The sequence below is a fragment of the Drosophila gunungcola genome, unplaced genomic scaffold, assembly GCF_025200985.1.
Source record: "Drosophila gunungcola strain Sukarami unplaced genomic scaffold, Dgunungcola_SK_2 000072F, whole genome shotgun sequence".
Classification (NCBI taxonomy): Eukaryota; Metazoa; Arthropoda; class Insecta; order Diptera; family Drosophilidae; genus Drosophila; species Drosophila gunungcola.
Genome location: NW_026453235.1, coordinates 270741 through 414919, shown reverse-complemented (window position 1 = coordinate 414919; position 144179 = coordinate 270741). Strand labels below are relative to the sequence as shown.

Genomic DNA, 144179 nt, shown 5'->3' with positions numbered 1-144179 from the left:
TTCAACAATCTGCTAAATGTCTGTGGGTGTGCAGTTTGTGTTTACATTTTGCTGGATTCGCTGCTGGCAAATGCTCTGGGCAAAAACCATTTAGAACATAATACACAAGACTATAAGATACCCACACTACTCACTGCTTCAGAGTCCCTATTTAATAATCTTTCTCTTGAGAAGGCTCAAAGTTCCGTGGTACAATGTTCCTGTCCGGGAAAAGTCAATATATGTACACCTATCCATATAGAGGTCTTTGCTTTTCCGTCCTGTTTGTTCTAATCGAGTCCGATATTTTCGCATCAATCATTCGATGCCCACAATAGCGTTACTTTAAAAGCCAAACACGTTCGTAAATATATGTCAAAATCAGATAGATATGATCACAGCCTGAGCCACATTAATGGGTACACAAATCGAGTGCGATAATTGCTCTCATATGGCGTCTTCACAGCCTACGATTCCATATCTATTTTTAAGTATTCAGTATTCCCTAGATGGCTGCAAGCAAGCGAAATAGAAATGCACATATAACAATAACAAAATGATTGGGGATTGCATTGCGTTAATTGAATACATATTTTCGTTTATTTTCCCTAAAAATATTTCCATTCCCGGCCATATCGCCCGCACACACACACTCACACACATACACACACACCCGCAGGCGAGTCAATTAATTTGTGTACAATGCAAAACTATTCGATATAACGTGGCGGGAGGTCGGAGATGCCGGTCGGTTTGCCGGTTTCGTTGGATTGGAGATTGGGGGATTGGGGGATTGTGGGATGGCGGTATTGAGGTATTGGAGAATTGGGGAATTGGGAAATTGGGGGCTGGCGAGCACTCGCTACGACGTTCCTGTTTGAAAGCTCCGTGGGCTCGGCCGTCAGTGTCTACCCAACGGTCATGGGCTGAACACGAATATTATCGCCGCCGCGTTCTGTTATCGTACCGCTCATCCCATAAAAACAAATACCACCCCCACCGAACCGAACCGAACCGAACCAAACCGAACGAAACCGAACCGAATACATTGTATCTGGTGCTTCCATCCGGTATCTTATAGGTTGGCAAAAATGTGGATCTCCGACTGCCGTTCGGTAGGTCCGACTTTAAGCTAGATATACATACCCTAATATATGTGCAAACATGGGATCTACATAGGCTTCTTTGGCGGAGTTTCGGGGCGGCCATTAAATGCTTACAAGTGGTTGCAAATGGTTCGGTTTTCGAAAGATTAACCCATGAATGGACAAGAGGTGTCGTAGATGTTGTGCTTCTCGAAGGCATTTTTGAAACCTATATATTTAAGGGTTACTTTAAAGGTGCTTGTTTTTTTCACTTATGGTAAACGGTGCCAGGGTAAATTGCCAAGAAAGTGTGATTAAACCTTAATTATAAGGCCGATAGTCTCGACTTTTCTTGAAATCTATCTTTTTGATACCGCAGTTAGTTAACATATAAGTACGCAAAAAATAAGTCATTTTATTAGTTTGTCAATAGTATTTTCTCATCCTGGAACACACTTTTCCATACGCATCACACAATACAAATAATAATAATATATGGGAATACAGAAACATATGTGGATAAGCTTTCAAAAAATATTTAATAATTATTAATTAAGATAATATTTAAATTTAAAATTAAATTAAATTTAAAATGTACAAGCACATACTTATTATTAATGCACTGATCAATATACAATGAAAAATTAACTAAACTATGTTATTTTAAAAAATTTCCAGTTTTTTTATTTTTTTTATTGCTAGCCAGTTAGCTTAACTTTTTATTGTTATCAGATTTAAAGAAAGCGCTGTGCTTATTATAAGGACAAGAATGTCTGTAAATGAAAAATGTATGTGCATATGTTGTAACATTGAGGATGATCTGTATCTGATGACACAAGGGTTAAGCGCAACACTTTTGAATACTTAGGAAGCACCAATGACAATGGGGAGCAGTCGGGGATGTGAGGGAAAAAATAAAGCACAAGGCGCTGAGTGAGCGCTAAAGAACTCACGATATCCACACAAATCGCACTCGCACTCGTACTCGCACACACACATGCCACACGAAAAAGCTTTGTCAGCGAGCGCCACTCTATGTACACCCTATGCGGAGGCTTGTTATCGGATGCCCTGGGGCAGCCACGTGATATGACAAAGCGTCAGCCTCAGATCTTGGATAAGGGCTAGATTACTACTTACCAACCACATTCGCATCTCGTTCCAGATGACGCGCTACAAGCAGACCGAATTCACGGAAGACGACTCGAGTTCCATCGGCGGCATTCAATTGAATGAGGCCACCGGCCACACTGGCATGCAGATACGCTACCACACCGCTCGGGTATGTGCCCCACCCATGTAACACCATGTTAACCACACTCGACTCCATCTTCATCTCTGCGGCAATGACCCAAAACGAGCGGCAAATGAGGCCAACGTGAGCGCTTTTCTCATTGCTTTGAAGGTTACCATTTGGCAGTGAAAAGTCTGCTTCTGTATACACGAGTATGGCGGTGTGAGCTTTTCCCTCCGCGAGACTCACATAAACGTATACCCTAACATATGCTAGGGTTCCAATGGCTGCCAGAGATCATTTGAGCTTTAAGAATCAATTCTTATTTATATGGAAGTAACATAGAAATAGCACTTTAAATAATTACTAGTTTAGATCGAACACTTTTAGTAGCCAAAAGCTTAAGACATAACTGCCCAAAAATAGGATCAGTATTCTTAGATTAAGTTTTTCCACACATAAACGTTTCTTGAACGGGGCAAATAGTTTGAGAACCCAAACAAAAAAAAACGGTTCTAGAAACGGTTCTAGAAAACGGTTCTGTCAGATGCATTGAGTATTTGCCCAAACTTGCCGTAGGAAAGTGTATTTGCAAGTCGTTGCAACTTCGGAAAACCCATTCAGACAACCATTTTCGCCTCTCCGGCGATGTGTGGACAAATTAAGCCGCAAGTGAGTTATGTCTGCGAGATTGATCGCATTTTAAGTAGTTGCCATATGCACACAAGTTTGAACCCATTTGAACCGCCATCGTCTTGCTTTCGCATTGTTTACAAAACACATACCATTGTGGGGGTGATTTATGGGAAGGGAGCTTTTGTGCCTCCATGGAGGCCAGAATGATTGCTTGATAATGGGGAATTGCACACTCATTGCACAGGCAACATGGAATTGGCGTTCGAGGAACAAGACGGAGAAATGGCTGCTCATCACCACCTTTGTAATGGCCCTCACGATCTTCACGCTCCTGATCGTCCTTTTCACAGACGGAGGCGGCAGCGATGGCACCAAGCACGTCCTGCACGTCCAACCCCACCAGAAAGGTATGGCTTGCATGGATTTATCCGAGGATACTCATTACCTTTAACCATTCCAGAGTGTCCCGCGGGAAGTGAGCTTCCCTGTTTGAATAAGCACTGCATCTTCGCCTCCAGCGAGATCCTCAAGTCCATCGACGTGACGGTTGATCCCTGCGATGACTTCTACGGATATTCCTGGTGAGTAATCTGCAGATATAAAAGACTTAGCTTACTGAAGCTTGAACTAGCTTTAATACGCTATTGTTTTAGTTGAAAATATATGTCATAGATATTGTTTATATTATATGTATTTAGTCTGTCCGTATGAACTTCTAGATATCGGAAAATATCGGAGCTAAGATCTTAATAATAATCGTATGTAGTGCAGGTTGATTGAAATTCTGTAGAGACCTGGTAGAGAAACGTTTTCGGATTTTATGTATTTATTCGATCAATATCTATCAACACCCAAAAAGGTTTAAGAGGATTTTAAGAAATTAATCAAACATTGCCAATAACACCAGCAGTTAAATATAGGTGAGAGTGTGGCTATTATAACATTTTTTATATAATTTTTTATATTTTTATATCACGTAAAGATTGTATTTTAATAATTTAAAAACTGAAAGACAACAAAAATTGACTTTTAAATCAATATGAGGTAATTTCGCCACACCACTGGGGCACATTTGCAAAATAACCAAAACATTGAGGTTAATAAAGGAAAACGGGTAAACTTTTTTGTATTTTATGGAGTGACTGATATTGAAACAAATATTCTCTATCTCACAGCAATCAGTGGATCAAGAACAACCCCATTCCCGAGGGCAAGTCCACGTGGGGCACGTTTGGTAAGCTGGAGCAGATGAACCAGCTGATCATCCGCAACGTGCTGGAGAAGCCGGCCAAGAGTTTTAAGTCGGAGGCCGAGCGAAAGGCCAAAGTATACTACGAGTCCTGCCTGGACGCGGATGAGCACATGGAGAAGCTGGGGGCCAAGCCCATGAACGACCTTCTGCTGCAGATTGGCGGCTGGAACGTGACCAAGAGCGGCTACAACGTGGCCAACTGGACGATGGGCCGCACCCTCAAGATACTACACAACAAGTGAGTACACACAGAACAAAAGAAACATAACATTCAAGTACATACAAAAATATTAATTGTTAAATGCCTGCGCTATTACCTGTAGCATTTTTTGGAGGAACATTTGTGGTGATTTATAATCAACATTTATTAAATGTAATAACAAAATTCATTGCAAAAGCCCATGACATTTTCCAAATATATTCTATTCAAATAGTTAATCTACAAGTCAGAATAGTTCAAGTCAGAATAGAAAACAACAAAATTCATGAAAAAGTTTTCTGTTATTTAAGTACTTAAAATATACTATTCAATATCCCAAAATATGTAAAAAAAAACAGTATAAATGAACTATTTTAAATGTTATACCATTCGTTGGCCCAAAAGTAAATAGTAGATATTAAAGTAACAATCTTTGTAAATAGTAAAGTAACAATTTTTCTATGTTGAATTTACATATGTTTATATTTTGTTGCCGCATGTAGACAGTTTCAGATCCATTCTCACCGTGTTTTTGTCCCTTCAGATACAACTTCAACTGCCTGTTTGGCTGGGCGATCGGGGAGGACGACAAGAACTCTTCGCGCCACGTCATCCAGATCGACCAGGGCGGCCTGACCCTGCCCACCGCCGACTACTACAACAACAAGACGGACAACCACCGCAAGGTGCTCAACGAGTACATCGAGTACATGACCAAGGTGTGCGTCCTCTTGGGGGCGAACGAGTCGGAGGCCCGCACCCAAATGATCGGCGTGATCAACTTCGAGAAGAAGCTGGCCAACATCACCATCCCGCTGGAGGACCGGCGCAACGAGGAGGCCATGTACCATCCGATGCAGCTGCGCCAGCTGGCCAAGCTGGCCCCGTTCCTCAACTGGACGGACCACTTCGACAACGCCATGCAGATGGTGGGCCGCCGTGTCACCGACGACGAGGTGGTGGTCGTCTACGCCCCCGACTTCCTCAAGAATCTGTCGGACATCATCCTCAAGATGGAGCAGACCGATGAGGGAAAAATGTGAGTGCATTTGTGCTGCAAGTCGATCATGTTTAGTTTCGCCATTCGTTTAATGAAGTTCAGGGGTTCCCCTTTTTCCCTAAAATACCGCTCCTTTAGTGAAAGCTCAGTGGCACTGGCTTTACTTCATGTTATCACTCGTCGGAATTTATCAAAATAATTCCATCTAAACAGCCAATAAACTCGACAAAATTACCTCTTACACTGATAAAAAAAACCTATTTATGCCAAGTATTTGCTTTGATTTTCATCCATTACATTTGTTTAAAACCATATTAAACTTTATACAACACAAATAGAACCCATTTGAAATCCAATACTTTCCACATTAATTAAAATATTTGAAAATTAAATATTGCAATTTGATATGCATTGTATTTAATAGTATAATTTAAATATATATATTTAATATTGCATATATGCTTTAAATAAATTCTTGTTTAGTGTATAAGTGTATTAAAAAAAAAATCTTGATAGCATAAAGTTAAATAAAACGCGAATTCTTTAGAAATCCTCTTAAGAATCCTTTGGCAACAAACGCCACTCAATAATACAAAGTTGCGGTTTCTTATAAGAACGAAAAGTAAATCTATATATTTGGTTTTATAATAAAACAATCATTTGCCGAGCTGATCGGCTTATTAACAAAAAAAGTGTCCTGCTCAGACTGATACTAAATCTAATTAGTTTTGTTGTTTTGAGCTGAGACTGACAGACTAAATAAAAATTTTGGATTATTTTTTGGGAGCTCTGACCGAAACTGAAACTGCAACCAGCTTGAATCGAAACAAATATCGAACAAAAAATGCTAATAGCTGTAACCCCTACTTTTCAATTCTTGCAGCACCCTGAACAACTATCTCGTGTGGCAGGCGGTGCGCACGCTGACCAGCTGTCTGTCCAAGCCCTTCCGCGATGCCTACAAGGGCGTGAGGAAGGCCCTCATGGGATCGGATGGCGGCGAGGAGATCTGGCGGTATTGCGTCTCGGACACCAACAACGTGGTGGGGTTCGCCGTGGGCGCCATCTTCGTGCGCCAGGCCTTCCACGGTGAGTCCAAGCCGGCCGCCGAGCAGATGATCGGCGAGATCCGCGAGGCTTTCAAGACGAACCTGCAGAATTTGACCTGGGTGGACAAGCAGACGCGCGAGAAGGCCATCGAGAAGGCCAACGAGATCTCGGACATGATCGGGTTCCCCGATTACATCCTGGACCCCGTCGAGCTGGACAAGAAGTACGCGGAGCTGAACATCACGCCGAACGCCTACTTCGAGAACAACATCCAGGTGGCCATCTACAACCTGAAGAGCAACCTGAAGCGCCTCGACCAGCCGGTGAACAAGACCAACTGGGGCATGACCCCGCAGACGGTCAATGCCTACTACACGCCCACCAAGAACCAGATCGTCTTCCCCGCGGGCATCCTGCAGACGCCCTTCTTCGACATCAACAACCCCAAGAGCCTCAACTTCGGGGCCATGGGCGTGGTCATGGGCCACGAGCTGACCCACGCCTTCGACGACCAGGGGCGCGAGTACGACAAGTTCGGTAACATCAACCGGTGGTGGGACCCGAAGAGCATCGAGCGCTTCAACGAGAAGTCCGAGTGCATCGCCCGTCAGTACAGTGGGTACAAGATGAACGGACGCACCCTCAACGGCAAGCAGACGCTGGGTGAGTAGGGTGTCCGGCAAAAAAAAAATTGGAGATGGTGGGGCTAGACCTACCCTCTTTAGCAAGATTTCTGTGTAGTGTCTGGATCAAAAGTGCTAGCTATGTAAATATAGGAGCTCTACAATCGAAATAATGGGCCAGAAAGGATATGGATACATATAAATAGGAGATGATGGGGCAAAACCGACCCTATATAACAAGATTTCTGTGGTGTGTCTGGATCAAAAGTGGTTGCTTTTTAAAGATAGGTGTTCTACAATCAAAATAAGGGCTCAGAATTTATACATATTCTTGATAAAAAATAATTGAGACGTCAGTACAGTGGGTGCAAGATGAACGGACTCACCCGCAGCGGCAAACAGACTCTGGGTGAGTAGGGTGTCCAGATAAATAAATAAGAGATCGACGGATGGCGCGACCAACACTCTTGCTTTGTTAAAAAAGGTGGGTCAGAAAGAATACAAATTCTTGTCTAAAAATAATTACAGGCTTATCAAAGAAAATTTGAAACTACATTTTATTTTAGGTATTTAAAATAATACAAATTTTCATCCGATAATGGGTTTTTTTTCCGTTTTTTTTTTTTAATTGCTAATAGGACAACAAAACAATAGTTATCAAGAATGCTGCTTCGGCTTTGAAAAATTTTCTGACCCACAAATTCGCAACAAAAAATAAACATTTTTAAGTATTTTGTTTTTGTTTAATAAAAAAATTTAAATAAAACATTTATAATAGTTAAATAACACTCAAAAAAATGGTCATTACATTTTGTTCGATCAAATTAATAATTATAATTTATGGTCCCCTGTCAAAAAATTCTTCAGAAACGGTTGGCAAATCAAACTTGCGAATGATTTAGTTTCTGAGAGTGATTTTTAAGGTTTATAGAAAATAGAAAATAGTTATAGTTCCAGATATGTGGTATTTGGTGATTTTCCAGATTTTGGCTTTCGGAAAGTTTTCTTTTTAATTTTATAAATTTTGTATTGCTTAAATTGGTATTTTTAAGTGTGTTCTTTATAACTTTTAATTTTATGTATTTTAATATGGTTGTAGACTTATAAAACAACTAAACTTAGATCAATAGCCATTTATATATATTTTCTCTTATTAAATCCAACCAGGCGAGAACATAGCCGACAATGGCGGTCTGAAGGCGGCCTACCACGCCTACCAGCGCACCAAGAGCGACCGGGATGTGGATGTCCTGAAGCTGCCCGGCCTGAATCTCACCCACTCGCAGCTCTTCTTTGTGTCGTTTGCCCAGGTGAGTAATAAACAATTGGGCGTTTATATTATAATTATATTATATACTTAACACTTCATTTCACCCAGGTTTGGTGCTCCAGCACCACGGATGAAACGAACCTGCTGCAGATGGAGAAGGATCCGCACTCACCGTCGCAGTTCCGGGTGATCGGCACATTGTCGAACATGAAGGAGTTCGCCGAGGTCTTTCAGTGCAAGGCCGGCAAGCGAATGAACCCCACCGAAAAGTGCGAGGTGTGGTAAACAGAACTGCGCCATCCCGATCTCAGAACGAGCCAAAGATAGAGATACAGATACAGATAGAGATACAGATACAGATAGGGATATAGATAAAGATTGGGTCAGAGCCAAAACCAAAGCCAAAGCCAAAGCCAAAGCCGAGCAAATACAGCATCTTGGGCGGATGGGTGGTGCGATTGGAACGCAGACTGGGCTGGTATTTTATTGTTTCAGTTGTGCCCTTTAATTTTTTTTTGCCATTTGTATTTTGTCGAAAGACCGTCAGTGATTGTGCCTATGAAAATGATAGAAGCTGACGATAAATTCACGTTAGTGCTCCAAGGGGTCTGGAGCTAGGGATTCCACATCCTGGAGCAGGATCAAGGGGACCTTTAACTACATTTGAATGTGAACGCACGAGCTACCAACTATATGGGTGGGTGTGTGTGACATGGAGTATTACGGAGTACAGAGCACACACCTAAAGGGCTGATATATAGATATGATAACGATAAACTGTAACTTAGCTATTTGTAGAACTATCAATGTATATTGTATTGCAAAAGATACAAAGTTCGCAAGCTCGTGACCCAGGAGAATAATTATTTCACGGGTCTCCGCTTTTTTTTGTATGTCTAAGATACATGTTGAAGTCATTCTAAAGAGTTTTTCAAAATCTCAACCTTTTTCTCAAATAACATTTAAACCGAGGTTCCTGTGTAAAGGATAGGAATTGGACTTTGAAATGTAGCAAAAATATAGCTAGTGATTGTGAAAGTGAAGGAGATAGAGATATAGAGTGAGAGTGACAGGCGAACAGTTTTAAAGCTTTTGAGTTGCCAAAGTGAAGAGAAATAAGCTGGTTGATTAAGTTTAACATTTAAATACGTTAAAAGTTACAAAAAATTATATTGGAAATTATGTGAACACCTTTTTTATACATATGAGTTTCTTAACGGGGGCTTAAGTGTGCTTATTGTTGATTTATCTTTAGTTTATTATCTTATGAAGCAGTGAAATATAGGCAGAGGCTGAAGTGCAAAGAACAGTAATATACACCAATTAATCACTAATTGCTCAGATATTGAGATTATATAGCCAACCAAATTGGACGAGTTTTCTTTTCTAAGAAAGAAAAACATATCAGACTAAGAGCCAACACCAACCAAGTAAATCTATGGAATTTAACTAGGCACCAATCGAAATCAATCCAAGAGATTAGCTATAAGATATGAACACTCTCAAGCCGAATCAGTCAAAGCACAAATCTCCATACTAAGTAGTCAATATGGCCTAAAGGTTATTCGGTTAGTTAACCTTCCTATTCGGTTTCGGTTGTCACACAAACACGAACATGCGAATAATGCATTTAGCTTTTAGTTTTTTTACTTTATTGGACCATTGGGGGTTTCGGGGGCATCAAAAAAATTGTTTTGTTATTGTTCCTTTATAAATGCATTTATAAGTTTCCCTGATCATTTCGTGGGTAGAAAAGTGGGGGTTAAGTAAAGGGGTATACTATCAGAACCCCCCTCGTATCCACCACTGCTGTGAAGATATCAAGCAGATGATTTTTGTATTCTGTATATGTACTATACGATAGACGAAGAAATGATAACTATAATACATATATTAAAATATTATTATTATACAAACTACATATACATTAACTGAATGTTTAAATGCAAATTATTTTTATTGTCTATTAATAAAGTGTATATGAACATGTATACATTCGCAAAGAAAAAAGAATAAATAACGCTATGGTCGAGCATCCCGACTATGGGATACCCACTACCCGCTGCACTGTTACAAAATTTATGGTCACAACCTTAAGGAGTGCTTGTTATTAATCAGCAGCTCATAGTGTCTTGTTTAAACGGTGCGTCGAAGTATCATGGCTTCTAAAATCCTACTAAAAAAATGAATGAGCAACGTCATTATCAGAGTCACAGTCTCAGTGAAAAACATTTTCAGCAGATGATCGGTTTTCCATTCCTTACTGGTTAACTATGTTGATTTTTTTCGATAGAAGGTGTTTTTGATTGATATGACCATTTTATCGTTGATTTAAAAAAAATATTTATTGGTAAGTTATTAATAGATCTACATTTTCGGATGCACTCGGACTGCGTAGTCATCACTAGACGCTCTGGGTGACAGCACACTGCTTGTTCCGTCTTGTATGGTAGCTGAAAGTTTGGGAATCAATTTATTTAAAGGTCACCCTTAATTACTGATTATATCCATACCATTTCTTCAACAACTCTAGTGTGCTGCGCTTAAGGATGAGCAGCACAAAATTTAAAATACCGAAAAAAACAGGAAAAAACCACACCGTCCAAGCCCAAGGATCTTCGGCATTCCCAAAAAAAAAGTGTAAGTCTGCTATGCGAATCACTCCCATCAAGACAGAGATCCGCAGAAATTGAAGAGTACTGTCATAAGAGTAAATAATGGCAATCAAGCTTGTTAAGTAACATTTGAAGTAAAAAGATTTTACTGTTGACTGTCGTTATTGAAGCAGGTCGTTGTCTCCTCATTTGATATGAACCTATTGATTCCTTTTTTCACTTTTATTATGTAAATACTAGTGAGGATAAAAAAAGTCACATCTATGGTTCCTGTGGTCAAAAGGAAAACATCAAAAGGATGTCTGTGAGTGCTAAAAAAAGTTAATTAAAAATTTAATACGATATAATGCATTAAAGTAATTGTAAAGTCACCTGCATCGATATAGTTGAATACCATCAAAACTACTAAAATAATAACAGTATTGATCCAGACAAAGGCGCTGTATTTCAGGAACTGATTAGAACTTTCAAATCTACTGAGCGATGCTAACACTTTCCACAAGTGAAAACTTATTACGGAGATCCAAACAATGTGAGCAAATTTACAGAAGGCTAATAAGGTAGCTGAGAGGGATCAATGATTATTAAAAAATATTTTTTATCTCATGAAAAGTCTTTGCAATTATTAGGAACTAACCTGTAAACAGACCTATCGCCTTTGGAAATTCGGATTCAATCGATAAATAATACGGTTCGAGATTCCTGATCAACAGGCAGAATTGGCTGCTGATAATGCACTTCCCGAGCGTATTGTGAAGCTCTTTTACGTAAAGATATACACCGATCGTGAGGATAATGCATATAGTTGACAACACATTGCCTGAAAAAATAAAACAAGAGATAGAAAGTTAATAAAATAAGTTGTACAACAAAGTATGGCCTGTATAAATAATTGTTGATTAACGAATTAACGAAATTTGTTTACGCCCTATCAAAACAAATTTGGGGCTTAGCCAAAATCGAAGTATCGAAACTGTATCATTCTGTACCGGTTACAAGCCATTGAAAATTAATTTCGAATGTACAACTTTCTTTAAGCAATGCCAAACTCGACTGATTTTCGCTTGTAAGTTGCTCTGTGGTTAAATAGTAGCAGAGAAACTGTGCGATTCCCATATTTCCAAAAAAAAACTGTGGTTTGATCAACCCTTTAATGTGCTGAATGAGAAACAAATGCAAAATAACATCAAATTTCAGTCAAACTCACGGGTTCGATGGTGATTACGACCAATTCCTTTTGAGATAAGAAAACACTTAAAGTGGTTTCACCATAAGATTCAAAATGCAGATTACACAATATTTTTGAAACGAGGGACTGCTTGATCCCAGAGGACCAAAACTGAGTATACTTACACAAAGAAGTGCGAGCATGTTATTGTGTGTGTGCCGACTTTAGAACAATTAACGCTGCCTAGACAATGAATTTCACCGAAAAGTAAGCATTACCAATTTAAAGAAGAAGGATTTTAATAAAATCATTGCAATTAAAGAGAAGAAAATAGTTCAAAAATTATGTTTTAAGTATCAAATAATTTTTAAAACTAAAAGTTAAAACTAGTCGGTTCTTAAAACCAACAACAAAAAAAGTTTTAAAAATTTTTTTCTATAAGCAGCCAGACATTGATAATTAAAAGCCGAAATCGTCCAACAACGTAAGCTGTAGGAAAGTTCTCTCTAATATTAAGTGTAAAACTATTCAGTAAATAATTAAGTAATCAAGGAAGCTCATTTGGACAGGAGCCAATGAATAAAGTCGATTAATTTTTGAAAATATATGCCAAATATTTTGGCTTAAATGTTATCACATATTCGCTTCTATAACATCAATTTATTGCTTCGTTGCTTTAAAACATATATGTATATGCATCGGATCTATTAAACGTATATTGTTTTAATTCTCTAACAGGTATTTCACTGACGATGTATTTAATTTTAGTTAACCCAGAAGCCTTGTGCAATTTTTTCCTTATTCCCTACAATTCACCCTCTTTATTATAACGAACAAAAATTACAGAAAATTTCGCAACTCCCCACTCTTAAAGTGTTCGAACTTTGACTTTATGACAAAGTTCTAATAAACTTTTGGTGTTGTTGCGCACTCACACAGAGACCCGCACACTGACACACGTTTGTGGGTATGCCAGAAATGCCAGCAAATTGCTTACATAATAAATAATAATAATAGCGTGCGATTTTTAGCGCAATTTAAATTTATTTATGGCACTTGTTTGTTCGCATGTCATGCGCAAGTTTTAGCCAGACATATCTGCGCCCACAGAGAATCGACACACAGGTGGGGCAATGGTGCGGTGCTTTGGTGCTTTGGTGGTTTGGTGCCTTGGTGGTTTGCTGGCTCGATGGCTCGGTGGTTCGGTGGCTTGGTGGGTGCCAAAGGTGGGGCAAAGGCGGTGGTTGCACAGAGTTTGCCAGAGTCCTTCGTCGGATTTGCCTATTTTTATCATTGCGTCTTATCCCGGTTGCCTGGCAACCTGCCTGTGCGCAAGAGCATTCAAGCTGCTTAGTGCGAGCGATGTCGACTCATAAATCCTGCCTCTGGCATTGCCGCAGCCCATGGCTGTGGATGTGGGTGTGGATGTGGATGTGGATGTGGATGTGGATGGGGGATGTCCTCGACCTGCTGTCTTATCGCAAACCCCAATCGAATGCCCGCCAGCAAGGACTGCGGACTACGGACTGCAGACCCAGGACTCAGGATTGAAGGACGAGCGGGGTCAGATCGAGATGGGCTGCTTAAATGGCAATTAGGCAGCCGCACTTACTGACAGCTTCCTTAAGCCGTTGATGTCGTTGTTGGCCACTGAATGATGTCATTGGGATGTCTGGGGCTAATTAATGCAATCCAGGTCCGAGTAAAAGCAATGCATGCTGGCAAGCCAGTGAATTACGGACTTGGCTCGGGCTTCCAAATGGTGAAATTAATCACCATACGTCTTGAACCCTTATCCAATGTTTAATAATAAGCGTAGCGCGTAAAGCAAAAGTAATCAAGAGCTAGAGATTTAAATTTACCATTCAGACGGGCCACGCCTTTTCTGTGGCAATTTATTTTTAAACAGAGCTGTGAATAGCGGGTATCACGTATACAAAGGACGCTTTTCTGTTTAAATGTAAACGAACTTTAAAAATTCAACTCTCGTTTGCAAGCTGTGTTTAATGCATTGAAGTATTAAAGAGTATAAATGTTGGGGAAGGAGTACTTGTAATTAAATAAAAATACACTCTTAATAACTATTTTTTTTTTTTTTGTTACAATTATACAAATTATTTTTTCTTATGCAGATAGTATATAAGTCGCAACGGGCAGGATCGAATGTCTATATCAAATAGCTTCCGCAGGAACAATAGGAAAAATTCATAAAAAAAGTTGTACTTCATTGTTTTTAAATTAACAGAATAAACTCCGAAATAAAGTCATAGTTTACTATTTATAATAATTTGTATATAAAAAAACGATAAAGCATACGGTTTTTTAAAACCAAATGAAAAAGTAAATTATATATTAGTATACACTACTAAAAAACTGTATTTTCTATTTTTTAAACCAAAAATGTAATTATTTTTTTGTTACATTCTTTCTGTTAAATTTGGTTTGCTTTCTAAAAATAATTATGCATTAATTTTCAACATTTTTAATATAAAACGTTATAAAAGTGAAGGCCACTGAAACTCAATCTTCGGATCGTTGGATCGTCGGAATTCGATCTGTTAAATCTTTCCTCCATAACTTTGTGATCGGAATATTGTAACCAAATTCCTAATCACAAGCAAAATTTCTGGAACTGTTTTGTACTTTTTGAGTGGTGCCAGACGGAATTCCGATATTATTGGGAAATATTAGAGTTCCGACAGAGACCATTCGTCTTGTGTCATTGTGTTGTTTTGTTCGCTTGGTAAAGGGACCATTTCAAGCCGGAGCATAAGACTCAAATTGTTTTCGAAAGTGAGCATTTCTCGCCGATTAACATGATTAATGGGCAATGAAAACAAAACAATTTGAAGGGTCGGCCAAATAACAAGTTCTTAGCCATGAGTTGAGTGTAATTGCAATTAATATTGTTATTATTATTTGTTGTTTATTATGCATTCAAGTTATGGCTGCGGTCGTGTGAGTGTTTTGTGTGAGGGCGACTGCGTAAATATGCATATGTTTGGCGTGGACATGTCCATAAAGCCCCCTTCTGCACTCACTCAGGCATTCATTTGCTCGTTTGTTTATTTATGTTAATTTAAATCAACATGCAAAAATTAGCACATGACACAAAGAGGATGTGGAAATGGAAATGGGAACGAATGATGAGTGGGCGTGGGCGGAGATAAGTTTTGTGAATTTGCGGCGTGGCTCGAGAACATTTAATTTATTTAATTACTTGCCCCTCAATTTGCATATTTAAATGAATTGCCGCAAAGCCAAGGCTAAGTGTTTGGCAGTGGGTGGAATTCTGGCTAATAACTAGATGACACGCCGTCAGAAGGGCGCAGTCGCCAGGATAATATATGTATGCCAAGCCCGAGGCTTAACTCTTGGCCTCAAATCGGGCCTACCTATACGAAAATACACACAGAGAAAAGGTTCGAAAGGTTTTAGAAAAATTATTTAATTTTTCTGATATTTGGTTCCTATTTAATTACATTATAATTGTTTTTGATGTGAACCTAAAAAAGGGAGGTTCTATAATATAATTGTTAAAGTGATCTAAAATTGTTGTCACTCAATTTGATTGTATGCACCATACATCCAAGTATTATTACTACAAAATGTATCTTAAACTCAAATTTCCTTAATTTTAAATGTTTAAAAATACAGAATTTTAAGTTCTAGGGAGTTTTTCTGAGTGTATCAACAAGAAAGATTGACTTGCAGGGCAGATTTACTTGCAGTCTAGCTCAAAAGCTTCAATTATGAATGCATGGATGTGAAATGGCTGTGGTTTCGGCGAACTTCCATTCGATTTCTTTGCCTTATCGGGGGAATTATTATTTTTCCCTCATCGAAGTTGTATTTAACGCAAGTTTTTGCGCGAACATTAATTGCTAAAATTTCTCGACTAATTGCTGGAAGGGGCTTAGAGGAACGGTCGAGGCTGGCACTGTGAAATGTGATTTCAACCACAAAACAACAGCCAACACAATTTTGGCTTTCGGCTCGCAATGTGATGTTCTCTATGCGGGCAATAAAATAACAATCAACGCAAGCCGCGGTTGCCGCTGGAAGGTGGGGATGGCCTTGAGGGGGAGGGAGCATAGGAATACCGCTGGGCTGGGTGGGTGTTTGAAGGGAGTGGGGTCCCGCAACCAAACAATGGCGAAACAAAGAAGGACCTAGAACCAGGCTGGCGCCGAACTATTTAACACCCTAAAAGAATGTCAAATCGGACACCGAAATCTTCGTGGTGAAGGCGTTAATCAATAGTCAGTTTAAATAGTTACAGTATAAGAAAAATAAGTATTTAGCTTATTCAAAAATTGAAGCAATATTATTTTTCCGATTTGGTTGAAAGCAACACCCACAATTGCTTGCAATAAGGAGGTTATGACATTTGCTTCACTAGCAAAAAAAACGTAACAAATCCCAATATTTTGTACTTAAGTTTGATATTAATCTATTGCGGTTTCTAGTTTATCTAAAATTATGAAGTATTTAAAGTTTTTCGAATTGATTTTGAATATCAAAAATTAATTTAATCTAATTATTTTAATTCAAAGAGGAAATCATGCAATTTAATAAAATATATAATGTTTTAAAAATCAATAGATATTTATATTTATATTAATTCTTTTAACTAATATTATTTCTGCTATTTTAATTTTTACATGTTTATTTATTGTAAGAAACAGTCATATTTTGTTCAAAGAAGATTTTGACTATATTATTGTTAAAAAATAAAATATCTGAAATACTAGGAGAAGTCAAATTAATAGTACAATTCAGACTAGTTTTGGCGGGCTTCCTACCTTTGATTAAAGATACCTATCCACCAATTTACTGTTCCTAAAAATTGATTTATTAAATTTAATTGATTAATTTAATACCGGCTATTGGAAATTACAGGTTTTCCTTGACGTCACAAAAGAACAAAACCCAAAACGATGCATTTTCTTAATTATATCATTAATTGCAAGTAAACAAAGTTTCAACTTTCTAACTCTTTATTGATCTTCATGTGCCAGCTTATTTAAACTCGTAAAATCTGCGGATCGGATGTGATGCCTATAGTTCTTATATAATGGTATTATGGTCGTAAGATATAAGTGGCTTAGAGTAAACTTTCACAAGAGAAAAAGTTGTCCGTATATCGTTACTGGTGTAGTTCTGAACAATCTACGTGGTGATGAACGATTCAAAGGAAAATAAATTGGAAAGAGGGCTGGGTTGATGTGCACCATCCTAAATATGGAAATTGGAGCAAGAGGCATTATAAAATTATCGAGGCATGGCTGGTTATTGTGTGCTAGGGTATCTGAAAAGGGTAAAATTCGAAATTTTCCCCATAGCCCTAATTGTTCCGTCGAGCAATTCGAATTTCGAAACTCGCACCCCGCCCATTTCCCTTGCCAAAAAACTGATGATGGGTATTCCTGGGAAACTTTAGCGCACTTGCAATGGAAAAGTTGCCGGGCATGCGCTGAGGCAAACAAATAAAATACATTTAATCGTTTAATTGAAGTAAATTGCCTATAAAATTGTTTTTCGAAAGTAGCCGAAAGTGATGGTGGGGGTGGCCGCGGCACCCAGGCCATAATTGAGTAATAAATTCAAATATTTTTTGCATCAACAAATGTACAAATTGTGTTGCCGCAGCTCGGGCCACCAAGTGTTAAGTGATATGCTGGGCAGGAGAATGGAGGCTGCTGAGGCTTTGGGCCATTTCAATTAAGTTCCCTACAAGCTAGGCAATCCTTTCCTAAAGCTACATACTTTTGCACTTTGCTCCATATGAAAACATCGGCGTGGGCAACGCGAAAACGAAGGGTGGTCGTCCATCGGGGCGTATACGTAATATGCATAAATATTGAATGACTTTTTGGTGTGCACATCAAGCGATGTGCACTCAACACTTAAACACACCCTGAGACAGTTGCTTTTGCTGTTGGTGTTGCAGAGGGGGGTGTTCGTATATGTTTTTTTTTTGGGGTGGGAGGTTGCGGGGAAAGTAAAGTGAAAGCGTATGTAAAATACTTTCACGCGCCCAGTGAATAATTTAGGAGGCGAGAAGAACGAGCAGCCAAGCAGCCGAACAGCCAAACAGCTAAGCAGGGCAGAGCAGGGCAGGGAATCCATCAAGTTTGCACCCCATCTCGGCCGCTTTCATCAAGCCACTCCACGGCCAAAAAATGAGTTACTTTACATAACTAAGTAATTTGCAAGCTGCCGGGAGCGGCAGAAACGTAAAATTATTATAAACAAACCATTCGACAGTCGTAAAAAAGGAAACGCACCAGGCACCAGCCACCAGGCACCCAAGCTGTTCAGAAGATGAAGACGTAGCAAAAAATGAACAAAAAACCGCATAAAAGGTCCTCGCAAATTTTGTCATTATGCAAACATCGGCTGGCAAAGAGTATAAAACACGAAACATATTTAAATGCAATAAAGCAAAGCGAAGGATGGGGCGGACATGCCCATGAGCTCTACGAAAGTACAAATACTTGAAAGTGTGAAAACGCGGAGTATGCTAAAGGAATTTTTGCCGTATATCCACTTGCTAAAATAAATCTTAAGGAACAGGAATATTACTATTAAGTATGATAATTGCGTGTAGGGAATGTAATTATTGTCTTTTACAAATAAAATATTATTTATTTAGAAGTAGTTTTTTAATTAAACACTAAGCATGGTTTCGTAAATAAATGATAATAGCAACATTGCATGACTAATCCCTTAACCAAGTTACAGAACGCAAAAAATCATAGGCTTATTGCGATCTTTACCTTAGAGCTTTGTACCTGTTGCGTCTTGATATCTTGCGCTTTATACTTTGTGCGCTTTTGCGTAATTATATTTGTGCTTCTGCGCTTTTAACCTTTTTGAGGTTATGGGCTTGTGCATCTTTGACTTTTTGATCGTTCGTTTGGCAACATTTTTATCATGACCGGAGAGTTTTGCATTGGTAGCTTTTACACTGTGCAACTAAACTGCTTAGAAAGGTTATACTCCGGATATAACCATACTGGCCAAAGAAAAGATTTAAAAAGCGGAGTTATCATGCTTAATCTGCATATACGTATTTAAAGACGATTGCGAATTTTTCAAGTCTTTTGCTTTTAGAGGCGGATTTCCACATTTGTAGTCGCTATTCAGCATAACTCGGCTTGCTAACCCCGTCTTAATCTGCAATCTTAAAATTAATGTCCTCTTTAAGTCCTTAATGTTAATTTTAATTAAAATTTACGAAGCTCAATCAGATCAACCCCCATATCTTTATCTACCCAGTCGCTTTTGGAGTATGTAACTTAACAAAATATACGCTTTTGATCCATTGCGCTTTAATATTAAATATGGACATTTTCTAAAACAATATTATATCTTTTGGCTTTAAATATGGAATCAAATATCCTGGTTGAAAGCATTTAGTTTTGCCTTATTAGATTAACTAATAATGCGCAGCGCTGTGTGGCAAGATTTGTTAAGTCCACAACATAAATTAGATGCGACTACCTTCTTGTGAACCGATTCGTGGACAACTCGTAAGTCCCCGCAGTGCCCACTGCCCATCAATCAGATTAAAATTGAAATTCCTGCTGCTCAAATAGACTGGATCAGGATCCGGATCCGAGTCCGAATGGGAACCGAAGCGCAGATAGGTTGGCGCACTTAATATTTGGCCAACAGCTTCAAGTGATTTACGGAGATTACGGCTTGAAAGGAGCCCGGGTAGCAGGTCGTCTGAAAGGAGCTTTTGTAAGCTGATTTCCTGCTGGCACCGCCTTTGTCTAAGCCCAATGCCCAATGCCCAATGCCCCCACTCACTGGCAGGGCTGCTCCTTTGGCAGCCCACGGGGCCATTTGGAAGTCACTTCATTGCCTGCTGCATTATGAGTTAGTTGTGCGCCCAACTAAAACGTTATACAATTCATAAGAAACGAAGGACTCGATGGTTCACCCAAGGAGCTAAGGCTGGACCTTGAAATGCTGAAAATGCTGGAAAAGCTGGAGCCAGCCAAGTCAAGCCTAAGCTGCTGGAGCATGTCTTTCCTCGTTCTTTGTTGGCTTCTGGCTATGCGACTGCCCGGCACCTGGTTTTTTATCCTCCTTTCACCCCCTTTCACCACCTTTCACCCACTACCTTTCACCCGGTCTCTGCATTCAATGCATTTCAATCGCCGGCCCAACTGCAGAACATAACATTTTAATTTTCTCTCTGCGTTGGCTTAGCTGTCACTGAATGCAATGCATTTTCGATCAGAAAAGCGGCTTTCCCAATCAATTGAGTGTAATCGGATCCCCACCCATATAGTATATTATATTATATGTTGCCAATGATTGCTTGACTGGCCATTGGCTAGCGGCCACCTCAACAACTCTTGCACTTGAAATAAAAACCAATGAGTTCTTTTGTTTGTTACTAAGTCCCTCTTGTTTAAAGAATTACATTTTTCTATTGAACAAAGACTTTAAAAAGCTTTGTAAATTTCATATATTATTTGTGAATGCTTAGCGGCGACATCAGAAGATGGAAAATGCCACGGCTTGCCAGGATTTTAGTCCAGACAGAGGAAACTAAATATATAAATGTGTATGCTTATAAAACTGTACTATAAATAGACATATCCGAAGTCGAAGGATTTAATGCAGAGTAAACTAATTTCATAATTTCATTAAAGAATTAAAGTATTATTATTATAGAAGAAGAATAATGTAGCTTTCCAAGTTTTTAAACAATAAAAATTTCAAAATATATATATTATATATTATATATTTTATATCTGCTGGAGGCATTTCTATAAGGCCCATCCTCTTGAATATCGGGATAAAATAAAAAAAAGTGTCTTAATTAATTTTCAAGGTTTTTGGATTGTTCACAAAACGATCATACGTATTCATCATTATGTTTGCTGTAAAAGTCCCATACAAACTTATCGCGTTACAGCTTATCGGAGAATGTGAAAAATCGGAGATTTTAATTATGACGTCATATTCCAAGGCCATGGTCAGTGGTGGTATTTGGCGAATGTGTTTTAGTAAAAAACAATAAGGTACCTCCAATTAAATGGGCTACAAAAATTAAAAATGCCACTAGGCATCGGATTTTCGTATTTGTTGCTTTGCAGTGAATCCTGTAGGAGTTTTACTCAAGAGCACTTAAACATAAAAAAAAGTACAAACTGATACGTTTTTTGTTCCTGTGTTTTAATTTATTTAATTATAGTTGTAGTAAAGATTATTTAAATTAAATCAATGCTTGCTAAATTATACCCTTTTAGCACCAACCACCAACTTGTGTGAATTTTCGTCCCCTGTTTTAACCCCCTAACTTGATTAACCCTTCGAAGTTGCCCTGCCACGCCCACACCCACACCCCCGATCCCTCTTGTTTGGTCGACACGCGCCATGCAGCAACTCGAGTTGAACGTTGATGAATCGTCTGCACTTTATGGAAGGCAAAAACATGTTGACGGTTCACTTGTATCCTATATCCTATATCCTATCCAAGCCATCCTGCCATCCTGCCGCATTGCCACATTGCCACATTACCGCCCACATGCCTGCAAATACCCGACTAACAAGCCATATTAAAAACGTTGGGACTGCAAGTGCTGAAATCTAGATCCAGATGCATGCAAACATATATCAAACTGCAATGGCAAAGATTTGCCCCTACACAATCGTAGCTTTAGGTGGTTGGTAGCTGGTTGGTGGGGGTGGAGGGGTGACAACTTATTACGTTGTTTTATTGCCATCTTGAAGCCGGGGATCAAAGAAAGGGCAAGACCAAGCAAAACAGTCAACTGCAACAAGATTAATGAGTTTTTTTAAATTTATTATTGCCGCTGCTGACTCACCTTCTTCTGATCTGGATTCTGACGCCCCCTCCCCCCCGCCAATGGTCGGTTGGAATGCACAATAAGGTTATAAATTTCACAACTACTTGCTGCCAGGGAAAACCCTTTGAAGTGCCTCATTTATTATGCGATTGCCGCTGCACTGCCCCCCATGCGTTCCCTGTAGAGGAGCTGGAATCAGGACTTTGGACAGGGCCTGAACTCCCGTCTCCTGTCGCCTGTCAGCGTCAAGCTAAATTGTCATCAAGGGCATTTTAAAATCATTTTTCCCCGCCCACTCTCGGCAGCGAGTTTTTCGTGTTAGTTGAAAATATTACGACGTCCAAGTCACGTGATTAATTATGTTCCCAAGAGGGTGCTGGTGGTGCTGAGCTGGGGACAACACAACTAATGTGAGAAACGTGTCAGCCGTGAACTGCCGGAAAAAGAACCAGATTTGCTTGACCATTCAGCGGGGACCCAAAAATGTTTTTACTCATTTTAAATCGGGTCATCATCGGGATTCCTGAATGGACCACAGCAGCATTTCTTTATCGTTCGATTGAGAGAAATTTGCATGACAAACGCAGATGGTACCTTTTTTTTTTAATCGAAATTTCTCTCTTCGCTTTGGCTTTATCATTTCATCAACACAAATTTTGTTCATAGTCTCTTTCAAAGAAATTTATAAATTCAGTTTGTGTTTACTCTCACTAATACAAAAAATGGAATAGTAAAAAATAATTTGCGACTGATGAATCTTAAAATGTTATATTATATAAAATCATAATGTTAAATACAATGCTTATTGAATTGCATGAATTAATATTAAAACATTATATCAATCAATAATTTAAATGCATTAAATTTTCAGATATTAAAATCAATTACGAAAATAGTCCAATGACAAACTCTAAACATTTTAAGTAAATTAACTAAAAACTGCAAAGGATGAAAATGAAAGCGAAAAATATTTAAATTGAGTGCATCATATTTGATTATACTAATTTTGAGTTTTTTGACATGTACTTGTATACTTTTAAAGATTATATAATGTAATATAAGATAAGATTTTATAAATTCTCGTAATTAACAGCTTTATTAAATATTTATGAAAGTCATGTTTAAACATCGAGCTATAAGTATGCTTAAGTTGGCCGATTTTAAAAAATCTCTTTTTTGTAGCTGGTAAGGATCTTCCTTTTTTATTTTCTTTATGAAATGAATTTTAAGATGACCTAAAATATAGTAAAACTTAAAAACGTTGATAGTTTTCAGATGATGCCTCAACGCACGTTTCTGAGGAAACGCATTTCCATTGAGCATAAAATGAGAAAGAAGTGCGGGCAGTTGGGCCTTAATTTGTGTCAAGGTTTCATCCGTTAACCAACGAAAGGCGCTGCCATTTTCCCCTCGAACGTTACGCGGTTTGAAGTTCTGGCAGGTTTTTTCAGCGCCTTTTTCAGCTTTCACCAAACCGGAGGGCCATAGCCCCAAAGCCCCTCGTTTCCCAATACCAAACTAGTGCCCAGGGGCAATGGCTACTGCTCCAGCTTGTGCGGCGAGTATCAATTATCGTTCATGGCGAGAAAATGCATCAAATTGAAATGTTCATTCATGCATTTCTGTAGGGCGTTAGTCGGCTCCCAGGCAAATGCCGTCGTTGCTGCCATCCATCGATCTGGGTGCCTAGAATCCCCCCTCCCCCCCTCCCCAACATGTTCCTCATTTTTTGTTGGCCTGCTCTGTAGGCTGTGGCAAAGGGTTCAACGATTTTCAGTTAAAAAGCATTCGAGTGGATGAACAATATTTATTGGTTTCCATGTGGGTCGCCCCTGTCAGTGGGAGTTGCTATCAGAGTGTGGGTGTGGGCAGGCCATGTCCAAACTTCCGGTGGCCGATGGTGAGGGTGAGGTAGAGGTTGAGAGCTAGCCGCAGGTGAACTGAACTGAATCGAACTGGTCAGCGCCACGACGGCCATTAGATCCCACGGAGCCCACCAGCGGAACTTTCACCGCAGGTAAACGCTTTGCCAGCAAGTGTGCGGTAATTATGAGATTAGATTATAATGAAGTGGGAGACATACTTAACTTTCACTAACAATCAGCAAAGATTGAGGTTTTGGACATATAGAGGTTTCGTCCTAAACGGTTTCACCAACATTGGTCAACTCAAATACTTATTTTTGAGAGCCCTTTGATATGTAAGCTTTTATTACTTTGTTTCGTTTATTTTTTGTCTTGCTGATAGGACCGATCCAAGCTAAACATTTTTACTTAGAGTTTTTTTCATCGCTAATACAAATAAAATGTGTTTTTGTCATTTTCCCTGATTTTCACCGCTGATTTAATGACATGGTCATATTTGGGTGTTCCTCGTGATATTGTATAAATGCATTAGTACTTAATGTTAAGCATAACAAATTGTAATTCAACTATCATATAAAAAATTTATAAAATATAAAGATATAATAAAACATTATATAACATTTTCCTAACAAATTGTAAATCAACTATAATATAAGCAATTTATAATATGGTATATATAGATGTCTTAAAAACAATATATGACAATTATTGTACTTGTCGCTCATTTAATTAACTATAATATAAACAATTTTTAGAATATATAGATATTATAAAACATTAGTTAACATTTTCGTAACAAATTGTAATTCAACTATAATATAAGCAATTTATTATATATATAAATAGCAACATTATATAACATTTTTTCGTATTTGCCACTCATTTATTTAACTATAATATAAACAATTTGAAAAATATATAGATAATTCAAATATAATTTAAACAATTTAAAATATATATAGATATTATATAAACCTTTCATAAAATGTTTCGCTAGGCGCACTAATCACTTTTCGATTTAACTAAGAGAATATTCCACTTCCTCTATTCGACCGTGTTTCTTTTTCTGTGGCTTTGAATTCTTCGCCGATGGGTGCTGTGATTAAAGGACACCAGCCCGCCAATCGCCGCGGATTAGTGGGAACGGGAAGTAAACACACAAATGCGCACTCACACTCTGGTGTATTAGTGGCAATGCAATGTCGGCTTTGCGGCCGCGTTTTCGTCCTCTTCGCTACTTTTGCCGCTTTTGTGTGGCAATTTCCATGTGCGGCCTATGCCGAAGCTCTCGTGTGCGATTTTACGGCTTCCGGTGTTGTTGGAGGCGCCGACAGGGGGTGGCGGTGACATCGGACAACATAACACCGTCACCCACAGGGGCCCCGACCCCTCGACCCCTCAACCCCTCGACCCTTCGAGCATCAACCCCCCCCTGGGCAATTCACCCCTTTAGCCAGCGCTATAAAGTTCAATCGAGTCAGTCAACAATTGGCGCAGAGAAAAATACACAGAGATACAGATACAGATACATGTGTGTCTGCCTGGCTGTTGTCAAAGTCAATTGGGTGGCTCAGTGGGTGAGTGGGTGAGTGGCTGAGTGGGTGGTGCGGGCGGTGGCGATAGGTTAAAGTTTTTGCCGCTCTCCATTCTTTTTCACTTTCGGGTAGGCTCAATGCTTAAATACATTTGATTGTAATTCGCTTTTAAATTCGATTCGATGCGATTTGTTATGGGACGTAATGGTCCGACATCTGAGCTCGCAGAATCTGTGTGTGTGTGTGTGTGTGTGTATGTGTGTATGTGTGTGTGTCTGTGTGTTTTGCGGAGATGACTCGGGGGCCATTTGGGTTATTGTCGGGCTTTCGGGGTTTTGGGGGTTTGCGTTTTGGGTCGACTTACATATGTGATTAATGCGGGTCGACAATGCAATGTCAGTTCTACTGGCGATCGCGTGTGTGTGACTGCTCAAAGTGCTCACCTTGACTCTATTTATCCCAGCTAGTTGGTTGGCCCTTCTCTGACTTGGTCACATAGATACTGTTTTTCTGGGAGTCATTTATTTTTTTGCTTACGAAATGAAATGAATTTCTTCAAATATTTAAAAACCGAAATATTAGCTGGCAATTAAAAAATTCAAATATTAGAGAGGGGCAAAAAAGAAACATAGAAACATTACATGTTATTTGTATTTGATTTCTAAACGCTGTTCACAAGTTCAGAGTTTTTGGCATTGCAGTCATTTTTGAAAAAATTTTGCATATCATTTTCTACATAAAATTAGATGGCAAATTAAAGACGAAAATTTTTGAAGACTCATGAAAAATTTTTTTATTCGCAATTAGAGTACTAAAATTGGTTGACAATTCTTAAAGATTTAAGCAAAGAAAAGAATTTTCGTAATTTAAAAATAGGTGTGTCCTCAGAAAAAAGGTCATTTATCATAATCAAATGCGGTTGGGAATGCACTTGAAATTTTATTTTGTCCAACCCATAGAATTAAACCAAAGATAGCTTATTAATAACGTGGTCAAGACGTTATTTTAAAATATTATAAGACGGAGTTTTAGTATTGTAGAATATATTGTTTTGAAAAAAAGTCGTCAAATTAAAATGCTAATTATCCTTGTCTCAGAGATTTTTGAAAAACAATATATAGGATTTCTTTCTTTTTTGCATATATTTCGAAGGCGATGCAATCTACAGCAAAGTGGAAATAAGCTAAGTTATGACCAGATAAATAATCTTTGCATACTATCCATGCACCACTTTTTGAACTTTTCGATGATATTAATTAGATTGCATAAATTTAATTTAAGGTGCATCTTTGTATAGACATGTATGACAATTAAAACAATTCTTGTCGGATGACCGACGCATACATTATTCGACAGGTGTGTGCTTCCATACACCATCGATTTGTCGCCGTTTTGATCGTGTAGTTGCTCTCGGTTTTTTGAATCCACACCCCTCGTTGACTCCTCTGCAAAAGTTTAGATTTGTTTTATTCGTTGCCGGCATTGTTGCTGTGTGCTCTTTGGCAACAAAGTTTTACGGCATGTCGCACGCACCGCCACCCCCTGGAAATACAGACCACCGCCCATTGCCCCCCCCCCCCCCCAAACCCACAATTTGTGCAACCCTGAGCCAAAACCCTGCGCCACCCCTCAATCTTCACCCACCGACGGGGGCGCAAATCATTTTCAAATACGAAACTTTGGCAAGTTCCCTGCAATAAAGTTGTTGTGCGTGGAGCCCCGTAAACCCTACACCCAAAACGCTACAGCCAAAACGCTGCACCCAAACCCCCCAAAGACTGTGGCACACCTGGGTCGATGGCTTGTAACTCTTTGGTTTTATGTAGCAGGTAATTTGTGTGTTTTAAAACTGTAAAACGTAAATTTAATGGAACGTTTAGGTGTTGTAAGGAAGCGTCGAAGTTGTTGCCGCCGTTGTTGCCTCGTTGTTGCTGTTGCAAATATGTGGTAACATGGCTTGTTGTTTGCTTGCTGTTTCTGGTGCTGGTTCTGGTTCTGCTTCTGGTTCTGCTTCTGCTTCTGGTTTTGGTTGGGCATGTAAGTGTTCCTGGGGCTTAACTTTCCCTGCAGCTGAATGGAGTCGAGAGCTGCAAAGTTTCGATTGTTCGCTCGGCTACATCTGAGCTACAATCGAGCTGGGTATTTTCACATTTGTCGGAATGTCCAAATAGTTTCTTTTAAAAAAAACTTATGTGTTTGAAACATTGAAATGCATTTGTATACACGAATGTTATAAATTTAGTTATGTCATTTCTATTTAAATGCAAACTTTAATTTCCACAAGCTATCTTTATGACTTTAAGCCAACCATAGCATAAATTTGTATTCATTTATTATTCAAACGCCTCCATTAAGTACCCTAAAACTTTCCTCCAAGAGGTAGCGGCTTGCCCATCCTTTTGATCTTATTTTTCCCCCTTTTGGATAGCTTGATCTTTAACATTTAGAGGGAAATATTCGAAATGAAATTCTATTAGGTCCCTTTCTGTACGCTCCGTTACCGACTTTCGTTGGCTTCGCTCTTAGAATAACGAGCTGTGAATGTGACTGTGGCTGTATCTGTATCTGTATCTGTATCTGTCTGTGTATGTCTATCACTGTGTATAACTGTGAACGGGTGCCACGCCCTACGCCTCCACCCAGACTATTGCCTTCGAATGGCCGCTCGTTCAGTGTCTCTGTCGAAAGCTGTCTGTGCGGAAAATTAATTTGCGGCTTATCGAAACCATAAAAATTTTCTAATCCACTTTGCGTAAATAATCATGAGCGTCAATTCAATGCCAGCAGCCATCAGTCGCAGCAACCCAAACCATTTTGGCCACGCCCATACCCACACACACATATACACATACACACCCGCCCGCAGGCGCCCCTTTCGCATTGTATCTGTATAATATCTGTGACATACTTTTGTGGGCGCCAAATGCGAATGCAGTGCGGCGGAAGATGAGGGAAAACTTTCAACTCCAGGCGCCAAAGTCGAAAAGTAACTTTTTTCCGCTGCTTAGCGCAACGTCAACAAAAATTGTAAGCAACAGCACCAACTGAGACACAAGCATGTCGGTCTAAGCCCCAGACAATATTACATTTGTTGACCTCAGTGTCTTGTTGAAGTGGGTAACGTTGCCTTGGGTTGCCTTGGGCTTGTTGGCTGCCGATGGCGGATGGCAACTTTGTCCGCTGCCCGAATTGCAACAAAATTTTGACAGCAACAACAACTGCAGGAGCAGCAGCAAAAACGACAACTGAAACAGGACCAGAAAAATAGCAAAGAAACTAGGAAAAACCAAACAAGAATCAGTCGTTGGCCAAAATGTTTGCTACTATTGACCTGGCACTGGGTCACCTAATAACCACTCCTTCGAACTGACCCAACTTGTATTTCGTTGCACATAGAAATTCGCACAGCTATGTGTGTCCACATTTCTTGAGTAAAAGTGCATACCAGATTTATGAATTGCGAAGCTGCAATCCATTTATCACTGTTTAAATATTTTCGAACAAGAAAAATTAAACAAAAATTTGGTTAAAGATGGTACGTTACAACCATGAAAAAGTGGTGATGATTTTGATGATTAATAAAATTCAACTTTCTTAAAAGCTTTCTTAGAAAAGTGTGAAAGGGTTTTACTAAAAACAGGAAAAAGTTTATAAAAAATGTTTTTTTTATTATAATACAGGGACGGTATAAAGAGATTTTTTAACATTGTTTCTCAAAGAATTAAAAATATAAGAATACCACAACAGCTAAACACACGTACAATTATTAAAAAACATTTCTTTATAATAACTTCAATTTATTAATATTAAGAAATCAATTATTCAATATGCACACTATCCTTAAATGTAGGATAGTCAATGGCCCTACCAGCAAGTACTTTAAATGGAAACTTAAGGTAATTCGTATTAGTTTTATTAATAATTTAAACATTAAAATAAAAAATATATAAAATGGAACTAAGGTTTTTAAAAAAAGTTAAAAATGTGCCAAATTATATTCTGTAAGGTTCGAATTGAGACCTTTTGTGGTTTGTGTTATGGTCGAATACAATATTGGGCGAAAGCCTGTCCTAGTTTTGTATTGTGCCATGTGACTAGGAAATAAAGTGTCGTTTCGAATAAAGTGTAAGTATTTCAAAGTTTATAATAATGACTTCCTAGTAAAGAAGTATCTTTCTTTGCTATATTTAACTCTGAGCCGATCCACCGAATACGGTCCGGGATTAATTGTTTTTGAAAGGCAGCTTGTTTTCCCAGAAGTGAATTAGTTTAAGTTGAGTTACTCCTCTGCGTATTGCCATTGAGTGTAAATAACTTAGAGAAAATGATAAGGCGGTTTTGAGCAACTTTCCTCATAAAATGTACCGGCGTAAAGTTTAAATAGTGAACTTGGCTCACTCGCATGTCTTGGCAAACCAACCGGCATCCTTGCACCATTTAATGGAGCTCCTCGGCTATCCGATGCTGCCGAGATTATCTCCGTCATTTCTCATTTAATTTCCTGTGGCCGCATGCCAAAAACGGCTGAGGGACCATTTTCGTCAGCGGGCGATGACAGCGGCACCCTTTGAAGTGTTGCATTTGCATCCCGAGTCCCGAGGGGCACCACTTTCAGCTTTCGGCTTTCGGCTTTCTGCTTTCAACAAGTGGGCCAGCCATAAATATTATCCGAAATAAAGAGCTTTTTAGGCTGGGCAAATAAATTTGTGGCATTTGTTAATTAAATTCTGCAGTAGGGCGCTGCCGGCAGCACACTCGTCTGAGGATTTGTGTATGTGAAAAGTTTCCACTAAGACAGTCCATGCCATGGAAAATATGAAAAGTTCTCTGCTTATTTTTGTACGTTCGGCCTTGTTTTCGTTGCTCGGCGGCTTTTGCAGAAAGTTCTGCCCGCTGTTGATGTTGATTTCATGATCCGAAATTAATATGGCGTATACGTAATGCAATAAAATGAAATTGAGTCCCAGCAAGTATCTCAAGCCAATTAATGTCTAGCTGGGTCTCGCACATAATGGGGTGTTCCTTTGAGCAGCCCAATGTCCTCGAAATATTCGAGCTTACTTTGGGCTGGGGGAGCCCTTTAAAATTCAGCCTGCCACACAGTTCATTAGGTAGCCAGATCTCATGGGGGGATTCGGATTCAGGTAGTTTCGCCCGAATTCCCGAGCACTGACAGGACTATTTACTTAAACGGCAATTCATCAATGTTGGGCGAAAGGAGAAAGTTGAAAATTTCTTGAATGTCAATCGTCTTGCTCCGGTTTTTGCTTCAACTGGCCGGCTATCTACTTGACATTCCACTCGTGTTTGGTCTAAGCTTTAATAACTTTTAAACTTTTTCGACTTTCCTTTGCCTGTGTGCCGGGCTTTGATTACTATACTACTTTCTAGCCACGCAGTATCGGGGTGCCTGCACAAAGAAAATTTATCAAAAAATATTTAAGACCATAAATTCTTAGTTCGAATTTCAAAGCATTTATTCAAGCATTTTGTTCTCAAAAATGAAATTCCCATTTCCTTAAAATTTTGTTGTCTAATATACATATGTATTTATAAAACAAAATTCCTTCTCTTTATTGAGTTAACTGTAGGGCTTTAATTGTTTGTTTGTAAACATCATTCATAATTAATTATTATATTATTAGTTTACGTCAAATGAAAGTATTTCACCTCCGGAATTCTTGTATGAAAAAGCACATGCCTTTAAATGTAAGCCTTAACCATTAACTAGTCCACGCCCCTTTATATTGTCGGTGACCAAAAAGGCATAACTCTTTCTCTTTGAAAAGGCGAATTCAAGTTTAAAGCCAAATATTTGCGGTAATATTTAGTCTTGGTAAACAAAATAAGAAGCACACACATATTCTCAATGTAATTATTTTTCCTTAAAATGAGTTCAAAACTTATTGCACACCTACAAAAATTAAATATGACAAAAAATAAAACTTCGCTAAGCCAACGTAACAAAAAATTAAAATGTCTATTTAGTGATTTTAGCTATTGTTTCTAGAAACTTGTCCTGTGAGACCAGCTCATTAAACTATAAATTGTATATTTGTAGCGTTAGAGTAAACTTTGAAATTGAAACAAAATCAATGCCAGTTTATAGGCAAAACATTTGTACTCAAGATAAATACACCCTCTATTCAGAACGTCGGAATTTTCTCTGTGTGGCCATCTGTCTCAGTTTCTCACTTTCTCCCATTCTCCCCTCCCCACCGAATCTCCCTTTCTCCGAATGTCCCTTTCTCCGAGTCTCCCTTTCTCCGAATGTCCCTTTCCCCTCCTAAGCGGCGTGTGCTTCCTGATTGTCGCCCGTGACGTTGATGGCCGTTGGTTGTCTGCTGGCCGTGATTTGTGTCCACCCGCGGGCGCCATAAAAAAACTGTGCAAACTTGTTCGCCCAAAAGCAACAGCAGGATGCGGGGGAGTGGGAGTGGTAGGAACAAAGGCTAGAAGTGGACTTGGCAGCACTCAAAACTTGGCAGCCTTGTGCCCCAATTCTAATTACTGGCCGCAAATGCTCCGCCGTGCAGTGGCAGTAAAGTTTCGGTCGGGTATTAAGCGATAATGAAGATAAATAACTGCAAGGAAAAATACCTCAATTACAAACTTTAAGCGAACTACTTCGGTAATCAAATGAGTGATCAACGAAAACTTTTCCACGGCCCAAGGCATTTTTTCTGGATTTTTGGGGCGAGAGATTGCGCGCTTATTGAAATTGATTTTTGATGGCCAAGGCGCCGGATCACGAAAGTTGGTGCGCCTTTGGCCCCACTTTTGATAGCAGTTTGTATCGGCTTCCGAGTTCGATTTACCCTTGGGGCCCCAAATGCACCCGAATATCGAATAACTTTCCCAGAATTAGTGGAGCACTTTACTTTCATGTTTCAATTTGCTTTAATTCTCCTGCTTGCTGTAAGCCAGCGAAAAACGTAACAAAAACAAAAGGCTGCAATCACTGTATTGATGTCAGTTTCACACAGACACGAACAAGATGCACTGGAAAGAATCTCAAAAGAAGCAGCAAATGCATTTAAATGGTTTCTTATTTAAGTTCGGATTATGTTTATTTGTCACTTTAGCTTTTTTTTCAGTGAAACTAAGCACAAGAAACATGAATAACAGATGTTTTTCAAAACTAAGAAATCAAACAAAGCATTTGGTATTTATTTGATGCATGCTGCTTGGCAAGTTCTTCTTTAGTGGCTTAGTGCTGAATTAAAAACCACTTAAAATTCATTAAGTTATCATGCCTAGAAATATGAATCGACTCATTTATGCCATTAATTAAATGATTATACTGCAGTATGTATATATGGCTTTGGCATTTCAAGCACTGAGACTGACAGACAGTGAGCATATGACCTTTGACACACCACACCGCCCCCTTCTGTTTTCTCAGTGTGTGGATCCTTGAGCTGCTGTATGTCCTGCGTGCATCGCACTTCGCGCTGCATACCGTTTGTTCTGGTCGAACTCACTGCTGCTGATGCTGATGCTGCTGCTGTTGCTGCTGTTGCCGTTTCATTCAATCAAACAGTCAATCAAATAAATTGCATTCGTTATTCACCAGAACTCAATATGCGCGGCAGCTCCTTGCTGGCAAAATGGGGGGCGTGCAGTGGGCGTGCGATGTTGTATGTGCTGATGCCGCGCACTCACACATAACCGAATTATGAGCAAACACGCGCTGTTGCTCCAGCAGTTTTAACGCTCCAAGCACACACACACACACACCCACACACACACACACCCACACACACACACCCACACACACACACACAAATGAATCCGCACCCTCCTTCCGGTTCCTTTTGTGGCCGCTCCACTCAGACGACTGTAAATGACGCCATTTGTTTTTTCAACGCCATTTTGTTTGAGTTTTCTGTGGCAGCGCAAGGTTTTGCCTCCACATTTTTCCCCTGATTGCTGCTCCTGCAACTATCAAAACAAAATTGTTGGCAATAAAAATGTATACAAATGCAGATAGACAGGTGGGGCCAGGCCAGGTGGTGGTTCAGCACTGGGATTGAAAGGAATTGTATCTGCAAGTTTTGCTGCTCGTTTCGCCGCTATTTTGCTTTTTTCGATTTTTTTTTTTCTTCCCCCCTTTTTTTGCTTTACTTTTTGCAAGCAAGCAGCAAACATTATTTATTGGCCCCGCTTATGGGTGTTAGACTCGACTCGCTGGCACACACCTTTCGCCCGCGTGTGTGTGTTTTTGTGTGAGCGAATTGGAATTTATTTAAATATGTTTTCCTGGCACGAGCTGCCAGCCCTGTTCTCCTGTTTTCCTGGGTTTTTTCTTCCACTCCACACATCATGTTCATCTGCGCCTCGGGCTAGTATTTTTATGGCCTGCCACTCGCAGCTGCCACGCCCCCATCTCGAACCGCCTGTTTGTGCTTGGAAGCGTTTTTATTGTGCGCTGTTAAACACCTGTTATACAATATTTGGGCTCGGGCGAGCAGCGCAACTAGTTGCAGATTTATTTCCGGGATGTGCAGATGTGCTTCTCCGCTTGCCAAGCAAACACTTCAGATCCGATTGAAAGCCAATGTTGACTTTGCCGGATGCTCCAATGGCAGGTGTATCGAGGTGTCACTAGAAAAAACGCCTGGTTGACCCAAGTTCGATTCAAAATCAAAAGGGCAAAATAAAGTGCTGCAATATATAGATGTGACACATCCCAAAATTAAGTTGTCTTAGAAACTAAATTGCTACATGAATTTAAAACTGTTGGGTATGAAAAATTATCCAATAAGATGAGTAATAAATTAATACCACAAGTATAAATATAAAAGCTATGTGGCTTAAAAATAAATCCTTAGACTACAGTTTTAGATTCTTCGCATTAGGATGAAACTTAAATATTATATTATTTAGTTTTGAATTAACACTTGCACTTTAATACTGTCTGTAGTTTGTTTTTAAGACACACCTCTTAAAACTAAACTTTCTGTTCTTTTTGTCTGTCTTTGTCAAGCACAAAATTATTATTTATTTTCTAGCAATAACATGAAAAGTTTAGCTTGCAGTATTTCGCTAAAAATTATTAATCCACAACAATTCAACTGTATGAATAATACGAAACTGGTATAGAAATTGGCCATGACATAATTATACGAATAAAACATGAATTTTAATTACACCTTAATTATTTGAATTGTTTAAATACATTTTAAGTTCTATCAGCCCTTGAAAACACTCTTTTTTATGATGATGGTTAGTAAACCAAAGGTTCTTCCATTTTGGAAGCTGTCGTAATTTAAAAATAAAAAATAAATATACAATAAAAGTATGAAGCTAAACTTTACCTGTGAATGTGTGTAGCACGTTTGAAATCAATGCGTTATATTTATAAAGTTGTTTTGAGAAAATTTCATCAGCATAAATAGATCTGAACGATTTGAGATTTTAAAAGCTTGTTCTTCTTTATTCTAAAAACAAATATTTTTAAAGGTTCTTTGCAGCAAGAATTGGCAATCTAACAGTCAGTTGTAAAATGGGCCATACTTTTAATAGGATATTGGCAAGTTGAAGTTTAATACCCCTGCACTCGTGATCGGATGTATGCCGTGTTCAAACTCGCTCTGCGTAAACAAAACAAACATACGAAATGAAGACTGGCTTTTGGACTAAGCAAAATTGGATAATAACCAGAATACTGACCGGTTTTGGCCATTTGCTTATTGCGGGCCAATCTTGAAAATGCATGACCAGCTGGATGGTTGCCTGAATGGTTGTCTTCGCCTTGACACTAAGCACTCAAAGCTCGGTGCAAACAATGCAGATGGAGCTCAGCAGTGGCCACGCCCACAGCCACAGCCACAGCCATAGCCACGCCCACGCCCATCACTCCTTTCCTTTCCTGGTTTGTGTGCAATGCAATTTCATTAATTTAATGAATTACATTCAGCATCTGCTGCCAGGATGGCTGCGAGAATTCCATTTAATTGCGCAAATACGCACAGGAGATCCCAGATCCCAGATCCCAGTGCCCGGGAAAGCTGCTTGATTATTTTGTAGTCTGCCATATTAAATTCGCAATTTGCATTTGTATGCCGCACTTAGTTTGCCTGGCAAATGTCTTGGCATATTGAGTTAGTTGAGGAATAACCTAGCGACCGAATTTAAATTAGCAAAAAAGCAAATCCTCGCAATGAAACATAATTCCAGCCCTAAAATATGTTGCATACTCTGTGGCGTCAAAGGGTGTGTGTGTGTGTGTGTGTGTATGTGTGTGTGCACGTTTGTGTGTGCTTTTGTGTGCTTGTGTGTGTATGGGGAGAGATGGGTTTTTGGTTGTGTGCTTATCTAACATTGCTGCTTGTTTCGGCTTTGATCTGTCAAGTTTATTAAAAGGTGCCCGTCTGTGTGCGAGTGTGTTTGTATGGGAGTGTGTAATTTGTGTGTTTGCTCGCTGTCCGTTTTATGTGCCAGTATTCATATGCTTATAAACAAACATAAATTACACAGACAGCAGTAGAGCAGCACGGCACACATTGCGAGCAAAAGAGAAGGCAGATACGGATGCGGATGCGGATGCGAATGCGAATGCGGATAGAATAGAATAGACAAGACGGGCGTCGGTTGCCAGGGGAGCCAACACATATTTGTGCGTTTTATGGAAATCTCTGTGACCTGGGATAAAAATGTTCGCAATTAGCCGCAGTTTTTACATCCAGCATTCGGGGGCAAAGCTAAAATATATACTTGCATGCATAAAACACACATGAAAGATAAATAAATGTATGGAAATGTATGCCGGCTGGCTGACTGTCTGACTGTCTGACTGGCATGTGCGGTGGCAACATATTTTGCAATTTAAACGCTTTCTCTCCCAATAATACTGTGCAGCTCTTCAATTTCTGCGACCGCAAATTCCCATTTCACTCGCTGCCATTTGCCGTTTGTTTGACAAGCGATTGATCACAAAATGAATGCCATAAATTCAACAACGAATCGAATCCCCTTGGGCGATACGATGCCATTGCCTCGGGGGGCGGGGATAAGGGGGCGTGGCCATCGACAAGGCCAAATAAAACAAAAAAGGCCTTGAAACGGAAACACCCGGTTAGAGATGGGCATAAACAGAATGACGCTGTGCTATGCAAATAGTTTTGCATTTCCAGCTAGTGCCGAATATCATCCGCATCACGTATACGCCCCGTGTGCACTGCACTCGCCCCTGAAATATTAAAGGCAATTCAATATGGAGATTACCGCTTCCCGTCCGCAGCTCGCAGCTCGCAACTCGGAAACTCCCAGCACGCGATCAAATAGCATTTGTTAACATTTCGCAGCAATGCAGGCAAGTGGTGTGCGTGCTCCTGTCGCTGATTTATGCCGCCTCATTAGGGTTTACAAGCTCCCATAATAAGCTTTGCCTTGCCGAGGTGAGTCAGCGCCTTGGCACAGCAAACACCTGGCCACCTGAACAGTGGCGCACTGCGAGCCGAACAAATCATCCATGACGTGCAGCAGCTCCACTCGTATTCACACTTTTTCACACACAAAAAAGAAAGCTTTTTGCTCTGATTAATAACAAATTTGTACCTCCCGATCACATACCGAATGTCTGAAGCACTATCGCCCAACATTAAAGTGTTAAGAGTTAAAGAAATCTTTATATATATTTATTTTAAGAGCTACAGCAATGGTGTGGAAATAAAAGAAATATATGTTTGTACCTTAAATAAATGTTAATGCAACAGGGTTTTCCCTCAATTGAATTACAATAAAGTTCTGCCGTTTATATCGACCACATTTTGTTACCTTGGCCAATTCCCTTTGGCCAATCTTACCCTTAAATATGTCGAATTTCGGTTTTGGTTGCACTGTGCAGCCGAAAAGGGCAAAGAGCAGCTCCAACTTTAACTTTAACTTCCACTTCCACTTACACTTCAGTCGCAATTCCCGAGTGCGGGGTCAAGGCTGCCAAGGCCGCCCAAGGTCGACTGGCGACCTTGAAGGGCTCGCCCCAGGGTGCAAACTAATCACTGAGCACCGGACGGGGTTTTTGGACCATGGCTTCCACTCTTGCTCCTGCTCCGTACACCCGGCGTATGCGCAATATGCAAATCGGTTTCGTTTTCCGGCCATTTCAGCTGGGGCTGCACTCGAATGCTGGTGATGGCCATCTTCTGGCTGCCAAAAGTTGCCGCAACTAGCAGCCACAAACAAATTAATTCAATAATTACTTTATTGCCATGTTGCAGTAAATTTCTAGACTTTGTGCTCCTTTCTCGACGGGGCCGAGCTAAAAGATCCTTTGCGAAAACAAATAAATTATGTTTACTCAGCGGAAAAAGGATATTGTGATCAATTCAAGAGTATTCTTCTCCTCTTTATTGCCAAAATTGAAATGTATTGTCTCACTAAAGTTAAAATACATAGGGATCAATGTTCAAGACTCGTTTTATTTTGGTGCCAGGATCTAGGTGCTTCCTTTTGTATACCCAATATGTGGTATATACTATGTTTATGCTATGAATTTTATGAATTCTTGAATACATTAAATCAAAATAGCTCCTGTTTATGCGATACAGACGGTTTTAAATTATTATCCGAACTCCAATTACATGTCTGGCAGCTCTGCTAGTATTAATATTTTAACTGATTAGAAGTACTTTCACAATAGCAAGAGCGAGCAGCGAACAAAAATTAACATTAAAGCCGAGTGAATAAATGACCTTTAAAAAGGGAGAAGAATTTAATATCAATTGTTTACTTTTACGTCCAGCGTTGCCACCTTATTTATACCGCGTTAGGTTGGTTGCGCCTCACCATTGCAATGCATTGCATGCATTTGGTCTGAATTCATAGTGAACTTTCGTGCGTAAGCGAATACGTATATTCCCATTTCATGAAATGATTGCATAACATGGCTATCGCATAAACACAGTGATACATACATGCACAACTTGCCAGAGACAAAGTTCTCATATTTTCGAAAGTTCGCCTGCCTGTTTGTGTTTTGTTCTGTTGACACAATGCTCGCGGGGAGGCAAAACGTCTAAAGCCGACTAATTAAACATTTTAGCAAAGATGAAAATGAACATTTTTTGGCTGCCTATTGCGAGCATACAGAGCTATTCAAATATTATTCTTTGTCTGGACTTCTTGAGTTGAGTTTCGTCGTGCTCCTGTTTCAGTTTCAGTTTCATTTTCAGTTTCAGTTCCAGTTTCAGTTCTGTATTTGACTCAGCTCTAGGTACTTGCTGTTATTGTCTGTGTCATTTGCAGTGTTTGCTCAGTGTCGAGTCTGCACACTTACAGCTCTGTCACGAATAGAAAACTTGTCGCTCCCAGCTACCAGCTACCAGCTCCCAGCTACCAATTTTCAACTTCCGACTGAGGTGCATAAAGTTGTCGCATGCTGAGCTTCGGACTGGTGGACTGGTGGCGGATTGGCAGGCAAGCAATTTAATGCCTGACAACGGAACCAAATTAAAGCTGTCAAATGAAATTAAATGCCCCAGTGACACATACAAATGCCGCAGCGACAAGCGCACTTCAAGTACCTGTCACGTGTGGGCCAAATAAAATTGAAATGTGCCAGGCAAAAGAATGTATGTAGAGCAGCCGCGTTGGAACAACAGAACAGCATAGTCCCCGCGGAGGTAATACTGAATGGGTATATTGACATTGCATGACTTGACGCGTCTTAAGTACGCCAGCAACAGCAATAGCAACAGCAATAGCAATGGCAATAGCAAGAGTAACAGCCACATCCTCACAGCAACATCATTGAAAAATGTGTCTAAGTGAATCGTCTGTTGACATCTGCCATCTGGCCCCAACCACCATGATCCCTTCAGGCAGGACTTACTCGTGCGCTAACTGATTAAAGTTAATATGCACTCATATTGGATTATGAGTGCTGTCAAATGGGTTCTGGAGTATCTGTGCGGGTACAAAGTGAGGCACTCAAGTTGAAAGCCAAAGGAATAGACCAGAGTCACTCGACTCGGCTGTTGTGGTTGGGAACGTTGATGTTGGAAGGCGTTCGCTGGATACGCGCTACTTTTGGCACCCCGATTTATGTCCCCAGCCCACTCAGCCCACTCAACGCACTCAACCCACCGCCCGCCCAAGGCCACGCATTGCCCTCACCTACACCATTAATCATTGTACATCAAACGGGAGAGAAGAGCAGGCTGCAAAAATACGCATAAATAAGTATAGACATAAATTATATACACACGCGTAAATGTCTGTCATGTCTGTGCCTCGTGTACGTATGTCGGCCTACGTGGCACCACTGTGGGCCAAAAGAACGCTTTTTGTGCGCCATTAAAAGCTTAAAAACTGTATAATATTTATGCATTCTCTAATCTTGTAGCTTTGTTTTCAACTATATATAGTCTATTCTAACAAAAAAAAATAGGCCATCATATGATCTAGATAAGAGAAATAACAATAACGAATATTTAAAAGTAATTTGGTGGCACTACTATTATTTTGACTACAGCTGTATTCATATATTATAAAATGTAATCAACATTGTGCTCTTTCGGAACGAATTGTTAGCGCATTGCAGTTCATTTTACCAATTAAAAAGTTAAAATTTGATTTAAAAAATAAAGATAAGTATTAGTTTTTATTAAGTTTAAGTTTGTTTTATTCTTCTTATATAGTTTCCCTAATGCAGTTTTATTATTATTTTCGGTTTTCTTCTTCTTGTTTTGGAATAATTTAGACTTAAGATAAATCTTTTCAAGGTCCAGATTTTACGCCATATTATTGTATATTAAGTTAACTCTTTTCCGTTTTGTTCCGAAAGAAAAAACAATTTTGGACTTAAAATCGTAAAACAACTAGGGCATATAATATCATGGCGTTTCAAAACCACTGGCGATTTTGTATAATCCAGGTTGATTTTTCTTTGAGTGTATAAAAAGCAAGGACTAAAGTGATTCGATTATGTTATTGGATCGAAAAAAAGAATATTCTTATTAAACAAAAATTCACGATAATTTTACGGGCTTGTTTTCAGTCAGTGGGTGTACTTATAAGACAACTGACTGCTTCGGATAAGGCTAATTCCTGCATTGGTTTATTTAAAACCCCAGTCAGGCCAGAAGTTACATTTGAGCCCTTTAATCCATCCCATATTTGCCTTTTCTCAGCTAATTACCAAAAGATTGTGGCTTGCGCAACGCTGCCCTCGCTGTCGACGTCTAATTCGTTTTCTTGGCGCTCCTCGTTTTCGATTTGCAACGCATTACGAAATGTCGCCGACAAAGTGAAATAAAAATCAGATAATGTTGACTTTCGCATTCGGGATAGGGGTGGTCGTATTCCGGGGTATTCCTGTCAGCTGGCAGTTTTCCTTTAGCAGTTGGCAGCCGGCAGCCGGCTGATGGGAATTCCCGAAAAGTCACAGGGCCTACAATGGCAGTGAAAAATTGAGTTAGCGATAGCACGGGCAACGACAGAACAACGCGCCGAACAGAGGAGCAAAGCTTTTAAGGCTGTTAAGTTAATGTCGCTTTACGATTCGCCTCCCCCCTCGAAAGGGGGTACCATGGGTGACCCGCTCCCGTCTTTGGCAGGGCAATTGTTTTCGGTTGGGAGTTACAAAGTTCAAAGCTGCAAATAATATTCCACCAAGAGAGGGGGCTGGCAAGGCTACTGCGATTGCACACTTCACCGTGGACTAATAGCCTACAAATTTATTTATTTTTTATTTGTTATTTACACTTTGGTGTGCATTCTGCTCTAGAATTTGGTGTATCCAAGTGGATTGGCTAAGGGTTATATAATTTCTGTCTTAAAGTTTGCAACGCATTGCGGTCAGTTGATATGGCTATGTCCAGTATCTCATAATTAAAATTATCGGGCGAAAGTTTTCCAGTCAATTCCAGGTAGTATTTATGTCCAACGGTGACAGCATTTCATATGGCTTTTATAGAACGAAATATATATTTTGTTTATGGTTTTAAAAATAAATAAAGAAAAATGTAATAAAAATGAAAGGACGTGAAATTAATTATGTGGCTGCCATTGAAACGATTGACAAATTGTTTTGGGAAATCCACAGTATTTTATTTTTTTTTAGGTCATACATATATGTACGTGTAAACATCGATGTATAGTTTTTTTTTAAAGAACATTTCATTTTGCTTTAGCTGCAAAAGGTTTTCAGCTTGCCGAAGTTTTCTTTCTCTTCTTATCATTAAATCCTTAAAGAATTTTCTTAAATTAAATCCGTTAATCTAAAAAGAGCAATTTCTCCTCCTAAATCATATGTGTTGGATCGTAATTTCATGGTCGACGTAAGAGGCACTAATAGAGAGAAACTAATCATCTAACGACCAGAAGACGACTGAAGAAGACATCCCGGCGACCTCTGACCTCTGGTTAAGAGGCTGACAGAGAACGCGTGTTCTTGCTCAATAATTGAGATCTCAATTTCCAGCCATGTTTCCCTGTTAAGTTTCACATATTTAAGAACAACGTTTTATAACCATTAAATTGGTTGATCAACGTTAAATAAAATATGTTTATTAAAAAAAAAAAATTTGACAAGGGTTTAACAATTGTAGTAAATACAAAAAGTGTTTTCGAGGACGACAACAAGTTTCACCACCCATAACTATTTAAAGTTGTGATTAAATAGTTTTGATCCTGGGCTTTGCGAGGGCCTAAGATTCACCTTTAAGGGACCGACTGGCTCGGCCCAGCGGCCATTCAACAGGCTCCGCAGAGGAGTCCCGAGTGACACTGGCTGGAGTCAAAGTGTAGTGACATTTAACGGAAATGAGGAAAATTTTTCTCATTTCCTTTGAGTGAGAGGCAGTGCCCAGGAGCAGCGGCAACAGCATCGGCACGGCGAACAGGAACAGAAACAAAAGCCAAAGGACTTAAAGTCCGGGGCTGGCTTGAATGGAGTTGCATTTTAGCTGGCGCGGCCAAGTGAAATTACGCAAAATGCGCTGAAAAGCGTGCCATAATTTGTGGCACAAGGGCGCGAGTTGATGGTGTTGTTGGACAGACACCGTCACAGACAGTGTCATTATTGTCAAATTATTACCGCCAGCTGCCTGATCTTTTCACAGCCTCTTCCCCCCGCCGCCGCCACCGCCGCCGCTGTGAAAAGTTAAGCTTATATAGTGTAAAGTTTTCTAAGTACTTGGGACGAGGCTTGGCATCGTCGACAATGCTGACTACAAGTATGCGAAGTTGGCCCAGCTGTCTGTCATCCGCAGCTCACCTTGGCCGCCACAACAGCGACATGTTCGGCTGAAGCTATACGTTGAGCCGTCTCCAGAAGTTCTTCGTCACGTTTACGGTAGCACTCCAACCACCTCCCTGCCACGTTTGCAAGTAACCCACCTGGCCACACGTACGTAATTGTCGCAAAAACTTTGCGTTAAGAAAATTATAAGAGAATGTGCAGCGGAAATTCATGGCTGGTTTAACTTTTTACATGAAAAAGTTGTACGAGTAGATAATGCATACTGCTTTGCTGCTGACCAGGCTATAAGGGAATACCTGCAATAAGGAAAAGCTTCACGGACAAACGGAACTGGGAACTGGCTTAAGTCGCTCAGTTAATTAGTTGATCTGCTGTTGCGGCACAATGCCTCATTCACGCAATTGAAAGAACAAGAATGGACTAAACATGGCCCTAAAGATGGCCCTAAAGATGAGCCCACCATATAAATGACCGAAAAATCGACTTGAGTCCATATATACATATGTTAAATAGTATATGTTACATGAGGGGCTTATTTTTAAGGGGGTGTTTTAAAACTTATCCCTATGCTGTGAATGGCAGTCCACGAAAGTGAGCTGAAGGAGACTTATGTATGAACGTTCGATTGCAACTAATTTTATATTGATCGAAAGGTTAGAAAAATACGTTTTAAATTTTGCATAAAAAAATAAAAACAAATTGTAAGGCAACAGAAATATTTGAGCCAAATAATCAATGTTTTAGACAATGTATTTTTTTACAACGAGCTGTGCACTTGTTCACAACTCTGATCGCGTTGCAAGATCATGCAAAGTTCGCTTTGGTGAACAATGTTTATTCAGCAGCAATGGAATGCTTATTGTGCCAGGATGAACTAAGTTGGCTTTCGATTTCGGCGTGCTGACGTCAGACGCAGCTCCACGCACCGGGAGCGAGTGAGAAATTGTTAAGAAAATGGCAATTTCCCTGATTGACGTTCATCATCGTTGCCGCGCAGGAAAGAGAGGTCCTGCGGAAGGACGACGTTGGTGTCCTGGGAGTCGCATTGAACTGCTCCGCCAACTTTGGCTTGGGCAAACATTTTGGGCGCCACTTTGTTGCTCCTCCACTCACACTCACACTCACACTCACACCCACACCCACATTTACATCCACACACTTACTCCACGCGCACACACACACACACTTTAACACACTTTTGCAAGAGGTCCTTCTTGTTCGCTCTTTTGAGGGACTCGGCTGCTCTTATTTTACTTCTACTTCGTTCTGCCGCTGCTACATTTTTGTCTTAAATGATTGCCATAAAAAATAAGTGCACATTATTGTTACAGCATAGCCGGTGGGGAAGTGCGAGTCGGAGGGCGAGGGGGGAGGTGTGGCGTTTTGGGGCAGAGGTTGGACAGAGACGGAGTGAGTGCGTTCAGAGGCACTTTACAGTCATCCATACGGGCAGTGTAACAAATGATTTTCAAAGCTTTTTTGCATTATCAGCTTTTTAGGGCCACTTCCCCCACTACTCCCATTCCACAGTCATCCGACAGAGAAAAACCTTTAAGTGATTTACATGGCTCACACTCCTGAAGTGCAGCACGGATGCCCTCGGATAATACTCGGACTTTTCTTTCCGCCTTTCAAGTACGATGATCAGTGAAGTTGCACAGAGAAACATCCCAAAATATACCAATTGTAACATTGTTTTAAATGTTCTTAATGTACAGGGACAAAATATTTGAGTAATAAATTATAAACACATTTCTTTACAGCGAGAAAAGGGAATTTGGATGTCACTATCTTTACTGCAAACCCTACGAACTTAGCATGGAGTTTGCCGATGTAGTTCTTTTTATACTTTCCGGTTCGTACACACTTAATAATATTTATTCTTAGGATATTTTTGGCCACCCTCGCACTTCACTTGCCATTCTCGATATTTATCGCAATTTAATATTCATACATCCCTCCGTTTTTATACCCTTGCAGAGGGTATTATAATTTCAGTCAGAAGTTTGCAACGCAGTGAAGGAGACGTTTCCGACCCTATAAAGTATATATATTCTTGATCAGCATCACTAGGAGAGTCGATCTAGCCATGTCCGTCTGTCCGTCTGTCCGTCTGTCCGTCTGTCCGTCTGTCCGTCTGTCCGTCTGTCCGTCCGTTTATATGCAAACTAGTCTCTCAGTTTTAAAGCTATCTGCATGAAACTTTCCCAAAAGTTGTCTTTCTATTGCAGGTAGTATATAAGTCGGAACGAGCCGGATCGGACGACTATAGCATATAGCTCCCATAGGAACAATCGGAAAAATAAATGAAAAAAAATTATAACTTTGCTGTTTTTTTAATTTTTTGTTTAGTTCTTCGACATATAGTAATGGTAAAATATTTCCGATTTACGGTTTAAATTTCATCAAAATCGGACGACTATAGCATATAGCTCCCATAGGAACAATCGGAAAAATAAATGAAAAAAAATTATAACTTTGCTGTTTTTTAATTTTTTGTTTAGTTCTTCGAGATATAGTAATGGTTTAATATTTCAGAATTACGGTTTCAATTTCATCAAAATCGGACGACTATAGCATATAGCTCCCATAGGAACAATCGGAAAAATAAATGAAAAAAATTATAACTTTTCTGTTTTTTAATTTTTTGTTTAGTTCTTCGACATATAGCAATGTTTAATTATTTCAGAATTATGGTATAAATTTTATCAAAATCGGACGTCTATAGCATATAGCTCCCATAGAAATAATAAAAATATATAAAATAACTATCTAATAATTGAGCTGCAAATAATCATAGTTTCAATGTTTTTTTTTAGCACATACTCAAGTAAATCATAATTTAAATGTTTTCAAAAGTATTTAATTAATGCAATAGCTGCAAGGGTATATGAACTTCGGCTTGCCGAAGTTTGCTTTCCTTCTTGTTTTGGCTATTTTTAAACGTGGTCTCTGTTACACTTGCTTATGTGTGGGATGGTTGGATGGTGGGACGGCGTTTGTCACTCAGTAACACGTGGCCCCGCACTTGACAATGATTTCCGCTTTTGGCTTGTTTTGAAAAGTATCTTAAGGAAATTAGAGGTATGTTAATGAACAAGGGAATAAATAGTATGAGGTTCCAAGGACCAAAGGCCAGTAAACAGAGATTTGGAGGAAACAGGGTTGCTGCAGGCAGTCAATTGCATTGCAATTGCCCACGACTGGGAATCGAAAGCCATTCCCCGAAAGTAATTTTGAAATCCCTTTGGTAATGCTCTTTCTCTATCCAGAGTATTCAGTATTCACTTATAATACTCTTCTGGGGAAGACTGCCTACATTGCGCATACGACGTGTTGTGCTCCAATTGAAACTATTCCTAAATTACTTGTTTTCCTGGGATACACTGCATATGTGACCCTGCTTATACGCAGCGTGTAACACCAAACAATATCGGAAGTAAAGCAGCAATTTCAATCACAAGAAAATAACTCGATTTTCTATCGCGCATGCAATGTTGCTCATACGCAATGGTGTTCACTAAAAAAATCCAAAATTGTGGCATCATTTTGAAAGTCAACAGGAGAAAATGTGTTAAATAAATATGCTGAAATAAATCAATATAAACAAAACGAATTAAAACCAGAAATTAAAATCAAATTTTATTTTTTTCTCTCAATTCCCTTTCACTTACATACGTGTGGGTATATACGTACATACTGCATAAGCCATAAATTAATTAAAATCAATAAAGTAAGCAAAGCGAAGCAACAGCATTCGAGTAATCCATTGCTGTCTTGCAGTTACTTAGTTTGCACAATGGCCTCTGCCGGCATGGCACACGTAAGTGCAATCGATATATGCTAATAAAACTGTCCCACACACTCGTTGGAAAACACACTTGAGCTGACACTTTTGGGGTTATTTTAGAAATATTTGGAATAAAAGAGGGAAATCGCTTTAAAATAAAACTCTGCGTGGGCGGCCATCGAAACGTACTCGAAACCGGCGATAAAGCCTCGCACACCCACTCGTCGTACTAACACAAACATCAGGTACAAACACGAACAGAGAACGGTATAGTTAAGTGTCCCGACTATCGGATATCCACTATTCAATGAAAAGTTTTTAGTATCAAATTTTGTAGAAAGGTTGCACCTGCGTAAGTCCTTATAGTGGCTCTAATTTATTTTGTTTTTGATATAAGCGTTGTACATTATTATAATAATTGTGCGTAATTTTCACCCAATTCAATATCCCCTTTCAGCCTGCTAATAATGGGTGTAAATATTATAATCTAACATCAAATACGTCAGCAACATGCTCGACAAAACAAGAGTCAGGCGCACGGGTTTTTGAAAGGGCAAAGGATTGACAATCGCACGAGTTTCGGTCGAACAAATGTGTGGGAAAACTCAATGCAGTAACCTTTTCAGTTACAGTGCCTCCCATAACAATATGGGATCATTGATTGAACTTAGCTTCCACAGTCTCAATTTGCTATTTTTCTATTTGTAGATTTGTGCTACTGCTGTTTGCCTAACTTTCATATTTTTATTTCGGTTATCTCAAAGGATCTAATATTTATTATTTTGTTCATTTGTCTTGCCCATTGAAGTCGATGGGAATACTGTTTCCAGATGAATATTAAATAATTATTTGGATCGATTAAAAGATCTTATGCTTGATACATAATGGTATTTAAGCGTGTAATTTCTGATGCGAAAGAGAAACTGCCTTAACTATTACTACCTGCAATTAAATTACTTCCTAATTATAAATTTAAAATTTACCAGGTTGGTAAGAGTGATCCCACTTAAAACAAATTTAGAGACCATGATTTCTTGTTATAAAATGTATTATTATATGATTATTATCATTATTTTATGCTTTTATGTACAATTTTATTTATCCAACTAAAGGCCTTTTTTATTTTAGCACTTTTACAGGATTCAATAAATTGCTTTAAAGCTTTGTCATTAAGTTGAAGTAATAGTATATCTTTAACAATGCACCTTTTTGATTTCTTATATCTGCTTAGTACAAAACCAAACAAAATATGTTTGGTTTCTACAGCAAAATGTCATATTTAAACATTTTTATTTACAAATTTGGCGAGCATTTAAGAATATGTTTCATTTGAGTCCCAAATTGGTGTGTGATGTGTTGTATCAAATGTACAGTCGCAGAACGATTACTTATACGAGTGTAGTAGATTTTAAAAGTGTCTAAAATGGCTAGTTTTGGGCCCTAAACAGCCAGAGACAGATCTGTCCCTCGACTTTGCCACGCCCCCTTTTCGCCCCTATTTCTGGGTGAGTCCCTGGCGACGAGCCGCGTGCGATCACGGAGCGCATAAATGGCATTTGACACGTGACAGAAATGTTCAATTTTAATATCTGCCCCAGTGTGTTTGGTTTGTTGTGCGGCAGCGCATTAGTGTGTGTATCCGTGTACCTCGTGGTGGTGTGTGCTCTGGTTAAACTGAATTCCACTTGGTTTTTCCTGCCCGCTATTGTTTCTTCGACATCATTTTGTCACCGCTTGTTCGGTGACTTTTAAAGCTAAGGCATCCCCTGGACTTTCGCTCTTTAAATTTGTTTGTCCTGCATGTGCGGACACTTTGTTCAAATGATGCGACCTAATAACTGCCGGCAACCAGCGTCGGCCAATGCCTTCCTAGTCCAGGTCCGGGCCCCATCAACTTTTGACTGCCCATTAAATATTATGGCAATGCAAACGAATCAACAACATCGAAACATCCAAACAACCAAACAACCAAACTGCCCAACGAAGGCAAACAACCCACAGCCGGCGAAAATGAAACACCATCGACAGCGGGAATCAGCGACAACCAGTCGACATTTTTGGCCTTTTTTGGCTATTTTTTGCGACGTGACGGCAAATAAAAGTTAAATGAAAATGAAACTATGCAAATACAGGCCAATTTTTTGTAGGTGAGTGCTGGCCGTTCGATGGCAGGCCATTTATTTGATTTTAGTCCAACTGCTGGTCGTTTGCCAATCAGTTTCACACCGAGCGCACTTTCAAAATTTGAAAATGAGGAAATGCTCTTGAAAAGTTGTAGCATTTGTGGGCTGTTTAATGGATGGTCACATAAAAAGAAGTACTCTAAAACAAGGCCACATAATTATTACACCTTTGCAGAGGTCGTTTTACCAAAGATTGCTGCCTTTCTTGTTAAAAATTAAAATAAATAAAAGTGCCAGGCAAAAAAACAAAGTGTGAAACACATCTCCTCGGCCCTTGGTTTCAACTGGATTTGTTTTTATTTCTGAAAAACAAAGACACGGCTTAGCGACATAATTCCGCCCAGCACATTTAGTCCGCGACATCAGATCGCTATAACTAACTTTGAAACAACATTATTTCGCGCAAACTTGTTTCGTTTAGCAGCGACATAACTTCGCGGCGGGCGAAAATATGTCTTTTTTTCCTCGGCAAACTTATGGCGTTTTCAAACGACATAATTAATTTCCGAAAATAGCATTGAAGAAAATTAACCTAAAGCCTAGAATTCAAAGTCCATAAATTTTCTCTCAAGCATGCAATTTCGCAGTGGTATATCTTAAAAGTCTTCTGCCGTTTTCTCTAAAAATCTGCGTTTAAAACTAAATTTGTAATTTCGGGAAAATTTTTTTTAATTTTTATGATATAACCCCTTTCTTAATCTCCAAAAAATTTGAAATTTTGATTTGTTATTTTTACGACGTAACTCCTTAACTTTTTTCCGAAAATAGCATTGAAGAAAATTAACCAAAATCCTACAATTCTAAATTCATAAATTTTCTTTTAAGCATGCAATTTAGCAGTGGTATATCTTGAAAGTCTTCTGCCTTTGTTCTCTAAAACCAATTTTTATAGTGTTTTCGGGGTTTCTTATTACGTGTTTTTTAAAAAATATTAATGTTTATCAATTTATTATTATTTAAAGAATTAAATTCTGTAATGTTCCACCATTTTCTTCAGATGTGGCCTATTCAAAATATTCATAAACTTTGTATATTTACCCAAAGTTATTAACACAAACTTATTAACAATTTATAAAATCATGCCAAAATATTGTGTTTTTGTGAGGGAGGCAAACCCAGACTTAAAAGTTCGGCGAGGTCGGTCCAAGTCGTATGTTACCTAATGACCGCGGCTGAGACAGGCACTGGTGTCCTTGGCATCCTTGGCATCCTTAGCGGCTTTGGCGTCATCGAAGAAGCCCTCGTAGATCACAAAGTTGTTGCCCTGCGGAATGGTGCGTACCAGGCCGTAGTGCTTGCTTAGGAAGGCGAGCATCTTGTCGGAGGGCCGGTCCACGGAGCACTTGCAGGCAGTCCAGCCCTGGTCGTCGAGCATCCGCTGGAAGAGCTGCTTACCCACGCCACGGCGCTGGCGTGACTCGGTCACGTAGAAGTCGAGGATGGCCGGTGTGCGGTCCGCGCGGCGGCAGCAGCCCTCCTTGTCGAACAGGTAGAGGTCCTTGGTGCCGACCTTTAGCAGCCCGGAGACCGCCCAGCGTCCCGATGCGCCGTCCGAGTCCGCTTTCAGGTAGACCACATGGTCGGTGTCCACCAGCTTCTCGGCGGAGGTCACCGGGTGGTTCAGTTTCTGGGCCACTGCCGACCTCTGGCCCATTAAGTCCAGGATCTGGCTCAGCCGGCAGCTGGGTGGCACCGCCCGCTGTTGCGACTGGATGCCGCGGTGGGGCTGCTGCGGCGCCACGACCTGCAGGTTGTGAGCCTGCACGCTGATGATCGTCTGCGGAAAGAGGTTCTGGATGTCGAAGGCGAACTCCATTATGCGGCTATGGTCCTTCGTTGGGTTGGCTATAGCGACGATAAATGTGCTAGGAACTTCCAAGTTTCCAAAATGCACACAGCAACAAATAATTTCCTACTCGATTTGATTTGGTACTGACACTTGAGCCGGCTCTGCTCCAGGCTGCCTTGACGTCAATCGGTCTGACTGAAATTGCCCAGGAACAGAAAAAAACATTTGAACACTGATATTAAAGATTGGATTAGTACCAATAAATATCTGAACTCAAAATGTTGTATGTAATAATTAATTAACCATTAAATCAATATATTAAATAAATTGCAAAATAATTTTGATGTTATTTGTTGACTTAATATAATTAAATTGTAATTGTTTTGTGTTGGTGTTAAACCTATTAAGCCCATTACATCGAGACTCTTCATTTTAAACTTTTACTTTGTAATCATTATCAATATTTTATATTTAAGCTGAAAAATTCAAGGGACAAAGACATAATCATTATTTAAGAGAGTCCGACAAAGAGTTTGGTTGACAATAATTGGATTTGTGTCGGATGTTATTGTTTGGATAACTTGCATATTAAATTCCATGATTTAATATTAATATATTTTAATTATTGTGGAAAATATAAGATATAAAATAGTTCCCATTCGATTCAAATACATTTTATTGCAGTTAAAAATGGTTTAAGCTAAAATGGCATGTTCAAATATTAAAATCTATTCAAACAAAATAGTCAATTGGAAATGTTTTTTAAATTGTAATATTTATATATATATAAAATAACAAAAAAACGTAATTTTTGAAAAACAAAGCAAAAAATATTTAAATGAAATACAAAATATTTGAATTTACTACTTTTTAAACCAGTTTCAAATCAACTTAAGACCGTTAAAAAATTTAGAATTAAACAAAAATAACCTATAGTTATTCACTAAATAAGTAACTTAAAATATATATCAAAATTATTTTTTTCAAAATAAAAAATATATTAAAAATTCAAAAAACATAATAATAAAATAATTTAATATATACTGGTTTAAACTCTCCTAACCCATAAGTAATTGCCATGAAAACATTAGAAGAACCTATAAAATGTTAAAGTGCACAGAAAAATAGCAACTATCCATAAAAATAGTTCTTCAACTATTACTGATTTTTTTTTTTTATTAAACTATTGTTATTTTATTATTATTTTTGCATTAAGTTCGTTAGGAAGCTATTAATCGACACTTAATTTTCATAGTTTAACTTTTAACATAAACAATGAGGTACCAAAGAATGATTTTTTGAGAGAAATAATGTATTCGCTGTTGAAGCTAAATAGTTTTTTAATTGGCAGTAAAAATAAACAAATAACATTAAATTTTTGCAAATAGTAAAGTAATATTTTTTTTGTGCAGATAATAGGTTAAAGTGGACCTCTCAAGCCACTTTGAACTGCTTAATGTGCTCAACTATCCCATCCCACACTCCAAATGGACTCTCCCCAAACCTCTCGGCAAAGCAATGGATCACCAGTAAAATGTAAGATAGTATTTGAACAGTATTTGAACATTAGCTCAGTATTTTAACTCAATGGAGCAGAAAGGCAAGAGGGCCGAGCCGAAAAGTTGATTGAGAATACTAGACGTTTTCAAGGACAAGCCATTGAATAGATCTTGGCGGCAGCCAAGCAGGACGAAAATCGCTAAAATGACAGTAAATTTGTATTGGCAATTCCAACAGAGGAGGAAGCAGACGATGACTCGACGACTGCGGTACTCTGGAAAACCCTTATTTGTAAGGGCTTTGAGTGACTTAAGCAGAAGTTAAGCCCTAAATCGAACTTTCTTTCTTTGCGAACCCTTTTCTAAAAAGTAAGACAATTTTATTATTAAAGAAATTGCTTTGTTAAAATTTAATTAAATCAAACAAATTGATTAAACTTTTACTGGCTTGTACTCAAAGTGTGTAAAACATGTTTTTAAAAAGAAGGTACATTCATAGTTAATGTATCATACAAAAAATGTATAAATAAATATTGTGAATAATACACATAACGAAGGACAACAAGTATCCCGATTAAAAATGTTGGGCAGTGAATTTATTCATCTTCATAGCTGGTCAACCTTTGAATTCAAGCCGCCTTTCATCTTCCGCTGGCCAGAAGACCGAAAAGTCATTGACCGTGAAGTTGGAGCGACGGCAGGTCAGGACGGGACCGTAATCCACTGAGGAGGCATGCTTGATTGCACTAACCTCATCGCCCGAGGTCCCGGAATGGCCCTTCCACATTTTAATATTTGGCCTTGTATTTAAACTATTTCTGGTCGTGTGCATATTTGCCGATTTTCACCCTGCCCCGCAGAGTTTCCGGTTGCCAGAATTCCATTCCGGGTCGGATGTTAGGCCGTAGTGGGCTTGGCTTGTTGGCGGGAGAGGCCAGGGGGGAAATACCCCAAGTGAACTGATTGGCTGGCCCGGGTCTCTATCGTGGTTCTGGCAACGGGGCAGCTGCTCTTTAACTGCGTTTCAAAAGGGTAGCCCTTGTCCTGAGTTTCGATCACTCCACTTGCAGTCCTGTTGTTGCTCATTGGCAAGTACCACAGACAAGGCATATGGCCTTAACGACAGGACCTGGCCATTTAAACGAGTATCTCTCGTGTCTCGTGTATCCGTGCAGTCTTACTTTGGCTTTTGCAATCCAAACGTTAATGGTCTGTCAATTATCGCCACCCAGTGTGTGTAACGATAAGATATCGCCCCCAGACGCAAAACATTTCATACGCATCCTCCGATTGTCCGCTGACTGGTGTCCATTCCTCTGGGCACGAGTATCCAAGTAACCGAGTATCCAAGTATCCAAGTATCCAAGTATCCGAGTATCCGTGTTCCCTCAACACTTTACTACATCATTTAGTTCGAATTAGTTATGGACATAGAGCACACAACTCTCGCCCCAGCAGTCGAAGAGCCGAAGACACACAATCGAATGAAAACAACTTTCCCCACAATACACCACCCATATCCACACCCACACCTATACCCATATCACATCGGACAGGAATTCCAAAGAGCTTCTGCGGAGGTCAGGGGTCGGCTCTGGTTGCCCTTTTTACATTTGTATTTATGGTCGGGCCAAGATACTGCTCAAAGACAATGACGCCTCTGCGGACGCAGGACCTGTGCGAAAACCAAATTGGCATTCGGCCGGGGTGCCATTGAAAGAAATTTGTGATAGTTATCGGCTCCAAATGACAGACAAGTTTTTAAGGAGCGAGGTAATGTTGCAAAAACAAAGTAGGAGCTTGCTTAGTTGGCATCGAATTCAAAATGTAAGGCAAGGAAGAAACCAAACGTTTATACACCCTAGATTACAAATCCATAAAATATATGATTAATAACAATGAAGCTATGTCGATTTTCCATTACATTTTGTCGATCGTTCCAATGGGAGCTATATCCATTGGTTTTAAAATTTAATTAAAATTTTATATTTTAAATCGTTAAAACAATAATATCACGAACATGAATTAAGCTAAACAAGTTTTGCCCATTTTCTTACTATTTTCCTATATAATTTCGGATCTTTCATATAAGAACCATAAGACATTCATTAATGTAAAGTAATTAGGTATGTTTCATATTGTAATGCCTATCATAGATCGAAATGTGTTATTGTCGAAGAATTGCATCTACATTTTTAACTAAACATGTTGAAAACTGGAAGACAGCCGAAATAAATACACAAAGTAAGTGTCTCGAATCATTTTTACTACCTTTTTTATTTGTATGCATATATGTTTAAAAACATAAAAGATATATATTTTTTTTTAAATTATTTTTAAGATTGTTTCTGTGGCAGCTAGTCTTGTGGAAAAGATTTACCCAGACAGCCTTACTACTGAGAGTCTAGTTTGCTTAGGAACCGGAGGACAGACGAACTTACCAACTCTTCTATCAAGAATATATGTACATTAATGGTCGGAAATGTTTCCAATCCTTTGACTAGTTTATACGTATTGACCATTCAAAATGTACATGTTTAATTTTGAGGCAACAAATATATATGATTTATCTCTTTACCCAATCCCTCTGCCTACGCCATTGTCCGAAGCCTTGGGAAATAGATACCTTATAATAATTAATTTTTTTTGAGTAAAGTAAGCGTTAATGAATATGAGTAGCAGTTTTTTTTTGCCGTGTAAGAGGTCATGGCGTATCAGGAAACCGACAGCAGACAGGCGGACTTCAGTTCGTTCCCATACGCATTTATTTCCCACACTATGTAGGTCTGTGTCTTCGCGTCCTCCGACAACGGGATTAACTGACTAAGTACCCATTAGAGTATGACGAGTGTTCGAGCCCTGCGACTTCCATCCCCCCTCCCAGACTCCATTCGCATTCCCGGCGCTGTGAGTTCATCTATTTAGACGCTCTTAGTTGGGTTTTTGGTTTCCTGAGAGGTGGCGACGGCCGTGAGCTTCTTCTCGAATTGATTTTACTAGCCCCAACCACCGGAACTGGTTCCAGCCATTGGTCTCCCCATTGTTCCACTTGTTTGTCTTGTGCAAGTATTTTTATATCTTTTCATGCGTATTGGAATTTTATTATCTGCTCATATAAGTGCGATAAAATGTTGGTGTACGCATGTGTGGGTGAGCGAAGAGCTGGAAAGAGAAAGATAAAGGAAAGGGGAAAGTGAAAGTGAAAGTGAAAGTAAAAGGGCATATGTGAACTTACCAGCAACCCCCGAACCAAAACTTTCTCCCATCGAAATAAAAAGTTTGCGATGGGTTTTGCCTTGAAATATTTTCAGTTTTGCTTTATTTATTTTATGTATTCTTATGCTGACGCAGTCTAGGCCGCTCCGCATCCTTTTTGGTTTCATTACTTTATTGTTGTTATTCGCTATTATTATTTCCGTAAGCTATGATAATTATTTTTGAAATAGTTTGCTTTTCTTAGAGCTTACCCTACGGTTCATTTAGTAAATAACTCTCATAATTTTCTAGAAAAAAAAAACAAATTTTCCCATTTCATTAAAATAGTTTTCATTTTCATTTTCATTTTCATTTCAGTTTTTCCGTATCCATGTCCATTTCAGTTATTTTACAAACTCGTATATATGCTTTTTCGGTAGAGAGACCTCGCCACGGAGGATCCTTAAGAGTATGCTATATCATTCACAAATTAACGATAACAGACAACAATTCAACGACTTGGAAACTCAGGCTACAATTTCGATAAATCAACAGTAATCGTGTGTGTGTGTGTGTGTGTGTGTGTGTGTGTGTGTGTGTGTGTATGTGTGGTGTACGTATCAATAGTTAGTTCAAGTTGCAAATTTACCAATTAGCTATAATTAATAAGCGTTTTCTTTGGAAGAACTTAACTTAGGAGCATTTTGCACTGATCTGAAAGTTAAACTGTTTCCGTAGTCTTAGCCTAGCCTTACCCTCTAAAACTCTAGTCTAGCCGAAAAAAAAGCACTCACCCACACACTCACTCAAATACACGCACACCGAAATACTCGCGTATATGCATTGGAGTTTATAGGAAAGTATAAAAACAGTTGAGCTTGGCCTCGACCTCGAGTTTCCTACGGTGTTCCAATGGAAATGTGAGCTGGGCACCGTTTACGCCTAAGTACACTAAGTCCGAGCTTAGGGCGTATTATAAATGGAATCGTTTTACAAACTACTACACACATAGGAGTAATTACCTATCAATTATTTGTCACATAGAAACAGTTAAGAGGACGGCTGTTGAAAGCAGGGACCAAACGCCTTCACTCCCCGCCTGCGGTAGTCGGGGAAATCTCAGTCCAACTATCCTGCGCGGCAGGTGGAATGCTTTGGTCCGTGTTTCAAAACTCAGTTTTGATATTTCACTATACACGTACGCTTACACCAATGAGTACATCTGCTATGGTAGGTAGCTCTGCTATTGCTTCTAGCAACGTGGTAGCCTCTGCGCCAGATACCCTGATTCTCCTGGAGGATGGTGCTATGCATCCAGGCAATCCCAGTCCCCATCCCCATCCCCATCCCCATACTGCTAACCCCCTTGGTACTATCTGATACATCTGGTTAATGAACATACACATACTCTCTAGTTTAGGTGACTAGCCTAGGTACGACCTTTAAATGTTTTAAATGCTCCTATATAGTACTTACACGAACTCAGAGTCCAACTGAAAAAGTGCCCTGTAAGCGGGGATGGCATCGGGGTCAGCGCCCCTCGATATTGTGTTCATTTGTGGGGCTCATTTGATTTATGGTGTCTGCTCGTGTCTATGTGTGTGTGTGTGTGGTGTGTGTGTGTGTGCAAGTCGTATAGTACTTCACCGGAGATCAACCAACGTGGACCATTCGACTGTGATGTGTCGGTGGGGGAGCCGCTGACCTCGAGGCCCCGCTTGCTACCTTAGCATATTGATAACTAACTAACTCTATGCACCGAGAACATGTAACATGCAACATCGGCATTAAGCAACCAGCCCAAAGGGTCAGCTGCAAGTCGGCCCGTCTAAGGATATGAATTTCTTTCACACTCTTACCTCTTAATCATATGCTGGGAATCGGAGGAGTCGGAAGGGTTCTGTGTGCTGTGGTGGGGTGGGGATAGCTGGCTGCCCGTGATATGTGATAGGTTTTGGGGGGAAGGGCAGCCCTCAAAAAACACTACGTTATCCTGTTAAAGCGAATCTTACGGCTACTCGGGAATGCTAATCGCTTGTGTTTGCTGTGGGTCGTGTCTCGTGTGTTGACTACATCGCTAGTTTGGGGTTCGCTTAAAGTAATTGTTTAAAATTGTACCTAGCCTACAGCTTGTAATCCGCTCCACTCCAAATATAGGCCTATCCGATTAGAGGTATATACAGATCTATTTACATAAGTAGCTGATCCTTAACGCTAGTGGAGAGCCCAACGAACGAAACGAAACGAAACTTAAGCTTAAGGCTAAGCCCAATGTCGGATGCCAGTTGAGACCTCTTGTGCATCGATGGCTTGCATTTGGCACACTTTGCCCATCCAATCCCTCAATTCCATTCCAATCCATCCATTTGCTATTGCTGTTCGCATGATTGCTGTTACTGTTGCTGTTGATCTGCTCGGCGTTTTCAATCACCCCATGTGCATGATCTTCTTGAAGGCCTTGCGAAACTCGGGGTTGAATATCGTGTAGATCACCGGGTTCACGAAGCTGTTGATGTAGCCCAGCCAGGTGGTCATCATGTAGGCCGTGAGCCCCGGTCGGCAGTCTTTCTTGAACTTGGCGCACATGGCGTCCATGATGTTGCAGCTGAAGAACGGCAGCCAGCAGAACAGGAAGACACCTGTTTGTCGAGGTTGCGATTGTGGTTGTGTTTGTGGTTGAGGTTGAGGTTGAGGTTGAGTTTGAGGTTGAGTTAAGCAGACAAGCAGACAAGCAGTTAAACAGACAAGTATGCATGCAAATTTAGGGCAGGCCCTGCTGTTGAACTTACCCAAAACAATGGCCAGTGTCTTGGTGGCCTTGCGTTCCTTTTTGGCCGACGATTTTTCGCGTTTCTTTTTCGAGGCCTTGTGCACCTTGTATATCGTGAATCTACGGACACGCCATCGTAAAAGGCCATCGTGTATTGCATTTTCCGGTAAGAGAGAGTGAGAGAGAGGGGGTGAAAGGTGAAAGTTTATGTGTGTGTGTAGTGAAGGGGAGGGAGATCTCATTACCTGGCCAGCAGAAAAGCCAAACTAATAACTGTAATTAGGGGCGACGGACGCCGTTACTCACCTTGACGCCTGCGAGTTCTTCTTATCCTTACGCGAGGACGTTTTCGATGTAGTCGATAGCGTTGAGTCGTTGCGTGCCAAAGTCATGGCCTCCTGCACCCCGTAGCGGACAAAGGACAATGGCTTCATGGCGACGCTGCAAACGGAAGAGCGGGGCCGGAATCGGAATAAAAACGCAATCTTGAGGCGGTAAACTACGCTATTAAAACACTATTTTCGGATTGCCGGACTGCTGGACTGCCGGACTGCCATATGCGGTTTCGGCATGGAAAGTGCGAAGAATAGGTGCTAGGGTTCAAGCTATATAAGTGCTGGGGCCGAAGGGGACCAATCAATATTATGAAAATGCTATTGAATAATAAGTAAATAATCGCGTTAATCGGAGTGACACAGAAATCTTTTTCAGCTAAATTCGGTTGAAATCTAACCTTGCAGTACAATAGTGAAATTGATAATAGAGATTTTCTTCGCATCTCGGACAATCATTTTCTTTTTGTACATTTAAGGGAATGCTAACCATTTTAGGTCCGCTCGGTAAATTATACTAAACTATTTGTATTATTGTTCTATTTAAAAAAAATAATATTGTGGGCTAAATATAAACTGCAAATATTTGAAGACAAACAGTTTATTGTAAAATTTCCACCGTTTTAACTAGTTGTGTTTTTGTCTTAACTGAATTTCTCAACGTCTGGTTAAGGTTAATGTTAAGTTTGTATTCTGTGAGAGGAAGTTAAAACTAAGTCAAATTGAAAAATAAATATTAACTATATTGCCAAATAAGAACTTGAGGAATTTGGAAACAAAGTGTGTTTTTGTCTAAACAGAATTTCTCAACGTCTGATTAAGGTTAATGTTAAGTTTGTAATCTGTGAGAGAAAGTTAATACTCAGTCATATTAAATAAAAAGGAAAATGAACACTGAAAACTTTTCAGTCTGAAAAACTGTAACAGAAAATGAGCTCCAAGTTAAAACATAACATCACATTGAGAAATCGGCCTTTAAGAATGTTTATATATAATATCTGAAATAGATGCTGGCGATTACATTGAGTGGGGGGCGGGGGATAGGAAAGGGGATTTCGGGACTACCAACTAGCCTAGCTACTAAGCCAACTATACGGGGTAGCAGGCCACAGAGCTGAATGCCAAATACCTGGAGTTATCGACCCCGACTGACCTGAGGGCCGGCTCGCCGCGCTTCGGCGAGTCGTCGGCGGCGGTGCGCCGCTGGCTGCTGACGCTGGACCGCTGGAGGGTGGCGCCACTGGGCAGCGGACTGTCCGGCGGCGAGCCGCTGCTCCGCGGAGCTGCGGATGTGGCGGCAGAGGCGGAGGCGGGCGCCACGCCTGCAAGGACATCGTCAACGTTTGAGGCTGCATAACCAGAATCATGATTACCATTCGGATCGGCGACGACCAGCTGCGGCTGAGTGGTGATCTGGGCCACAACGCTGCTGCGAGTGCGGTTGGAGTTGGTTTTCAGTATTCAGTATTCAGTTTGCCATTTTCCATTTTGCATTTTCCATTTTCCATTTTCCATTTTGCATTTTCCATTTTCCGTTTGAAGGAGCCACGGCAATCAATCAATCAATCAATCGATCCCGACGTTGATGAGGGACAGAAAAGACGGAGAGAAGGGAAGCAACGTCAATTAAAGGCTAGATTGAGTTTTAATAAAGTGACGAATTAATTGAATTATTCAGAATTATTTTTCCCTGGCACTGGCTGTGATTTCTTTGGCGGAAAAGTTGTGCGGTCTTCCACCCATACCGATACCGATACCAATACCCATACCCATACCCATACCCATACCCATACCCATACCCATACCCATACCCATACCCATACCCATACCCATACCCATACCCATACCCATACCCATACCCTTACCCATCCGCATAGCCATCCCGTTTCGTTTCGGTCTCTTTGTGCATCCAGTCTGTCATTAATGGTTTCATTTCATGTCCTTATTGGATTAAGCAGGCCATCATGATGCTAATTGGCTGCGCTTAACGCTCGCACTTAATGGCGGCTTCGGATGTCGATGATTACAGAGGGGTCTTTTTGGCAGGGCCTGATTGAAAGTGCAGCGCGGCCATTGAAAGTGCCTCTTTTATGTCGGCAATCGAGTGGCGCCATGGCCGATTGACAGTTTTCCCCGGCTCGGAACGGTTCGTCTGGAAGGCAGTTCGAGGTGCAGTCGCGACCACTCAGCAGAAACAGGCTTATCTATTACGTGTTTGAGGCACGTGCCAGGGTTGCCAGGGTTGCCAGTCTGCAAGTTGCGGCATCGAATCTGCTGAGCTCCGAACTTTTCCGGGGCCATCGCAGATAGCCCCAGCCCGAACCGACGGAGTTTTGCAGTCAGTTTGGCTAAAAGTTGCTGATTTTCATGCGCCGCACACGTGCGTTACAAGTGGCACATACACACAGAAAAAAACCATTTGTAAAATCAACATAGAAAAATTGATACTTTACTATTTCAACATTTTCATGCACTGTGTTATTTAATTTTTTGGTTCATAAAATTTTATTACTAGCAGAAAACTTTTATTTTATTTCATTTCTTTTGTTGTTTTATATTTATTGTTTAAAAATAATTTATCCTTATTTAGATTACATATTCTAATAGACAATTGTCTAAACTTTATGTTTAGTGGTTAGAGTGTTTAGAAATCAATGTGACTTTCAATGCTGACTTTATGTTTACAAATGTTTCTCAAAAAAAAATCATTCTTTGGTATCGATTTAAAGTGCAAGCTGTGAAATGTAAGTGTATATAAATAACTTTGATATTAATAAATATAATAAATAATAATAAAAATTAGCAAAACAGCTACCACGGCTTAAATAGTTAAGTAACAATTTTGTTGGACAATTGCCATATTTCAGTGCCCTTTTAACATTTGTTCTACTGTTTTCAAGGCAATTACCTATATTTTGAACACCCAAAACAAGTTGTCACAGAAACTGAACTATTGTCACATGAAAAATTTCTCATTCAAATGAGATTTATTTAATACCACGACGGTATATAAAATGAAACATATGTGTCTTAAAAATAAGACCTTAGACTACAGTTTTAGACTCTTTGGTATAGCAATAAAACTAAAAAGTTATTATTTAGTTTTATTTCAGCTCTTATACTTTAACACTGTCTGTAGTTTATTATTGGGACACACTTATTAAAACAAAACTTTAAGTTTTGTATTTATGTGTAGGTTGGCAGAGTTTTAAGCATGTTTTTTTTTTGTGTATGCACATGCATATCTGTACCTCCGTAACGTGTTTGTGTTCCGGGGCAATCAGCAGCCGCCAAAAGAGGTCCCCAGAGGGTCGGACCCACCCCAGTCCCACCACAGACCCACCACAGACCCACCACAGACCCACCCCGGACCCAGAATGACTACTCACTTGCCCGTCTCCTCGACGACGGTGGCCAGCATGAACTCGGTAGACTTGTCGTTCACGATGACGTGGCAGTCGTCGATGTCCGGCGAGATGGCGTTCTCGTCCTCCTCCTCGTTGGAGCCGCTGGCCGTGTTGGTGGCCGCCTCGTCCGGCAGGATCCTGCTGGCGTGCCGACTGCTGTCCAGGGCCGTCTCCGCCAGCCGACGGGTCTGGGCGATGTTCTCGATGACGCTGCCGCCCGTCAGTTCCGAGAGGTGTGGCTTTCTGGCCGCCCGCTGCTTCCGCGCCCGACTCCTCAGCGCCTACGGATGGGATCGGAGCACAGGATACAAGATACAGGATACAGGATACAGGATACAGAATACAGGATACTGCATACAGGATGCAGCACACAAGATACAGAGTACAGAGTACAGAACACAGAGTACGGAACACAGAACACGGGGCTCAGAATGGAAGGAGCGGATTAAGCAGTGGCCTGCTGCGCTTGTATCCTCCGGATATTTGCCCCCAGCCAGCAGCTAATGTGCACAAACACAAGCCCCGACCGGATTGCAAAGTGAGAACTGTGCCGCGGGCAGCAGGGAAAATTGATTCCACTCGGCGCGGGGAAATCCGATTTTTATTGCGGCCTGAGTGATACCAGAGAAATTCCTAGCTATTTGGGAAGCCACAGAAAGACAAAGCATAGTTTCATCTAGCTCGGTTGACATATTTCATTACTCATAAGGTAATTTACTACCTTGATGCGTTTGTTGTGTTTCATGTTAAGCAAATAAATTGTTTCACTTCTTGATTCTTGATAGCAAACGCATGACGAAGAGCCAAAAAAAACTATATAAGTTTCTAGTAACTCTACAAAGTTTGCATTAACATGTACAATGCGTGTTCATTTTTTTCTCGAGCTGAAAATTTAACAAAGTGCAACACAGAAAATGAAACTGCAAATGCAAACTATTACGATACACAGATATATAGCCAAGTTGGATTCATAAACTTATATCGCTTGGGCAAACTCAAAGTTCACTTCATATCTTCAACATTTTTAGTTAGTATGTACACTAGGGTGGTCCAAATGTGTATAAAAATGTTAGCATCCTACTCTAACCCGCTTATGAAAGGCGCTTTGCTGCATTTGAGGCAAACCTGAAGGAATTTTTGGAAAACTGATTCGATTAAAAGTTTATCACTCATACGTACTGTTGCCTTTGATGAATAAATGTGTTTAAACTGGCATTACGTGTCGGGGTGAGTAATTTGTACGAAATCCTTGAACCCATAGAACTTGGCCTAAAACTTAAATAAAATGTTTGGGTTTTTCGAATTTATTGAAATCTAAATACATTTAAGGGTGAGAGTAAAAATGTGTTTTGTTTTAACCACTCGATTGTACATATGCAAATAAGATAAAAGATGAAAAAAAAGTTTAACAGTAAGGGTTTTAAAATCTCAAAAAACACTATGTAGTTCACGACATTTTGAATGCTTTAAGAACACTTTTTCAATAGCTAAATCAATAGCATGATAACGTGAACATAAAGCGATTTTACTTCATTCCATCCATATACAAATGCGAGTTAAAGCAGAAATGGGCCTTAATACGTTTTTGTGAGTACTTTCAAAATCGGAAATTACAATTGCAGTTGCTCAGTGTTATTTTCCTGGACATAAAGCCTTTGAAAAAGTCATTTATATCGCCTCCTTTTTATAATCGATGCCTGCAGATGAACCTAAATTCGCGATTTGTAAAGGATATCTTGGTAATGATTAAACTGTTAAAATAAACGTAGTAAATCCAAATATTTTGTCTTTCTTTTAAATATTTTTAGTTTTTTATACATGAAAATATAACAATTTTCTTTAATTCTTCATTTGACTCTTTTTTGAGAATGGCTTTTAATATCTGAAAATTTAATTTGAATTTGAATATATGTATTAAACATAAATAAAATGACTTTAAATAAAAATCGAATATTTTGCACATTAACAATAATATATTAGCATGCATTGTATACAATATTATGATTTAATATCTAATTTAAATATTAATCATAAAATTTTGAGCTCAATAGTCATATATTTATATTCACTGTTCAATTTTGTATCATTTGTTAACTTTTACCCAATTTTTGCATATTTAGCCACTATTGCTCTCGTGCGCCACTCACCTTGAAAATGTTCCAGTAGAGAAACACCATGATGATGCAGGGTATGTAGAAGCTGCTCAGCGAGGAGTAGAGTATGAAGTCGGCGTTGTAGAAGGCGCACACATCCGGCTCGCGGTTGGGCGTGTTGTTGAGGCCCAGAACTATCGGCGAGCCGATGGCTGCCGAAATGGCCCACACCAGCAGTATCGTAAGGCAAACGCGGCGGCTATTTTTGTGCTTGGCGTACTTTATTGGCTGTGTCACAGCGATGTATCTGCGGTAATGAAGGAAGTAAGTAGTTGGGGCCACCGGATGCGGGATGGGTCGGAGAAAACTCACCTGTCTATGGAGATGGCAACTAAGTTGAATATCGATGAAGTAGAGCATATCACATCCATGGCTATATAAAAATCACAAACGACATCAGGCAGGGCCCAGACTCCATTTACCTGCGAATGGAAAATGGAAAATGGCTATGGGTAAATCGGTAATGGGAAATGGGAAATGGGCAAAACCGAAAGGAGAGCACACTTCATTTATTCGGCACTTAATCGACTGTGGGAGAGCTCCCTCGGAATGCCCTTCCTTTGTCGAATATTAATAACAATATTTTCCCATTTGCCGGCCTGCTGCTACAAATTAGTTTTAGACTCTATCTCTTCATGGACGTCGCAGGCAGCCCCAGGCAGACTCCATAAAAGCCTTAACAAAAACGTCAGGAATTTCCCAGGCCAAACAATTTGTAGCACACAAAGCACATAAGAAAGGCCGAGTGGTTCAGTTGGCTGGATGTGTTTGGACTTGGGTGCGGGTTGATACGAACCTGACATGGCTGCACGTGTGCACTCCCTGTGTCCAGTGAAAGGGTATGATGTATTTGTGGAAAAGTATGAAACCGGCAAACCAAACCACAGCCAAATCCAATCTAATATCCATCGATAAACTTTGCTAGGCCACAACATCTCTAGCTTTATATGAAAACGTTACATGTTACACATACATACCATTGAATAAACCCTACTAGCCGTATTTAAAAATAAAAGACAGGGTATCGAATATCTTGCATTCGACCTCAAGTCATTGATTTTCTTGTTTCTCTTCTCCAATCGGTTTGGTCCTAAATTAGACAAACAAACTGAAACTTGAACTGGGGCTCATCCCCTGCAAGGAGTGTAAAATATTTGTACACACGCAGCCACACGAGAGTGAAAGTCAAGTGAAAGCAGCATAGAAATGTACTAAAGTAGTCGTGCAGTCGCCGATTCAGAAGGAGTCTCTATTCGAGGAGCTAAGCGAGCATAACAAAAGTTGAGCTTGGCTAAAGAAAGTGGCAAAAACTTTTGGATATAAAGACACACGCACGAATGCTCATCTTTTGCCCTCACACACACACACACACACACACACACACTCACACACACACACACTCACGCACACACACTCACACATACCACACACACTAAACTTTCGGAGCTATGACATTTTTTACTGCTTTTCTTTGGCTTCCTGCTGGAGTCCATTGTCTGGCACATTGCGTATACGAGGCGTGTGCCCATGTCTTGCTCGCCGGCAGCTAAACTATAATTTATAATGTATTCTTAGGTATTGACCCTAAGTGTATACACACATAAGCATACAGACTCTGCTCCTGCCATCTTTGACTAATGTTTTTGTTTATCCCCATGTCTGGATCCTTTTTATATACAATATCGGTCCCAACAATATAAACGGTTTTCTAGTTGATAACAGTATTTTTCATGAAATTTAATACACTATTCCTTTCGCTTGACCCAATTTTCGAATCGAAGTTTTGATTTTTCTTTATTTAAGGACTTGTAACCTTGGCAGCTGCTAATTATTTAAGCTTGTCCAGCTGTACACTCCAATCGGAGTACTCGCGAAATGTGAAATGTCTGTCTTCGTTCATCAGTTCACGCACATTGTCTGTCCATTTAATATCGATACTAAATGGGTGCTTTTCTAACCAAATGTAACATTTGTCGAATTATTTATGGCTTAATCTTAGAAAGTTTGCTTGGAATTGGTTTCTTTATATTCCTTCTTCGACGTTCCCTCAGCTGCGGGCTTCATTGAATTTTTTAATATTTTTCCAAACCCATTTTTCCGCCCCCCGGGCCCCGCCCAAAGTCTATTCCGTTCGGGCATTGTGGAAGCGATTTCCAATTCAGCGAAAGTGTCTCTCTGGCTGCTCGAAAATGTTCAATTTATGTATTTTGCGAGCATAAAGGCATTTAAAGTCAGTTGTCTGCCGGCAGCTGGCTGTCCTCCGCCTCCGCCTCCGCACCTTCGTCCTTTACTTTTATTTTCTTTTCTTTTCTTTTCTTTATTTTATTTTCTTTTCTTTTCTTTTCTATTCTTTTCATTTCTTTTCTGGCTTCTGGTTTATTTTAGAGCAGAAACAGAAAGAAATAGAAATTTCTATGCTATCGCCGTCTCTGCCGCCTGTTGTTTGTGTGCGGTTCCTGCAGCAGGGCATAAAATAAATAAATTTATCTATTTGCACAGTCAAAGGCGAGCGCACACACAGCAATCCAAAGGGAAAAGCTTTCAGATGCTCTCCCTGTCTCCCTCGCATCCACACAAATGGACCAGGACAATGGAAACGAGAAAGGGGAGAGCCAAAGGGAAAGGAAAAGGGAAAGGAAAAGGAATAGGAGACAGGGACACCCACCCACATACGCACGGCGAGCTCACGCCGACAAAGGCGGGCAAACAAACAAACAAACAAACAAACAAACAAACAAGCAAGCAAGCAAACCAACAAACACACAGAGAATTTTGATAATTGAGCTTCTGGTTTAATAGTTTGCACGCTGATACGTAGAGAAGGCAAAGGATACCCACACACCCACTGCATCGATTTGTGAGTGTGGCCTGGTACACCCGAAAAACCATATTTTGCACCTTCAAATCAACAAAATACCTTAATTATGTAATGAAACTTAACCTTTTTTGAGACAGATCAATTTGTTTATTGTAAAAAGTAAAAATTAAAAATTTTAAAAATTAAACAGGCTATTTATCCGTTTTAAATTATTGGTTACATTCTAAAGTATTAAAAGTCCAGAAATAAAAAGTACACGTTTAATATCAACTCAAATTTCTAAGTTTGAGTACAATTTTTCCGAGTGTACGACTATACACTTTTTGGCTTAGCCTCATTTTCATTGGATTGCAAACGGGGAGACCCCTTATTGAGGAAAGTATAGTTGCTATTTGTACAAATCAGGGTAAAACACTCGCACATGAGGAGACTTGTGGGTGTTGATTTGGTTGAAATGCTTGGCCAAAAGCTGACTTAAAATCGACTGGGAATCGCTTCCACGCTCTGAGTTTAGTAAAAAGTTCGTCAGACAAAACCGATGTGAGAATGTTACTTAGCCGAAATGTAACATTTCATGACGCCTTACCAAAAATGTTTAAAAACTGTTGCTTGTAAACTTGTAAATAAGCGCAACTGCTTAAGCCAGAGCGCCATTACGAGTTAACACCTCCAGTAGTTAACAACTACAAGAAGACGCAAAACAGGTCATAAACTTTACATGAGAATGCTTTTTGAGCAAAAGAGACGTACCTAAGGGAATATGGTGCAGCTATGGGGTCAATCACACACCCCATTATGACAAAGTGCAAAGTTTTCTGAAATACTTTCTATATAAGTCTTTCCCCTTGACAGGTAAATTCCGAAAAGAGTTAAAAAGGGTTGACATGCGGCACGTAATGGCAAACCAAAAACTTTGCATTCGAAAATTTCTTAAATTCCACATGACCTTCTAAGGAAAGTATTTAAATTGTCTAATTAAAATTACAAATTTTGGAGTCACAAATTTTAGTTTTTCAATTTTTTCTTTGTGTAGCTCTTCTAGTTAAATTAAAAACTTATGTAGGCAACTGCTTGTGAATGAAATAGTTTGGAAAGCATAATTTCTACAATAAAATAGGTAATTTTGATTTGGCTCATATTAGCTTTTTGAATTTGGTGTATTCTGTGCTGCAATTAATTTGAAATTTAAAACCAAAAAAAGCTAATTTTGATTTGGCTTAGAACTAAAGTTTGAACTTGATAGCTACCAAAAACTGAACCGAGTTGGATCAATGGTAGTGGCCCTTGAAGTCGCCAGCAAAATACATTACACAGTGGCCAATTATTTTTGCGATAGTAGAAGCAGAAGGTCGTGTACCGCCGACAAATGCGGTTTTTAATTAAAAGGAGCACTGGTCAGAATGCTGAAAGTGAAGGGCTTAGGAAACGGATAAGCTCTGCAGTCGGACGGAGTGGCTACCAAAGAGTCCGGTGCACTCAACAAGTCGACGGCAAAGGACGCGTTAATTAGCAGCCATTACGCCAGCCACGCCCCCCCTTCCCCAAATAGCCGCCACCGAGATTCACTGTGGATATTTGCCTGTTTGTATTTGCTTATAAGCATTTGGCAGTTGGCAGCTGGCAGCTGGCAGGTGAAGAGCGAGTGCGTCAGTATCCTCGGTGTCCTTGCAGCTAGCTGTGTGTGTGTTGGTGTGTGTGTGTGTGTGTTTGTGTGTGTGTATGTGGCGCCGCCATTTCCTTTATGCCTGTCAATTGCGCATTTTATTTACCAGTGTCGATTCATTTTATTTCGCTCTGCCTCGCTGTGTTTTATTTGCCCTGCCGCCTCCGTTGCCACAACCACCGCCTCTTTTCTCTGAGTGCTTTTGGGAGTGCGAGACGAGGCGGCGCGAGTAATGAAGCGGAAGCGGAAACGAATTACTTTGTAGCAGTCGCAGGAGCCTTGACCTTGCCCCCCACTCCCCACCCAGCACCATGTGCGTGTGTGCTCTGCATCTTCGCAGGACTCGGCACTCGGAACTCAAGACTTTGGGACCCAGAGCCCGGGACCCATTAAAGACCCCGGGCCCTGTAGCACGTGTCCCGCGTTGCAGGTCCTCCGGTTCATGTTCATCCAGCCCACTCGCTCCGCGTCCCTCGTTTTGGCTATTAAAAGTTTCACGGCCCCGGGCGTCACTTAAATTGTTAGTGAATTGAAAGTGGCCCCGAAATTGTTCATTGGATCAGCGGCAGCAGAGTGGCAAAAACTTCCCGGAGCGCAACTCCAAATACGTGGGCGACACGTAGCCAGGTAGCCAGGTAGTCGGGTAGTCAGGTGGTCAGGTAGCCAGGGACAACATGAAAGTGTCGTTTAGCCGTTGCGACTAAAAGCGCTCCGGCAAGTCTATAAATATATTCTTTTTATTTCTCTTCTAAAAATATAAGCAACATTTTGATATTCTACGGCTTTGTGTATAATAGGAAGAGCCCCCAAAAATCCCTAATTGCTAGACCCAAAGGCAAAAACTTGAGTTTTCAGAGTCAACTTTTAAGCTTATCCGAAATATATTATGTGTAAACATTATATTTTATTTATATCTTAGCATATTGGAGATTTCCGTTTTTTTTTTTTTACCTTTTTACAGAGCTTCCTGCCTTAGAACCATTAAAAGAAATTAATTTAACTATAAAGCGTTAAAAAAGAAAGGCAAGTCTGGGAAATAGTAGTTTGTTTAGAAAAAGGCAAGATTTTGATTGAGAACATATGCGCAATTCCAGCGCTTTGAACGCGACATTCTAAGAACTTTGACATTACAAATAAGTGCGAGTTACTTCTGTTTTGGATAGCTTTAAAAAAAGGATCTAAGTCCATTCAGTATATCCTTAGAGATAAACAAAAATACATGAGCGGGACAAAAACAGTGATTGGCAAAACTTTAGAATAACACAAAAGTCTGCATATCTGATTGGCCTCTTTGCACCATCTTTTTCCAGTAAACCTCAACGTTTAGTTTTTGGGGATTGTCTTACTTTTTCCTGCAAATGCCTATATATAAACTTTTTATGGCGAAAAGTGCCTCCAACTCTGCGTTGATAAGTGGTAGATGAGGGAGATTTTGGGACACAGAAATATCGGGCTTTCGAAAGATTTGGAGGATATTTTGGTGGGCTCGACAAGTGGTGGGCCGATTAGGCGGTGTCCTTTGCCATTGGCAAGTCAATTAGGAGCACTTGACTTGCCCTCTCCGCCTGCGAAGCGGACTTCCAGCTGGAGGGTTCCTACGCTGCTTCAAAGGATGAGGGTCGGTTTCGTTGGGGGAACGCGTGCCAGCCATTAAAAGCTTTTTAAAATTAATTATAAAACCGAAAGTAGACACAGAAAATTCCCAAATAAAACGCCCAGAACCTGACAACCCTTCTCTCCTTTGCAAATTGGAAGGGGTCGGAAAACTGGGGACTGAGGGTTCGCTCCTGACAGCTCTGCTTCTTGCCAACATTTTTTGTTTGCCCTGGCGAATTCAACTTCAAACAGATTTTTGATACTTCACTGGACAACCGCAGAGTGGGCGGCAGGTGGTGCTGGCGGTGAAGGACGAGAAGGATGGGGCGTGGCCGAGGTGGGCGTGGCAAGCAGAGCATGCGTAACAAATTGTGCACATTATGTGGTACAGGGAATAGTTGCCAATGACCCCCAAGTTAAGTGTCAAGCCAAGTGGGAAAGTTTTCCCTGATTTGGGTTCGCCATTTGATCCGAATCCATCTCCCACTGCCAATTGGCTAAGGCTAAGGCCGAGTTCGGTTGGACAGCTCCATTATCGTCTCATTAGAGCCTCAGATGAATCTCCACTCACACAACTCCCAACTTTTTAGTTTGATTCGGGATCTACGCAGTTCAAGTGTCGAAGCTCTGACCTAAAACTTCTCTCGAATTTAATGACAGTCTTAAATTTTTCTTCATTCTGTAATCCACCAAAGTGTGCATGCATTCGTACCTAATACCTCAGGCGCGATGTAGATTGTTAGCAGAATTAGACGTATATACCCTATGAACTCTTGCAACTGTTATTATTCTATAAAACTACAAGATCTTAATTTGATGCTAATTCGATTTTCCGCTGAATTTTTTTATATTTCCATAAGATGTCATTGTCCAATTTAAACAAATTAAAACTGTTCATCTGAAATAATCAGACATTTCCATTTATAAAAGTTGAAAAGCCGCGAGAAATGTTTAGTAAAAATTACAACCTTTGAACATTTATTTGTGAAATATTTTTAAAAAATATTGATTCATAAGAATACTTTTATATGTGTAGTTTAAAAATATAACAGGTAAAAAAATGCATTTATAATTTATTTTCCAATACAAAGTGCAGAAAACCGACGAATTTGGCTTGTTGTAATAAGCTGTTAATAAATAACTTACTACAGAATATTGAAAAGTGAATTTTGAGAAATTATTAACAGTTTTCCATTTCCTTTAAAAGTTAAAACAGTATCAAAGGTTTTAAGTCATATTTTGTTAATTGGTTAGTATGACAGGTGACAAGATAATGGAAAAGTGTCCTATAAACGGAAGGTATTTATTTTACATTTATGTCACCTGCTTTTCTCTGTTATATGCTGCTTCTATAAAATAGTTATCTCATTTTGAATCAACAACTCAACAAGAAAGTAGTTCCCTGGTGAAAATTTTAAGACTAAAGCTGGTTTGGTTTAAGTTGCGAGTCAATTGGCAACCAGGTACTGGCAACTATTTTCCCACTAATCGAGATATATTTCCATCCATCCTGAGAGGCCAACAGGCTTTTCTCGTGGCTGTCGGAAGAAGATGTTGTTGTTGTGGCCTACGAGATGATAAACGAGTCAGCGCCAACGAGTTTAGTTGCAAAGCGATAAACCAGAGGAAAAGCTGGCCAAAACCAGCGGCTCAAATTGGCAAGGCTTCCTTTATGGGTCCCAATCTCTCTGTCTCTCTTTATCTCTCCCTCTCTCTCTCTGCCTCTGTATCTGTATGTGTATGTGTGTGTGTGTGTGTGTGTGGGGCGCATCTATCTCTGTCTGGCAGGATGCCATAACATTTGGCTTTTTACGAATTTTCATAATTTGGCGACTGCTTAGCATAAAAATGTCACAGCAGCTGCAAAATATGCTGCTAAGGATTGCCCATTCCACTCGCTGATCCTGCTGCTCCTTATTCTTGGTCTTTGGTTTTATGCCACTCGCATAATATACAACGATGCGTGTGTGTGTTGGTGTGCGGTTTTGTGGGTGTGTGGGCGTGCCCCTTTTTGCCTATTTTATGGCCGCCATTAAAGTTTACTTAGTGGCCGGCCATGCAACCCAGCAAAAATCCCCGAAAAGAAGGCGACACCAACCGCAGAACAAGACGTCAAGGACCTTGAGAGGGTGCAGGATGTGGGGACGGGGGGGACGAGGGGCGGGGCTGGATTCGGGCGCCATGTGGAAGGCGAAGCGCGTAAAAGTCATCAAATAATTTGTTTATGTTGCCAAATGCTGCACTAACGGCTGGCTGTCGCTTCCGCTTCAATATTTCCCATACATAAGGTGCACTGGTCGCACAGGAATGCCAGGATCCATGGGCCACAGCATCCGCAAAATGCATCGAAAAGTCTGGAAACCCCACCCACTTTGGCTGCATTTTAAAACTACGATGCTTTGCCATTTGGGCCATAAGCTTGGAAATAACAAACTTTAACTTGCAATACTTGGGAGACCCACAAAACATCATCTCCCTGCTTAAACCTATTACTTTATATCTTTAGATATTAAATCAAAATATAAAATATTAAATATTAATTTATATATTTAAATCCTATTCACTGTTTATCTAATCCCACTGAATTTAATACGTTTATCTCACTTTTACAAAAGTTTAAAATATGATAAATGTAAATATGTTATGCTAAGAAAACATAACAAAGGGAAATATGCAAATGAACTTAATCATATAACATACCAAAGGCGAGCAAAAAAAACTTTTAGTTTAAGCCATCAGATAACATTATATAATTATAGCAATGACTATAATCTACTTTGATATCAAAATCAGCTTCTCTGCCTAGTTGGTTAAATAAAATGGTTGATTTTAATAGTAATAAAGGTGGCAAAAAAAAGTTTTTGGTACATTCAAGGCACTTTGTAAAAACAAGACCAGAAGTTTTAAATAAGTATTCTTAACCATAATCCGTCCTTAGCGATACTTGATGCTTTTGATGTGATTTTGACATTGTTTTCTGGCCCAAATCGTAATACTACAAATTCTTTTGCTTTATGTGTTTCTCTCAGTGAAGTGCAGCAACCATAGATAATTTTGCAGCGATGGTAATAAAGTTACCGTAACCTCGGCAGTGTCAAAGCCAAGGAGCTGGTGACTATTAAACGAGTTTCGCGCACATTTTCTTACGACACGCAGGCAGACAATGTTAATTGAACTGGCTGCCGTAATAGACACACACACATAGACGCAAACGTTTACACTGGGGAATGTGGATGGTACACAGAGAAAAACTCGAGCTGCTAAAGTATAATAGCTCCTTGGTAAGAAATGGTACTTCACATTTAAAGCACTCTCACACTTGAGGGAACTTAAATCAAGTAGTTAACGGACTTGAATAAAGTAGATGGCATACAGTAAATTATCCTTCTTAAATCAAATACTCTCATTTAAAGTGTTTAAATTCAATATATATTTGTATATAATATAAAACTAAAAAAAAAATGTTAGTTCTTAAAAAATCTAACCTGTATTTAAATACAATACATACATAACCTTTCACTTATTTTTCTGAGTGCACCGGCTTTTAGCCAAGTGCCTGGCACTTGATGCTGTTGCTTCTGTCCCGGGTCTTTTGGCCCTATGAGGAGCTTGGGGCAATTAATTGACTTATTTATTAAGTTTATTGTCTGCCTGGGTACACTTCACTCCCTCTTGCTCACTCCCTGTGCCTGCCGTCTCTTTCCATCCGGCTGTTGTCATCTTCGTTGTCGTTGTCGTTGTTACTGTCGTAACAATTTTAGCGTTTTTCTGCGCCATTTTTAATAGCCTCGGACTCGCCCCCGAAGGCCATGTTGGTGCATATTTGTACAGTACATGTTATATATGGCTCACACGTATATATATTAGTCTGAATAACCGGATACACATGTGTACGTTCGAGATTTCCTCGAATTCTTGGCAGCTGTGTGCCTGCCCTTCGTTGTTGTCGCAACAAATTAGCTGTCATTAGCGTCGAGGGAAATTCTGTTTTAAGATGACTTTTTCCAGCCCCTTGGCGACATATTTTCGCCTTGGATATTGGATATTTATATGGCCATCTGCATGGAAATGGTAACGAAATACTTTTGCTTGCCAGCGAAGACAACCGGGAGCCGTGTTCCGTTCGCTGATTGAATCTTGGCTTTTTTAGGGATTGGAATGGGAGTTGGGATTGAGGGGTTTTGGCCAAATCAAAATCTGTGTTAATTATTCAAGCTGCGCTGGCTGAAAGGGACTGCTGGGGCTGCTGGTGCTGGCGGAAAATGCGACCAGAAACCGAAATCTGCGGTCCGTGGTCTGGAATCCGGTCGGAAGTGCGCGCTTTAACTCGCATGCGTGCCGGAGATGGTAGCCGCCGGGAACCGGCGACGGGAAAAGGGCAAGTTCGGGTGCCGGGTGTCGGGCGTTCAACGGAAGTGAAAGTGGAGTAAAGATTGCAGGCCATATTTTTATAGAGCAATCATTTAGCAAGGGTTTGGGTCGAGGGACCAACCACCACCCACTCAACCGTTGATCCACTCATACTCGAACTTGCAATGAACCAACCGCCTGAGCAGCTGAAAAATTCCTGCCCTCGGCCGATTTCATGCTGTTAGATTATTTATTTGAATTGATGTGCGGCCTGCGGTTCAGTGCGGTTCGCTGCCTGACAAGGATTTATAAGCACACACATACATACACTAACAGTGCACACTAACCACCACACACACACGCATACACACACACGCACACACACAAAGACAGCAGCAGAGTACTGCGGACAAAGCGTTGCCCGCTTTCGGGCGCATTCAAGTTGGCTTAGTCAACAAATTGTTTCGGCAGCCAAAGGAGGTTGACTGGGGGTCACTGCAGGCATCGCATAAACAGCCAGACTACAGACCAACTAGGGATGGCAGACACTCTTTTCGATATTCCTTTCTCCTTAATTCGAATTGTTTAAAGAAGTTCCTAAATAAGGTTCCTAAGTTTAGGCAAGTCACTTTTTTGACTTAAAGTGCATTTTAAATAAAATATCGTAAGTTCTATGGCTTGCCAACTACAAATAAATAACGAAAACAAAGTTGTACAACAAAATATACCACAACATCCGAACTCACATACATTTAATAAAACATTTATATTATTAAATGCCCTATTATACATGCCCTGCCCCAGCAACTACATTTTTAAAACAGTACTTTCAATTCTAATTTTGTAAACAATTCTAACATTAAATAAAATAAAAAACCAATTTCATTTCTGCATAGGAACTCCTGTTTTGTAAGGCAAAGAATGGGGTTTTCTATAACTTGCTTTTAAGTTTTAATATTGTGTTTTAAACGTCATTCAAATCGCACAATCTTCATTCAAAAACATCCATGAAAAGACTGAGCTAGCATTTAAAATTTTAAGCCAATACACCTAAATGTCGGATAGACGGTATCTCAACATTTAAGTTTAATAAAATTTATTGTGAGTTGAAATAGTTTAAGTGATTGTCTTGATTATAAAATAAATATAAAGATAATTTTAACGTACATAAAGTAATTTAAGGCTTAGGCGGAATTGTCGTAGATATGAGCACTTCTAATTCTATTTCCCAAATATTTATTATAAAGTTTATTTTTGTTTACTCCCGATTTGAATTTAAGTGAAGCTAAAGCTAAATGAAATGGAACGAAGAGCCCATTGTTGGCTGCTCGAATCGCTATATTGAGTGCGATACTTCCCTCGATATTTTGCACAATCCGTCCGTCTCGGTGGCGCTGCATCCCAAGTCCAACTCGCTTTTCGGGTGTTTTCTGCCAGCTTTTGCTGCAGCTTGTTTGCTTAGCCACTTGCAGGCACTTTGGCAGCATCACCGCCGACCACTCACTATTTTCTATTTTCTATTTTCTATTTGCCGTTCAGGGTAGAGGCTTTCCAGTCTTGGCAGCGGCCCAAATGAGAGGGCCAAGTGCGAATGCGGATGCGGATCCGGATGCGGATGCGGAGGGGAAGGGAAAGGGGCCAGTAATGAACCGAATGGACCCAACGTCACCTCCTACGATGAGCGGCACTTAAGCCGGGCCAAGCATTTGCCTGCAACCTTTTAAATGGCTATTAAAATTAAAAAACTTTACGCTCACCCACTCAGGTGGGCGCCTCATCCGGACTGCCACGCCCACCTTCCATTCCCCGCCATCCACCTCATTTCGCCTCTCCCCTTTTTCCTGGCCTGGCAGAAGTTTGCGGAAAACTCGTTTTATTGCCTGCCACATGGAAACAGTTTTTGTGTAGTTTGGCAGTTTTCTGGCCCTGGGTGACCAGGTTGCCATGTTGGCAGGTGGGCAGGTGGGCAGGTGGGCAGGAACAGGAACAGGACCACGCCCACAACAAGCTTGTTTGCAGTTTTATTTTGCTGTTGTCGGAGTCATAAATGTTGCCTCCACCTGCTGCACGCTTCGCAAAATTGCGAGAACAAATTCAAAGCCAAGTTCCGTTCGATCCAAGTATTAATAGCATGCATAATAGAAGCGCCACAAGCAAGTCTGGCACTGGGCTTTTCCAAAAAGGTCACTGCCTAAACTCTTGTTTGTGGTCATGCACAAAATACGATTAAACGGGATAGCAAAATCAAAATTGGCTAAGAGTGCCCGGCTTACACGTGCAGATGTAGACTGATCAAAGCTGAAAATCAGGTAATCATAGTTATCAGACTTGATTAAAACCTGTATATGAAGGCGGCATGGGAATCCTTTTTTCTTGCGTTAAATAAACACTAGAGCAGGTGGTCTTCTGTCCTCCTCATTTCTCAAAAGCTAGTTCCCTGATTATATGGCACTCAGAAAACGAAATTCATCGATTTTAGGAAAAGAATCCTCAATTTGCTCTCCAAGAGCGTGTGCATACATTTATAAAATGATGAAAGAGTAAAAATAAGTATCAGGCTATTGGTTTCGAAATTGTATATTTATATTTAAATTAAATATTAAATCATTATATTAAATACAAAAGCAATATATATGCAGCTAAAATATATATTAAATTATAATATTTAATACAAAGCATATATATTCATTGACTTTCTATTAAAATATTTAATAAATGTAAAAAACATTGAATTAAAAAAAGTTTATATTAGATTTAAATGCATTTATTTAAATTAAATACGGCTCAAATTTAAATTAAATTTTTAATTATTATAATCAGTTCCGAAAATTATCAAATGACAAATAAAAAGAATGCAACCATGCCTGTGTAGGCAAAAAGTTAAAATACTTTTCGTCACAAAATGTGATATCAGAAATTTTGTATGTTGAAGGTGCAATCGATACGACTTATATATTTGGGACAAAAGTTAGCAAAACTGTTTCATTAGCATACAGAAGGAAATGTAAGCATTTCAAAAGATATCTAGGTAAGCCAATTTTAAACGATAAAATCGTTAGATAGAACATCTTGGGATATGCATAAAGTAGTCTTTATGAGGCCAAAATCACTGTTGCCGAGTGTTATTTTCGTTGGGCATTGAAGAGCAGCCTTTCATCTCCTTTCCCCTTTCTCCTAAGCGTTTGTTTTTTTTTGGGTCAAAGGCTGATTAAGTGCCGTCATCGTCGCCGCATATCCGGATGCCAGCTACTTTCCTGCGAGTCCTGCGGTCCTTTCAAGTGACTCAAGTGGCCGAGTGTGTGTGCGTAAGTCTGTGATTGTGGGGGTACATTAATCAGATTATTTATTTTTGCCATGAACTTATGGCAATTTCTGCTGCCTCTTTACGGCCCACTTAAGTGGGTGCGATGCGCCGGGACGAGGGCAACTGGCAACGGGCAACGGGCAACGCGCAATGCAGACCTGAACGATTAACAATTGCCGTCAAAGGCTGTTTTCCGAGCACTTGACGTCGCTCATACGCTACGTGGGCCGGGGCATACATTTTCAGAATAACTCACAACTGCACGTGGGGCTGCCAAGAGAACCGAACCTATTGGCTGTGCTCTTGACTTTCATTGTTGCCCTCTACTGTCGATGGTATTTATCATTTTCGCCAAGAATTTTTGGTAATGATGGCTGAATTCAGCTCATTGGATAACCTGTATTTGTCAGTTATGCAATTTTGAGAGGGAAAAATGATAGTCGCCTTATAGAGCATTACTGCATTCGCTCACCGAGATGCTCTGTGTTATCCTCTGGCCGATTCCCCTAATCCAGCTCGTGCTGGCCCTTTTCTGCAGAAGTCAGCGTGAAAGCATTGCCCAGGCTGCATACAAAAGCAATTAACAACGGCAGAAGAGCATCCAGTGGGAGCGCAGAACGGAAAAAGAAAACATTACAGAAGGAATCGCAGAAATCCTCCCATTCCCAGACAGAAAGCAAACACAGCTCTGATCAGATTAGTGCTCCGAACATGAAGCGAGCTCGCAGACTTGCTTGGATCCTACACACAGAGAAATACGCCATCACTTTTCGCATCACATTTCAGTTACTCCATATAATAATATGGTTAACTTCAAACTATAAGCAATAATATTTGTTTTGTTCAAAAATTTGTAAATTTATTTATATTTCTTTATAAACCAAGAAGAAGAAGTAGTACAGATATTTGGAAAATAAGATTTTCACTGTTTTATTTAAACAAAATTCAAATAGTAAGCGTGAACATCCTTGATAAAATTTGTGGATTTTTTTGGAACGACTAAATAAAAAGCCAAGTTGATCACCATTTCCGGTGATATTTTCTTTCAGTTAGCGTGTCCCCTTGCCATCACACACCACCACACACCACCCAACCGCCCATTCAGTCCAGTGTGCACGCTTTTACACTCTCAATGACCACTTGAATGTCAACAAAAGCTTTCAACTGACATATACAACCACTTAAAATAGAAAAGCACTGGTCCACAGACACATGCACGTATATTTGTTTAAGCCGCGAGTTAAAACGAGCCCTGTACCCGTGCCCAAGGAACATCAGCAGCAACACCCAGCTGCTCAATGGGCGGTGTGTATGTGTCCAGCCACGCCCACCGCTGACAGGACTACGAGGACAGCCGACATTTCTTGTTTGTCCGCTGGCTTGTGTCATAAGCAATAATTCTCCATTGTTGGCATCATCTCGTCCTCTCTTGTTGCTTCTGTTTTTGGGTGGGTAGTGCGTTGTGTGTGATTGGGTGGTTGGGTGGTTGGGTGGTGGGTGGTGCACGGGGTAGAAGGGTCAGCGGTGAGCGGTGAGCGGTGGATACCTCACCTTTGTTGCGCACATTTTTATGAGTTAAGTGCTATCCGGCACAAATGCCAACGCACACAATGAGCCCCGAGAGCGTCCAATCTTCCTTACCTTCAGCCACCAATCTCCAGTGTCAGCACATCACCCAGCACCCACCACCCCCCGGGTTTTCCATTGACCCACTCGCATTTCCCATTTCCCATTTCCTCCACATCGCACTGGACCGTGTTACTGCCCACTTATTGTGCTGTTGTTGACGCAAATCCTCTTAACTAAATCAATTTTCATGTGTGTCCGCGCGAGTGTATGGGTATTCGTATATCACTGGGTGTGTGCGAGAGTGTGTGTGTGTGTGTGTGGGAATCTGTGTGCGGTGGCATCCCTTGGAAAGGCGCCACGACCTGCATTTAATAATGCTTAGTGGTTAGTTTCACCGCCACCGATTAATTACTGTGACACATCTTCGAATGTTGTTGAAAAGCCTTTATTAAAATTATACTCAAACCTATGTATGTAGGAAAGGAAACAAAATAACAGTATTGAGTTGAGTTGACCATTACGTTTATTAGTTCAGGAAATGATTGGATATAATTACCAAAATTTCAATTTGCTCGAATAGCTTTTAGGAACTTTAAATTATTTCTGTGAAAATGAAATTGCAAACTAGCTAGCAAAAAATCAATTATTCTTTAAGCAGCGATATATATACATGTATACGCTTTATTAAAGTATATTAAAACACATACTCTTTTAATATTTCACTTGTGTTAGCTTTGCATTTAATAAGTGTTTGCTTCAAAAACTAAGCGTTATAATAATGGAAATTAATTCACGTGAGTTGGTTTTTGAAAAGCGATATAAGTTGGGCCAAAAAGTATGCCATTTTTGAAAGGGTTATGTACGCACCGTAACTGAACTAACAAAGTGACTTTTTCTATTTCCTTACATTTAAAAATAACGTTGATTAAACTGCCAGGTGATCTAGTTTTTCTCTGTGCAGCATGAATCAGAGAGAGACGGCGCCAGCTAGATCTCGCCAGAAAGAAAGAGACGGCACAACCAATTCTGCACGAACCGCAAGCTTCAATCAAAGAAAATCAAATCAAATCAATTTCACTGGCGAAAGGCTTTTAAGGACATGCCAGACTGCTTCTGACCAGTGGCCGTGTCGTGTTTGTGTGTGTGGGTGGTGGGCAATGGGCGGTGGGCGGTAATTAAATGCCGACACCTGCACTGATGATGCACTTAATGACAAGTTAATTAACCGTGACTCGCAGTTGGCGTGCGTGATTAGAAAGTCAACAGACTTTGATTTGCGGGTAATGCATCGATTTGGCAGCCAAGTATATCTCGTAGGTATATCTGATGGTGTTCCTGTCTCCCTCCGACTCCCTGTCTCCCTGTCTCCCTCTATTCGGCATGTGGGACTTGGGCACCCTTGGACAGCCCGTTTTCCAAGCGGCTCGTTGGTCTAGGGGTATGATTCTCGCTTCGGGTGCGAGAGGTCCCGGGTTCAACTCCCGGACGAGCCCAGGTTTTTGCACTTTTTTAACCCATCCACTGGCCGCACAACCGTTGTTTTTGCCGGGGAATGCCCCGCCCGGCCAGTCAATCTTCATCAAGTGGGCCAAGCAGGCAGATCGTAAATAAATATTCAAATTGTAAACAAACAGGCGGTTTCTTGTTCCCATTTGTGTGACAAGTGCCCCCGCTGCCACTGAATGTGCTATGCGGCTGTTCATTTCGTTTAACTTCCGACCGTTTTAACACTGCAATAGACATTTGCTATAACTCGCCAGCGATGAAACAAACATGCAATTAAATGTGGCAGGAGTGACAAGCGTGGCTTGCAACCAATTAAGGAGGCCAGTCTTTAGAGGCAGTCCGCCATCCGAATGCTGATGAGCCACCAGAGTGGTCCGGGCCGGAAATAGGTTAAGGGGATGAGGCCCAAGTCGGTCAATCTGTCAGTCAGTTAGTGAGCTGGTTTCCCATCTCGATGGTCCTGGTCGAAGTCAACTCTCAGCGGGTGAGGCCAGTTGGCTAGAAAGTTGGCAGTGAGTCAGTCAATCGCACAATCAATCATACGGAATGACAGCTACGTCGGCTTAAGTCAAAGGCAGTCGTCCAAGAAGGGCGTTTGTCTTCCGGCGCCCAACTTACAGTCGCAGAATTTCAATCAAACTAAATACAAATTCACTGACCCGAAGTTCACACTTACACTTTTGGCATCCTGTAGACAATAACAGACACGGAAACTACTATAAATCACTTAATTTTTAAAGCCCTTTCTTGGGTTATAAGTGACTACTACTACTATCACTACTCTGCCTTTAAAACACGAATATAAATCACCACAACTGGGATTTTTTCAAATGGACTCAACCTTTGTCATTTAGCTTTTAATTTTTGCCATTTTATTATATGTAAAAAATGCATACTTTCTAAATCAACAAATTAAATGTAAATAAGTATAAATAAGATCTCGTTTTATTGGTAAATTAAATGATTTCCAATTAAGCAACTTGGCACTCTTTGCCTTTTTTTCAAGTGCTTTTTGTTTTGTAACTTTCTTATCCAACTTTCCCACTGCTCGAACTCCCTCCTCGGTTTCGCTTTCTCCGCCCCTAAACAGTTGCTTGGGAAACACATTGATTTATATGCCGGCATCGCCAAAAATTGAATGTTATTGCTTGAATGGCCCCAATTTACTTAAAAGCCACGTCCTCGTGCATTTGGCCAGGCCCCCGTCCTGATTGGTATTTATGGGCGTGTTTATTTATTATATGACCCAACACTTGATAAAATTAAACGGAAATGGCTGGCCATTTTGCATTTGGCCATTTTGATTTTGACACCCCCGAATTGGCCACCTTGCCACACACTATTACATATATTGGGGTATGGGGGAGTGGGGTGCCTACTTACCAGAAAGTAGACAGCAAACGGCATTACGACCACGGCCACCAGGAGATCGGCGATGGCCAACGAGACTATAAAATAATTCGTGACTGTCTGCAGCGAGCGCTCGCGGCACACGGACAGGATGACCAGGATGTTGCCGAAGAGGGTCAGGATGGGGAACAGAATCAGGATGAGCGCCCAGTAGTTGTGGTCCACTGCAAAGGCAAGATTAAAGTCCGGACTCAGAGTGCATTCGGCATGTTTTTGTGCTTATCTGCAGTCCATTCTGCTGGACTGGATTGTTTCACGAAAACCTCACGGAGGCTTATAAATTCAGCACTACTTAATGAAAGTCTGGCTGCAGACGCGCTCAACTGTTTGTTTAAACGAGATGGCTACTCAAATACGGATTCACAGACCAAGAACACTTTCGGATTAAACGTTAAATTATTTTAATTCATTCATGAGTGATATCTGCCAACGAACGTGCCCAAAGTAGTAGTTGCACTTTTACGTTTTTAAAATTCTGGTTAAACATTTTACAAAAGAGAAAACGGGCTTTATCTAAACTTAATTGAATTTCTTTATGAAAAATATTATTTTTTTAATTGCAGCTGTGAACACATCACAGATCAGAATATTTAATAATGAGTATGGCTAGTTTATATTGTTATATTGTTCACTATTTGTTATTTTTAATTTTTAAACCGTTTTTTGCAAAGAGAAATCTATAAGATTTATTTAAGGGAATAAATGCAACAACCACTAGTACCAATAAGGAAAAAATTTAAGAATTGAGGGTACAAAAACAGAGACAACCTCTTTTAAAATGTACATTTTTTTTATCTGCAAATTTTATTATTTTTTATTCAATCAATCAGTATTTTTTTTTTTTTAATAATTAATTAATAATTTTTTCACTTTTGGAAGTGCAATAAAGCCTGCAGGCATTACATTTTGTGATATTAAATCAACCATAACTTAAATTTTGTTATGTTAGGTAATACTCGGCGTTATTGCACTGGTCGTTGTTGCATGCACCTACATTCAAGTTATTCAAACGACTCTAAAAACCCGGTTATTTTGCAAAGTGTCGTACTCACCCACTCTCAGCTCGACGCAGGAGTCGGTCAGGTTGAGCGTCTCGTTGGTACAGTTTTGCCGGTAGCCGTCGAGGAACAGGCCGGTCAGGTTCTGCTCCAGCAGCAGGCCGCTGCCGCTCCCGCTGGCCGTGCCCACCACGCCGCCCACCACGCCCGGCGCCATCGTCGTAGTCCCCGAAACCGTACTCCCATTATAGTTGGGGAAATAATCGTTAAAGTTTTCGAGCAGCAGCATGAAGGTGCTGCCTCCTGATCCACCCGCTCCGCCCGCTCCTCCGGCCGCTCCTCCGCCCCCCACCGTTCCCAGGCCGCCAGCCACTCCGGCCACGCCAGTCACGCCCATTTCGCCGGGGGCGGGCGCCGTGCGATTGCCGAGCGTTTCGCGCACCGCCGTCGTCGCGGTGCGCTGCAGCAGCTCCGGATCGCCGAAGCCGCCCAGGAGTCCGTAGTCCGTCTCCGCATCCGCCACGTTGTCCAGTGCGGCCTCTTCGCCGCTGTCGATCAGCGCGATGCCCGCATCGCCGCCGCCGTCACCAGCCGCCCCCGCGCCCGCCGCCCCCGCCCCCCAGCTGCTGTTCCACAAAGCTGCGCAGTGCATAGCGCCCCCGCAGCTCCCCCTCGTCATCGCCGTCCGCCTCCTGGAGCGGCTCCTCCGCACTGCTGGCGTTGCTCCTGCTGGTCGGCAGCGTGCTGTTCAGCACTTCCAGCCAGCCCAGCGTCTCGTTGGCGGCCATAATCGTGCTGTTCTCCGCCCCCCCACCAGGACCACCTCCTCCTCCGCCCACCGAGCCCAACAGCCACTCGCTGATGTCGTCGATCAGCGCGTAGCCGGCGTCCTCCGCCTCCGCCTCCGCCGCCGCCGCCGCCGCCTCCACATCCGCCTCGTAGAGCGGCAAGTAGCCGGCGGGCATTGTGGGGCCCTCAACGCTGCCGTTCGCCGGATGGGAGCCATCCACTGGGTGGGGCATCCATGTGGCTCCCGTGGATGCGGCTGCCGTCGATGTGGATGTGGATGTGGCTGTGGCGGTAGCTGTGGCGGAAGCTGTGGCTGTGGCTGTGGCTGTGGCAGTGGCTGCCGTCGATGTGGAGGCGGATGTCGCTGCTCCCGCCGATGCTGCTGCCGCTGATGCAGATGCTGCCGCTGTGCTGGTGCCGCTGCTGGTGCTCAATGGCTGGGCGGCCATGATGCTGCCGCTGCTGCCCCTGCTGCTGCCCCGCCTCCAATGGAATGGGCTCAACCTCTAGTGGGGCGGGGGCGTGGCAGCGGACGCGAGCTGCAACTCCTGCAATGCCAGCGGCATTTTTCCTTAAGCTGGAGCGAGACAAGAAAAGACAGAGAGAGAACGGGAATGAGTAGAGGTCAAAGGGCTAACAATACAAACACTGGTAACAACAACACTGGTAAAAAATAACTGTTTACGTAGTCAAAATATTTTCTACTCAATTTAAATATTTTTCGTCACATTTAACTTAAGCAAAATGCATTAAAATTGAATAGGAATTGTTTTAAATCAAATATTTCTCACATTAATAATAATAAGGGGGTACATCATCATATTTTGCGAAAATTTGTAAAACTGAAAAAATGTGAATGCAACTTGATTGGCAATTTAATGATGAATTCAGCGGTGTATGACATGTCATCTTTTGACTATTACTTCTCGGCGTTTTGATAGAAAAACTTATTTTTAATGGTGGTTTTTGGGTTTTTGGGGATTTGTAAAAAGCCAAAAATCCTAAAAAAAGCCTTTTCTTGTTATTTGCCCAAAATTAGACGTATAGCCTTAGGAGTGACTGTTTTGTATAGCTGGCGACCTGTACTACCCATCCACAATCGGTTTAAAAATAAAATTGTTCTTTTGATGCAAAAAAAAATTTTTAAAAATCGATTTTTTGAAAAATAAATTTTCTGACCAATTTTTGAATTTTTGATATTTTGCTAATATTTGAAAAACTGATACATTTTTAACTGTGAATGCCATTTGATTGGCAATTTTATGACGAACTCGCCGATGTATGACACTCCATCATTGGACCGTTGTTTCTCAGCGTTTTAATAGAAAAGCTAAAAAAGAGTCCTTTTTTTGTAACTTGGCCAAAATAAATTGCATAGCCATAACAGTGACTGTTTTGTATAGTTGGCGTCCTATAATACTTATCCACAATCGGTTTAGAAAAATTAAATTTCGAAACATTTTTTGTTTTATATGACCAATTTTAGAATTTTTTATAAGAGGGTAAATCATCATTTTTTTTCTTCTAAAATTTGAAAAACTGAAAAATTTTTATCGGTGAATGCCATTTTATTGACAATTAAAAGACGAATTCAGCGGTGTATGACATTCCATCTTTTGACCATTACTTCTCAGCGTTTTGATAGAAAAACAGGTTTTTCAATGTGTTTTTTGGGTTATTCGAGATTTGTAAAAAACTAAAAATCCTAAGAAGTCCTTTTGTTGTAACTTGGCCAAAATAAGATTTTAATATAATTTCAATATATGATACTGAACTAAATTTACTAATAAGTTCTCATCAAATTTTGAATCGAGAAAATTGCGTTGATGTATTTTGATTGAAGAATTCATAAAGGTCCCAAAATCTCGAGGTTCATAAGGTCAGATGGACGGGTGGAAGGACATGGCTAGATTGACACGGCTATTGATGAATATATACACTCAGAAAAACAAAACAATGGTTCAAAAGTTTTTTTTTTTAACCTGGCTTTAACATTGACATTTTTTAGACATACAATTTGTATTTCCACAAAAATTAATATTTGGCTTGAAACATCTTAAAATTGACAACAAAATTTGATGCTTGACTATAGTGTTTCTTTATTTGAAATTATGTTATATTAATGTTATCAAATTAAAACTGATTAATGATTAATGAAAAAGCCGTTTACAAAATCTCATTACCCGAGACAAGTAGGGCAGCTATGAATTTGTAATGAACGTATATTGATTGACAAATAGTGCACTATTAGTGGCACTTTAAAATCCGGATCCGATTACTCAAGTTGAGTGCTTAAGGAGGTTGAATATTTAGACTTTTATAAGTGGCGCATCAATAATTACTTATTATACAAGATTTTACAATGTTGAGCTAGCAGCTCTTGTGTTTTCAAGGTCTTGCGAGTCCCATATTCGATGCATTTGGTTGTTTTTCCCCACTGAGGTCCTTTGTTGTGTATGTACATGCCACGATTGCACTTTGTAAACCTTCAAACACCCCAAGTTGGGTCGAGCACTTTGTGCCTATGTAATTATCTATCCGCTTGGCCACGCCCCCTCCTGTCCCGTCCCACTTTCGGCCACGCCCCCTGGAAACGGACACAGGGACTCGGGGACCCGGGGACCCACTCCTGGCAACTGGCATGGCCGCATGTTTAATTAACTCTTTAATCAATTTATTGCCAATTATTCTACAAAGAGCGACAGCGAAAATTGTGTAATTTAATTAAATTAGCAAAAGGTTTTTGTGTCTCTCGCAGCCTCCTCCTTTGGCGTTATCTTGCCCCTACACATTTTGCAATTCTCGCTTTTGTATTTGCCAATTGACGCTGATTAAAGCCGCCCCGAGTCGATGGCCCATAATTAAAAGATGGCTCGTTGTAGCTGGTCGTCTAATGAGAGGACTGGCGGAATGGCTGCCTCGAGTTTCCAAGGGGTCAAAAGTAATCGGAGCCGCAGCGATGGTGCCATTACCTGGCACTTCTCAGTCCGGATCGGGATCTCAGATCCGAAGGCGCAACTGTTTGCACAAATCAAATTTTGGCACACCACCAGGACGAGCGGAGGGCCATCCAAATGCCGGGTTTTTTCATTAATTAAGGCAGTAGAAGCAGAAGCAGCAGCAGCAGAAGCAACTTAGCACAACTCAAGTCAAGTCAAACGAAGCGAACCAAAACGAGACTTACCCTGCAACTGAACTCGGCTCAGCTCGGCTGAAGTCGAGTAATTAATTTCACTTTCGCTTGAGCGATGCCTTTGAATATGCGCCAGCCGCACGCAAGCCATACAGCAGAGCACTGGAGAGCCGGAATACGGAATCCGGAATCCGGATCCGGGTGAGTGTCGCATCCTGGCCTCGCCACATCATAACTTTCGAAATGTCTGGTCCATTACATCGGACATTGGACATCGGACTGAACTCCTCGGCGTCAGAATTTTGGAATGGTTAGGCCTACGGCTCACTGCAAATCAAGTCCGTAATTTTGGGGAGCAGGGAAACAAGCCATAGCACTGATCTACACTCAAAAAAAAAGTGTGCGAGGTGCTGACTTAGGTTCCCCTAGTATAGGGCTACTCAAAACTGCAACTGCACTGCAAATGCAACCAACACAATTAGAAGAACACATGTTACGTACTCTATGTCAGTGTAGAGTCAAGGAAAATGTAAGCACAAATTTCAATGGGATTGGCGATGGAAAAACCTTTCAGTGTAAGTGTGCATAAGTCTACAGCAACGTGTGACCAGCAAGCTTACACATCCCTGCAGTTTTCCCGGACTTTCATCGGTGAATCATCACCAGAAATGCATCACTGGGGATGATTAATTGATGAATTTCCTCACACAACAGTGTTCATCACTTCTAGATTGGCATGTCGATGAAGTTATAAGTGAAAAATTCATCGCATAATCACACATTTTCCTCGCGTTTTCATCAGAAAATCTCATCGGGAGAGATAGATTGAGAGAGGGAAATGGAATTCTAAACGCGTTTGCTACGATTCTCGACTGAGAGTGTTGGCTCTGCCGGCGTCGCAGTCGGCAGACTGATGAAAGGGTGATTAATTTGAGCACTGATGAAATGCAAAATGCAAAAATTGTATTCTAATATTTAGTGTAGTAATGTAAGACTTAAATCTCTTTTAATTACTTAATTATACTGCCCACCCAACAAATCGATATTTTCTTATGTGTATTTCACATTTCCCTGGCACTTAGAAACTGAACCCCTCGGCGTGTAAAACCTTTGACATTTTCGTGAGCCCCCTCCTCGCCACGTGAATAAATAGATTTCAACTTCCACCATCACGACTTGTAATCGAACTGGGGTGGACTGCAGTGCGGCTCCGTTTCCCCGGCGAACACGATTACTCACTGCCAGGTCGCGGGAATGGGTCTAATCACTTGACCCCACTCAACCTTGGGGCGCTTACAATATGACGTGGCCACTGCAACCCAATCCCATCCAATCCAATCCGACCAATGTCGTGCCTCATTAACAACATCCGGGCGGTGCAAGGCATTTCCTCCGCTTTCCCGCCGCACCACACGACACTCAATAAATCAGCAAGTGTAATTATTTTCAACGCCAACGTGGAGAGTCGCGTGTGTCGAGATGGGGAAAGTGGGAAAAGTAGGGCGAAAGTTTCTTAGCAGCGTTTTTTGGAGGGCGGGGGAGATGGGTGCCAAGGCCAAGCACACATGGCCGAGATTAAAGGCATACCCATAACCTCTGCAGCTCCTTTGTCCAACTCCATGCCCTTGCTCATTCCCCACTGAAATATATGTTTTAATTTCTCTTCAGCCCTCATTTAAATTACTTAAAAGAGCTACATTCGGAAAAGCTCAATACAATATATGCTCAGTAATGTGTTGTCCACTGCTATTGTCTTTCGAGTTTCATAGGACACTTTGGAAACTATATACCGTGTTTGTATTATTTTTGATTTAAATCACTTGTATCACGAATTATTTGACTTAAAAACTCAAAACAGTACTAAAATTAGCAATATTAAATGTCTAACTTGTATTTCTATACCCTTGCAAATGAAAAGCAATTTTTTTTTAAATTCTTTTCGATTTGGAATGGTTTAATAACTCAGGAATACGCTTTTAATGTTATTAAAATCGGAAAACGATAGCATGTAACTGCCAGAGGAAGAATTGCTCATATAATTCGAAGCTTAGATGTTTAATTTTTGCAATAGCTGCAAGGGTATATATACTTCGGCTTGACGAAGTTTGCTTAATTTCTTGTTAAATCATAAGTTGCACTTAATTAAGCCAATCCCCCTTTTACACAGTCGTCTGATTTTCAAAAGAGTTTTTGTCACATCAGGTCTATTAGTTTTGTGTTAAGTCAAAAAGCCACAATATGATAGTGCAAGCCATATGAGACAAATAATAGTCCAAAACTCATATGAGATATCAGAATAGGTGAAGAGAAAATAGAGAAATACAGCAATACGGAAATACGGAAATATACATAAATAACCCGTTCGGAAGTGCTTTCCCTCTGCTCCTGGATCGATGGCAACGCGACGAGCCTCGGGGGTCCACGATATCACATTTTGCCTGGCTTTGACCCGTGCCCATAATTCAAATTGAGTGGCAATGGTTGCGCTGAAATAGAATGCAGCGGCGGGGCGGGCAAGCAAATTGGTTTCAGATTTTGCCCGCCCAGATACACAGATATAGATACGGACACATGTTGCCCCAGGGGCGAAAAGAATCACGACACCGAAAACGGTACATATGTGCGCGTGTGTTTGCTGTGTGCTGTGTGCTGTGTGCTGTATGGTGTGTGCTGTGCGATGGCTTCTATGTGTCGCCTGCGGTATCGAACAGATGCTGTCGCCTGCCCAAGATCAACAATTTAACGGGCATCGTACCGTCCTTGGACCGTCCTGTGCCTTCCACAATCGGCGAGTGCCTGCGGCAAATGCTTGTTAACTAGTTATGCGGCGGCTCCGCTGTCCGAAACTTTAAACATCTGACACTAGTGCCAATGACATTTGAACAGGAGCGCCGACAACAGCGGCCACCGCCAGGGGAACTTTTTACTTGTTTGTGCGACATCAGCATGACATTTGATTAATTCCATTAGGCCAGGGTTCTGGGCTTGGGTTGATGCTCAAGGCAGTGTGGCAACGTGGCGTATGAGCTATCAGCTGGGCGGCCATAGCGCGCATACGCACGGTGGGCTGAATTAGAAACTCGACGTATTTATGATAGTTTGCGATCAGCCTAAGGCCTTACAAACATTTTAGATCCAATTATATGAAACTTTTAATTATATGAAACCTTAATTACATTTCATACTCATGCAACGAGTATTTTTTATGTAGTTCTCTTATACTGTGTGTATATGATGGCCATCACATCATGAAATGGGGAAATACGTGTGTGTATAAACACTTTTTTATGTATTCGCTTACACATGAAAGTTGACTTTGAATTCAGATCAAATGCGTGAAATGGTAAGGCGCCACCAACTTAACTTGCTATTAATAAGGTGGCAAAACTGGAAGTCAAAGTAAACAATTGAAATTACAGTCTTCTCCCCCTTTAAAGGTCATTTATTATTCTTGTGCTCACTCGGCTTTATTGTTAATAAGTTTTCCTGTTCGCTTTGACGATTTTAAAAGTACTATAATCAGCTAATATAACATTAAGAGCAGAGCTGCTAGACATGTAATTTAAGTTGGGACTAAATTTTAAAATTCTGTTATTTCTCTTAATATTATACCATGCACTCGCCTGTATCGCATAAACAATGGCTATTTTGTTTTATGCAACTAATAGCATAAACGTAGTATTAGTTCGCTCGGTACAGAAATATCTGAAATACATTTCTGTTAAACCTAAATCTAGATGTAATTTGGTCCCCTGACCAGCGGTCGGAAAACTTTTTTTCGAGCTTAGCCGCAGAGTAATTTTGAATTTGGCCAAGCAAATGGCAACCTCTTGCCCAGGCTTAAAGTTATTGTTTGAATGGGTGCACCAGATTGACTGGGAGTGGGCCAGAGGCCAGGGGTTAGGGACCAGGGACCAGGGACCAGGGACCAGAAACCAGGGACCAGGGGCCGGCAGACAAAGGGAATCGCGACTAGATATATTTTTGTATATGGGACAAAAAACCGCTTATCGCTTCAAGTCTACTCAAGCGTCAACAGAGCGATTCATTCGAGAATTTCTTATGCTTCACTGAACCAGAAGTGTCGTCGTCGTCGTCGTCGTCGTCGTCGGCGGTGCTATATATATTTATGTGTGCGGTACGGTACGGACACACACTGGCGAACACGGAGGTGAGTGTGTGTGAGCAAGTCATCCACCCTAAATCCTCTATCATCATTTACACCGCCTGGCCAATGGCTGTCCCCTTTTTGTGCCAACGCATTCGATTTTTCCCCCCTTTCGCCCTCTCGCCCTTCGTCTGTTTTTATTGTTCTTTTTTTTTTTTTTGCGTGTATTCTTGTCTAATGGAAAATTATTAAAAAGAAAAGCCAAATTGCACGCTCAATTTTGTGCAGGGCTCGGCAGGAGGCTGTCATGTCCTGTTGTTTCTCGTTCCTTTCTCCCCAATAATTTTTTTTTCTAATGCAGAAAAAGTAAAGTGCGTCTAAATTGAACAGAAGGAGTGAGTCGCAAGGCAGGACAAGGAGCCAAAGGACAAGCCAACATCGCCCAGCAACCTAAGCAGAAAAGGATAACGGACTCCCAACAGGGACACCCGTACGGTTGTCAGCCAAAAAAAAAAGGGATTAGACAATTTTTATCACTGTGGATGTCCTCGTAACTGACTTCTATGATTGGGCCATTTTTTTTTTTTTTTTTTGCTTATATTTTGAATGGAGTTTGGGATCCAATACCATATACCAATCATATAAGTCATACAACAAGAAATAATTGGGTGGGTTACATGAATCATATACAATTGGGTACGAAAAATTTCTCAACAAGTTGAATGTTAAAGTGTTTAAATTAATTGTAAGTGATTTAAATATAAAGCCCTAAATTACATTTTCAGACTCTTCTGTATAGAAATGAAACTTTAAAGTATAGGGGCTATATTATTAAGTGTTGAATTAATAATAATACTTTAATATAGCTTGTAGTTTATTTCAAGACACACTTATTAAATCTAAGCTTTCTGTTTTTTTTTTTTTTGGTGCAGTACTGAGGAACTTTTAAATTATGACCTACAAAAGTATTATTTAATAAAAGGAGGACAAAAGCTAATAAAAATGTGTAGTTAAACAGATATACTATAGTAGATTTATTTTAACGCAACACAAATTCATGGACACTTCCACGTTATGAACCCAACCAGCCGCAAGAGCTTGAGAAATGTTTATTAGAGAAAGGCTTCAAGAGCCCAGTTACATTTCTCCTGCGCTTAATCTCCGTCGAATGCCCAATTACAAATGGAAGAGCACTCCAATGGCCACTGCTGACTGACTTTAAACTGTACACTGCCCCGCTTTAAGCTTATGATTTATTCAAGCAAAACAATTTTGCATCACAAAAGGGCATAGAGCTCACGGGCCGCTGACCACGGACCAGAAAGCGCAACAAAGTGCTGGACACTGGTCGCCCCGTGGGAAAACGTTGGCTGAAAATAGCATGGGGGGGTGACTGAGAGGGGGAGGGGTCAGTCCAGGCAAGCAGAATTATGCAGTGGGGCACAAAGAAAGAAAAGAAAGCGGAAAATGAGCAGTGAACGTGGCGAAATTGCCAAACAAAGGCAAAGGCAGCTCCACAATCGACGTGGCAGCCAAAGGGCGCCCCCGGAGACCCAGGGCCATGGGGCGTGGCAGGGGCCTGTGTGCCCAGGGTATGCACTCTACATATATTACAGATGCCTACGCCTACACACGGCAAACCGCGCTGGACTTTCAGTTATTCGTGGGTGGCCGTGTCCCCCAAAAAGAAATCCCTTTAAATTAACAGAGGCCCTTCGAGAACAAAGTGGTACACTCTTTTATGTGGGGCCATTGGATCTCCAGTACAACAACGGGGCTCCAATTGCCACTATATCCCTTGACAAAGCCTATACTAAAACAGAAATAAATATAATACACTAAAATTACAACGAATAGTCTTACTAAATATATATATTTTATTTATTTCTTGGGATGTTTTAATAGCAAATGTCGCAGAGTTTAAAATAAAACTCCCACAAAAATTAAAGTTAGCATAATTGTTAATGATATTCTGTACTTTATAATACTTTTATCTAATACTTCATGTGCCAAGGAGTAACAAAGCTTGGGTCATATTTGTTATTGTTTTTTGTTTGACTTCCATTACAGAGGTTTTGATAATTGTATATGGGCCGTAAGTAGAGGTATTTTATAAACATAATACAAGACTGCAGAGTTTTTTTCAGGCTTGGAAAATAGAGTTAGGTTAGTGAAATTAATTTAAGAATAATAACAAAATTAATTTAAGTAAATACTCCTATTTGATAACCAGCAAGTGTATATCTTAGAGCATCCTATTTAGCATCAAGGCGGTTGCTCGTCGATTTTTTCTCTGTGCCGCAGATTGGTGGCAAAAGGTAGGCGAGTGGCGCGAACTTTCGCAACAATGGGACAATGAAGGGGGAATCTTTGGCGAAATCAATTTCTGTATCTTATTCGCTCCCCGTTACGCTCGGTCCTAAGGGACGATGCGGCTCGCTCGAACAAAGGGAAAGTATCTTTCATTAACTAATTAGCTTACTTTTTCCATTTAACGGGAGTGTAAGGCAACGGAGCGGGGAAGGGGAAGGGAAGAGGTCCAATCTCTGCTGGTTTCGCTTTTGTTTCGAGCCTGAAAGGATAACGTGTAGCACGGAGCTCGCATTAAAACACAACTACTTTCCTCATCGCAAGCCTGCTCCTTCCTCGCCTATGCCTTTGCTTTTGCCCGTCGTTGAGTCTTTGTTATTTTACGCTTTAGAATTCTTTTGGGCATGCCAAGCCAAATTTGTTCAGCATCCTCCATCATCAGCCACCCAATTTTCCACCCCGACGTGGAGCACGAAGCATGGAGCATCGAGCATCTGCGGTCGGTGGCGCTTCGTCATCGTTGTTGCCTCGTTGCCATACACTTTGATTAAAGTGAAAATAAATGAGGGTCCTAGGCAACTGCTGTTGGCCTAGACCCACGGCCCATTTCCATTCCCATTCCCGTTCCCGTTCCCACTCCCACTCAAAGTGCGCCGTGTGCGTCTTTTTCAGCCGGGCCCAGTGTTTCTTTCCGTTATCCGTTTTCCTCTTTTTTCCAGCACTCGCTCCCTGCAGCGGGCAACTTCATTAGATGGCTACAAACACGAGATTCAGGCGGCCAAAAGCTCTCCGCCCGAGGCTGTCTTGGCTACAATTAAATAGACGATGGCGGACAAATTCATTTAAATACAGGCCGCAATCGGGGACCGGCGCAAATTAGTCAAAGCAACTGCTTACCAGCATTGAAATTGCCGGCCCCGAGATCGGAGTGGCCCAATTTGGCAGCGGCCATCACTCATGGACACTGCGGAAAAGAGGTGCCAGCATGGGTTGTCCATATAGATGGGCACTGTTTTTGCTACTCCCCGGAAACTGATAGATACTGTGGTGTAAGAAGAGTATGCTGCCCTCAACCGCACTACGAAATTATGTGAAGAATGTATACTAGTTTGTTAGGTAAGGTTTTTGTGAAACTAGGTCTTTGGGTAAGGTAAAAGATGAACCACTTTTCAAGTATGTAGGTAAGGTTAATGGTAGAAAAAAGGTAAATAAACACATTTTTATTTAAAATTTTCTAAAAACTTATCAGTTTATCAATTTATCCTAAAGTTGCAGTTGAATTGTGGTATTTTGTATCACTTAAGCAATTAAGTTTGGTTGTAGAAACATGCAAAAACCAACATCATTATATCTTGCATGTGCAGTGTAATTAACTTATCTTCAAGTTGCAGTGAAATTATGCTATTTTTTATTAGCATATTTGCGAAATTACACAAAATTGATTTAAGACAATTTGAATATACAAATAATGATAAATATTTCTTTACCCAAGTACTTAAATTCTCAATATAAACCAAAATCTTTACCTTTATAAATTAAAAGGTAGCCTCATATTGTTTTTTATCTAGATATGATGTAAGCTACCAAAACGTTAAAACTACCTAGGCAAAAGTATCTAGGTATACACCACTACTGGATATGAATTTCAAAATTCAATCGATAAATTCAAACAGTTTGAATTAATAATAAAATTTCAAAATCATATGTGGATAAATAAGTACGGAGCTTGGCCACTTCTATGCCCTGAAATTCTGTGGCACCCCACATATGCATACCACACGTTACCTTTCGGTACCCTCTTTATCCATCAAATGGCGGGTATAAAAACTAAGCGAAACACATAAATATTGCCGCTGTCTGGGGAATGGAACGCAGACCCTTGTCCAAACGCTTGATGTTTGGGGACATTGGCACCTGGGATAAAAGTTTACGGAGTGGCCAGTCTTCAACTTCTGGAGACATTTTTTCCCTCAGTGCAGTGCAGAGGCAAGTTCGAAGCGATGCCCAAGGAGGCTGAAACTCCAATGGCCAAATACAATGGCCAATAAATTGCCGATCCGCCCTGCTTATTAACAAAACACATACGCATTCACATTCACATTCACAGGAATACGGGGCGAGGAGGTGTCCGTGTGCGTCGCCTTCGCGTTTAATTCAATAATGCAGCGGCAACTCGTTTGTCATTTGATGTGTGTCACGCCCACCAACCACCACCCACCGCCCGACGCCCGACGACCGACGCCTGTCGTCCTTCGAGACGACGTCCTGAAATCAGTGGGGAACACGGAGGAGCATGTGTGCGGCAGTCGAGGCTTTCAATTTCTTATTTCCTCGTCGGTTGTCAGATTTTCATGCGGCGTCATGTTCGACGTTCGTGTCTCCTCCTGTCGAATCCCTCTGCCCCGGATCGATAATTCCATTACCTGGCCGTGAATGGAGTCGACTGGCCACGCATCCTTTGGCCGGTAGCCCGATCTCCGAGTGTCTGCTGCAGATTGCTTTAATGCGGAGCCACATTCACTTCAGCACCCACTTCGATGGCGCTGGGCGAGTGCATACATTTGTTGCCGCCCGTTTTAAACAATAACTTCATTTGCAGGCAACTTTTTAATATGGCCATGTAAATATATGCACAGCGCTCCTATCGCACCGACCAGCAGTCCGTGGAAGGCTCCCTGAGTGGGCGGTCACGAGGCGGGGGCGTGGCTGCTCGACTCGCTGGCAGAAACTCAATTTAATGCAATTATAGTCGACATAAAATTGATAAAGTGCGCTGCTGCATGTGCCGAGAATAACCAGGCGAAAAGAAGCTGCAGACCCACTCCTCTTACAGCCCATTTACTCGTACCATAACTGCACATAACTGTTCGAGCTGCATGGCTGTGCACTGAGAAAAAGTCATTCAGCTTTAAATGTGTATGTCTCAGTGGAAATGACTCGGCATCATTGATTGCATCATTTCCTCAACATTTACCAGAAATCATACTCTAAGGTAGGGTTGCTAAGACATCGATAGTGTGAACTTTCGATAGTATTGGCTATCGATGGGTTCACTATTGATACTATCCAAAGTATTGAAAATGGCTTAGCCTCAGAAAAGTAAGTACGAAATATCAATAAAAAGAAATCCAAATTCTTAATTAATTCTATTTGACGCTAGCATCGATGGTCAGCCCAACCCATTGCTGTTTGCTAAATTGTTCGACCATCGATAGTATCGATAGTGCTATCGATTGTTTTACCAACTTTTCTTTAAGGTATGTAAACTTGTCTTATAACAGATTAGAAATTTGTTGTAAAAAATCGTAATATTTAATAGCATTTAAAATAACAATAATTAAACTATTGAGAGATTTTTTGTCACTGTTTTCCGCACTTGGGCGCAAACGCTGTGGAAATTAATTACCAGTCGGTGCATAGAAATGCAAGGAAAAGAGCTGCCGGCACTTTCTTCTCGTGACTATGATTTCGTTTCTGCCTGCAGATGGACCACCCTGCACCACCATGCACCACCCTGCACCACCCTGCACCACACTGCACCATGCTACACCACCCTACACCAACCACTCGACTGTTATCGGCAACTGTGCGAGATTTCATAAATTTCACTGGCCATGCCAAATTAAAAAGAAAAATCGGCCATGCCGCTAAAGCTAACAAAAGTTGAATCGTTAAGAAGCAAAAAACAAACGAAAAAGTTACGGCAAACTTTTACAAAAAACATTGAAAATTACCAAAAAAAAATAAAGTGTGTATCAGAGGAGTCAAAAACAGAACAGCGAAAACACAAGTGTGCTAACAGCAGGCTGGTCAAATCAAAAATATTATATTACACTATACTTTACAAGGGGGTCCATGGGTTGCGAGCTGAGATCAGATGTTTCACTAAGCATAGCAGTTAAAAAAACATATCTAAATTTATAGTTTTAAGTTTAAAAAATATCACTTAAGCTGATAATTTCTGTCACATTACTTTAGTCAAAAATAACAAATAATTTAATGTTGTATTTTTTTTTATTGGCTTTATTAATGTTTTGAACTCGTGGTATAATGTTGTACAGTTAATGAATATTATTATTTCCTGTTAGATAACAATTTTTGTTGTTATGTTACATTAAAGCAAATATTAAGGGGCATTTAACTTGCGGTTTCATCAGCATGTTTACAAAATTTGTTTCATCCTATGGACCTCCGCCCTATATACGAATTTATTTATATATTTCCTCTGAACATTTCCCCACCGCCAACGCTATCGCCCAGGTTAATAATTCTTTTCACTTTTGCGGTTCGGGTCAGCTTGTATTTTATTTATATATATTTTTGACTTGTTTTTTCCATCGAAAACGTTAATAATTGGCTTGGCCGTTCAAGGCAGAAGGACCTTACAATAAATTGCTGGGGATATTATCGTTCCTGCCATCGCCCGCCGACCTTGTCCTGCCACGTCGCCACCCACTTCACCTCCCACGGCTCGAACTGGAAATTGATTACAGTTCATTTCATTTTGGCTTTGTTTATTTCCCTGCTTTTCCTGCTTTCCATTCCTTGCAACAACGGCAGCACTGATATGGCCAACGGTTTTTCCATTTCAATATTTATTTGTGAGTTATTATTATTATTATTGCCATGGCCCTCGGCTCGAACTTACCCAAATATTGCTTTCGCGCTTTTTTTCGCTTTACTTTTCACAAATTTCGCTATCTGCTGGCCTTTATTTCATTCGGGGCATTACATTCGAGGGGCTTTCACTCTTCTGTTCGACTGCGAAGCCATTTAGTTCTGTGGGCTCCAGCGAAGCACATTTCACGCAATCGTTTGGCGAAAACTTTTCAATTACCATATTATCAATTCACTTACACACAAACGATGAATATGATTTCACGTTTAGTTAATAAAATGCAAAACTGAAAAAGTCGCCATTCTTTCTTTCTTTGCGAAATCTCTTCCAGCCGATTTTGTTTGGAATTCGTATGAATGTTGGCTTTTATGCACACCAAATCTGGTTGGTACATTGTTAAAAAAAACGATGTAAGTCCATGTATTGATTTCATCCATTGAGGGTTTTAGTTATTCCAAATATTTAACAATTTAAAATGGGAACTTTAAAATGGGAACTATTAAGGGGGTAACCCCATGGGTTGAATTCGAAAACTCTACTCTACTTTTTTTTTATTTATCGCACCTTTAACATATGCAGAATATTTTAAATATTCGTATTCTTCATTTTTTTATTAATAAATAAATTAAATTTAACGTTGATCAACCAATTCTATGGTTTTTAAACGTTGTTCATAGAAATGTGAAACTTAATAGGGGAAACATGACTGGAAATTGAAAACTCAATTTTTGAACAAGAACACGCGATATATAAATTTATCTTTCTGTTCTACCGGGTGCGACGAATCGGGATAAAATCATGCATATGCATTGTAAGGACTATATAATATAACTATTATATATAAAATTTTGAATTAAATAGTCAAATATTTATTTTTACCATTCCTTTTTCATATCATCGTAAAGATTTCTGTGGTTATTTAAACCTTGTTACTATGCGCCAGCGTACAACAAAATATATACTTTCTTATTCCTTCGCAATTGGGGCTTCTTTTATTTTGAAAATAATGTCGAATTCGAACGTATAATCGTTAGCAAGAAATCGACATTCAAGGAAAATGTCTGTCCTCAGAAACATTGAAACAAAATAACCAAATTTGGACGAAGTAAAGACTTTATAATCAAGAGTGTGTGTGTTTTATTGCCGGGATTGGGGTTGTTCTCAAAGGCCTCCCCCAAAGAGAGCCACCCGTCGCGTTGGGCAAGTTCAGCCGAATTTAATGGGAATTCGTTGTTGTTTTTCCCCGCCCGCCCTGCAGATAAATGCGCATTAAACTGAATAAGCAGCAGCGATAATTACATAAGTTTGATTAGTTGTTCAAGTCTCGATTTAATAATGCAAAATCCATCCAATCCAATCCACCATGGCGGCAAGGCCCCAATCAAGGCAGCATTAATATTTAATATAACATAAAATATCGCAAGGGGAATGGGTGAACAGTGGGTGTGCTCTTGAGTTTTCTTACCAACCAAACAAAGTTAGTAACCAAAGCGTTGATATGGACAAAGGTGATTGGGATGGTAGTTGAGAAATATATAGATTAAAATTTTTTTTTTAATTTAGAACTACATTTTTTCATACTTAACAAGAAGGAAAGCAAACTTCGGCAAGCCGAAGTTCATATACCCTTGCAGCTATTGCATTAATTAAATACTTTTGAAAACATTTAAATTATGATTTACTTGAGTATGTGCTAAAAAAAAACATTGAAACTATGATGATTTGCAGCTCAATTATTAGATAGTTATTTTTATATATTTTTATTATTTCTATGGGAGCTATATGCTATAGACGTCCGATTTTGATAAAATTTATACCATAATTCTGAAATCATTAAACATTGCTATATGTCGAAGAACTAAACAAAAAATATAAAAACAGCAAAGTTATAATTTTTTTTCATTTATTTTTCCGATTGTTCCTATGGGAGCTATATGCTATAGTCGTCCGATTTTGATGAAATTAAAACCGTATTTCTGAAATATTAAACCATTACTATATCTCGAAGAACTAAACAAAAAATATAAAAACAGCAAAGTTATAATTTTTTTTCATTTATTTTTCCGATTGTTCCTATGAGAGCTATATGCTATAGTCCTCCGATTTTGATGAAATTGAAACCGTAAATCGGAAATATTTTACCATTACTATATGTCGAAGAACTAAACAAAAAATTAAAAAACAGCAAAGTTATAATTTTTTTTCATTTATTTTTCCGATTGTTCCTATGGGAGCTATATGCTATAGTCGTCCGATCCGGCTCGTTCCGACTTATATACTACCTGCAATAGAAAGACAACTTTTGGGAAAGTTTCATGCAGATATAAACGGACGGACAGACGGACGGACAGACGGATTGGATCGGACGGCTAGATCGACTCTACTAGTGATGCTGATCAAGAATATATATACTTTATAGGGTCGGAAACGTCTTCTTCACTGCGTTGCAAACTTCTGACTGAAATTATAATACCCTCTGCAAGGGTATAAAAATATAAACACTCCTCGGTGCTAAATCAGTACCGAAAATATTTAATTCAAAGTGAAATTATTTAAAATTATTATGGTTTTTCTCTGGTAGAACAATACGATCCATATTCCCATTTATAATTGGTATTCATTTTTTAAAGTAGAAATCTCTACCCCGGTTTGCTTGGACATTTTTTAATTTTATACCCTTGCTAAATGTCTCCTTCACAGCATTACAAACTCCTGACCGAAATAATAATATCCTCTGCAAGGGGATTAAAGGATGATAACTTCGCGGTCTCTTAATTGATTTGAAAATACTTCGATATAAAGTTATGACTTATTATTTCAGGGATACATTATTAAAACCGGACAACGAAATCAGCGGAAAATCATAATAGCTTTACTGTTAAGCATATAGGCATAAAAAACTGAGTATTGTTGTTTTAAAGAATAATTAATTCTTGCAATGGCTGCAGTTTATATAAACTTTGGCTTGTTTTAATGTAAACATTCATATATATGTATGTATGTTCACAGTAATTAATAATTTATGTTAAAAAAAAATGTTCAAATATGATTACAATTTAAATAACACGAGTCTTTAATGGCCAATAAATTAATCTGCAGTTTTAATTGACCTTTAGGTAAAATCATATAAATCATGTAAATTCTTAAAAATAATAGTTGATTTTAAATAAATTAAACAATTATTTGTATGTATGTATGCTCCTAATACTAATGTTCAGTTTTAGGTGAGTGAAATAATTAACTTCCGGGAGGTACGCCCATAGAAAAATCATGGTTGTGTTTAAGTCGAGATGTGTATTTCATTTTTATTTTTAAGTATGCAAAAATTAAGTTTTAAATTCCGATTGGATAAACAAATGAAATAATAATTACTGTATCATGTTTTTAGTCTATTTTAATTAAGTTTATATTTTGAAAAGCAACGTTACAGTCAAATATCTTAATGTTTCATTTAACTATGGGGCTTTTCTCTGGGTGTAGCTCCCAGTTTTTAAGGCACCTCTGAAAATTGGCTATTAAAGTGAAAATAGAACTGGCTTGGCCCCGTTGCTAATGGCTAACCATCTTGACTCCTGTTAAGATGCTGCGCACCCTTGGCGTGCCGAAAAGTACAGTCGCCATTTGGAAATTTATGCGACTTATCGGCTCATTTAACACTGAAGACGATTTAATCCCGCCCCCGCCCCTTTCTTCCCAACTGATTAGTAGTAGATTGTTGTTGTAATTAATAGATGGTCCCACCCAGCGCACCGCATTAGCGGGTTGCCAGGCAGCGGTCCTTCGGCAGAAATCTGTCATAAATGGCACACCGAACCGACAAGGACGAAAATGCAAATCACAATGAGCCTTTTTATTTTTCTTTGGGCCCTCATTCTTTCGTTTCGTTTCGTTTCATTTTTGGTTTCGTTTCGTTATTGTTGTTGAGGCCACAAATATGCGCATAATTAATTGGCCGCCCGCTTTTTTCGGGATTTGCTGAGTAGATTAAATGGCATTTTGTCAAAGTGTATTCTGTATATTAATTAACCCCGAAACGAGCTGGCCCGAGTTTCGACCAATGAATGCTGGCAGCTCTTGAATACTTAAGTTATTTTCGACCAGACAGACTTACCAATCGGCCGACCACTCCAGTGGTCCGAGGTGTCCAGTCCTCCGGGTCCAGAAGTCCAGAGGTCCTGCAGTCCTGCAGTCCTGCAGTCCTGAGTGCGCTGTCGATTCGACTCTAAGTACGTAATGCCAAAGTAATCGGTCTGCAAAGAGCAACAAGCAAAGGGAGTTCTTCAGTTTCAGTCTGTGGCAAAGTCGCCGCACTCGCCGATGCCTTCATAAAAATTGCAAGCGGGTTTGACAGCCATTTGCCACCGAAGGATGTCCACCGAAGGATGTCCCGACGACAAGCTCAGTGCTCAGGATATGGAGATTTACTCCCAGACGGAGCCAAGGAACTAAAACCAACGGAATGAAGGACAACTGACAGCTGCTGGGCAAAAAGGGACGACTAAAAGCTGCTCACGTCACTTACGGCTCAAGTTCTGCCAAGATTTGTATGCTCCTGTGCAGCACTTCTGGTGCCCCCCGTCGCTCACGTCCTCAATGTCCTGAATATCCTGAATGTCCTGGCACACACTCGACAACCCACACTCGTGCACACCACATTTATGCACATAACATGACGAGTTTTTGTCTGCTTATTAAATATTTTATATTCGATTCGTTTGGCCAAGCCTCGGGCAGCCATAAATTAAGTCAGCCAGTGCAAACATTTCAATTCGAATGTTTTCCAGCCCACAAACAGTTCAATTAATTGTGTTTTAAAGCCTTTTAGTCGGCACACGGGTGTGTTGTTTTCCGGCCATTGCCGCTATATGCCGCAAACAGATTGAGCTTTTGTCTGTTTAATTCTGAACACAACATAAAATGACCAGTTTTTACAACAGTTATTCAAGCTACTGAAAAACGAATGGCTAAATCATGTAGCCCGTCTCAAGTATTAGTTCCCGATATTATTTCTGTTATATTAGGCAACCGTTTGCCTTGTTGACTTAATACCAAAATATTCAACCCAGTGAGATCATTAACTGTTGTATATTCGGCCAATAGCATCTTTTAATATTTAAACTGACCTTCGTTACTCCTTTGTTACAAAATGTTTTTAATGTACTATATAGTACTTTTTTTTCTTGGATTAAAATGTTTCCGCACTGGATTTAGCCAAAATCCTAGTCCCAAATGAGTCATCAGCATCACAAGCAGCTAATAAGTCGGATCTGGACCAATCAGCTTTGCGCAACCAGCTACTCTTTGTTTCGGATTCTGGCTAGTGTCTAATTGAAACGTAATCCCTGCGCCATAGACGCGCGGAGAATTCAAAAACTTTTACCCATAGAATTTAAGCCCGTGTCCCTACACTTACAAAAAAGGAAGCAAAACTAGACGAAATGAGTTTTGAATTAAAAACACTAGCCAACAATATATGTGCAACATTTTAAAATATATTCCAAAATGCTGCAACATTTTCTTTTCAACTTTATTTCGCAAAACCCTACAGCGATTTGCTCAGTGTACGCTTTTCCCTTGGTTACACAAAAAACACATACAAATGGTTGCATTTTTGAGTTGGTAATCCGCGCCAAAACAGCGCCAGCAACGCGCAGCACGGAGCGGAAAAAAATATTAATTGGAAACAAGAGGCTTTCTACCATTGGATTGTTCCGGTTTTGTGTAAATGCACTTAAAAATGGTGCTTTAGTTGTGTGTCGGAGCCTGATGCATTTTCGTTCTTTTGGGCTAGTAATTATGAACAAAAAAATTGTAAATGAAAAGAGCAAGTAATAGTAAAATGGAAACAACATTTTATGCTTTTTTAAGGGTACTTTCCCAAAGTGGATCCTTAAAGCCCCAACACACGTAATTTTATGTAGTTAAGATATTTAGAACACACAAATTGGCAGCTAAAAGAAATAATAAAGTAAGAAATAATATTCTGTATGCTATTCTTACTTGGAATGCTCCGTCCATCTGACATTTTAATTAAAAATGTACTATGTACTATTCGTTTGTTTGATTTAATTGTGCAGTTCTTTTCACACCCCTCAATTTAAATTGCAGTGTTTTTCTTTGAGTGTACACAAGCGGGCATGAAAACTTTCACCGCCACTGCCCATAATGTTTGCTCATTAAGTCAGATTCTATCAAAAACATATATGGAATTTTCCGGAAGAAAAGTTCCCGAAAGAGGGATTTCGAGAGCAGGCAAACTTTGGCTCTATATCATGTGGCTGTCACTGGAGAAATTTCGCAAAACAAGCCTTTTCGTGTTTGGCTAGGGTATTAGAGCCTCCAGCCACGCCCCAGCCCCCGCCACCCCCCCCCCCCCCCTTCCTCCGAGCGAAAACTGGCTGCTGGCGGCAGCGACCGATGTGCGAATTTCGCGCAAATAAATTTAATATCTGACGCAATCTGCCACGAAAAACAAAAGCCCGAGAGCCAAAGCGAACCTACAGAAATAAGTGAGAAAAACCTACAAAATTTGCGCGCCGTGGCTGTTGTGTTTGGTGTTTGGTATTTTTTGTTTTCTGAAAATTCTGCCCGCCATTGGCGAGCAACAAAGAGAAAGCGAAGGGAAGGTAAACACGTAAACGTAAACGAATTTGTAACTCGATGATGTCGGCATCGCAGCTCACTTTGTGCGCCGTGTCCCAATTTCATTATGCAAAAATCCGGCGAAAGGCAGCGAACACTGCGACTAGAATGCGCTGCGAAAATGATTAAACAAAACACAGGAATCGGCATCAAAATATGCGAGGGTGCTTATATATCGCGGATTTCCATTTCGTAAGCAAACACAAATCCGGTGAATTGCCTAACAATATATGCATTCCGAGTCAATGGGAAAATATTGCTGTGATTAGCGGATTTTTAGTGTTTCAATAATTGGTCCAAATAGCACAGCCATAAAATCGTTTAAAGCCCCTGTTTCCTTGTTTAATTTTTCCCCAAACTGTATTTTCTATGCAATTCAAGGGTAAAGTATCTTGTATCTTGTTAATAATCGAACTTATTTTGGCACTCAAATCACTGTGAACGGCAGTCCACGAAGTGACGAAGGAGACCACACTTAGAAAATCTAATAATAAAACAAGGCAATATTAAATATTCATACTGATGTTTTGGTTGTTCGTTCTTCACTGTTAGCTTTGTAGTAATACAAAAATGTTTGTAGTAAAATCCTTTGCTCTGTCATCAAATCCCTGTCATACCATTAAGTTAGTGCCTTGAATAATTTCCATAGCTCAGCGAAATTTACGATAAAAATGTGTGTCCCCTAAGCCCTGAAACAGAGATTCAGTCCCTCTTTGGTCTTTAATCATTTCCAAATTTTAAATTTTCGGCTGGACGTCGTTGGCCATCTCTTGTCACGGCATTTGCTGCCGTATAACATTTTTATTGCCTTTACTTTTAGCTGTCCAGACTTCGTCTCATCCCTCGAGCCGCTGCCCTTGTTGTTTTTTGACTTCATTTCATTGAAATGTAGAATTTTTATGACACTTTTGCGTTGCGCTGCTTTGCTGCAAATATGCAAATGTAGCACCCAGTCTGTTTGCCACGCCTACATTCCTCCATGGGCCGACAGCATGTACAGCCTCCCAAATAAATTTATATGAAAAATGCCCGTGTTTAAGTTTTTTACGCGGCTAGTACACTCGAAAATTTAAAAAAGAAAAATTCGCTAATTAAATTTCGTAAATTGAGAAATTATTAGCATAACTTTTCGTAAACAAAGAAAATGCTTTTGTTTTGGGTAATAAAAATATTGATTGAGGCAAATAATAATATACATTGTGGCAAAAAAAAAATTAAAAGCTTCACAACAAAGTTTCATATTTTAAAAATAATTTACTACTGTTCTTTTTCCAAGCGCAACAAAATTTAATGATATAATTTTTATAAAGTCTTTTAATCGGTTATATTGAGTTTTGATTTCAGGACAATCGGTTATTCATAAACTTTTTAATAACAAAAATGTAAGGATAATTTTGTTGGGTGCAAGAGCAGGAGGCGGATCCGAGGGGGGCGTAAAATACGGACACGGAGGGCGGTAAAAAGTGGGCGTGGCGGGCTGGCAGTGAAAATATTTATGCATTTGGCCGTGAGGCAGTTTGAAAACTCAGTTGATGAGCCTTGGATAGAAGAGATGGGTGGTGGGTGGTGGGTGGTGTGTGGATAGCTGGTGGCTCTACGGTTAATGGATGGCAACGGAAATTTACTTTTTGGTGGGAGCAGAGAGGCTCGACGCTTCGACATTTTCGGCTGACTCGAACCATGAGCTAAGATAAAAGTCATAAAGTTTGTCGCCAGCGCACAAAACCAGCTACTCATCTGAACTGCGATAGGTACACTGGCAAGAAAGCAGTTATAATATGTTATAAATAGTTTTAATTGATAATATTTAAATATGGGACAGCAAATAATGATTGTTAATTTAATTTAATAATTTTTTTATTCGCTTACAAAATAACTATTATTGTTTTGAGCGAAAAAATAATCAATAAATTGTGAGTTTTATTATATCATTTAGAATGTGTTATATATAAAATATGCTCTGACCCATCAGTCTTAGCCGTTAGCGATTTTTGGCAATTCAAATGTGCTTTTACCTTATGTATCTTTATAATGTGCATAGTCACGCTCAAATAATAAGAATAAAACTTAAAATGTATGCGATTAATTAAAAAATATATATTGTAAACAAGTTCAACTGTTGCCAAAATAAAGAAAACTTAAGAATTGCGCTATTTACTTGCCTTAAAGGTGTTAGAGAAGATTTCCTCAATGGAAAAAAAATACCCCAAAATAAAGCAATGTAATCAGTAATGGGAGACCCACATTGGCATTGATTTCGGCGACTTGCGACACGTGCTTAAACATATATTTGCACACCTTTGCTTAAGACTTGAGTGGCCATCATTTGAACATTAGGCACTTTCAATTTTCCATCGGGCGACAGCGAAGAGCCGACGACAAAAGCAGAGAACTTTAATTAAATATCCATTTCCGGTGCGGCATCCGATCCGTGCGAGTGTGTGGTGTGCTTTGTTATGCTGTGTATTAGTCGGTCTTTGATCTGTCAAACGGCAGAGCAGGCAAAAACAAAAAACAAATGTGAAAAAGCCACAGGAAAACTCATTTACTTGACCAGTGGGCAAGGGGGGCGTGGCACAAGGGCGCCGCCGATAGCGTATGCATCGCACACTGACAAGATATATGATGGCAAACTTTAGCCAGCTTGCCTGGCTTTTTGTCGTTTGCCGTTTTGCTCGCAGGCAAATGGTAAAAGTTTGACGCCATCCGCCCCTCCCCCCTTTCTCCGCCTTTCTCCGCCTTTCTCCATGCGTGGCATTTGAAATGCTAATGGCAGATGAGCTTGGGCCAAGAGTCAGAGCCAGATTCAGATACAGAGGAAGAGCCATAGCTAAAGTCAGAGTAGAGACCCTGATTCGAGGCCTCATAATTGAATGTTGGGCCAGTGCAGTAGGGTGTCCTTTTGTATGCCGGCCCCAAGGGGCAAAGGTCAGGGGTCAGGGGTCAGGGGGTGAAGGGACCAAGGGCAAACTAGTTGGCTAACTAATTTAAATATCATGAATTTAACATAAATATCTATATATATATATATATGAGCCAAAAGCAGGCAAAAGCAGGCAAAAGAGACAATAGGGCCACATCTCATATTTCATATCGGAGCGATCTGGTGACCCCTTTTGTTGCAACACTGTTTGCTGTACGACAGCAGCCAAAATAAATGCGAAATGTTGGTCGGAATCTACATACGCAAATAGTGTGCGTTCTTGGGGGATGGCACTTTCATTTCCCAGCTCCCCGAGTCCATTGTACGTGCGTGGATGTGGGGAAAACGAAACTTTCAATGGACTGGCTGGCAAGTCAACCCCCAAAATGTCAGCTCTTTAATCAAAGCCAACTCCCAGTCGCAAAATAATGTTCTACCCCCCCAAAAAAGAACAAAAATCGAACTGATCAGCCAAAATGAAAACATTCCCTATCTGTCCACAAAAGAGGAGCGACATTAAAGGCATATAAATAATTTTGTCTTTGACTTGGCCCTGGCTTCTATGCCGCTCGGCTTTGCAATAAATTTAAAGTTGTCTCTGGCGATGAAATGGCCATCCTGCTTCCGATTAACCCACCCGCTGTCAGTCTGTTTTTTTAATTTTATTTTCGTCGTGCTCTACTTTTAGTCCCAGCTAAGCCGGAAGGGATCAAACGGTTATCCCCCGCCCAGCAACAGCGACACAAAAAACTGGGCAGAAAGGAAAGAAATAACATTTCGACAGCTGCCCCACTGGGTGGGTGGGTTGGTTTTGCTTTTTTTTTTCCTTTGGGTCAATGAGCATCAGAGGTTGACTGCATAATTTATGAACATAAATGGGCGTGACAAGGGATTAGGGGGGCGGGGCATTGCGGGGCAGTGCGGGGCGAAGGATTGAGGGTCAACTAATGACCTGGCGCACTGCTAAATGCATGGAAACTGTCTGCGCCAGAGCGAATAACAATTAATTGGAAATATGGCTTAGCCCAGAATTAGCTCAGCGCGGCGGCCCCTCGGTTGCGAAGTTGAGCCAGCGTGTTAAGTCTTCGTCCTGGCAATTAAAAAGCGGAATAAGTAATGTTAGAAGCACCAACGCAGCGATTAAATTGGCATTACCTTACAAACTCTTCTAACATCTTGAACATCTCCAATCTTAGGTTTTTGAGCAACATGAAGAAAGTGAAATTTAATGATTTTCTTATAAAAACAAGTAGCTTGCTTAAGCTGATTAAAAATTAAAACTGTTATACAGCTATCCAAGTAAGATACTCATCAAATCAGCCCACATATCAATAGTCTTAAAATACAAGTATATCCTATAAAAAAAAGTTTGTACTTGAATAAAATTTAATTTAGTTAACACTTTAATAATAAATAAAATTGTTCCCACTACATATATATTTTTTAAAGGCATATATAGCTTCAGCAACGATTCAAGCGACGGACTTTATTTTACAATGCGGTATATTAAGAGTGTTTTTGAGCAAAAAAAAATTAAATGGGATACACAATTCGAAATGTCGCCAAACTTTAGATGGAACCTGAATATGTATGGGACTTTACTAAGAAGTACCCATATATTTTGAAAAAGTTCAAATGAGTGGTGGAATTTGTTTAGCTGAGTTCCGTTCATCTGTTTAATATAAATATATAAATATTCTTTAACACATTAATACTGATATCAGGTATTTGTAGCCATTATTTCGAGCAGATCACATAGCCCCGGCCAAAGCGCTCGGAATTTCAATCGCTGGAGAGCCCGCTTTAAGCAGTTCATAGCGTTTCGTTCAAGCTGACACACACACCCTTTCGGCCTTCCAAATTCCAGCTTAGAGCAAAGTAAAAAAATCGCAAAATAAATTCATAGAAAATTAGTTAAACTTTCGAAGGCATTGCGAGTAAGCCTCCAGAGATGACCTCCACATTGGTACTGCTGATCGCCAGCGTTGTGCACTTCGGAATGCGCGGCAGCTGTCTGCTGGACTTGGAGCGATTCCCAGTGGTGCCGGGCACCGTCTTCGCAAGCCACATCGCCTATTGCGCCGTTCTGCACTTCCTGCACGACCTGGAGGTGCTGCCGACGTGCTACCGCCGGCGGATGGGCTGGCTGGCCGCCATCCTCGTCGAACTGGTGCTGGGCATGGCCGCCATGGAGGTCCTGGCCCTGTGGCTCTGGTGCAGCGTGGAGCACATCCTGCACCTGGCGCTGCAGTTCGTCCTGCGCCGCTACGCGGGCATCTCCGCCGATCTCTACCAGCGCTGGGAGTGGGCCATCATGGGCGGCCTGATGACCTCGCTGGCGACCTTGCTCTGGCTGAGTGCCTACGAGGCCACGGAAACAACACGGGACAAGCAGACCAAGGAGGAACAGAAGGAGCAGGAGGAGCAGCTGCGTCTGGAAGTCCTCGCCACTGCCACCGATTGCTAGCCACCTAGGAACCCCCCATCTGCAACCATTTGATGTGGCCACCCATTCCCCATGGCTTCGCACTCGATTAGATGAACGATCATGCTGCGAAGACCGGAGGAGGCAAATGTATTTATTCCAGCCAGATGGACTCGAAAAGCTCTAAAGACCGTGCCAAAGGGTGCTGGGAAGGGGGCGCGACTCGGAAAGGGGCGGGGCAAAATGATGGACTGCAGTAAAATGTCTATGAAAATTGACTTGGTGTCCTGGCATTGAGGGGCAGTCGGTCGGAAGGAGCTGCCAGCGCCTGGATGCGCGTCAATTGACAAATTGTCGACTGGCCGGCCTGGCCTGGCTCTCTACCATATTTCTCTGTCCCCGGGTCTGTTGCCGCGAAAAGTCATCAGAACTTTTGTCTAATTTCATTTCGTTTCACTTGAAGGCCAATTTTTGGTTTTTATTATTCATACAATTTCTCGCAGCGCGATTTAAGCGCTTCCAGCATTGCGTATACGCAGTGTGGTTCAGGGAATTATGAATTTTCAGCCACTCTGTGCTTCGCTGTGTGTGTGTGTGTGCGTGTGTGTGTGTGTGAGTTGGGGAGTGTGTATGTGTATGCCTAAGCAAACAATAGCCGAGCAGAGCTTTTGTTTATTCTTCCTCCACTGTTGCTTACGGCCACCCACACAGATACATAAACACCCATACCGATGCGAATTTCGGTGCGTGCCTGTATCCGACTCCCTTGTTCCCTTGACGGTACACCCCTGCCCCCTTTTGTGTTGTGTATTTATGGAAACATTGCTCCGAAAATATTTTAAAGACGACCAACTCGGATGAAAGAAACGAGAAACGAGAAGCGAGGGATGCTGGGGGCCTCTAATGGGCGATGTGCAGGTGGGGGCCACCAACCTCGCCAGACACTGGAATTGATGATAATACCACATACCAGCGTCGCTGCCGAATACACAAATTCCGGACCTTTACGGAGCTGAATCGGAGTCCCAAAATGGGACAGCGCAACTGCTGACTGGCGGATTATTGAGTGTCCAAAGATGGGAGCGTCGATTGGCAGAGAGGTCCTGATCGAAAAACCCTGAAAAACGTCTAAGGATGTTTGGCACAACTCCACTGTTGACGATAAGACACGAAGAAGCACTTAAACAGCTGCTTAATATTGTATTTAGACATTTGTGGAATCATTTTCACTGAATCCTGCCAGCTCATTCACTGTAAGTTTTTTGAAACTGTATTGAGGGGTCATATACAGTAAGAATGAAGAAAAAAATAGTTTTTAATTTATTTTCTTAGTGTACATATATTTAAGAATACACACAGAAAATTCTCATTTCGTTGTGGTAAATATTTTCAAAGTTACACCCAAATTTAAAAAGGCGTTTGCAAGTACAAGTACAAACTTAAAGATTAAAAATAGATCAACACTAACGGCTAGATTGATAAGTCTCTTATATTAACGCAAGCTTCTTATATATATTTTTTTAGTAATTAAGCAAAGCTTTTTTCTCACCTAAAATTTTTTTTTCATTAACAATTTATGTTTAAAATATTGGTCAAAAATGAATTTAAACCGCCATATTGCTTATTCCTTCAAATCCAGTTTAGAAATATAGGGATCACCGCAAAACGTCTTTTTTGAGAGAAGCTCCCTTCCAAAATAAATATTTTTCTTAAAACAAAGCCTTGAAAGAAAGTTTTGAGATATGTGAACAGATTTTTAGATCAATAAACCTTTAAGTTGTCTCAGAAAAAATTATTTAAAATTCTTTTTTGTCGGCCCTATAACTGCATGTAACCCCTTAATGACTTGAAAAGTCACTGCCAACTCACTCGTTGGACCTTACTATATTAGATGTGTAAGTGCAAATTATTAAGGCAAATAAAAACATAAAACACTCTCCGGCGGTCATTTGTTATCCAAAACTTTTGCTTTTTCGTGCCACTGTCTTTCTGTCTGTCCATCTGTCCGTCTTTCTGTCTGTCTGTCTGTCAAGGACAAGGGTGTCCTTGGGCACAATGACGGAGCGGAGGCTAATTAGCATCGTCAACATGGGCCACCTTAAGGTCTCGTCGCCTTTTATCCCCTCTTTTTTCCCCTCTGTACCACTTGGTGCCCCATCTGTCTGTTTGCAACATGATGCACGCTGCGCAGGACAGAAATGAGTTGGCCTAATGATGATACAGCAGCCGGTTGGCCAGCCCCGCCCACGACATGCAAAACGCCAACAATAAAAATGTCACTTTTGCGTGTTGGGCGACGGGAGGAAATCATTTTCACCAAATCGCAAAATGTACAAAGGAAGCGGGAAATGCGGGAAATGCGGGCAACACTTTTGTGGGTGTGGGGAAAAGCGCTCTTATCATAAATCAGGAAAACCACTGGCCACGCCCCGCTGGACGGGGGCTAATTAATTAATTAACAGCGTCTCATCATCATCCTCGCCGCACTCTTAACTTCGTTGCGTGACAATTTCGTGAGTTTTGCATAAATAATTTGGCCGAAAGCGAATTGTCAGCAAAAACATGGCCAACAATTAGCGAATGCCACTTGCACCTAGTTCGTTATCGGCACGGCAAGCACGCAAATTGCGTCTCGAAATTAATGCGATGGATGCACGATACTGGTACTCCTCCCCAAATGCCAGACAAAGTACCCTCGAAAGTATCGTGCCTGGTGGCGACAAAGAATCGGCTGCTGCCCCCACCCCAAAAGCAGCCCAAGGTAATCCATTAAGAACACCTTGTTGCGATGCGGACGGAAGTTCCCCTGGCAGCAGTCAGCCGTAATGTTCATGTTAATGCGCCTCTACGACCGGTATCGAGCTGCCAACATGTAGTCCAATAGTTGTCACTGAATTCGGCCCGGCCAAAAGAGACCACACAGGCCAAAAAAAAAAAAAAAATTTTAAATGTAATGCTTGATGGCGACAACTAAAACATCATGGTCAAAGGTTTGGCCAAATGCTATTGAGTAAATATTGCAGTATTTAGCTATACGCAAACATTGCTTTTGATTACACTGTGGACCATGGAAAATGTAACTGCATTTGGGTTTCAGACTCTGAAGGTACTCATCAAAGTTTCCGCGTTCAGATTTTATAGCGACATGAAGACTTTGAGCAAAAAACAGAACGAATTAAGATGAATACGATTTTTTTTTAAACCCAAAGATACGATAGACACTTCTAAACGAGGGTTATACGATCAAAAGCTATTGCTTATCATATTATATTGAGACAAAGAACAAAAAATTGTATTTAGAAAACTTAAGGTGGGGAGACCGACTTCATTACTTTACCCGAATTGGAGTCGAACGGTATACAAAATCGTCACAACACATTTCTCCATTGCAAAGTTGTTAAATTAACAATACTTTTAGTTTGTTTGTCGGCTTATCCTTAGTTTGGTTTTTTAGAAACAGCTAAAACTAACAAAAAATAAAAATTTTACCATAAGTTTACGAAGGTTTTACTTTTCAATAAGGGACTTTAAAAAACATAGGTACAGAACCACATCGGGCCAATCGAGAAAATTTGAGAAAATGTTGTACTTTTTACGTACATATTCTCGTTATCAATTGTTAGTTTACTGAGTAATTTATAAGATTAAAAATTCGTAGCGTTAGGATGAAACCTTTATAAGAAAATTAAATAAATAAATTGTAATTTCTCAAAAAAGTAATTTGGTATTTAATTATCTTATGTTTTGTAGAAGTTTACACTTTCCTGCTAAAAAAAAACCTATGAACAACTTAAAATCTTAAATTTTATTTTGTTTTTCGTCATCAAGAGCGTTCTTTCTTTTGTATTATGTATATTTAAAAATATAAAGCTAGAGCTGCTCGCTAGAAAAGCATCAAAAAGATTCTGCCCCAGTAACTTTTATATTTTAACGTACTCGAGCATCTTGACTTCACTTCTTCATATTTAATCTTCAGTTTCCACTTGTTTCGGTTGCTCGTCGATTTAACGTTCAATTGCGTTCCTCTTAGCAAAGTCTGAAATTTGTTCTGGAGTCCCTATTTTATGCCCTTGCATTGCACTTCCCCAAAACAAGCAAATCAGCCAGAGCCAGGAATCCCAAAAAAAAGTGCACAACTGTATTTAAACAAATTTGAATGAACGTTTGTCTGTTAGGTTTTTGTTGTTTTTTATTTTTTATTTTTCTTATTTTTTCTGTTATTTCCAACGAAGCCCAAACGAGTTTTAAAAATTGTTTGCAATTCGCTTCTGTTTTTGTTTTGGGGCTTTTGTGTTTTTTTTTTTTTGTGTTGCTGCTGTTGATATTACTGTTGATGTTGGGCATTGTTTGGCAGCTTTATGAAAATTTTAAGCACATCAAATTTTTATGATTCTCAACAAGTGTCTGTGTGTGTGAGTGTGTGAGTGTGTGTGTGTGTGTGTGAGTGTGTGAGTGTGTGTGTGAGTGTGTGAGTGTGTGTGTGTGAGTGTGCCCCAAACGAGGCAAACGAGTGGTTGGGGTGGCTAGAGTTGTGAATTTCACTGCGAGTCGCCCGCAACACAAACACCGAACATGCGGGGCTTCAGTCTTTATTGCCGCTGTTAATCCGCAAAAATTTGTAATGTATTCCAATTTGGTAATCGTCTGAAACGAGCTAAAACAACGTGCGGCGCACCGGGCTTGTGCAGAATTTTAATTTTAATTCAAATTTCGTGTACCAGCAGTGGAGTGTTTTGACGCTGCCCTAATGGACGATCCCTCAGTGCTCCCTCAGTGATTACCTGTCCCAACTATAGATATATGAAGCGGGTTTAGTTGCAGTTTAGTTGCAGTTTAGTTGAGTTTAGTGCAGTTTTAGTTGCAGTCTCGATTCCCGAAAACTATTACCCTTAGCTGTTTTTTCCGGTTTCCGTTCCCCAGCCAAAATGCGGAAAACACCGCAGTGGTGTGTGTCCCCGGGCTCGAATATGTTCCAGTGTTCCAATTCCTGGCCAAATTTAGCCCCGCCCGGAGGAAAATCCGAAAGCGGACTGTATCGCCTGTCACCTCCTCGTACGTGAGCCTCCATTTCCATTTGCACTTCTACTCCCACTTCCACTTCCACTTCCACTCCCATTTCCATTTCCATTTCCAATTCATTTTCGCCAGTGGTCAGGCCTTTGTCTAGCCCTTCGAAATGAAGGGACTGACTTGTCAGCTGGCGCTCCTTTTGAAGGCATTGTGACATTGATTTTCGTTCGACAGACCACGGCCCACTGACGAGCTCACAATTTCGGGCATTTTGGCATTTTGGCATTTACCCCTCACTCATCGAACCAGCGGGTTTTCCGAAGCGAGCTACTGGGACCAGATGCTACCTAATTGGAAAGTTCACATTGCTCCTTTGCGAAAAAATGCGGCATTATGTCGCTTTTGGCTTTTCCATTTTAGTGCCCTTGCCATGAGCGCTATGATGACCTTGAAAAGTTGGGCCAACACTAGTAGGTGTGGGGGGAAAACTATGAGGCAGGAAGGGGAGGACCGAAGGGGCATCAGATTTGTCGGAAAAATTAAATTTATATAGGCAATTCCAAAACATCATTCCGACGACTTTAAAATTAAAAAGCATAATAATAAGAGTGGAAAAACAATTTTTTTGTGCGCGGAAGTTTCTTGGAAATAAAATAAAATAAGTGAAGTGCAACTTTGAAAAGTGCAGACCTCTCTTAATACAATTTTTCTCCAGTACACCTATCAAGTGGTGATGTCTGTAGATACTTGTCTTGTGGCAAAACCTTCAATGGCTTATTTTCTATAAATTTAAATATATTTCAGACGCTTAATGCTGCCAATTGACCAAAAACTGCAATAAAATCAGGTGCATAAAAGTTGCAGAACTATAGGATGTTATTCAAAAGATTGATAAAATTATTACAAAAACAAATTACCCAATTTGTTTTAATGAAAAATTTAGCTAATATTCGACTGTTATTATTATGATCTTCTAAATAATCAATGTTTATTCTGCTTGTTCTGCAGTAAGACTAAGATAAAAATAAATTGTAATAATTTGTTTAACCTCTTTCCAGTTTCAAAAGGTTACAAATCATTCATCATGTCATTATTATAATTATGTTGTGCATATAAGGCCTTTAAATCACTTAGTTTTCTGTTCGGTCACTTATTCGGTTTAAAAAACAAAAATAGTTATACAATTCTTTACTTTATATTATATTGATAGCCAGGGTGGAAACAGTTTCGAGCTAAATCAAAGGTGCCCCTTTAGAGAAAGCTGGACTAAATCCCTTTGAGTTGGATTACTTTCCTGCTGGAAGAAGAGCATCCTTGGCGATGTCACCCCGTGGGGCTCGCGAAGTCCTTGTTGCACCTGTTGATTGCCTGCAGGTCGCTTGGCCTTGGGCAACAGGTGACTCCAGTTGGCAGGTCCATCGATATGCCCGAGGGATATGACACGGGACGAAAGTTTTTCAATTTGAATTCAATTTAAAGTTGAAGCAGCTGCCATCGCTGTTTTCGCCCACCCACTTTCCCGCTCGCCCTTCCGACTTATGTACTTCCGCAAACGCTGAGCTTTCACATTTATTTGACTCCGTTGAAATGCAAATAAATGCAAACATTTACTCAAGAAAGCAAAGTGAGTGAGTGAGTGAGTGTGGGAGTGTGGGAGTGTGGGAGTGTGTGCGTGGAGCCCACACCCACACCCACTCACATAATCATAATTATGCAAATGTAATGGCATAATGTCGGCATGATTCCCTTTAGTGTGCGAGTGTCTCCAGCTCCGCAGTGCGTTGATTTAATGTAAACAAAAAGATGGACGCCTTGAGGTTTGTGATACCTGCTGCTGCCGAGCTGAGGAATGGCGAAGAAAAGTGTCGGAAATGGAAGAACAGAAGAGCATCCAGGAATATGTATACATATTGAGCAATTTTTAGGGCCAAACGAGGATGCTTTCAACCTTCATTTGAGCTCCACTAGTTACAGCGCAACTTTTTATCAAATAATTGTGAGGTATAACTATAACTATAATAATCTATTTGTTATTTCAATAAATGTATAGTTTCAAAAGGTACTAACACGACCATTTTTCTATACTTCTTCTACTACGTATAGGTAACAATTTGAGTTAACTAAATCGACCATACAGTTCAAAAAAATGTAATGAGACATACAAATAAGGCTATAAATTTAAATTTTCTGTGTGGGCTTGTACACTTCGGATATTGATGGATATGTGAAACTTCGGAGAAAAATAATATGGATTTGGCTGTTTTATTTGGTATATGGAAATTAATTTCAATTTCACCTTATAATATAGTAAAGAAGTATTTGGATTTCAAAGCGAACTCGAATCACTAGCGGCAGGCCAATTTATTTCTCAATATTATGTTATGGTCATAGTTTTGTCGAATGAAAAGTACTTCCTAGAACACAGTTTTTAGTCAGCTAAACTTTAACATTATATAAAGATATTTCGTTTTTCCGAAACAGCAAATTAAGTCAATAACGAAACTTAAGAATTGGACTTACACAGGTTTTATTATATTTTAAGGACTTAAGTCCTACTTCTACTTCTCAACTTTTTCCGGCTACCGAATTACTTTCTTCGCGTAACGACTCCATTTGATGTCTTGCAAAACCAACAAACTGGGAAATACCTGAAAATGAGCTTCAGACAAGCCAGATCGAGGCGACACTTATGTAAAGCGGTCGGAAAAACTCTCCAAAATGGAGAAACCTTTTAAGCGGGGAAAACTGGGTTATCCACTAAAGTGCAGCCATCTGAATCGCCAGTAACTGTGTGTGTGTGTGTGTGTGTGTGTATTTGTGTGTGTGTTGCAAAGAGAGAGTAAAGTGCAGAAAAGTGTTTGTGCATACCCGTCTTCACCCGCTGCCAGCTCGCTTTTAGATGTGTTTTAAAAGATTTAGCTGCACATCCCGGGGGTGCCGAATAGTGGACACACTCAGATACTGGTGGGGGGTCTGAAAGGGGGTTCTGAAAGGGGGTTCTGAAAGGGGGTTCTGAAAGGGGGATCTGCAAGGGGGTCCGGGGGCAGTCAAGCGAGTGACATGCCCAAGGGGTGTCGGACTGCAACCGCAGATAAACTGCAGGCCATGGAACGGTGGAGCAAGGTGGAGAAGTGTGAAAGTGAAGCAAATGTGAAACAATTCCGCTAATTGCAAAAAATGTGATGCCAGCATGGGTGGGTGGGTGGTGTGACCGCCGGAGCAGTTGCAGTTGCTGTTGCAGGAGCAGGAGCAGGAGCAGGAGCTCGGTCATTAAAAGGCGTTGCATTGCACACAAAAGTATGCAGCACTCTCGGATGCGGACCACCAACAGCCAAACAGCCAAACAGCCAAATAGCAAGTTTGCCGTCCGTGCGGAAAGCTGGCTAAACTTAAACTTACAATTTAACTTAAACCTAAACTCAATTTCGCAGCAGCCTCGAGTTTCTTGCCGTTTAATAAATTTAATTAGGTGTTTGCTTTTTCCATCGTGGGAGTTCAGTATTCAGCATTCAGTATTCAATGTTCAGTATTCAGTGCTCACTGTACAGTGTTTCGTGGCCTTCGAGTGTTGCATTTTACGCACGATTTTAATTAAATGCTGCGCGTATGCTTTGCTTTTATTACTTGGGTGTGCACACCAACGCACAGATACAGGGTCATGGGCCCGGGGTCCGGGGTCGGTGGTCGGGGGTCGGGGTTCGGGGGTCAGAGGCGACAGGACACTCGGAAATTGATGCTTTGTTTATTGGTTCCCGCTTACCAACGACTGGGCGTGGCAGAAAAAACCCGTCGAAGGAGGCCAACCGAATTGTCGCTGACAGTTTGATTGAGTTTGCGTTGTATCAGCGCTTTCTTGTTGTCCTGCATTGAGGAAAAATCAATTAAGAATACCACTACGATGTCTAATGTTTTAACTTTATCATTGAAATCTTGGAGCCATCCATTGATATTTTAAATGTTTGTATATTTTATTGACGGTCTTTTCTTTTTGGGGTAAAAGGAGAAAAGACTTTGTTCATGCTACTAAAGAATTAATTTGTTTAATTAATTATACTTCGTTCTGCTTTGTACCGAATAAAAACATTTTTAAAAGGGAAATAAGCGTAATGAAATCAATTTAGTCGAATTTTTAATCATTTTTCGTCGCCGAACTATTATGAGTGAATATTATTTTTGACAGAAAAAAGAAAACAATTCAGACACTTAATTTATATTGTAAGTCAGACCAAGCTGACAGAACATTCAAAATATTTTTTTGTTGCCCTCAAAAACAACTCATCAAGTAGTAGAAGTAAACTTCTTATTTAGTTATAAGTATTGAAACTATCCAGCTACCCAAGTAAAATTCTGATTCAAATATTGTAAATGTTCTAAATTTAAATATATTGGAACTTCTTTTCACTGAACTTTTGGCCAGTGATTATGCATATTTAATAAGCGGTAATGGTACACCACTTGTTTCTGAAATTTTATTATGAGTTCATACGCCAATTATAAACAGTAAATATGAATGCAGCATTAAATATTCAAAGAAAATCGAATTTTGATGACCGGAAATATAAAAATCTTTTCAGGGTTCCAAGGGCCAAGCATACACACCGCAGATAAGAACTTTGTTCATGTGAGAAAGTGCCGAATGCCAATTTCAGTGGCTATTTTTCCCGCTGTGCTGTCTCGTTTTCCCTGCTCGCACCAAATCTGCGCTAAAAGGATGGAAATGCGGTGGAAAAGTCGCACATCCGGAGAGAAGTCCAGTTGGCAGCAGCGCTATCAGCAGCCGCAGGACACGCTGCTGAACGAGGGGACCGACTGCTGGTTTATTAGGCGGTAGTCGGGTGACAATTCCTGATACTTTGTGCCGCGCAAAACGGGCAAACTGCGTCGCGGGGGGCAGGCAAATGAAGTTAGTGTCGAGCACTAGAAAAGGGAAATACGGGAAAAACGGGAAAAACTGGAAAAACGAGAAAAATGGGATAACGGGCAAATTGGGAAACGGGGAAACGGGAGCCACTGTGCACTGGCCTGTGCGCCGACTAACAAGGATAATTGCAAAAGGAAGTAACAATAAACCCAATGATATCGATGCCCAGTCGCACACATAGGGGAAAATAGGGGAAGAAACGAGGCACTGGGTGAAACAATGGAGGCAGCCATGTCCTGTGGAACGATTGCGCCAGCGAGCAATCAGCGTAAAGTGCGCGCCGCTTTGTAACTGAAACGATAAAAGGGATTGGACTGAAAAAGAAGGTGGCGGCAGCGGGAAGGCGAACAAAACCGAACAGAACCATGGGCTGCGGGAAAAAGGGACGAGCAGCGGAGGCTGCAAGCAGCGGAAGGAGCGGAGGGCAGGCAGCTGGCAAACGGCAAACGGCAAACGGCAGAGTGAAAAAATAATAAAATATCGTTTATTGAGGGCACTCCAACGGCGAATGTGACTGCTGTCCACCCACATCACCCACAGCACCCACAGCATCCCGGAATTCCCATTCAGGCCAGGCCGCGCAAAGATCAAAGCCCAAGACGACGAGCTTCACTTGACTTCGCCACCGCTGAGAAAACGAGGAGAAAAGCATTCCACGGGAAAGCGACGCACTTAGAACTGCAACTTTGATTGAATTTTATGAGAATTCCAACAGAAGATCATAAATATTCGCTTTTATGCGCCCATTTTCCGCTTTCATTGTTCATTTGCCAATAATAATGGCGAACGGCCGCCGAAATATTACATTAAGTTGATAATTAATAAACGCTTGCCTCTTAAACTCTAATCAATCCATTCCTTCTGATTTCGAATAAGAAAATGCTATATTTCGGTTTCTTTGGATTTCAGTTTGAAAAATGTTTTAAGATTATAGCAGAAAACTATTTCGGAAGTTGCAAAAACAATATGATTTATCTCTTCAATACTTATATCTTAAAAACATTTACCATTGGAGGTATTAAACAAGACATATACTTTGAATATTGGCGAATTAAGAAAATGTATTCCTATTAACCACATGAAAAATAGAATTCTTCAATTTATATAATGCTAATATAATAATTAATGCATTGAAAAAGTTGAATAACCTTGAACTTAAATACAAAACTGTCCCTTTTGCAAGTTCGTAGTTGCCTTTGTTTTTTTAGTTCTTCCATTCAAAAACACAGAAAGTTAAAGGGTTTTTCCGAGTTTCGGCACTGGAAAAATGTAAATAAATCTTTTTTGTGGCAAACAACGCAATTGAAACACATATTGAAAGAAAAAAAAACAAAAAAAAATGAAATGAAACAAAGCTTGCTCTCTGGGCGTGTCCGAAGGCGGCGTAATGTATTTTGCAACCACGGGTTACGCCAACAGTGCGTATGCGTACTTTTAATTCCAATCGCTCATACGCAGCGTGGGACAAATCAACAGGCCGTCGAACTAGATGGGTTGAGAACACATAGCGGGGGTGGTTGTGCGGTGCTGCGGATAAGAGCCTTGTTGCCTTGTTGCCTGGTCCTAAATGTTTTTCTCCGACTCCATTTACCCACGAACATCCAAGCAAACACTTAGACACGGACATCCCGTATCCTTGCGCCATCGCTTTCATGCACATTTATCGTGATTAGCTATTAATTGATAATAATTAACTTAAGCACAAGCCACAGATGCCTGGCCCCCCGTGAACGAGAACAACTATAGTCACCCCGCTCCCCTTTCCCAACCCCTTCCCCTGCTGTCATTCGAATGTGAATGTGTGTGTGTGTGTGTGTGTGTGTGTGTTTCACTGCTTTTGCCATTCATATCTGGAGTCGGTAGTCGGAAACTGACGTCTCTATTGTTGATTTGAGATCCGATGCCAGGGACTTTAATTCGTTCCGTCTGATTGGCCGCAAAAGTATGCCAGGAATCAGGAATCAAAATAAAAAAAAAAAAGAACTCATTGTAATTCAAGTTCGAACCCTCTACTTACATTGCTCGCTTTGGTATTTTACTTAGATTCAGTCGACGTTCGCTCGGTTTCAGGTTCTGTTTGCCTCTCCAACGATTCGACTTTCTTTGGCCTTCACCAAATGTTTCGTTCACATAAGCACACTAAATATATTTTTTTCTTTGTTTTTCCTTATTTATCTCTTGTAAACGTTAAAAAAAATTGTAAAAAAAAAAACTAAAAAAAAAATGTTATCGCCGACGGATACTTGACAAATTGGAATTAAATAACTTTGATACGGATGATTACTATTATATATATTATACGGTGGACATTTGCAACCTTAGTTGTGCAGCTTGTTGATTGAGTTGGTTAAAGTTCATGAGGGATGGCAACTTAGGACGAAGCGCGAACACAAAAACACTGATTTGCAACACAAAGTCTTGGCCTGAAATGCTCCAAATCTCTGAATGCCCCTCCACACTCGATTGTTCGATTGTTTTGCTGTTTTGCTGTTCTGTTGTTGTTTAGTTTCCCTACAATCCCTCACATTCACTTTCACTTTCACTTTTGCGGTCAGAGAGTCTGGGGTGGTGATACGATGCGATGCGATGCGATGCTATGCGATGCGGTACTATGCGATGCGACTGGAGTGCTGATTGGAGTGGACTGAACTGAACTGAGTTGAGTTGATGGCTTTAGCTGCTGCGAGATCCGTGCGGCACGTGCGAACACGTTCAGATTTCATAACCAACTGTCGAGTCAGCGCCGCGAAGGACCAACGTTCGGTTCCGTTCCGTTACCCGAAGGCACCCGACAGGACCCGATTCCGATTCCAATTCGGATTCCGATTCGGATTCGGCTCGGGTTCTGGGGCGTTTCAATGGGCTTTCGAAGTTGACTCTACGGAGACAACGCCAGTGTGCCGTCAGACTTTTGGGCGCCTGTTGTGCTGTGGGTGCTGTTTCCATGGCCCAGCATCCAGCATTCAGCATCCAGCATTCAGGACTCCATAACGCCAGGACTCTCTTTGGCGCTCTCTTTCACTCTGGCTGCCTGCTGGCCAAGTGTTGCACATTATGAAGCCAAAGCCTGGCATAAAACTTTCACCATTAGCCGCGTTAATGTGACGCGCTCGGAATTCGTCAGCTGACGCAGGGACATGGTCCGGGGTGAAACTTTCACCGTAAATGTGAAAGTGAAAGTGTAAGTTTTATCGACACTTTAGGCCAGGGCGGAGGCAGCTATGATCTGCGCGGATCTGCGAGTATGGCAGATCGCAGGGGTCATGGTTATGCGAGCCACTTAGATCGTAAGTGCCGTGGTGGAACCGCAGCACATGCTGTTTTAAGGGGCTCCTGGCACCACGACATATTGTATCCACACGCGTACGTGCCCGGGTTGCCAACTCTGGCCAGTTGCTTGCCCCATCGAGTTGCACACATAGATCCCATAAATGACAAACTTATTAGTGGCTTGATGGGGAGCGCATAAATGCCATGGCCACGGTGCTGAAACTAGCGACACTAGCCCACAAACGACCAGAATCAGAATCACAAGTCCGGACTCGCGCCGGAAACATTTATCAAATCAATAAATTAGGCCGCCCTGCCAACTAGCCTGCCATGAAAACGCAGGTGGGGCCACATGATTTTTGGGATTAATTTGGCTGGCCAGTCTTACCAGCAGTGGAATTCCGCAGGGAGTGCAAAGTTTCAATTGCCAAACACGGCGACCTTGGGCGCTCATTCGGTCCACAATGCGCTTGCTGATTCCCGGACCCCGGACCCCGGAACCCGAAACCCGAAACCAGGCCAAAAACAGGGCGACTTTCGAGCTGAAAAAACTGAAAAAAGTTTTGCCACATTTGTCACATGGACGCCGTGCAGATTTGCAGTTTCGAGTGCTGCGCACATGCCGAACGGATTCCAGCTAAAGTTAATAACAATACCGATTTCTAGATACCAATTAGTATTTTTTATTTGATTTCCGGGTGTCATATAGCTGCCATGGAATAGGGATAGGGATAGAAATTTGAGTATTTTTCTCTGAGAAATTGGTCCATTTTCGGACTTGTTTTTCAAATCTTTGAAACACTTTGCAGCTTATTCGCGCAATGTGACAACTATAGCCAAACAACTTTCGTCAAAATGATTAAACGCACCAAAGGCGTACGCGAATTGATTTCGCTGGGTAAAAGAATATATAAACGTTGGATTTTTGGTGCAGTTAGACTCCCTGATTCAGAAAATGATTCTCAAAATTTGTTCTTGGTACAAATTTTTTTAAAAGGGCTACTAACGACTTTAACTGTTTTCATGCCTATTTTTTTTTTAACACCAATTTTATTCAAAATAACAAAGATGTTAGAGCTCAATAAAGTTTTAAATAGTTGCAAGGACACAAGATTCCCCACTATAAATGAAAGCCTAAAAAATGCACGCCTAAAAACCGAATATAAATTGTAACGCTTTATCTTGCGAATGAATAATTTACAAAACCAAAAAACTCCATATCGTAACATTCCGCCGCTAAATCGAATTTGTACGTATTTTTAAAGATTGGCTGCCGAAAAATTCACATTTTCTCAGACAGAAAAAGTCCATTTAAATTGCGAATGGAATTGCTAAAGTTAAATGGCTTGTTTGCTTCCCTAATGATCCATCTCCAAAATAAAGCGATAAAACTATTTTCGGTTTTTAGGCGTCTTAATGTTGAGCAACTTTTTCAATTTTGTCGCGCAATAGCTTCTACATTAACAAACCAATCCTTTCTAAGTTAAGCAAGGTTATATTTCTATAAAAAAAAACTTTCGAGGGCTGAAATTAGTTAAGCAAAACTGGAATAAAAAAAACGGATGAGAAACGTAAACAAAGCTAAAAAAAAATGGTACCTTACAATAAATTTTAAATGTCATTTTGTGAAGGAGTCCAACTGCACCGGAAACTTATCTCTTCTCGATTTTATATTTAACGTCTATGTACCTTAAGGTCCAAATAAAATAAAATCGACATAGCTTTGTCGTTTTTAAACCTATTCGTATAAAAATCAAAAAATAGTCGCTCAATATAGTATTCAATTTGTTGTTAAAGCTGCAAGGGTAGAAAAACACGGGCTTGCCAAAGTTTGCTTACGTTCTCGCTGTTTTATAATTTTATTTTACTTAAAATGTTGTGTATTGATGTTGAATCTTAAAGGGTGAAACAGCTTCCGACATGTGCTATAATTGAATAGGATTGGGATTTGGGCCTGCAAGAGAATGACCCATATGTTTAAGCCATTCAACCGCACTCTCAGGAATCCAAGGGCATGACGAGAGGTGTCCACATTTCTAGGACGCTGTTTTTTGCGTCTTCCAGACAGGGAGCAATGGAGGAACGGAAACTTTTTCAGCAACTACAATAATTTAGTATAGTTCACCAAAAAGTTCCACCTGTCCGCATTCCACATCCACATCAACATCCACATCCGCATCCACATCCGCATCTGTGTGGGACGGCCATCCATGTGTGCGTCTAAAGTTTATTGGTAAAATTTTATTGCAGATTTTTGCGCTACCTGGTCTGCCCCGCCTACTCCCCTCACGCCCCAGCGACCGCACACCCCTCGCCATCGGCTTGCCGTCGTCTTGTGAAAATATTTGGGAAAACTTTTGCAATTTATCTATTTTATAGCCAGCGACCAGCACCCACACACACACACACACACATACATACACATACACGGAAAAAGCGGGCAGCCATGCCCCCTTGGAAAGAAAAGTCTGTTCAGGTATCTGCTACGTATCCTGTCGCTCCCAGGCTCAGTATGTGTGTGCATGCCCCCTGACCCGCAAAAAAGTTCACTGAAAGCAGACCATAAAAGCAGGGAGAAAATAGATGCCGAACACCAAAAAAAGCAATTGCAAATGAATCGAGTTAAAGTAATTTAACAGTAGATTGTCCCCGTCCACTTGGGAGCCCCCAAAACCCCGCCCAATCCACCGACTTGGAGTCCAACAGATGGCAAACTGCTGATAAGTGACCATGGGGATGGAGATGGAGATGGAGATGGAGATGGAGATGGAGATGGAGATGGAGACGGAGATGGAGATGGAGGTGGAGATGGAGCCGAGCTAGTAATATATCATTTTCGAGTGGGTCAGCACTCGGGAGCCAGCTACTAATTGGTTTCCAGCTAGCAGAGTGCAATGGCGCAGGGAAGAGCAGTCAACTGGCGAAATCTCCGAGGCTCTAAAGATATACAACGCTCGGAGAAAAAAAGAAACAATTGTCGGGTATTGTGATTCTACATTGATAAAAAATGAAAAAAAAAATATATATAGGCATATTTTATATTTTAATTTAATGTTAAATCGTAGTACTACAACAACGCTTTTTCAAGCCCGTGAATTTTTAATATTAAAATATTTTAATCAAATTTCAAATTATAAAATTTAAAACGGCGCGCCGAAGTTTTTATATGGTTAAAGGATCGGAAACGCTGCCAAAGAAAACATATGAAGCAACATTTCCCTTAAAATTATTCTATTACCAATCGTTTAAGATGTCATAGTTGTATGGAGATTCGTTAAAGCATCTATAGAAATAAAATAAAATTTAATTAATTGAACTGAAACAGAGGAAATTCGGATGCTTGGTCTCCCTAAGATTTCCTCAGTGGCCTTCAGCGGCTTTGAGCTATTCGACTGAGGAATATCGCAATTCATTCAGTGTAAACCGCACAGAATAGGGAAATTATTATTCAAACGTGATGAAAGGCCAGAGTGGAGCTGCCGAAGCAACAAACCAAAGTCGGAATAGTCAACCGCAGAGCGTTGGATGAACACGCCCGACAGAAAAAGCTAAATGAAAAAAAGAAGGACTGTCAACGCGAGCTGCGAGCAGGAAAAAGGACGAAATGCGAAATACCAAAATAAACCCCGAGCAGGCAAGTGTGTGTGTGTGTGTGTGTATGGCAGCGAGTGTGAGTACGGTGTGGGTAATAATCTTATCTTTAACTCGGCAGAAACAGAAGCCGTTGTCGTCGTTGCCGTTGTTCGTGTTGTTCTGCATCCAGCGACTGTGAAAAGCAGCGACTGCTACAAGGGCACTGTGAGAAAATCGAATTAAGTCTGGTTAAATGGATAGCATGGAAATCGAGTACTTGGCGAAGGAAAGACCAAACAAGTGCCTACATTCGAGGAATATTCCTTTTTATCAGATTAAGTTAAGACCTATTTCGAAACTTGACTTGTGCATACACACGTTATCAACCGTTGTAAGTTTCAACAAGCAATTTTGGTATTTTATTTAATTTATTTACATAAAAAATATGTAATTCTTTTATTAAGTAAAATTTGTGATTTGCCTGATTGGTTTTGCAGATACTTTTCGGTAAATAACTAAAAACGTTCATCATAAATACCCTCTGAATGAAGTTCTCTGTCTTCGGTTGTAGCAGTCCCATCAGCTCAATGTCTTATGCCCCTTTACTCCTTATCTTATTTCTTTACAACTGAAGTTTTTAAAGTCAGTAGTTTTGGAATTTATTTAAAGTAAAGACATGCTTAGGTAAAAAATTATTGTTTAAGGTCTTTCCACGCAACGATATTTTTTTAATAAGCAATTGATGAGCTTGTTTATGACCTCCAATCGTATTAAATAGCTTTTTTTATTAAAAGCTATCGATTTAATGTCATGTACATATATTCTACAAGAAACGACGAACAAATAATAGCTTAGCTTTAACTTTAAAATTCCATTCTTGGACTTACTTATTGAAAATCTAACTACGTTTGAATTTGTGATGGTTGAAAATAATTTTGTTGTTTAATTTTGTTAATATCCTTGGCTTTAGCTCTATGGAACTTTTTTTTCAAATTAATATCAATGTTTTTTCAATTTTCGCGCTGTGTGCCAACGGGCTGCCATGCCTGCCATGGCTGCCATGGTTGCCATTGTACGGTAAATACTCCTGCTGCCTCCTGTGAACCGACCGCCCCTGCCACGCCCCCAATCCGCAATCCCCGCGCTGCCATTTCCATATGGCGTCATATTGCCGGCTGTTTGGTGGCTGGGGGGGAGGGCTTTCGTACAATTGAAATTTGTAATTATTCAAATCGGATTTAAATACACACACACACACACACGCACATACACACACGTGCATCCAGCGAACGGATACGCAGGCTGAAAAGCGGACGGACTTTACATCAGTGCACGGCGAAGTTCAAAATCAGCGAGCAGAATAAAGAAAGCGCACAAATTAAACAAAGCACAGTGAAACGGGGGCGAAATAAAAGTAAAGTACAGTACGGTAAAGTAAAGTGAAGTATAAATAAAGGAGGTAGGTGCATAATGAGCCCAGAGACGACAATGTGAAGCCGTCTTCAGTTTCAGTTTCAGTGGCAGTGGCCGTGGCAGTCGAGATCTAAATTGGTGGATTGCTTGTGACAACGCCAAATTGGATGAAAATTAATTCATTTTGAAGCGTAAAGATTCTTTACGCGCTAATCACTTAAAGTGTGAGCATACAGGGATGCGGAATGGTCCAACATATGCTCCATTGTCCTAGCCGCAATCGCCTGCGGTTTCCAGGATCCTAGAAACCCAGAATCCCAGAAACCCAGATGCCCAGAAACCCAGAGAACCATGGTTTCGGGCGACATAAGCCTTGTTTTGGCTCTGGAAAACCGCAGGGAAGGAATAAGTCAGAGCAGACGGATGAAAACACTTCATAAAGGCATCGAGGTAAGCCAACCTCAGGCCAGGACACATTTATGGGGACGGAGCTGTTTAGCAAACTAATTAAAACTATTGAGTGGCATTTCATTTGGGCATTAGCCAGCACACTAAGCCTGCACACATGGCGTATGCGTACTTTGGGCCACTATCCCCCTTTTATGCCACTCCACCGCCGAATGCAGTAAACACAACAATTATGGGAATTAAAATAATAATAATACTCGCTGTGCCAGCGACGGCAGCAGCCACTACAATGAATTAAAAACCAAATAATTGTCTAATTATAATTCCCAACTAATGAGTTTCCAAGTGGTTATCTTCATCTTGCCAACAGCCCCCTTGGATTGTTGTCTTCTAGTCTTCTTGTCGCCGACGAAAATGCTGTCTCTCTTCTCTATTTACCATTTCCCATTTGCCATTTCTACATTTCTACATTTCCCATTTTCCATTTTCCATTTCAAATTTTTCGCCTGACAGTTGGCCAAAGCGAAGAGGTGGTGGGTTCTGTTGGCTGGGGGCGTTGAAGAGTGCTGTGTATTTAGCTAGCTTATCGCTTAATTGCCCCACTAAGAGTGGCAGCGACAACAAGGACGACACTCAGTCGAGCCACTCGAGTTATGCAAAGTAAACACGAGATGCAGAATGCGAATTACGAAATGCGAAATACAAAATACGAAACACGAAATACGAAATGCGGAATTTATCCGAGCAGAGTTTGGCTTAGTTTGAGTTCCCAGCGAAAGTGAGCTGCAAAATGCACTTGGACTCACTGACTCACCAATTAACCGACTAACCGACTAACCGACTAAACGACTAACCGACCTCTCACGGTCCACTGACCAAGCCTGGGATCCTAGGATCCTGGATCGCCAGCCCGGACCGGGCTTATCTAAAGGGGACTCCCAGGCGCAATGCCAGCGAAGACGATAATTAATATTCTATGCGTATAATGGTTATTTTGCCAATCAAAGTGCGCCCGCAGCCATTTTGCGGACGAGTCTGGGCAACTGGAAAGTGATTAAAAACAATTAGATCCCAGGGTCGTTGCCAGTGGGTGCTGGAAATTGGGGTGGGGCTTGATAGTGGGTGGTCATATCGAGAACGGACTGTGAGCTTTGGGCCCAGCCAGGTCCGGATGGCAGGAAGTGCGCACAATGAGTTAGCGCAACGGAAGCCAACTAGAAAACTCCCACAGACAAAGAGCAAAGTTGGAGATATACCACCCAACTTTTCCACCCGCGGCCTTCAATTTATGTATAATCCCTTTTAGAAAGCCACAACTCCTTTCAGCCCATTACCGAGCTGGTTTTTCGTGCATAACTAATGACAAAGTCAGTGATTAAAATGGCCCAGGGTAAGCAAATTGGCTCCACGTGCATAAATTACTTGTGTTTTGAATATTCGAGTCGCTAACACTTAAGTGATCAGCACTCACCAAAAATAATACAAAATAATTAATTTGACCTTGGGCCTTCTGTTCACCATCGCTCTTTATTGGCAAAAAGTTGATAATGAAGAAAACAACTGTGCTGTAGGTAAACATTTCTATTTATCTGAATTTCCTAGTACAAATACAAAACAGGGAAGTTTATCACAATAGCGAACTATTGTTCAATAAGGGTGAGGTTGCACTGAAATTCATAAAACATCATCTTTCAATGGCAATCGTTTCTCTACTGAATTGAGAACTTGATTTAACAACACAGCCAAAGCAAACTGTTGCAGCTATGCCTATAAACTTTTCAATTTTCAATTTACGCTCTGCCTAAATATTATTAGCCTCTAATTGCTTTCGACAAACTCAGGGAGGTAAGTGGAAATGAAATGACTAAGTTATTAATAACTGCAACCATGTATTCAAATGATCCTGATTGCTTTGGTGCTGTTTTGAAGGCCCATCAGTTAATATCAAGTTGGCAGTTTTCAGACGAGCTCTGAAATAATGAACTTGTGCTCCAGGAAGTGCCAGTTCCGCTGCAAAATGGAGACTTCAATAATTTAAAAGTACAGCAACGCTTGTTCCATTATTTACAGATAAACAAGCCATGGTGTATGGTGTATGGTGTATAGTGAACACGTGTACATATGTCACCTGCATACTGTTCGAGCGTTTTGATTGCGTTGGAGTGCTTGTGTGTGCGTGTGTGGCATGTTGGATGTGCTCATGCGAGAAATCAACATATCAAAATTAATTTCCCATGCATAAATAAGTAATATGAATGTCAATTTAATGCATAAGGAGGGCGGGTCGGAGGTGTGTCATCCCAGTGGAACTCTTGTTCAAGGAAAGACTACTCATTTCAAGCGGAATCGGCGGCAAAAACCTTGTGTCCACATGTAGAAAACTTTCAGTTCTCTGCCTCGTGATTTTGCAGGAAGTAAGTGTGGAATAGATTGGTAAATACCTGCCAATAAATACCGATTTTAGTAGTTAAACATATTTTAAAATTGAAAGCTAAACATCTTTTCCACCATATCTGACTAGTTATCTTCCTTAACAAATATTTCTGTATTATTACCGTATTTGAACTTATCTCACCTACGAAAAAGACCAAAGTCCGACTGCGTAACCATTAATATATTTCATCTTTTTTCCCAAGAGTTGTCCTCTTTGCTGTCGTTGATATTAGGGAACACACAAGCACCTTGGCAAAGACAACCGACGGCGCCCTCATATACCTATATGGCATATAACGAAAAAGAGGGAAAGCCAATATGCCGAGCAAATTTCTTTGAATTATGGCAAATTACATTCTTATCGATTTTGGTCCATTTTTTGGTCGCCGCAATTTCTTCACACTGCTCTTCTTTCTTATACCCTTTCCGTGTGAGGTATGTATAATCATTTGACACAGCAAACACAGATCTATACATTAAAGAATTAATTTATAAAAATAGAATAGAGCAACCACATAGGACATAAGTAAAATAACCAGTATAAGGATTTCAAACAAAAATTACAATGAATGGGAATTGAACAGTAACGACGATATTTTTATGACTCAAGCATCTCATCGCCGTGTTTTTTTGCAAAATATGATTACTAAATCACAGGGCTTAGTACCCTGTAAGAGTATCCCTAATTTTTGCACCCAGAGCTGGCCTAAATTTATTTTCGTTGGTGTTTGTTTGTTGGGTTTCCCTTCCGTTTGGGGTTTGCTTTTACCGGCACCATCGTTGCACCCATGGCTCTTTCAATTTGTTCTTCTTTTTTGCGATGTCAGGGCGTGGCGATGCCAGCCCAGAACACCGAACACCAAGCATTGAGCACCGAGCAGCGAACACCCGAAAGGTGGGATTAACTAGCCCGGAGTGGAGTACTTGGGCTCATTCCGGCATGTGTGGGGCACTTGTCACAATCAGAGATACTTAAGAGCTGACAATTCACCTGGCGGATGTGCTTTATTGGCTGTGGCTGTGGCTGTGTGGCCCCATGAAATTGGGAATCTTTGCCAGGGCTGGCCAAGAACGATGCGATCTGGCGACCTTCCAGCTGGGCGGGATCTGTGCGATGGGATTAAGTGTCCCAGCAGCAGCAGCATATTGAATTGCACTCCTCTCGCCACTCCGAGTGCCATGCGTTGGGCGTTTGAGCTCAAGATGATCCGGTCTGGGGATGCTATGGTCTATGCTATGGGATTGGGTGTGAAATCTTTGCTTCGATTTGTAAGTGCGTTGGGTGTGCTGTCATTTGCTGCTCCAGTTCCTTTTCCCGCCACTCCCGCTGCTTTTTCATCGCTTCCAGGGTAATAAGATAACCTTATTGCATATGCTTATATTACATCGACGTTACAACGACGCGTATGCGTATGCTTATGCGTATGGGTGTGGGTGGGGGTGTGGGTGGTTGTGTAAGGTCTTTGGGGTGCGGATGTTTGGAGAGCCAGCACCTGACAGCCTGCCACGCCCACAATGGGGCGGTGGGCGGTGGTCGATGGGTGGATGGTGCCTAATAATGTGATTGCCTTGTTATGGCTAAGCCTTATAATGTAATATGTTTGTGTGTATTGACTGGGCCCCCGTATCTCCGTATCTCTGTATCTCTGTATCTCTGTATGTCGTGGCAAAGTGTGTGTGCGCCAGTGCGTGCTGGATTCACAAATTTATTTTTGATCATGTGAAATTTATTAATATTTATTGTTGTACGTATCTCCCGCACTCCCCTTTTGTGTCTGTTTTGGTTTGATTTTAACACCCGCCACTTGACGATAACAGGGGTACAAATACACTCTTAAAGGACGCATTATTGAACTTTCCTCGATGCGTTTTTGATCTAAAACGCCAAACGAGTCGATCTAGCCTTCATCTTATCATTTTTAATTTGGGGTCATTTATATTATAAGAAAATAAACTCCTCTAATCACCGATTATTATCAAAACTATTGTTTTGATAAATGTTTTTTATGTTTGAATGTATTTTGAAAACTTAATTTAAAAGTTGGTCCTGAAATTAGTATTAAAGTAATACTTGAATATTATTTATTTATCAACTAACTATTGTATGTAAACTTCCCAAAACTATTGATTTATGAAAATTCGGGAATTTTACAAAAAACTAGATTGGGCTATAGCGAATTAAGGGCAAATACAAATTAATGTATGTAATTAATGTATTTATAAAATAAAGAATATGTGATTTGTGTCAATCGATACAATAAAAGCAATTGGTTTTTATAGTATTAAAGAAGCCTACGCGATCATAAGTCGAGTGGTGGGTATCGCAAAGTCGGGTGACTCCCTGCGGCATTCATGCTTACTTGTTTTTGGCACATCGAGCCCACCTGTTTTCGCACTGCCCGCAGATTCACTCCAGTGCGGCTTATTGTTTTTATATGTACCCAACGCTGCAGCCAATATGTCTGTTGCTTATGCCAGTGACAGCGTTATCTGTCCCTGTATCTATCCCTGTATCTATCCCTGTATCTGTATTTGTATATGTATTTGTATCTGTATCTGTGTCTGTGTCTGTGTCTGGGCTTGTATCTGTATCTGTAGCTATAGCTGTTTCCGAATCTGTCAATTGCATGAAGAGCTATGTTGAAAACAGGGCACGCTCCGCCAATTGTTGGCGTTTCTGGGTGAAAGCGGACGGGTGAAAGGTGAAAGCTGAAAGCTGAAAGCTGAATGCTGAACGCTGAAAGGTATGCCAGCATGAAACCGGGCATTAGCCAACACTGACAATTGCAATCAGACCGAATGGCATCAAATTTCTCAGAGGGCTCCATTCCGACAATTGCCTGGCTTTGACTTCACTCATAACTCGCACTGTTTGATGGGGGTAAGCCCTTAAAAGTTCACGGTTATGGTAATGTTGATTTAAGCACAAAATATGCATTACATTTTCGACTGTGCCATTGGATTGAATGTCTTTGGGGAGCCAAAGCTATACACAATGAACATCTATTTAGGAAATACCAGGGGTATACAAAAGCTTCTAATTTTGGAAAAAAGAACAGTATTATCAGTATCAGTATTTGCCTTAAACAGGAAAAGAAGCAAACTTCGCCAAGTTTATATTACCCTAATTTGTCGCATTTTTAGTTGTTATGCGAAAAAAAACACTTAAAGATGAATGGAATTATTATGCAACATATTCTGCCTCACTTTCTTGAGACATACATTAGATATCTAAATACTCTTAACCCCACAGATTTGATATAGAAACAAGAAAGAAAGCAAACTTCGGCAAGCCGAAGTTCATATACCCTTGCAGCTATTGCAAGAATTAAACATTTTTGAAAACATTAAAATTATGATTTACTTTCGTATATGTTTAAAAACATTGAAGCTATGATGATTTGCAGCTCAATTATTTGATAGTTATTTTATATATTTTTATTATTTCTAAGGGAGCTATATGATATAGACGTCCGATTTTGATAAAATTTAAACCATAATTCTGAAATATTTAACCATTGCTATATGTCGAAGAACTAAACAAAAAATTAAAAAACAGAAAAGTTATAATTTTTTTCATTTATTTTTCCGATTGTTCCTATGAGAGCTATATGATATAGTCGTCCGACTTTGATGAAATTTAATCCGTAAATCGGAAATATTTAACCATTACTAAATGTCGAAGAACTAAACAAAAAAATAAAAAACAGAAAAGTTATAATTTTTTTTCATTTATTTTTCCGATTGTTCCTATGGGAGCTATATGCTATAGTCGTCCGATCCGGCTCGTTCCGACTTATATACTACCTGCAATAGAAAGACAACTTTTGGGAAAGTTTCATGCAGATAGCTTTAAAACTGAGAGACTAGTTTGCATATAAACGGACGGACAGACGGACAGACGGACATGGCTAGATCGACTCTACTAGTGATGCTGATCAAGAATATATATACTTTATAGGGTCGGAAACGTCTCCTTCACTGCGTTGCAAACTTCTGACTGAAATTATAATACCCTCTGCAAGGGTATAAAAAATGTCAAAATGTGAAGAAGAAAATTGCCTAAAAAGTACAATTGTAATTATTTTCTTGTATATTTTTAGTGTAAGCCTTACAATCATAAATTAGATGCGTTTCATGGGCTCTAATTAAAATAATAGAGATCGTATTGCAAAATTGATTTATAAACATATTCAAAATCGATATTTTGGCAAAAGAAAGAAGAGCTTTCCCTTTTGCCTTAGGAATCGCGATCTAAAAAGTTTTTGTACTAATTTAATTTAATTTTGTTTTGTAACCCCGAGGCTTTTGTTGCAGACCAACTAGTTTATACCCTTATAAGCTGCTCAACATATGCTCCGTAGAGGTTTTCCGGGGACAACTCCCTACCAATTTGACTTCAGCCAGATGCTTCGCCCCAACACATATACACATCTGCGTAGCAAGTTTCGGCTGGAGCCTGTCTTCGGTGTCGGTGTGAAATCAAATCTCATGCAAATTATACGCCTTTTTACGTATTTACACTGTGTGTGGGGTATGGTGGTGTGGGGGAGGGGGAAGCAGGGGAGCAGGGGAGCGGGGGCGGCAAGGCAAGTGCTGATGAGTGAAGGGGAATCCCATTTAAATTCTGACTTCAATTGCCGCGCGCTTCGAATTTTGAGTCCTCGTTGCCAAAGGGGGCATCGCAGGAAAACACAACTGCGGAAGCGTTCCGCTGATGAAGTGGGCTCTGCCCCCCAACCCCCCAACCCACCAACCACCCAACCCCTCTTTCATATATGGCATGTGCGTTCATCCCCTATCCCCAGGATAGTACCCAGCCCCATCGCCAGTTATCCTGCCTCAGTTTTACATTTCATATCTGATTTTTTCGTGCATATGGATGTGGATGTGGATGTGGATGTGTGCCAGGGAAATTTAATTTGTATTTCATCATACATATCTGTCGTCTGCTGCCTGTCGGCTGCTGTCTGTTGCCAGTTGGCTGTTGTCTGTTGTCTGTTGTATGTTGTCTGTTGTCTGCCCTGTGCTCCGTATTTGCTCTTCCGTGTTCCGCGTCCGTGTTCCGAGCTCAGTATTCCATAACGTGCGCCGCCGTCCGTTATCCTCAGCGGCGACAAAAGAACAAAAGTTAAGAGCAGCAGAAACAGAGCAACAGGAACGGGCTGAAATCCTTTGCGCCAAACGAGCAATTGAACGTCAGGGCTTATGTGGGCAAATGGGCATGGCAAATGTGTCAACACATTCTCTGGTGGTGCGAGAGGCTGAATCGGAAGATTATGACGTCAGTGCACTGAGAAAAATTTACCCATTACACCGTGCCACCACGACCTTCGGCAAACGAATAAAATTTATTTTCTCTTTCAAAAAGAATTTTAGGCTAACTAACAAACACATTTAAATATCCGTCAGTGTAACCCACGAAATATAGGTCATATTTATGCATTTTTTTAGATAAGGTAATCTATAGACATTTGACTTTTTGACAATTTTAAAACAGTCAAAACAAGAAAGGAAGCAAACTTCGGCAAGCCGAAGTTTATATACCCTTGCAGCTATTGCAAGAATTTAATATTTTTGAAAACATTAAAATTATGATTTACTTGCGTGTATGTTTACATTGAAGCTATGATGACTTGCAGCTATACGATTGTTCCTATGGGAGCTACATGCTATAGTCGTCCGATTTTGATGAAATTTAAATCGTAATTCTGAAATATTTAACCATTACTCTATATCGAAGAACTAAAAAAAAATTAAAAAACAGCAAGGTTATAATTTTTTTTAATTTATGTTTTCGATTGTGCCTATGGGAGCTATATGCTATAGTCATCCGATCCGGTTCGTTCCGACTTAAATACTACCTGCAATAGGAAGACAACTTTTGAGAACATTTCATGCAGATAGCTTTAAAACTGAGAGACTAGTTTGCGTAGAAACGGACGGACAGACGGACAGACGGACGGACAAACGGACATGGCTAGATCGACTCTCCTAGTGATGTTGATCAAGAATATTTATACTTTATGGGGTCGGAGATGTCCATTGCAATGCGTTACAAAATTCCGACTAATTTTATAATACCCCCCGCAGCGGCATAGCAAAAATACATATAAGCCAATATTAATATACAAAAATTCAAATAAGTACAAATTCTGCCGATAGCCCCCCATGAACTTGTTGCTCGAGTCCCTGGATAAGAAAGTCGTGATTAGCTTTCTTATGTCAATTTTCGACGAAAAATCATAAGAAAAATTCCCAGAAAATAAAACAATAAACTAGAGTATTAGGTTGTTGCTAACCGAACAAGTAAATTTTTAAGAATTTGATTATTATAATGTGTAATCATTTTAGGTCATCGTTTTTGCACTATTAGCGACGAACTCCTTGGAGTTGGCAGGCAGTGACTTGGCATGAATTGATAGCTTTGTATTAGTTTTTAGGCCCGAAAAGTAGCTGAAATCTTACCCGAAGGATACTGTAATAAAGTTCCGTCCTCAAACACTTTAATGTGGGCCCTTTGCAGGATCTTGTCCACGCGTACCGCCCGTTCGAGCAATTTGGTCACCTTCGAGCTGCCCGTGAACACCTGCCGGAGACCCAGCATCTTCAATGGAGCGGTCATGTCAAAATCGATAGAGACCCAGAACCAGGGCAGACCCACCGGGACCGACTGACGGTGCAGGCGGTTGGCGATCCGGTTGAGATCGAACTCCGACTGGGCCAACTGCTGCTCGAGGTTGGCCAGTCCCTTCGGCTGATTGGGCAGCAGGATCAGCATGCTGGTGGCACTATTATTGAAGGGCAGTTCCAAGGCGGTGGCTTCGAGTTCGGGCAGATCGGCCAGACCATAGACTTCGTGGTTGTGCATCATTGGAACTTTGATAACTTCACCGCTGGCGAGGTGGAATTCGGATTTCCACGTTTTGATCCAGTATCACCTGCATCTGGGAGCTAATGTCGGAACTCTGTATCCAGAAGGGTAACCATCTTGCCGTGTCCTCGCCGCCATCCATGTCCACAGATTTCGTGGCGATGTCAAAATAGAATTTGGAGAACTCGTCGTAGCGGGAATTTACTTTACCCAGCTTATGGTTGTAGAATACTCTGGAGTCACAAGCAAGATTGGCACTCTGGAGATGCTCCTTGAACTTGATCAGTCGCTCGAAGTCCAGGGCCACGAAAACAGGGTGCTGGTTGAACTCGCCGACCCGCTGCACTTCGCTGAGTGTTTCACCCTCCGATGCCCTGTAGATCAGTGCCAGCATGGCGTGCACGGCGAAGGGTGAAAAGACAACGTTGCCGTTTTTATTTTTCGACTTTATAATTTCCTGGAAGAGCTTGGCGCTGAAGCGGGTCATGTAGGTGGACGCCGGACTCTGGCTTCGCAAGGCTTTGGGCAACCTCAAGATGTCCAGTGCCAAAAGAAGGATCGCTGCAAGAAACCGTATTAGTACCAACTATTTTCGTCGGCGGTGGTTCCCATCTACCCACCGACTTTGCTCGCCATTTGTTCTTATCTCTGGCTTCTTGCTCAAGAGTGAATTAAACTTGAACTAATAATATTTTATTCTTCCGCTGGCCGACCAGCTCGCTATCAGTTGCGCTTCGAAACTGAACGTCGCAAAACTTATCATCAGAAGCAAAAGCAGAACAGAGCCAGGCTGCACAGCTACACAGCTGTGTATGTCTCCTTCCTGCGTTGCAAACTTCTGACTGAAATTATAATACCCTCTGATGTGTGCCAAAATATAAATTAGAACAATAAAACGTGAGTCAATTGATTACTTTTGGTTGCGTCTTCGAGAAGCAGCGGACTTTGCATTTCAGACGCATTTCCAATTTGTCTTCCGCTGCAAATACGCCTATTTTCAGACACAATTGACTCTCCCCCTCAAATCCTGGATGTATTCCAGAAACGCGCTGAGCTCATGATCGTTCAATGCCGTGTGAAGTAGACAAATGAGCGAGGGCGTGAAAGGATGGGGGTGTCGCTCATTATGAAGCGTGGCATGCAGTTTATCAAGCTATTAGTCAGCTGCCAAGAGCCGGAACGGAACCGCGGAGCTAAGGGGCAGAGGGGGAGAGGGGCAGACAATTGGCAAGCCAGGGAACAGGATGCACTTGAGCACACACTCGCATCGCTTATGGCAGCGAAGCCAAGCAAACAAGTCATCAGTTGCAAATGCGAAGCCAGCGTAAACAACCACTTGCACAGCATTTGATTTTTCACAATTTCGCCAAATTGGGGCAATTTGCTATTTTATATCCGCGATGCTGGAGAGCTCAGACAAAGCGTGAATAAAAAAAACTACACGTGTAGATGAAGGCAATGTGGCGTATGCGTAATTTGTAATTATCAGCCCCATTCCGCCTTCTCCCTGGTTGACTGTTTGACTATTTGACTGTGTGTGCATGCGTTGGTTTGGTTTGATAGCAAATATGCCATGGACTTGTCCATGGTTATTATTCAATTTTTAATTAAAGACGTGCATGGTATTCAGCCGACAAAAAAATCTCGTAAATTATGCGTTAAGCTCGCGACTCTAAGCTGAACGCGCTGGCGGTGTCATTCTCGCATTTTCACAGTGCAGCTGGAGCTGCAACATTCCGGCGAACTTATGGCGGCCAAAATGACAGCGAGCCCGATTAGCGTGATGACAAATGAATGGGCCGCACGCATGTACACTCAAATGGCCCCTGTGCGTGCGGCCAGCATACCAGGTATGCGATTGGTGTGCAGCCCTCCTTAATCCCAATTAATCTCATGTCACGTCGTTAATGCAGGTCTTTACCACGAACAAAATGGTTAAGTGAAATTAATTTGATTTCGCCAAGCTGATTACGCAGTCAAAGTTTTTGGGACCTTTAAATGATTACTTTTAAACTTAACTAAGACCTCAAGCACTAGTTATAAAACTCAGTAATCCATTACATATACTGCTATTTGAGGATAATTAAACATTGAGTTCATTTTTTCACATAGTAAGCGACAAAAAAACAAAAGAACAATATCATATAGATGAACAACTCTTCATCCAAAAATAAATTTATAAATACAATAAACTTTAATGGGCCTTTTTTCGTCTTCATTTCTACTGTTTGTCAGAAACTTCTACTTTTTCAATTTGTATACCCTTACAAAGGGTCCTATATTTTCCTCCATGATTTCCTACCCATATAGTATATCTTAAGAGGTAAAAATAATCCTAGTCCGGCACGCTGCAAAAAAAATGGCTGTGTAGATACAAATTTTTTCTGGAACGTACCTTGACTATATTTGAACAAAAACTTCTGTTATTAAACAAAAACCTATGCTTTTTTCATTCAAAACTTAAGGCACCATATTCTTTTTCGTATCAACACCTAGTGGTCGCAGTAATAAACAAATAATAATAAATAAAACTGTGTCTAATGTGCTTCATTCCAGTTTCATTACAGCCAAGTTGGGGGAACCCATCATCCGAGCCTTCGACCACTTCGGCTTGGTCGTTTTGTATTCCCTCTTTCTCGAAGTCAGCCATTCAATCTCCATTTCGTTCCGTTCCATATCGCAGGCCGTAAAACAAGGATTTTCGATGGCCAGCTATGCTCCACCATGACGTGCTCTCGATGGCAAATCCCGGGCCATAATTTATGCCCATGGCCCCAGTATATGCATTGATATTTTGATGCAAAGCAGTTGAGTTACCAACTGAATAGGCAGCTGGCACAGTCAAAGGCACAGGCAAGGCACAGGCAAAGGCACAGGCAAGGGCATAGGACTCAGACCCCACTTGGGCAAATTCGACTACGAAAAGTCTAAAGTTTTACATAACAAGCTCAATCCAAGGCGGGACAAGAGACGACACGTGCTAAAAAACAGAAAGCAGAACTATAAAGGCGAACAAGCTAACTAAAAAACAAGTGGAAAAGCGGCAAGAAGCGGCAAATATATGGGGCTCATTTGCATGCAGGCAGCCAGACGCAGGAAGTCGGGCAGATGGAGTAGCGCCAGAATGGAGGATGCGGATGATGCGGAGGATGCGGAGGACAGATGGACAGATGGACTCGTTTGCAGTTGGCACAATTTTTCCGCTCTGGTGACTCTGGCCCAGTACCTCTCCCCTTTTCCAAGGGAAGGCGCAAGCGCGCCCATTTCCGAAAAGGCCGGCGGACAAAAGATGTCGTGACTTGAGACTCCGTATGCAAATCAGGGCCAGGGGCTATCAGGAAGCCGGGATCATCAGTTTCGAGCGTCAGCTGCAGCCGAATTCGGTGTACCTTGGTCCTGGCACTGCACTGAGACAAAATGTCATCCAAGTGTTTGAAATTTTGTATCTCAAAATATTAAAATTTGAATTTTAATTACCCCTCTAAGACGTTGATCACCTATTACCCTGAAGTAAGATAACAACAATGAAGAATAACATGGGTAAACGTATATTAAAGTCCATGTTAGTTTATCAATTGATAAAATGAAAAATAGCTGGAACTTGCAGACTCTTGGTCGCATTGAAAAATTCCTATTTGCAGGTCCGGGTTCCAAAAACATGATCTAACGGCTTGTCTTGTCCTTTCTCCCAGTGCCTGCATGTGTGTGTTCATAATCTACATAAAAGTATGCATCATAATTCTAAGGACGTGCGTGTGCGTGTGTTTGTGCGGATGCTCGCCTGTATTTTTGTGCGCGCTGTTTACATGGTAAGCTGCTTAAGTCCAAATCCTTTTAGGTATGTCATGTGGCATCGACGCTTCGACGCTTCGACGCTCGTACCGGTATCCCTGGCAACCTAACCCAGGATATTTAGCATACTAGGGCTATGATACCACGTTGCGTATACGTATACGTATACGTATAAACAAAATCATTTATCGATTACAAAGGGAAAAAGCAAGCAAATCAAATGGGATAGGCTCTCAATTTAGAGTGGATGTGGATGTGTGTGTGTTCCAATGGCCAGAGGACAATTGCTGTCCGCAGCTGGTGGGTCCCAACTACTTAGGGTTGCCAGGCACCGGTAAGGCTAAGGATGTGCTTCAAAAGGGCACCAGCTGTATGTGACTTACTTCCAGCCTGGCATAAATAGCACAAAACCTGCCCCCTGTCGCCAATCAGGCAGAAGACCCACGCTCGACAATCATTAACTTTTCAGCGATTTGACTGCCGAACACTAGCTCCACCGCTGGCTGACGTGTTAATTGATGAGGGAGCCAGTTGGTCAGGTGGCAAAATGGCAAGATGGCAAGTTGGCAAGTTGGCGGAAAGCTACAAAAGGATGCCGCCTTCAGCTCATTAGCGCTGTGTGGCAGGAATAACAAATGAGTGATTCGCAGTGTGTGCAATGCCTCATCGACCACTGCGCCACACCGCACCACACCGCACCACACCGCACCACACCACACCACACCACATCACACCACATCACACCACGTCAGACCGAAGGAACCCAGAAACCTCAAAATGCAATTTCCAGCGTATCGTTCCGCCGCAACCGCAGCAAGAAAAGGAGCACCGAAGATATACGCAGACTAGGGTGGTTCAAAAAAAAAAAAAAAAAACCTTAGTCCTTTTGGTTCACACAAATCGTATTCGAAAGCCAAACAATTTTATTTGAAGTCTTAGGTCTTCATATTTCCAGTCCGAATTTTGTACAAACAAATCCCTTTACCATTACCAAATATGTAGAGCCATTAAAACTTTTTTTGTTTTTTTTTTGTGGAAATGAATTAAGAATTTGATAACGCAAATGCCATTTGGATGAAAACAAATTTTTGTTAAAAAGCAACAGTACGTATGAGTGATAAAATTTAAAACCAATGCGCAGACCCTTAAAAGTATTTTTTTATTTTCCAACGAATTTCTTTTGGAATGCCTTAAATGCATGAAAGCAGAGGGGACCTTACATTCATACATTGCATACAATATGGACCACCCTAACGCACACACACCGACATGTCAGGAGATTTTTTGTAATACACTAAGGGGCAACTCGAAATGGAATACCAGAGCAGTGGGATCTCTTCGAGGGGGGCAAATAAAATGCATATAACACGCCTCATCAGCTATAAGCTCCGACTGACAGGAGCAGGAGCAGAAGCAGGAGCAGAACAAAACAACTCTTGCACGCCCTTTGGCAGGACTACTTACTCACTTTCAGGGACTGCAGCTGGAGCACAGCTTGAGTTACCTTTCGGCATCCACGATGATGAGTGACTTAGTGAAAACAATTTCTCCGGTTGCAACGTAGCCGGAATCCGACTACCTGCCCAGGCTCAGTTGTTTAGCAGGGGTACAGATACCAGATACCAGATATCAGATACGAGATACGAGATACTCGCAGTGTAGTTTGATACATCTTGGGAGAATTTTTGCATTCGCAGAGCCGCACCCTGCAGTCCCCCATCCCCCAGAAGTAAACACCCACTCACATACACACACACACACACACACCACTCGAGCCTTTGTAAATATTTATGAAAAGACTGTGCGAGCATGTATGATTTATGACGTTGATAATCTCGCATGCACAATGACGTGTAAAAAATATGAGTTGATATATTCTAAGCAAATATTTAATTCGCATGGCCCCCACTACGCTCTACTGAGCTACTGCTCAAGTTTCGTTTTTTTGCCTTTGTGTATCTTAAAGACACTCCCGGCGTTTCCAGGCTTTCTATTAAGGCAAACGAAGCCGAAAGAGGCTGTGATTTGCTCTGGTAGTCCGCAAGGGTACGCACAAAAAGAAAGAGTTCAACCGACAGGCTGGAGTCAAATGCGAAAAAAAAGGGGCGGACAAAAAACGCTTACGGATTTCGTTCCCATCTATGCTTTCATTTGAAATTTATGTTTCATTTTACTATTCCAGTATTTGCACCTGGCCTCTCCGGCCTCGGCCACGCCCCATGCCCCACGCCGCACGCCCCTCATCCACCCAACCAGATACAATCTTTGGATTCCAATTTGGGATCGGGCATCAGACTGCAAAATGCCCGGCCATTAATTGCGTTCGAATAACTCAAATTGGCAAGTCCCCTTTGCAGAAGCCATAACCATATTTTCTACTTATCCAAATCCTTTAGCCCTTGCCTGCCTCATTTTTGGGGCAAGTCTTTGGCCTGCGTTACTTTCGATGTTTGGAATTTTCAGGCCCCGAAGGCCGAAGGCAACCCGAGAAGGGTTGCGCATGAATCGAAGATGAGGAGATATAATCGTGCACTGGTTAAACAAAAAACGTTGTAAATCCAAATATTTTGTACTCTTTTTCATCCATTGCGGTTTTTAGTTTTTTTGTAACTACATATATGAAAAGACAAAAATTTGTTGTTTGACTTG

At 40.7% G+C, this 144179-nt stretch overlaps 7 protein-coding genes and 1 non-coding gene across 9 annotated transcripts in view; 3 read left to right on the top strand and 5 right to left on the bottom strand.

Annotated features, from left to right (window-relative positions):
- The window catches only part of LOC128264538 (neprilysin-3), an 11969-nt gene extending 1581 nt beyond the window's left edge, over positions 1–10388 (top strand). Inside the window, exons 1-9 of one of the 2 annotated variants that reach the window (XM_053000069.1) lie at positions 877–1094; positions 2230–2346; positions 3179–3341; positions 3395–3515; positions 4110–4424; positions 4930–5424; positions 6269–7098; positions 8226–8368; positions 8437–10388. In XM_053000069.1, the coding sequence (XP_052856029.1) occupies positions 1071–1094; positions 2230–2346; positions 3179–3341; positions 3395–3515; positions 4110–4424; positions 4930–5424; positions 6269–7098; positions 8226–8368; positions 8437–8613 (2385 nt within the window). In that variant the 5' untranslated portion in view covers positions 877–1070 and the 3' untranslated portion in view covers positions 8614–10388. Of the gene's footprint in view, positions 1–876; positions 1095–2229; positions 2347–3178; positions 3342–3394; positions 3516–4109; positions 4425–4929; positions 5425–6268; positions 7099–8225; positions 8369–8436 lie in introns of those variants that run through there. The other variant, XM_053000068.1, reaches the window with a different exon arrangement.
- A 39176-nt stretch (positions 10389–49564) lies between these two features.
- On the bottom strand, positions 49565–50494 carry LOC128264540 (alpha-tubulin N-acetyltransferase 2). The gene has a single exon (XM_053000071.1). It carries the CDS (start codon positions 50343–50345, stop codon positions 49689–49691), a length of 657 nt encoding a protein of 218 aa, XP_052856031.1. The 5' UTR covers positions 50346–50494; the 3' UTR covers positions 49565–49688.
- Positions 50495–55056: 4562 nt separating this feature from the next.
- On the bottom strand, positions 55057–83348 carry LOC128264539 (dopamine D2-like receptor). The gene is made up of 9 exons (XM_053000070.1): positions 82943–83348; positions 81864–82054; positions 63987–64096; positions 63669–63921; positions 61504–61802; positions 59244–59543; positions 58089–58223; positions 57802–57902; positions 55057–57651 (listed from the first exon to the last, which is right to left on the bottom strand). Exons 1-9 carry the CDS (start codon positions 83283–83285, stop codon positions 57440–57442), a joined length of 1944 nt encoding a protein of 647 aa, XP_052856030.1. The 5' UTR covers positions 83286–83348; the 3' UTR covers positions 55057–57439.
- On the top strand, positions 80396–80467 carry Trnap-cgg (transfer RNA proline (anticodon CGG)). The gene has a single exon. It is a non-coding gene; the product is annotated as a tRNA-Pro (tRNA).
- Positions 83349–83472: 124 nt separating the features above from the next.
- Positions 83473–122481, bottom strand: LOC128264541 (dopamine D2-like receptor). Its single transcript, XM_053000073.1, has 3 exons — positions 121785–122481; positions 101958–102096; positions 83473–84254 (listed from the first exon to the last, which is right to left on the bottom strand). Exon 3 carries the CDS (start codon positions 84124–84126, stop codon positions 83473–83475), a length of 654 nt encoding a protein of 217 aa, XP_052856033.1. The 5' UTR covers positions 84127–84254; positions 101958–102096; positions 121785–122481.
- LOC128264542 (uncharacterized) lies at positions 109175–110114 on the top strand. The gene has a single exon (XM_053000074.1). The coding sequence runs from the start codon at positions 109363–109365 to the stop codon at positions 109876–109878; it is 516 nt and encodes a 171-aa protein (XP_052856034.1). The 5' UTR covers positions 109175–109362; the 3' UTR covers positions 109879–110114.
- Positions 122482–125148: 2667 nt separating the features above from the next.
- On the bottom strand, positions 125149–137738 carry LOC128264535 (alaserpin-like). Its single transcript, XM_053000055.1, has 2 exons — positions 137333–137738; positions 125149–125228 (listed from the first exon to the last, which is right to left on the bottom strand). Exons 1-2 carry the CDS (start codon positions 137736–137738, stop codon positions 125149–125151), a joined length of 486 nt encoding a protein of 161 aa, XP_052856015.1.
- Positions 137739–137754: 16 nt separating this feature from the next.
- Positions 137755–138502, bottom strand: LOC128264527 (serpin B10-like). The gene is made up of 2 exons (XM_053000048.1): positions 138359–138502; positions 137755–138299 (listed from the first exon to the last, which is right to left on the bottom strand). The coding sequence occupies exons 1-2, from the start codon at positions 138372–138374 to the stop codon at positions 137755–137757; spliced, it is 561 nt and encodes a 186-aa protein (XP_052856008.1). The 5' UTR covers positions 138375–138502.
- Positions 138503–144179: the final 5677 nt, after the last annotated feature.

What these genes read in the sequence shown, in the direction of transcription:
- LOC128264540 (XM_053000071.1), bottom strand. Translation starts at nt 50,345, where the DNA reads ATGGAGTTCGCCTTCGACATCCAGAACCTCTTTCCGCAGACGATCATC.
- LOC128264539 (XM_053000070.1), bottom strand. Translation starts at nt 83,285, where the DNA reads ATGGGCGTGACTGGCGTGGCCGGAGTGGCTGGCGGCCTGGGAACGGTG. An exon ending in CTGCGTCGAGCTGAGAGTGG is followed by an intron (nt 82,055 to 82,942) that starts GTGAGTACGACA and finishes TTGCCTTTGCAG; the next exon opens with TGGACCACAACTACTGGGCG. An exon ending in GTCGTCGAGGAGACGGGCAA is followed by an intron (nt 59,544 to 61,503) that starts GTGAGTAGTCAT and finishes CCGCACTCGCAG; the next exon opens with CAGCGTTGTGGCCCAGATCA.
- LOC128264541 (XM_053000073.1), bottom strand. Translation starts at nt 84,126, where the DNA reads ATGGCCGCCCAGCCATTGAGCACCAGCAGCGGCACCAGCACAGCGGCA.
- LOC128264542 (XM_053000074.1), top strand. Translation starts at nt 109,363, where the DNA reads ATGACCTCCACATTGGTACTGCTGATCGCCAGCGTTGTGCACTTCGGA.
- LOC128264535 (XM_053000055.1), bottom strand. Translation starts at nt 137,738, where the DNA reads ATGATGCACAACCACGAAGTCTATGGTCTGGCCGATCTGCCCGAACTC. An exon ending in TTTATTACAGTATCCTTCGG is followed by an intron (nt 125,229 to 137,332) that starts GTAAGATTTCAG and finishes CGTCCCACACAG; the next exon opens with ATGCGGATGTGGATGCGGAT.